The sequence below is a fragment of the Bos mutus genome, chromosome 20 (assembly GCF_027580195.1).
Source record: "Bos mutus isolate GX-2022 chromosome 20, NWIPB_WYAK_1.1, whole genome shotgun sequence".
Lineage (NCBI taxonomy): Eukaryota > Metazoa > Chordata > Mammalia > Artiodactyla > Bovidae > Bos > Bos mutus.
Window position 1 is genome coordinate 33,724,249 of NC_091636.1, and position 144,179 is coordinate 33,868,427.

The 144,179-nt window shown below is 39.7% G+C and overlaps 1 non-coding gene across 1 annotated transcript; it reads right to left on the reverse strand.

Annotated features, from left to right (window-relative positions):
* Positions 1-59,514: 59,514 nt before the first annotated feature.
* Positions 59,515-59,587, reverse strand: TRNAE-CUC (transfer RNA glutamic acid (anticodon CUC)). The gene has a single exon. It is a non-coding gene; the product is annotated as a tRNA-Glu (tRNA).
* Between the last annotated feature and the right edge of the window lie 84,592 nt (positions 59,588-144,179).

Sequence of the window (144,179 nt, forward strand, 5' to 3'; positions counted from 1 at the left end):
GGGATGATGAGCTAGAGGAGAAAATGTGGGAGGTTTGGACATGCTGTTAACTAGAACACTGGTATCTAAATATTTTCCCCTCTACTGTATGTGTATTTTCTTAAGGATGCTCGTGTATTACTCAGGAATGCCTGGCATTGGCACAGTAAATAGAACATCAGCGCTCGAGTGCTAAAACAACAGTTGTTCTTGGGCCAGCACAGTCTCATCCCCAAATAAAGCAAACCCCAAACTTTAAGGGATTATTAGAGGAAAAACATTATTTTCTCAATGACTCAAAGCCAGCTGTGAGGGCCTTTAGTACAGTTTATGCTTCCATTCCCCTCTCTTCTACCTTTGGCATGTCTACAATTGGATGAAGTGCTTTTCCTGAAATGGCAATCACTATTAAACCCATTAGCTGGAAACCAAAATGTTTCCCTAATTGTTTAAAGTCTCATTGCGAAAAGGAAGTTTCTATTGATTGGAATATGAAGGGAAACAATCCCAAATTCATCATTCTTTTCATTTTTTATAAACAAAGATGAGACTGATACACTCAAAGTTGTCAGATTTACTTCTCTGAAGCTTTCTGGTCACCACTACATGTTTCTAGTCTAGGTTTCTTTGTGCCCAGTTATTCTGTCCTTATTTTTTATATTTGCCCACTACTTCCTCTCAGTTTTCTTCTTGGACCTGTCTTAAGTGTTTTGTGTTTTTATTTTACCTTCCAAATTGTTATTCATGTCCAATTATTTTTAATACCAGATCTTTGAAACCTCACAGTCTTAAAAAGTTTTGGGACCTTACTGCTGAAATATGGCACTTCTTTTCCAGCAGTCATTTCAGCTCTTCTCAAATACTCACTTTTAGTCTTTGCCCAATATTTGGAATCCTGATGATGCATTTCTTGGGCCGTGGCCCTTAGCTGTGTATCCTGAGTTTCTAGAACAGTGCCTAGAACACTTACTGGATGATATTTAATAGTTTTTTAATGAATGAATAAGTTCAGATTAAAAAAAAATCTCATAAAAATCGCTTTAACCAAATACAATGACACAGATAAAAGCTAGTCATAATGAAGTCTTTTGCTGTGGTTAGACAGCATCTTATTTGGTTTAGACTCAGTCTCTTTGATAAATCTTTGCTATTCTCTTTCTTTTTTTAAAAAAATTTTTATTCAGGGCTTAGTTTAATTAAGGATGAAGCAAGATCAGCCCTGCGATTTCTTTGGAAGGAATGATGCTAAAGTTGAAACTCCAGTACTTTGGCCATCTCATGTGAAGAGTTGACTCACTGGAAAAGACTCTGATGCTAGGAGGGATGGGGGGCAGGAGCAGAAGGGGACAACAGAGGATGAGATGGCTGGATGGCATCACTGACTTGATGGATGTGAGTCTGAAAGAACTCCAGGAGTTGGTGATAGACAGGGAGGCCTAGTGTGCTGCAATTCATGAGGTTGCAAAGAGTTGGACACACTGAGTGACTGAACTGAACTGAACTTGTGATCTCTAAGACACCTTTCAGATCTCTGAATCTAAATACTTTGGCTGCTTTTTATAAAAGAAATCTTTGCTTTTCTTTTTTACTAGACCAAGAGTGTTGAACAATTTCTGAGTGAAGAGAAAAAAATATGTTTTTAACTTAAAAGTGCTGATAATTTGATATAACATAAATCTCAATAGATATGACTTTACTGATTAATATGCTTTATAACTTGGAAATTTCTAAACGGAGCTATACACAAGTATGTTAATTTTTTTGCTTCATAGTCTGGCTATATTATTTGCATTAAAGTCAATTTCACCTGCTTAGAGACTACTTAAAATAGGAGACTGTGAACCTGGAACATTTTCACAGGTGTAATGAAAATTATGGAATGACTGAGAGCTGGATTTAATCAGATTATAATAGCGTACTTGGCAGACAGTATTTAGTTTCTCCTTAGCTCATTAATTATACAGCTTACTACATGGAGAGAAATTGCCATATTTGATAATATAAAGTTAAATTTCATTTGACCATCATGATAAAGTGTAGATATCATGTTTGAACTCCTATTCTCTGGCGTTGACATTCAGGTGTTGTTAGTTCCTAAGTGCTTTAAATTATATGGTAGAGTGGCTGCCAAAACACTTGAAAGGAGAATAAATAGAGATAGATTTAGTGACTCCAATTTGGCAGCAATTTCATGGGAATGTGGATAGCCTATTACTGAGTTCTAATAATAAAAATCCAAAGGATTTCCAGTGTAATCTTTATGTTTTAAATAGTGCTTAGTTGTTGAACTGAGATACCATGTGGTCCTGTGATTGTCTTTGAGTATGTACACCAGATGATCCTTTAGCATAATAAATCTAGGGGAATAAATGAGCTTTTCTTTATAGCTCTTCCTAGAAACAATCCCTAGAAACTAGTGGAAAGATTTACCAGAAGATTAATGAAATGTGGCTTGATCCAACTATGCAACTACAGTGCTCGAGAAGATTCTTCAGATGACACTAGTTTGTCCAGCTGCCTTCATGTCAGCAATGAGAATTGCAGCAGAACTTTTAGACTCAGGACAGTGGTGGCCAATAGGCCAAAGTGGAATTGCTTCCTTTGCCTTCTTAGAACCAATCTATTTGGGGCACTAGAAGTCAGTTTTCTTGTTCACTTTGTTTACTTATGTTTCCTGTTTGTACCATCTGCCCATGGTGTGGCAGTCTCCTTGAGGCCAAAGACTGTCTTCATCCTTATCACCTATAGGATAGAAAACCAGTAGGATTACTAGGTTCTTAGGATTGCTCTGGACAGGCTGGTATTTCTCCAGACTGGCAAATCAGAAAGAAAAAACTAGATATACAAAGGTGGATTTAAATGAATTTTTTTTTCCTCAAGACTTTTGGATAGAAGCAGGATTTTACTTTGGGGTTGACCATTTGTGTGTCCTGGGAGAGATTCCTTTTGAGCACTCTTGGTCATGCAGGTATGGATCAAGGTAAACCAGGCAGCACATATTGAGTATTATATGCTGGCACTGTTCTAAATGGTAATGACTTACTTAAGCCTCGTAACAACCCTATGATATAGATGTTAATACTGTCTTCATTCTACAAATGGGGAAAAGGACATAAGTCACACAATGTGAGTAATGGACCTAGGATTCTGAATTAGGAAGTCGGGTTGCAGAGCATTTATTAACATACTGTCTTAAGTACCGTACCCCTCTTGTAACTTGGAATGGACGCCAACAGTGCCAAAGGAATCAAAAACATCTAGTTCAGACAAGGATTTCGAATATTATACTTTATAACGTAAAAGCTATCCCTTGGAAGAGGCTATATCTCTTCAGAAACTGTATGTGTGTGTGTGTATATATACATACATATATATGTATGTATGTATTTACTATGGAAGACATAATAATGGCTACTCAAAGATGTCTATGCCCCAATTTCTGGAGCCTGTAGATGTGTTACATGGCAAAGAGGAATTAAGGTTGCAGAGGGAATTAAGATTTCTAATCAGCCGACCACCAAACTGGGAGATTACCTTGGATTATTCAAGAGGTCCAATGAAGTCACAGGGATTCTTAAAAGGGGAAACGTGTGAAAGAAGAGTTAGCATTAGGATCATGAAATATGAGAAAGACTTGACCAGCTGTGGTAGGTTTGGATGGAGGGAAGGGCCACGTACCTAGGACTGTGGGCACCTTCTAGAAGCTGGAAAAGACAAAAAATAGATTCTTCCCCAGAGCAGCCCTACTACATTAAAAATTTTTTAAATTGGAGGATAACTGCTTTACAATCTTGTAGTTTCTGCTGTACAACAGAGTGAATCAGCTATATGTACACATATATCCCTCACTCTTGAGCCTCCCTTCCACTTCCCCATCCCACCCCTCTATGTAGGTCCTACTACATTTTTATTTTAGCCCAGTGAGACCCATGCCAGACTTCTTACCTACACTACCATAAGATAATAAACCTGTGTTGTTTTGAGCCACTAAATTTGTGGTAATGTGTTACCATGGCAATGGGAAGTTAGTACACTCACTTATTTGCTGTGAGGAGCTCGCTGTTTTTCTGAGGGCTTCCCTGATAGCTCAGTTGATTAAAAAAACAAAAAACAAAAAACACCTGCAATGCAGGAGGCCCCAGTTCAATTCCTGAATTGACTCACTCCAGTATTCTTGGGCTTCCCTTGTGGCTCAGCTGGTAAAGAATCCACCTGCAGTGCGGGAAACCTGGGTTTGATCCCTGGGTTGGGAAGAGCCCCTAGAGAAGAGAAAGAGTACCCACTCGAGTATTCTGGCCTGGAGAATTCCATGAATTGTGTAGTCCAGGGGGTCGCAAAGAGACAGACAAGACTGAGCAACTTTCACTGTTTTTCTGGTAGGCTAGGAGATAGGGCTTGAGGGCTTTGTCACTGATGGAAAGTACAAGGAGAATCTCTATGTCAAGAAAAAGCTGCCACAGAATTTTTCATTCCAAAGCTAATTCTACATTTATGAGAGTATGTCAGTGTTGTGCCGTGTTTCTTATAATGTCTTGAATGCCCAACATGTGAACATAATTTGGGAATGAAACAGTAGAAGAGCATACAATGAAAATCATGTATTTGCTTTTCATTTGCTTCTTGAGGCTCCAAGACCGAAACAGTATTTAACTTTTGTTTTTGCCTAACCCCCTAGGATTTTACCTTGTCACTTAACCCTCTAGTTTCCTGGGATTTTACTCTGTCACTTAACCCTGTAGTTTCCATCTTCAGGGGCTTCCCTGGTTGCTCAGTGGGTAAAGAATCTGCCTGCAATGCAGGAGACATGGGTTTGATCCCTGGGTTGAGAAGATCCTCTGGAGGAAGGCATGGCAACCCATTCCAGTATTCTTGCCTGAAGAATCCCATGGATGGAGGAGCCTGGGGAGGACCCCATCCAGTCCACGGGGTCGCAGAATCGGACACAACTGAGCATGCACACAGGCTTGCTTGCTTGCTTGCTTTCTGTCTTCGGAGGCATCACTTATATTAACTACTGTATGCCCTTCCAGAGGCATTTCATGTCTATATGGGCATGTGCGGATGCAGTCTTTTTCTCTCACATAACATTAACGTGCTAGACACATGGCACCTTTGCAGTGATTTCCACCTTAAATTCAGAAAGATTTTCATGGTAATAAAAAATAAGCAAAACTGATTTTTAATGGAATTGGTGGGAACTAGGCATGTTTTTTTCACATTTCAGAAGTCCATACATTTTTTTAAAAGCTTTTTATTTTATATTGAAATATAGCTAATTAGCAATGGTACATTAGTTTCAGCTGTACACCAAAGTGATTCAGTTATCCATACACATGTATATATTCTTTTTTCAAATTCTTTTCCAAATTAGAAATTGGGAAAATCAATATTCCATAATAGAATATTGAGCATAGTTCCCTGTGCTATATAGTAAATCCATTGTTGGTTATCAATTTTAAATACAGCGAAGTGTACATCTTGATCCCAAACTCCCTAACTATCCCTCCCCTATCACCCTTTCCCCTCATGACCGTAAGTTTAGGTACTCCATAAATGATAACATATTCAAGGGAAAACAGTTACGAAGGATAGAAGGTTCACTCAAAAAAAGGTACTCTAAATGTTTATTTAATGAACTCATGGATGAATTTTAGGTGTCTGAGTAGCCAAGTTAAGATCCTATTCCTTGTGTGTGAACGTCTTGCAGAACTTTCTGGGGAGAAGATAAATACCTTGGATCTGTGTTCTTACTGAAACTTGGCTGTGATATCTTAGAGTTCAGGCCTTTAAAATCTGTCTGGGAATGACAGAAGTGAGGGCAAAACCGACTTGTCAATTTAAAGTGTGTCTCCATAAACTGGAGACTTGAATATACTTCTGACAGAAACAGTTCTTTTGTTGAGGAAACCACAGGAATGGGGTGGTTGGTTTTATAATTGCAGAACTTAGCCCATAATTAGAAAAGTGCATGTTTGAAGAGCTGTAGTTCTCAGTCATTGAGTGGTTCTCTGTGACAATGTTGAAAGGTGTTTATACTCTAGCCAGAGCTGCATCTCTGTAGACATTGTGCCCTCTAGATTCTTTCTTTCCCCACATGGAATTTGTTACTGCAGATGCAGAAACAGTTACTTGTTCTAGTGGGAATATTTTGTGTGTGCTCATTCTCCCCAGCTGAGGTTATGTGATACTAGGTGATGGTTAGATGGAATACCTAGGTGGTCCAGAGCTGAGCTTTGGAAAGCTTAGAAGTCGGGAAGATGGCTCCCTGACCTGTGTCTTGGACTGGCTTAGGTGAGTGGTGGATTCTATGGGGCTCTGGATATAGTAATATTGCTTCAAGGTCCAGGAGACAGTATACAGCAGAAGCTTGGGGGCAGTGCTTTTTGTTCCTCTTTGGCTCAGAACCCAGAAATTTTCTGTCACCAGAGGACTGGATGCATCTGGATGCGCAAGCATCTGGGTTTTTACCATGGGTATCATCTGCAGCAGTAGCTGGGGCTTTCTTCAGGAAGCTTTGTAGGCATGGCCATATGTACGCATGCACACACCATCACATCCTGATGTCTATTTTCTCTTATACCACCTAAGGTATACTAGACACACTGTTTTGGCCCCTTGTACATTGCTTTATATCTTAAAAAAGAAATTGTCAGCAAAATAAAAGGGATTTGGGAGTTGTTAATGACAATAATGTCAATATTTATTGAGCAGTTACTATGTACTAATGCTCTGTGCCTTAAATATATTTGTTCTTTAATCTCAGCAGTTGCCCAACAGAGGTTCATAGGCATCTCACAGGATAAGGGGCTTCTTGTCCAGAGAAGAAGGGGTAGGGACTTCCCTGGTGGCTCAGTGGTAAAGAATCAGCCTGCCAATGCAGGAGACATGGGTTTGATCCCTGAAGATCCCTGAGGATCCCAGGAAGATACCCTGGAGAAGGAAATGACCACCCACTTCAATATTCTTGCCTGGGAAGTTACATGGACAGAGGAGCCTGGCGGGCCACAATCTGTGGGGTCGCAAAGAGTCGGATACAACCTAGCAACTGAACACACACACGTACATATGCATGTGTGACCACTTGCCCCAGACATTGTAGAGAAGATTCCTACTTTGTGGCTAAGTCAAAACACATGATTTCTAGATCTTTTCCATGTGTGAACACTTAGGATCCCACCATTTAATGATTGAGGCAGTGTGGCATTTTCAGGGACCAATTAAGATTTGAGCTTCTCTCTTGCTTCTGGTCCTGATTGGTGCAGGTTAGAAATGATGTGGCGAGTTGCTGTGAGCTGCTCATGTGAAACTAAATCAAGCTTAAAGTGACCTTGCTGCGCTTCTAGACAAAGTGTGTGGCCATGGTTAAATCTAAGTCACAGGAAAAATTGGAGGTCTATAGAGGAGAAGCTCCATTTTTTTCTTTTTTCTTTTTTTTGAGAACTCTGAGGCTTTTTCAAGTTACAAATTTGCATCTAACCTTTTATTTATTTAATTTTATTTTATTTTTAAACTTTACATAATTGTATTAGTTTTGCCAAATATCAAAATGAATCTTTCCTTTAGCTTCATCTCTGAGCTACAATGATGACTTACAATGCCAAGTTTAGGTCAATCAAATGTCTCATAATACTGTTGATACAACAGCAATAAATCAATGCTTGCTGAAAAAGTGTTATCAGAGAAGTAATTATTTATGAATTCTTTATTAATTTAATTAATTTCCTTGTTAATTCATCAGTGATTTATTTGTCAGGAGCCATTCTAAATGCTCAAAAATAACCATTACTCTTCAAAGGGAGTCACATAAAGATCTCAATGTTATGATGGATACAAGAGTTAAAGGTGGCAACAGAGAGGAAGAATGACTTTAGGGATGGCACTGCCACAGTGCCCTAAAAAGCCTCTTGATGAAAGTGAAAGAGGAGAGTGAAAAAGTTGGCTTAAAGTTCAACATTCAGAAAACTAAGATCACGGCATCCGGTCCCATCACTTCATGTCAAATAGATGGGGGAACAGTGGAAACAGTGGCTAGCTTCACTTTTTGGGGCTCCCAAATCACTGCAGATGGTGACTGCAGCCATGAAATTAAAAGACACTTACTCCTTGGAAGGAAAGTTATGACCAACCTAGATAGCATATTAAAAAGCAGAGATATTACTTTGCCAACAAAGGTCCGTCTAGTCAAGGCTATGGTTTTTCCAGCAGTCATGTATGGATGTGAGAGTTGGACTATAAAGAAAGCTGAGCACCAAAGAATTGATGCTTTTGAACTGTGGTGTTGGAGAAGACTCTTGAGAGTCCCTTGGACTGCAAGGAGATCCAACCAGTCCATCCTAAAGGAACTCAGTCCTGGGTGTTCATTGGAAGGACTGATGTTGAAGCTGAAACTCCAATACTTCGGCCACTTGATGCAAAGAGCTGATTCATTTGAGAAGACCCTGATGCTGGGAAAGATTGAGGGGCAGGAGAAGGGGATAACAGAGGATGAGATGGTTGAATGGCATCACTGACTCAATGGACATGGGTTTGGGTAGACTCCGGCAGGTGGTGATGGACAGGGAGGCCTGGTGTGCTGTGGTTCATGGGGTTGCAAAGAGTTGGACACGATTAAGTGACTGAACTGAACTGAACTGAACTGCCACAGTGGCAGGGGTGGTTCAACTGAATTTTGAAGGATGGATAGAATTTCATCAAGTGAAAAAGAGAAACAAGGTATTCTATTGAGGGAGGTGATGTGCTCTGTGGCTTGGAGCTATGAAACAGAACGGAACACTGCACACCTGGGTGATTTTCACAGATTCAGCAGTATGGTGGGTTGTGTTTGTGTTTGAGTAGCGTGTATGGTGGGTTATGGTCATATTGGAGTAGTGTGTAATTTTGTGTGGAAGTAGAGTGGGGAGAGGGGAAGTTGTGTAACGAGAAGCTGGAAACTGAGAGAGGATCCTACATAAAAGAGAGGGTCCTACATAAAAGAGAGGGTCCTACATAAAAGAGAGGGTGAGAATTTTTTTTAAAGGGAATTTGACCTATAATTTTAAATGGTGGAGCTTGGTCAATGATTTTAGGCATTCTCCAGGGGTAAGTAAAGATGGCTTGCAACTAGCTGGATAGAGAATTGACTTTTCTTGGGGGGGGGATCTGAGTAAAAGAAAGGAGCCCAACTCAGAATGTGAGGAAGCCCCTAATATCCGGAGCAGTGAGACGTTTCTACAGCTGTCAACCCAGTGTCAGTCTTTGCATACAGGTGGTGAAGGATTGTTTTTTTTTTTTGTCAGCCACATCCGCACACATGAGATAGTGATTGCCATCTGTGAGTGTCATCTTTAAGTGTCAAGGGAGCTTCCTGCTGGGGCCTCAGGGGCACTCTTTGGGTGAGCCCATCCACAGTGCTCTGTGAATGTCTGTCCACAGAGACTAACCAAGCTATATCAGTGTCTGTCAGTGGCCTAAGCACTCCTTCTTACCCAGGATCCTGAGCATCCTGTCCTCGAATTCTTGGTAGGTTTGCCTTAAACACTGGCTGAATGAATTCTAGTCGTGAGCTCCCCTGGAGCCCGTGTGAATACTTTGACCTTGTGAATACTTTGACCTTGGGTTTTGCCTCTGATCACACTTGCCAGCCTTTTCCAGGCCAGCAATGATTGGCCCAATCATTGCCTCTGGGAACTGTTAGAAAAAAACAGGCAGCTGGAGACTCATACTCTGCCTTCCATAGCATCAAGCTGCAGATTTTCTTCTGGAGGATTTGCCTCTTTGCAGACTTTGGGCCCCCTCCTGTGCTCTCTGTCTTCAATTGAAGAGCACCTCTAATCACACACTTCTTCAGCAGAAGCTCTGACCTGTGCATCATGTCTCATTTCTGTTCCTGTGTCCACTCCCTTAGGATCTCACTCTCTGATGTTGGCTAGTTGCTGAATTCATCTGTGCCAAGGTACAGAGACTGGAAATGCAACTTGTGGAATTTTCATACAGACTTTCATACAGATTTGGTGGAAACAGAAACTGACCCACATGAGAGAGCATTATGGGACTTTCGATATTTTTTCATATCAGGTCACCATTTGGACCTGGATTCAGAATTCTATTATCAGCTCAGAGTAACTCAATCTCTCCCTAAATGTCTTCCATTTTATAGGCTCTTCAAGGGAGAAATATCCAGATGATAGGCAATTCCCTGAAACCAGATAGAAACTGAAGATGGTAAAATGATTCCCTCTCCTCCCCACCACTGGCTGGGAGTTTATTTTTAAAGCACACACACATACACACCCAAAAACACACACACACACACAGCAGGAGACTAATTGTGAATGAAATAAAGACATCAAAAGAATTTTTCCTAATTAGCTTAAATACTGATTGTTACCATCAGAAAATGCATCAGCCTAAAAACACATGTAATTGCTCTCTTCCTGCATTGTGGGAAGCCTAAAGATTGAAGAACTATAGTATGAGAGGAGGAAAGGACAGGCCATGGCGAGATCGTCAGAATGAAGTGATAGTTCTGCCATTACCAACCATGGCATGTGACATGTGCTTGAGTGGATGCAAAGCATCTGATACCCAGGAGGCTGGGAGTCCTTGTCACACAGTCAGCACACACATGGCAAGCACTGTATCATCACTCCTGTTTGATAAATGCAAAACTGAGGAACTGGGAATTATAAGTATTAGAATTAAATGAATTATTGAAGTTTAGGGCTGACTAGGCAAAGTTGTATGAGAATTTGGGGCTGTGTTTTCTTTTTTATTGGAGTATAATTGTTTTAAAATGTTGTGTTGGTTTCTGCTATACAATGAAGTGAATCAGCTATCTGCATACATATATCCCCTCCTTCTGGGGCCTCCCTCCCACCCTCCCCCATCCCACCCATCTAGGTCACACAGAGCACTGAGCTGCGCTCCCTGAGCTTTGCAGCCGCTGCCCACTGGCTGTTTTACACGTATATGTCAATTCCAACCTCCCAACTTATCCCCTTGCTCCATGTCCACACGTCTGCTCTCTCTGTCTGCATCTCTTATTCCTGCTGTGCAAATAGGTTCATCAGTACTATTTTCATAGATTCCACATTTATGTGTTAATATGTGATATTTGGTTTTCTCTTTCTGACTTCACTCTGCATACTGTTCTCTTCTTCCTGCTTGATGCTTCTTTTGGATTGTGTAGTTCTCCTGTTAAAACTTTCATTTTGGAAAAAGGCCTGTTGTTAGATATTTATACCTCTGTCAAGTGTTAGTAATTGTTCTCCCTCTAGAAAGCACATGAGTATTAATTCTTATCCATAATTATGATATGAAAATAATTTGAAGGGACTATTTTTGAACCCTAAGTTCCTCAAGGAATTATAGGAATCATTAATTCCCATGAGTCTGGTAGAAAAGGAAAGAAGATAGGAATTAAATCTCTTCTTAAATTAAAGCCCAATGCAGATTTTTTCTCTGCCTAAGGTGAAGGATCTAAGAAGAGGTGAAGTGGCTGAGAACCCGAGGGCAATATTAATATTGGCAGTATTAATTAGTAGAATTTATGTCTTAGTTCAATCAGAATGTAATAAACAAAACCAATTTGTATGTCATCACATATTAAAATATTTCTAATTATATTACTTTATGTAGGGGTTCTCAATCTTATTAGTGCCATGAACTTTCAGGCAGTCTTATGAAGTCTATGGGTCCTTAGCAGAATAATACATATTTTTTCAGAATAAAATTTTTAATGCGTAGAATCAAACACTTGAAACTTTAAAGAAAACTGTCAATATTGAAAACATTTGCCAAATTTTCAAAAACTTGTGGTATGTGCTTTATTATTGCACTGAATCAAGATCTAATACACAGATTGGATGACTACGTAACTTCTAGCAGTGATGAGCAAAAATGATATTTCAAGGTATTTGCAACACTGTATTTCCATGCACTGATATGGAAAAGACTCTAATGCTGGGAAAGATTTAAGGCAGGAGAAGGGGATGACAGAGGATGAAATGGTTCGATGGCATCAGCAACTCGATGGACATGAGTCTGAGCAAGCTCTGGGAGTTGGTGATGGACAGGGAAGCCTGGTGTGATGTAGTCCATGGGGTCGCAAAGAGTCAGACACAACTGAGAGACTGAACTGAGCTGAATATTTTGAGATTTCTAATGGAGATAAATTTTTTTCCCAACAGTCAAAATGGGAAAGGAAGATGACTTGTAATGCTCAGTCTTGCTCTAAGATGCTAGTTCTAGGTAATTTTCTACCCAGGACAGAATATAGCCTTTTAGTTTCAAAAGAATTTGAGAGGGAAAATACATTAGAAAATGTATGTATAATATCATATAAGAAACAATTGCCAGTCCAGGTTGATGCAGGATACAGGAAGCTTGGGGCTGGTGCACTGGGATGACCCAGAGGGATGGTATGGGGAGGGAGGTGGGAGGGGGGTACAGGATGGGGAACACGTGTACACCCATAGGGGATGCATGTTGATGTATGGCAAAACCAATATAATATTGTAAAGTAAAAAAAAAAAAGTAATAATAAAATAAATTAAAGAAAATGTATTCCATGTTGCACATATTCAAACTAAACCATAAATCTCTCTGTCTACAATTTCAAGTCTGTATGTAGAAGCAACCTAAAGGGCCACCAACAGAATGGATAAAGATGTGGTATATTTATAAAATAGAATATTACTCAGTCATAAAAAATGAAATAATGCTATTTGCAGGAACATGAATGGACCTAGAGATTATCATACTAAGTGAAATAAGCCAGATAGAGTAAGACCTATATCATATATTAGGAACTCAGTCCTGGGTGTTCATTGGAAGGACTGATGTTGAAGCTGAAACTCAATACTTGGCCACTTGATGCAAAGAGCTGATTCATTTGAGAAGACCTGATGCTGGGAAAGATTGAGGGGCAGGAGAAGGGGATAACAGAGGATGAGATGGTTGAATGGCATCACTGACTCAATGGACATGGGTTTGGGTAGACTCCGGCAGGTGGTGATGGACAGGGAGGCCTGGTGTGCTGTGGTTCATGGGGTTGCAAAAGAGTTGGACACGATTAAGTGACTGAACTGAACTGAACTGAACTGCCACAGTGGCAGGGGTGGTTCAACTGAATTTTGAAGGATGGATAGAATTTCATCAAGTGAAAAAAAGAGAAACAAGGTATTCTATTGAGGGAGGTGATGTGCTCTGTGGCTTGGAGCTATGAAACAGAACGGAACACTGCACACCTGGGTGATTTTCACAGATTCAGCAGTATGGTGGGTTGTGTTTGTGTTTGAGTAAGCGTGTATGGTGGGTTATGGTCATATTGGAGTAGTGTGTAATTTTGTGTGGAAGTAGAGTGGGAGAGGGAAGTTGTGTAACGAGAAGCTGGAAACTGAGAGAGGATCCTACATAAAGAGAGGATCCTACATAAAAGAGAGGGTCCTACATAAAAGAGAGGGTGAGAATTTTTTTAAAGGGAATTTGACCTATAATTTTAAATGGTGGAGCTTGGTCAATGATTTTAGGCATTCTCCAGGGGTAAGTAAAGATGGCTTGCAACTAGCTGGATAGAGAATTGACTTTTCTTGGGGGGGGGATCTGAGTAAAAGAAAGGAGCCCAACTCAGAATGTGAGGAAGCCCCTAATATCCGGAGCAGTGAGACGTTTCTACAGCTGTCAACCCAGTGTCAGTCTTTGCATACAGGTGGTGAAGGATTTTTTTTTTGTCAGCCACATCCGCACACATGAGATAGTGATTGCCATCTGTGAGTGTCATCTTTAAGTGTCAAGGGAGCTTCCTGCTGGGGCCTCAGGGGCACTCTTTGGGTGAGCCCATCCACAGTGCTCTGTGAATGTCTGTCCACAGAGACTAACCAAGCTATATCAGTGTCTGTCAGTGGCTAAGCACTCCTTCTTACCCAGGATCCTGAGCATCCTGTCCTCGAATTCTTGGTAGGTTTGCCTTAAACACTGGCTGAATGAATTCTAGTCGTGAGCTCCCCCTGGAGCCCGTGTGAATACTTTGACCTTGTGAATACTTTGACCTTGGGTTTTGCCTCTGATCACACTTGCCAGCCTTTTCCAGGCCAGCAATGATTGGCCCAATCATTGCCTCTGGGAACTGTTAGAAAAAAACAGGCAGCTGGAGACTCATACTCTGCCTTCCATAGCATCAAGCTGCAGATTTTCTTCTGGAGGATTTGCCTCTTTGCAGACTTTGGGCCCCCTCCTGTGCTCTCTGTCTTCAATTGAAGAGCACCTCTAATCACACACTTCTTCAGCAGAAGCTCTGACCTGTGCATCATGTCTCATTTCTGTTCCTGTGTCCACTCCCTTAGGATCTCACTCTCTGATGTTGGCTAGTTGCTGAATTCATCTGTGCCAAGGTACAGAGACTGGAAATGCAACTTGTGGAATTTTCATACAGACTTTCATACAGATTTGGTGGAAACAGGAAACTGACCCACACGAGAGAGCATTATGGGACTTTCGATATTTTTTCATATCAGGTCACCATTTGGACCTGGATTCAGAATTCTATTATCAGCTCAGAGTAACTCAATCTCTCCCTAAATGTCTTCCATTTTATAGGCTCTTCAAGGGAGAAATATCCAGATGATAGGCAATTCCCTGAAACCAGATAGAAACTGAAGATGGTAAAATGATTCCCTCTCCTCCCCACCACTGGCTGGGAGTTTATTTTTTTAAAGCACACACACATACACACCCAAACACACACACACACACACAGCAGGAGACTAATTGTGAATGAAATAAAAGACATCAAAAGAATTTTCCTAATTAGCTTAAATACTGATTGTTACCATCAGAAAATGCATCAGCCTAAAAACACATGTAATTGCTCTCTTCCTGCATTGTGGGAAGCCTAAAGATTGAAGAACTATAGTATGAGAGGAGGAAAGGACAGGCCATGGCGAGATCGTCAGAATGAAGTGATAGTTCTGCCATTACCAACCATGGCATGTGACATGTGCTTGAGTGGATGCAAAGCATCTGATACCCAGGAGGCTGGGAGTCCTTGTCACACAGTCAGCACACACATGGCAAGCACTGTATCATCACTCCTGTTTGATAAATGCAAAACTGAGGAACTGGGAATTATAAGTATTAGAATTAAATGAATTATTGAAGTTTAGGGCTGACTAGGCAAAGTTGTATGAGAATTTGGGGCTGTGTTTTTTTTTTTTTATTGAGTATAATTGTTTTAAAATGTTGTGTTGGTTTCTGCTATACAATGAAGTGAATCAGCTATCTGCATACATATATCCCCTCCTTCTGGGGCCTCCCTCCCCCCTCCCCATCCCACCCATCTAGGTCACACAGAGCACTGAGCCGCTCCCTGAGCTTTGCAGCCGCTGCCCACTGGCTGTTTTACACGTATATGTCAATTCCAACCTCCCAACTTATCCCCTTGCTCCATGTCCACACGTCTGCTCTCTATGTCTGCATCTCTTATTCCTGCTGTGCAAATAGGTTCATCAGTACTATTTTCATAGATTCCACATTTATGTGTTAATATGTGATATTTGGTTTCTCTTTCTGACTTCACTCTGCATACTGTTCTCTTCTTCCTGCTTGATGCTTCTTTTGGATTGTGTAGTTCTCCTGTTAAAACTTTCATTTTGGAAAAAGGCCTGTTGTTAGATATTTATACCTCTGTCAAGTGTTAGTAATTGTTCTCCCTCTAGAAAGCACATGAGTATTAATTCTTATCCATAATTATGATATGAAAATAATTTGAAGGGACTATTTTTGAACCCTAAGTTCCTCAAGGAATTATAGGAATCATTAATTCCCATGAGTCTGGTAGAAAAGGAAAGAAGATAGGAATTAAATCTCTTCTTAAATTAAAGCCCAATGCAGATTTTCTCTGCCTAAGGTGAAGGATCTAAGAAGAGGTGAAGTGGCTGAGAACCCGAGGGCAATATTAATATTGGCAGTATTAATTAGTAGAATTTATGTCTTAGTTCAATCAGAATGTAATAAACAAAACCAATTTGTATGTCATCACATATTAAAATATTTCTAATTATATTACTTTATGTAGGGGTTCTCAATCTTATTAGTGCCATGAACTTTCAGGCAGTCTTGCGAAGTCTATGGGTCCTTAGCAGAATAATACATATTTTTTCAGAATAAAATTTTTAATGCGTAGAATCAAACACTTGAAACTTTAAAGAAAACTGTCAATATTGAAAAACATTTGCCAAATTTTCAAAAACTTGTGGTATGTGCTTTATTATTGCACTGAATCAAGATCTAATACACAGATTGGATGACTACGTAACTTCTAGCAGTGATGAGCAAAAATGATATTTCAAGGTATTTGCAACACTGTATTTCCATGCACTGATATGGAAAAGACTCTAATGCTGGGAAAGATTTAAGGCAGGAGAAGGGGATGACAGAGGATGAAATGGTTCGATGGCATCAGCAACTCGATGGACATGAGTCTGAGCAAGCTCTGGGAGTTGGTGATGGACAGGGAAGCCTGGTGTGATGTAGTCCATGGGGTCGCAAAGAGTCAGACACAACTGAGAGACTGAACTGAGCTGAATATTTTGAGATTTCTAATGGAGATAAATTTTTTTCCCAACAGTCAAAATGGGAAAGGAAGATGACTTGTAATGCTCAGTCTTGCTCTAAGATGCTAGTTCTAGGTAATTTTCTACCCAGGACAGAATATAGCCTTTTAGTTTCAAAAGAATTTGAGAGGGAAAATACATTAGAAAATGTATGTATAATATCATATAAGAAACGAATTGCCAGTCCAGGTTCGATGCAGGATACAGGAAGCTTGGGGCTGGTGCACTGGGATGACCCAGAGGGATGGTATGGGGAGGGAGGTGGGAGGGGGTACAGGATGGGGAACACGTGTACACCCATAGGGGATGCATGTTGATGTATGGCAAAACCAATATAATATTGTAAAGTAAAAAAAAAAAAAGTAATAATAAAATAAATTAAAGAAAATGTATTCCATGTTGCACATATTCAAACTAAACCATAAATCTCTCTGTCTACAATTTCAAGTCTGTATGTAGAAGCAACCTAAAGGGCCACCAACAGAATGGATAAAGATGTGGTATATTTATAAAATAGAATATTACTCAGTCATAAAAAATGAAATAATGCTATTTGCAGGAACATGAATGGACCTAGAGATTATCATACTAAGTGAAATAAGCCAGATAGAGTAAGACCTATATCATATATTATTGCTTATAATGAAGGGCTTCCCTGGTGTCTCAGCAGTAAAGAATCCACCTGCAATGCAGGAGACTCGGGTTCAATCCTTGTGTCGAGAAGATCCCCTGGAGAAGGAAATGGCAACCCACTCCAGTATTTTTGCCTGGAGAATCCCAGGGACATAGGAGCCTGGTGGGCTGTTGTCTATGGGGTTGCACAGAGTTGGACATGACTGAAGCAACTTAGCAACAGCAGCAGCCAGTATTCTTGCTTGGGAAATCCCATGGATAGAAGAGCCTGGTAGGCTATAGTCCATGGGGTTACAAAAGGGTCGGACATGACTTAGTGACTAAACAACACCACCACTAACACTGCATATATGTGGAATCTAAAAAAAATGATACAAATGAAATTATATACAAAACAGACCCACAGACAAAAAAAAAACAGACTTTGGTTACCAAAGGAGAAAGGTGGTTGGAAAGATAAATTAAGAGTTTGGGATTAAATGTATACACACTACTATTTATAAAATAGATAACTAACAAGGCAACTGATCCCATCACTTCATGGCAAATAGATGGGGAAACAATGGAAACAGTGTCAGACTTTATTTTTTGGGTCTCCAAAATCACCGCAGATGGTGATTGCAGCCATGAAATTAAAAGACGCTTACTCTTTGGAAGGAAAGTTATGACCAACCTAGACAGCATATTAAAAAAGCAGAGCCATTACTTTGCCAACAAAGGTCTGTCTAGTCAGGCTATGGTTTTCCCAGTAGTCATGTATGGATGTGAGAGTTAAACTATAAAGAAAGCTGAGGGCTAAAGAATTGATACTTTTGAACTGCGGTGTTGGAGAAGACTCTTGACAGTCCCTTGGACTGCAAGGAGCTCCAACCAGTCCATCCTAAAGGAGATCAGTCCTGGGCGTTCATTGGAAGGACTGATGTTGAAGCTGAAACTCCAATATTGTGGCTACCTGATGCAAAGAGCTGACTCATTTGAAAAGTCCCTGATGCTGGGGAAGACTGAGGGCAGGAGGAGAAGGGGAGGACAGAGAATGAGATGGTTGGATGGCATCACTGACTCAACAGACATGAGTTTGGGTAAACTCCAGGAGTTGGTGATGGACAGGGGGGCCTGGCGTGCTTCCGTTCATGGGGTCACAAAGAGTCGGACATGACTGAATGACTGAACTGAATTGAACAAGGAATAACTGTATAGCAGAGGGAACTATATGCAATATTTTGTAATAATCTAAAATGAAAAAGAATATGCAAAAAACACATGTGTAACGGAATCACTTTGCTGTATACCTGAAACTAACACAATACTGCAAATCAACTATACTTCAATAAAAAAGGAAAAAATATAAACTCATATAATATGTCATGGTTTTCAAAATTTTAAAATAAAACATGTGTGTTTCACAATTTTAAATAAAAACATCATATCATATTAAAAAATAATCAAGTCTGTAAAATTCAAACAAGTTCTCAGGAATTTGTGGTCAAAAGGCAATTAAAATTCCAGTAAAATAAGATAGTATCATTGGAAGGACTGATGTTGAAGCTGAAACGCCAATATTTTGGCCACCTGATGAGAAGAGCTGACTCATTTGATAAGACTCTGATGCCGGGAAAGACTGAGGGCAGGAGGAGAAGGGACGACAGAGGATGAGATGGGTGGATGACATCATCGACTCAATGGACATGAGTTTGGGTAAACTCTAGGAGTTGTTGATGGACAGGGAGGCCTGGCATGCTGCAGTCCATGGGGTTGCAAACAGTTGGACACGACTGAGTGACTGAACTGAATTGAACTGAAGACAGCATTTTAGGATTTGGAATGCAGGCCTTTCTGTATAAGGGTAAAATTGAGATTTTTTACTTGAGTTCTCATCTCCTCCCATGCAGGACCGAGAGAGGGTGACCTACAGAGGAGCCCTGCAAGACCCAGGCTGTGGTGAACCAAACCCCCATCTGCTTATAAGCCTGATCCACTGCCTCAATCCAAGAGTCAGACAAAGTGGGTCCCGGGCATGGTGGCCAATTTCAGGTTCTTTGCTGACATATCTAAAATTTGTTAACTGAGAAGAAACTTTATGTGATATTTCCCCAGTGAGAACTGTCTCGAATTTCAACTTCTTTACCTGTCAAGAGTCCTTGGATTTTGGAATTTTTATTATTAAATCTTCCAGATAGCTAATCACTAATGGTCAGATATCACAGAATACATTAAAACTTAGTTGAACTTCACAATTTAAAATTTTAACTTAAAAAATATAATACATAGCCCAGTGTATAAGGCATAAATAATCAATTAAATGAAACATGTTTGGATTTCTATTTTCAGATTTGGCAAGCTACAATCATAGTCACTTAAGAAGTAGGATCCAGGGTATTACTGTTACCTATCGGAGGTTGCATAGAAATTGATAGGCCTGGACAAGGCTAAATAGTGAGGGTTCCCCATGGACTTCCCCAGTGGCTCAGCCGTGAAGAATCTGTCTGCAAGGCAGGAGATATAGGAGACATAGGTTCAATTCTTGGGTTGGGAAGATACCCTGGAGGAGGGCTTGGTAACCCACTCCAGCATTCCTGCCTGGAGAATCCCACGGACAGAGAAGCTTAACAAGCTACAGTCCATAAGGTCACAAAGAGTTGGATATGACAGAAGCCACTGGGCATGAAAGGATTCCCTGTAAAGAGGCACATTTCACCAGGGAGAAATTCATCTGAGTTGCCTCACACATGTGAGGAAATATAACTACTCGGTCACATGGTGTCTTTTTCATGGTCTTTGCTTTACTCATTTCATGTGCATTTTGGTTAAAAAGATATGTTGTACATTGTATTATCACGTTTTCCAGTAAATACAAATCTGGAATGCTTTTCTTCTTTTTTCTATTTTTCTCAGATGTGTGAGGATCATCAAATAAGAGAATAATTGTGCAATACTTAAGCAGTCCGACTGTGTAGCTTATGAAAAACAGACGCTTGAAACTGGAAACAGAGTGCCAGCAAGGTAGAGTGAGGGCTTTCTTCCAGGTCACAGACATATCCTTCTATGGTGGAAGGGGTTTCAAAGCTTTCTGGAAACAGCACTAATCACCTCCCAAAGGTCTCATCTCCTAATACTATCACCTTTGGGGATGGGGATTCCACATATGAATTCTGAGGTGACACACTGGGATATCGTGACCTATAAGAAACACGTATTTGATCATTCACGTGGCCAAAATATGTTTCTCATCTATATTTGATCTTTGTCTGCAGTTCCTGGCTCATAGCTCCCCAAATCCTAGGAATTTCCTATGTGTTGAGGATGATAAAGTGTGTTTGTGCAGTGCTGTGCTCAGTGCTCAGTTCTGTCCTACTTTCTGAGAACCCATGGACTGTAGCCCACCGGGCTCCTCTGTCCATGGGATTCTTCAGGCAAGAATACTGGAGTGAGTTGCCATTTCCTTCTCCAGGGGATCTTCCCAACCCAGGGATCAAACCTGGGTCTCCCGCATTGCAGGCAGATTCTTAACCATCTAAGCCATCAGGGAAGCCCCAAAGAATGTTTAGTTATATTAATGAGATGAGTTTTGGAACATCTAAGGTTGAGGGCTTCCCTCGTGGCTCAGATGGTAAAGCGTCTGTCTACAGTGTGGGAGACCCGGGTTTGATCCCTGGGTTGGGAAGATCCTCTCCTGGAGAAGGAAATGGCAATCCACTCCAGTACTATTGCCTGGAAAATCCCATGGACAGAGGAGCCTGGTAGGCTGCAGTCCATGGGGTTGCAAAGAGTTGGACACGACTGAGCGACTTCACTTCACTTACTTAAGGATGAGGGCTGGTAGCCGGGAGAATCAAGCAGGGTTGACACTTTCACTGCCCCCTCTTGCCCCCACCCCTCCAACCTCTGTGAAGGGGAGAGGGCCTAAAGGTTGAATCCTTCAGTAATGCTAGTGATTTGATCAACTGTGCCTAGGCAATGAGGCCTACTTAAAAACCTACGGGGATGGGGTTTGGTGAGGTTGTAGGTTGGTGAGCACCTGGAGGTTTGGGGAGAGGGACTCACTTGGAGAGGGCATGAAAGTTCCATGCCCTCTCTCCATACCTCTCCCAATGCATCTCTTCTGTGTGGCTGTTTCTCAACTCGATCTTTATATAATAAGCCAGTAATCTAGTAAGTAAAATATTTCTGCGCATCAAACCCGAGGAGAGAGTCTTGGGAACTTTTGACTTACAGCCAGTCAGTTAGAAGCACAGATGGCAACTTGGGCTGGTGTCTGAAGTGTGAGAGGGGGCAGTTCCCTCCACTTATTTATTTCATTCAGTTGTTCATTTGTGTCAGCATGGACATATATTTTATACTTTGTGTTCTAAATGAATGCTATTTTACTTATTTTGTTGCTCAAATTGTTCTAGCATCTGGTCATCGGGAACTCTTTCCCTTGGTTCCTGTTTCCTTTTGACTTACCCCCATCCATGCGAAGCTTTTTTGTTTTGTTTTCTTCTACTTCTGAATTTTCTGGCACTATAAGATGTTCCAGGCTTATTTTATATATTTTTTGCCCCAGTCTTAGAACCAGCCATTTTTCCAAGGAATCTTGGTTTCTTTTATGAGTGAATGGTATTAGAAACCAAGATTTGGTGGCTAAGTGTACTTGCTGTTACTGGGGTATTGTTACTTCTAGGTCTTCTCTGCTGATGGAGTAAGGAAATGTATGTGCACATATATATATATATATATATTTATTTATAACATCTGTAAATATTTGTCTATATATAACTGCATACATCTATTATTGAGCTAAACATGAGTTCATACTGATGTCTCCAGTTATAAGCAATTACTAAGGGGCCATTCCAGCCTCTTCCACTTGTTCTTCCATAACTTCCCACAGCAACATTGGGAAACCTCATTCCCACTATCTGGTATCCATTTATTTATTGTTCAGTTATAGTACATATAGAGAGCAGCAGCATCTAATGGGAAATAGCTTTATCACTGTACTTTGTTCTCCTATGCGATATAACTTTATTAATTAGTACAGTGCTTATAAGCACTTCCTTTTGCCTTTAGTTTTGAAGACTCTAATTGTTCCTAAATTTACTTAGGTTGGTACCTTTCCTCCTTGACTACTCTTCATTGAAGATTTTTTATGTATTTGTAACAGGTAGATTCTCTTATCATGGTTTCATTACGTCTAGAAATGCTCAGATCTTATAAATAAATGATTTAGAATTTTTGTATACATTGAGGTTTACTTTTTGTTCTATAAAGTTCTGTGAGTTTTGATAAATGCATAATGTCATGTATCTACTAGTCCAGTATCATACAGCATTGTTTCATTGCCTGACAAATCCCATTTATATCACCTACTCAATCCTCCCCATCTTCCTCTGAAAACCATGGTAACCAGTGATCTTTTTACTGTTCACTATCCAGAGTGTCATATAATTGAAATCATACAGTATGACTCTCTTCACTTTTAAAATAAATGTCTAAACTCCACACTTTTCTAAGTATACCTTCAACCACAGTGTTCTGAGAAACATCTTGTCATCTACAGACATTTGATGCAAAGAAATAAAAACTTTTAAAACATACTTTATGTAAATTTTTGTGAGTCAAGAGAGGTGACTGGAAGTTTAGTACTGATTTATTTTTCAAAATAGGTAAGATGAATTTTAAGGTTAAATAAAACCAATTCATAGAAAGAGATCAGAGTCATGGTTGCCAGAGGTGAGAGGTGGAGAGAGGGGAAGTTGGATGAAGGTAGTCAAAAGGAACAAACTTTCAGTTATAAGATAAATATTAACAGTTACTAGGGGTGCAATGTACAACATGATAAATATAATCAACATTGCTGTATGTTATATGTCAAAGTTATTAAGAGAGTAAATCCTAAGAGTTTTCATCACAAGAAAACAATTTTTTTCTATTTAATTTTTTCTTTTTAAATATGTTTAATTTTTCTGTTTAATCCATCTGTATGAGATGATGGATTTTCACTAAACTTATTGTGACAATTTCATGAAATATGTAAATCAAATCATGCTGTTCACCTTAAACTTATACAGTTCTGAGGAGTAACAGGCAAATTTGGCCCTGGAGTATGGACTGAAGCAGGGCAAAGACTAATAGAGTTTTGCCAAGAGAACACACTGGTCATAGCAAACACCCTGTTCCAACAACACAAGAGAAGACTCTACACATGGACATTACCAGATGGTCAACACTGAAATCAGATTGATTATATTCTTTGTAGCCAAAGATGGAGAAGCTGTATACAGTCAGCAAAAACAAGACCGGGAGCTGACTGTGGCTCAGATCATGAACTCCTTATTGCCAAATTCAGACTTACATTGAAGAAAGTAGGGAAAACCACTAGACCATTCAGGTATGACCTAAATCAAATCCCTTATGATTATACAGTGGAAGTGAAAAATAGATTTAAGGGCCTAGATCTGATAGAGTGCCTGATGAACTATGGATGGAGGTTCATGACACTGTATAGGAGACAGGGATCAAGACCATTCCCGTCAAAAAGAAATGCAAAAAAGCAAAATGGATGTCTGGGGAGGCCTTACAAAGAGCTGTGAAAAGAAGAGAAGTGAAAAGCAAAGGAGAAAAGGAAAGATATAAGCATCTGAATGCAGAGTTCCAAAGAATAGCAAGGAGAGATAAGAAAGCCTTCCTCAGTGATCAATGCAAAGAAATAGAGGAAAACAACAGAATGGGAAAGACTAGAGATCTCTTCAAGAAAATTAGAGATACCAAGGGAACATTTCATGCAAAGATGAGCTCGATAAAGGACAGAAATGGTATGGACCTAACAGAAGCAGAAGATATTAAGAAGAGATGGCAAGAATACACAGAAGAACTGTACAAAAAAGATCTTCATGACCAAGATAATCACGATGGTGTGATCACTGACCTAGAGCCAGACATCCTGGAATGTGAAGTCAAGTGGGCCTTAGAAAGCATCACTACAAACAAAGCTAGTGGAGGTGATGGAATTCCAGTTGAGCTATTTCAAATCCTGAAGGATGATGCTGTGAAAGTGCTGCACTCAATATGCCAGCAAATTTGGAAAACTCACCAGTGGCCACAGGACAGGAAAATGTCAGTTTTCATTCCAGTCCCAAAGAAAGGCAATGCCAAAGAATGCTCAAACTACTGCACAATTGCACTCATCTCACACGCTAGCAAAGTAATGCTCAAAATTCTCCAAGCCAGGCTTCAGCAATACGTGAACCGTGAACTTCCTGATGTTCAAGCTGGTTTTAGAAAAGGCAGAGCCACCAGAGATCAAATTGCCAACAAAAAGCAAGAGAGTTCCAGAAAAACATCTATTTTTGCTTTATTGACTATGCCAAAGCCTTTGACTGTGTGGATCACAATAAACTGTGGAAAATTCTGAAAGAGATGGGAATACCAGACCACCCGACCTGCCTCTTGAGAAACCTATATGCAGGTCAGGAAGCAACAGTTAGAACAGGACATGGAACAACAGACTGGTTCCAAATAGGAAAAGGAGTACGTAAGGCTGTATATTGTCATCCAGCTTATTTAACCTATATGCAGAGTACATCATGAGAAACGCTGGACTGGAAGAAGGACAAGCTGGAATCAAGATTGCCAGGAGAAATATCAATAACCTCAGACATGCAGATGACACCACCCTTATGGCAGAAAGTGAAGAGGAACTAAAGAGCCTCTTGATGAAAGTGAAAGAGGAGAGAGAAAAAGTTGGCTTAAAGCTCAACATTCAGAAAACGAAGACCATGGCATCTGGTCCCATCACTTCATGGGAAACAGATGGGGAAACGGTGGAAACCGTGTCAGACTTTAGTTTTTTGGGCTCCAAAATCACTGCAGATGGTGACTGCAGCCATGAAATTAAAAGACACTTATTCCTTGGAAGGAAAGTTATGACCAACCTAGATAGCATATTCAAAAGCAGAGATATTACTTTGCCAACAAAGGTCTGTCTAGTCAAGGCTATGGTTTTTCCAGTGGTCATGTATGGATGTGAGAGTTGGACTGTGAAGAACGCTGAGCACTGAAGAATTGATGTTTTTGAACTGTGGTGCTGGAGAAGACTGTTGAGAGTCCCTTGGACTGCAAGGAGATCCAACCAGTCCACCCCAAAGGCCATCAGTCCTGGGTGTTCATTGGAAGGACTGATGTTGAAGCTGAAACTCCAAATATTTTGGCCACCTCATGCGAAGAGTTGACTCATTGGAAAAGACTCTGATGCTGGGAGGGATTGGGGGCAGGAGGAAGAAGGGGACGATAGAGGATGAGATGGCTGGATGGCATCAGTGAGTTGATGGACATGAGTTTGAGTGAACTCTGGGAGTTGGTGATGGACAGGGAGGCCTGGCATGCTGTGATTCATGGGGTCGCAAGGAGTCGGACACGACTGAGTGATTGAACTGAACTGATGTCAACTATATCTCAATAAAAGAAGAAGAAAAAAATTTAAGGTTTAATATGTATTTTTATCTTTTCTAGCTCAGCTTCTCTAACTCTTGCTTTACTCCCACTAAAGAATGGTGGTTTAGCTGTTGCTAAAAGAACTTTAAAATTGCAGGTTGTAAAACTTATGTATTTCCAACTTTTTTGGCCATCAGACACAATAGGAATTTTAATGTCTTGGCAGAGCATGAATGAAGTATAACTATACTTTGTATAAAGCTGTCAACAAAAAATATCTCTAGTCACTGGTGACATCTATATTGCCAAATGCAATGGACACTCCTCTGTCTTTATCTTCCCTGATTTCTCAGCAGCAATTGACCAGATGAATACTCCTCAATTCTAGAAATCTTCACCTCTCTTAGCTTCAAGTCCCTACATTCTGTTTTCCTCTTAGCTTTTGCCACTCCTTCATGTGTCTCTTGAGGTCCTTAAAGTTCAGTCCTAAGCACCTTTCCTTTTTAATCTCTATCCTCTCTAAGTGATGTCTCCCAGTCCCAGTCTTGAAGTAAGATCTATCTTCTTTCTCTAGGACTCCATCTTGACCTCTTTCTTGATGGTATTCTCCACATTTCTTAAAGCTTTAGATACCGAATCATTGAAAGTAAAAGGGCCTTGTTGCAAAGGGAACAAGGAAAGCTCTGTTTATTTTCTTGCAGTGGCCTTTCAAGTGGATTCTTATGCCTTCAATTAACTTAGACATTTCCTACAGGAAATATCTATGTAGTTGTAAGTTTTTATCAGGAAATTATATCCTCTTATCATTGTTTTTCAACTTCCTTTTTGGGCTATGAATTAGCTGTAAACATGCTGAAAGGAATCATCTGCTGATATGCTTCTGCCCAAAAATATTTGTTTTGGCCACTTACAGGAACTCTGTCAATAAGGTCTTTATAAATATTGCTTACTTTGTTCCTGGACAGGTGGCCTTTTCACTGCCTATTAATTTTCAGTCTTTAAGTGGCCTTCTACTAGTACAGTGTTTTCAACCTTGGCTACACATGTGTAATTACGTGGGGAGCTTCTGAAAAGTGCTGATGTTTGGCTCCTTTAGAGACTCAAATTCAACTGACCCTGAGTGGAGCCCAGGCAGAAATACGTTTTCAGAGATTCCTAGGTGATAGGAACATGAGTTGAAGTTTGAGAACCACTGACATCTGTACTGGAACAAACGATCTTTGCATTAAGTGAGCATGGTATTCCATTCAGCCTCATTTCTTTTGGCCGAATGATCTTGGGCATATTGCTTCAAATTGCTGAGCCCAATTGCTCCTCTGTAACATAGGATGGAAAGTGTCAACACTACAAACGTGTGTTTTGAACAGTATATAACTTAACTTATCTAGCACTTTATATGATGTGATAGGGGTTTAACCCCAAGTACAATCCTTTTTTATTTTTTCTCTCATTTTTCTTCCCTGGTAATGTTTTTTAAACCATCAGTGTCATTTTCTTTTGTTCTCCTAAAATATTAATCTGTCCCCACAGCAGCCTTTATATCCTGTTATTGTTGATGATAATAGACATGAAAAACACAGTAGTTCAAAAGTCATGAAACGGGGTCTGATGTCAGCTGTATTCCCTTCACTTAGTTCTTAATATTTTTATATTAGACACCTGATAACTAACGTAATCCTTGATACATGGCCAAGATTTTCCTTTTCATTTTGAAACCATGTTGGACACTTATACCCTCTTTCTTTAGGATGAACCCCTTGAAAATACCTGGTTTCAAACTTGTTATGCCCACAGGTGGTGATGGTGATGGTTGTGTTGAGGATAACTGTGATGTTGCTTCCAGCACCCTTGACTACAATCACAATACGAAAAAGAGTCCATTCATATGGTCTAAGTGGGAGAATGTGAGTTAAATAAGCATGTTTCTCCATAGGCTGAGAAATGTTTTATGGATATTTTCAAATTCCTCTTTTTGGTTGCAGCCAGCCTAAAATCTAGTTTCTCAGCTATTTGTGGCAGCTCATGAGATAGATAATTTTCTAATGAGATTGTTCAGAGTTCATGAAAAAGTCACTGATAAGTTGTTGACATCAAATTATTTTAAAAATGCCATTTTAGCTTTTGTTTTCAGCTTAATTTTAACTGAAACAAAGAATACTTACTTTGTTGAAATGTTAACTCAGAACGTTTCTAGGCTGTATCAATGTGGATATAATGCCATCTTGTTACATAAAAAATGAAATACTAGATGTAAAGTTCAAATTAAAGGGAAGAGTAAGATATAATCAATATTTTCTTCACATACCAGTGATTTATTTTGTTGTTATAGATAATGTACTGTTCAGAAGTATTTTAATCCATAAAGGACCATCTTGAATCCATTTGCGAAGTATTTGATTCAAAAAGACATAGTAATTCAGCAGTAATATATACCCCCAGATCAAATATGATTTAAAAAAATCAATACAACATTTTCAGTATACAAAAAGCAGCACACTGCTCTTGACTCAGCAAAACATGATTCTCTTCCATGAAAAGCTGCAGATCAAACAGTTCAGTGACTTGGTAGACTTTAAAACAACTGAATAATAACAAGGAAATGAAGGTGAAAATGTTTCTTTAAAAAGATAGCCAAAGATAGACAGATGACCTGGTTAACCATTTTTCTGTGGTGATTTATAAATAACTGGGATGACATGAGAAAACAGCATGGACTTTCATATTAATCCCAAGCATAGTTTTCAAGGGAATTAAAAAAAGAACAAGGAAGGAGATCTTTGAGCAGATAGCCAAATTCCAAGGTATCCATAAAAGCAGAGGCAGTCTCAATCATCCAGGTGTACCTAATATCATCCTGCACAATAAGGAAGACTTGCTCATCTGGGAAGTTGTTTTTATTACTTGAAGGAAGGTTGCAGATGAGTTAGGGAAACACCAACAAATTGATCATGAACATAACGGAAACATTACTAACATAACTACATAAATAATACTCCAGTCTCAAGTCTTATCTGGGACAGAGTTTCAACTTCCTTTTCCTATCAATATTATTCCACAGATGTGGAGAGAAACAAAAATGTTTGATAAAATTTGGAAAGGCTAAGTCCATGTTGGTAATGAAGTAATTTAAGGCAGGTAGCTAGATGGAGTCTGATGAAGTAAGAAGCAGCTGTCATGTTAATGGACACTTTCCGATGATATCATAAGAGCTTGTTTGTTAGCCATCCCCAAGCAAACTCTCAGGTTCATGATGTAGAAAACTTGCTCACACTCAGTGGTCTCTAAAAGGTGGGCCAGACTTAAATTTGCCAACTACTCCTCGAAACCATCTCATACAAAGTTCTGAATGTTGCATTCGTTCAAAGACAGTCATTACCTCTGAATTCGTTCCTAAGCTTTGTTCTGCTCTGTATCACAATTATAATTCACTTTAAGCAAGCTCAATATAATAAACTAAGGATTTACACATAAACTTAATAATTTAGGGAGGTACCATCCTGGTACTGAGAGAGGAAGAATGGCCAGGGGAAGGTCAGGATTGTGAATCCAGGCAAAAAAAAATCCAGGCCAAAAATGGAATGAATCTGCAAGAAGGTTCAGAACTGATGTCAAGGAAGCAGGCAGGGAAGACAGCATACATGTACTTTGGTCCAAACCAAGCCCAAGATCTGGGGCAGGTGAGTCATAGAGATTCAAAGGTCACAACGTTAACCCAGGTAGAGCTGGAAGGTAGCAGGGCTCAGGGATGATTAGTTTCCAGAAGGTAAAGCGTGGAAGACATAGGCTTTGGAGGAACTAGACTATCAAGCAGAGACATGAAAAAGTAGACAGTAATGAAAACCGAACACTAGAAACATGGAAAACTAGAACCCAGTAAGCTGGGACCAGTGGTGCCATGGGTCATCCGTGAGGATGGTTCACCACTGACTCGAAGAGCTATGAGTAACTAGGGCACCTTCGAGTGGCAGGCCTCGATCCAGTACGATGCTTGCATCAGAGCAGTTTAATCACTAGATAGCGGATGTTTGAGTATCGCATGGATAGGAAGTCAGATATGATTACAGGGGTGATCTGTCTACCCTAACATAGAAATTCAAATATGTAGGATCTGGCTTTTCCCAAAGCCATTCTGTTTAAATTTTTAGGAACACACTTATTGAGTAAAGTATCTTATATATTCTTTCCTTTTTAAATATATTTACTCCAAAATATATTGTCTATTGTGATTCAGGTAACAAGCCATGCACTGGGGATAAAGGAATACAAATGACAAGATTCTTGCCTTGAGAAGCAAACCGGTGGATGAACTGATACTTAAAATGGCAACTGGTTAGTACCACAGGGAGATAAGTGTAGGGCAGTACCGAGTATGATTTGGGAAGAGAAAGCTGGATGAGGCCTCCTGGAGTGGGACTGCAGCAATCTGAAGTGTGATGGGAAAATAACATTTATTCAGGTAGATGGGTGGGGTGAGGGGCAGTGTACAAAAGGGAAGAGGTCATTCTAGCCAGGAGGACTGCAGGGCCAGTATAGGAGGTGAGGGATGGTAAAGGAGTCAGGCAAGAATTGCCAAGGAGTAGCAGAGAGTGAGATTAGAAAGATGAGCAAGGGTTGGATCCTGGAAAGCCTGGAGAATAAGGAACCTTAGTGTCATTCTATAGGTAAGGAGCCACTGAAGAATTTTAAGCAAGAGGGTGACAAGGTCAGGTTTACCACTGAGAGGACTTACTCTGGTGGCAGTGAAGGCAACGGGCAGTGGTGGGTATTATCACGAAACAAAAAACATGCCTGTCTTGGCCATCTTCAGGGGTCATCCACACACCTCTTCTTCAGTTTTTTTATTTTTTTTTTGTCCCCAATCTTCCAATATAATTCCTTCCAGACCACTAACAATCATCTAAGCCATTCACCTGCATAGGAATCCGTGTGCATCTTACTTTGGACCACTTCATTTACACACAAAATACATTAAAAACAATTATTTTGGCTGCATCATGCAACATGTGGGAATCTTAGTTCCCCAACCAGGGATAGAACCTGCAACTCTTAAAATGGAACCATGGAGTCTTAACCACTGGACTGCCAGGGAAGAACTCCACACAAAATGAATAACCAAGCAGATTGCTGGCTGTTGTGCCTACTGGGAAGATTTCCTTTCATCTCTGCCCATTAGGACCACTGCTGAGTGAGACTATGATACAAGAGAAGTCCATTTTTGTAAGCACCAAAATTGCACTGACTCATCTGTGCACCAGGACTGCTTTGCTGCCTCTATCAGTAGGTTGAAAGGGGCCAGCCCTACCTTCCCCCATTAGACCTTATAAATAAACTGAGGGATTGGTGTTAAAACAGCAAATGTATGTGATGTGGGAGTCTGTGCTGCCTTTTCATATAATTTACTGGTGCCTTCTGGATCTGATCCTGAGCATATTACTTTTATCATTCTATCTATCTAGATCAACAAACGACTGCTATGTACTTCTGACCTTATGACTTGGTAACTACCTTGAGCTTTTAGCAATTAAAAGGTAACACCTGACCCCTGCTATTCCGGAATCATACCTTTTGGCATTAGAGAGCAGAGCTGTATGGCAACACCTTCTACTATAAATAGTGTATTTCAGAGGACATCCCTCACTGAATTTCTTAAAGAGCCTCCTCATGCCCTGCCCATGCTTTCTATTGCTTTAATGAAGAGGTATCCACTGGATCCTCCCAAGGAACATAGATGAGGACTGGGTTCTTACATAATAAATCTGCTCTCATATTCCAGCCTCCCTGACTTTTCTGACCACTTTCTTATTTACTGTGTTAAGGAAGTTCTGGTGTGTCTACCTGATTTACAAAGGACCCATCATGTTTAAGCATCAAGAAAGCTTCCTGGCAGTGTATTGGAATTGGTTCCCCTTTTCCATAAACTCTCCTTTATTTGGTTTTATATTTCTTCCCTTGGACCAACACCTACAGGATTCACTCCAACATGTGTTTTCTCAGCACAGGTTCCTGGACTAGATTTCTGGGAAATCTAATGTCAGTCACAGAAGGGCCCCAACTGAGGAATTTAGAAACAAACCAAACCCTCAGAGCAAAATCATGTCAGCTAAATTTGTACCAACATGCATGGTGGAGAATGTACTCCATGGCCGACCATAGCAGATCTTGAGCTTTATGTTTGTCCATCAGTTAAAGTAATACAGAAAAATCTATGTATTTCTTCCACATTAGGTTAATGGCTAAAATAATTTTACTCTAAGTTGTTGAAAATAATGTAATTTCTGGCCAATTATAAGTATTAGCATTACAGCAAATTGTCAGATAATTAAAAAAAATTTCCAGTGGCATCTCAAAACAATAGCAATTCAATAGCCATACTGCCTCGTTTTAAATATGTAAACCAGATTACTTTAATAATCAGAAAATTTATATGTATCATTCCTTTTCTTCTTGAACTCATTTCCATTCAACTCTCCACAAAATTTTAATCTAATGTAATTTTTTATGCTTGGATGTATTGTATTGATTATACATACCTCCCCAAAATTAAGTATATGAATTGAAATCTGAAATTAACATGTTTTCTATGTCTCTAAGAAATAAACATTTTACTCCGAATAGATTTAATTTTGTTATTATCATTATGACACAAAGTTCATATTTTGCAAATTTTTAGTAGTTATATAATCATATTTGTAAACGTAAACTTGATTCAAAAAAGGCTCACGCAGATGTATACAGGGCTACGGGACTCCTTAGTAGAAAGAAGCTCTGCTGACCACCAGCACCAGGCAATCTAGAGGCATGTCCCGGGCGGTGGTTGCAAAAGCCAGGGCACCAGGCATAGAACGGGAGCTGCAAATGCACGTGACCTGGCTTCTCGGGGCGCTCGAAGCGCGGAAGGAGGAGAGCTGAACATGGCGCCCTCCAGTCTGTTTCTGGATGCTCCCCAGGAGGCCCTCAAATGAGAGTCAAATCATTTCCCCTCAGAGGAAATCATTCCCCTCGGAGGAAGCTCCAAGACAAGCAAGTGAGCTGATCCCACCCAAAGTCAGGGAGCAGCTGCTTCCTCAGCTGGCGGCTTTGAAGCTAGAACCCATGGGTACAGGTGAGTCCGGCAGGAGTCCCGTGGGTTTTCTACGCTGGGTGTTTCAGGGGATTGTCCCTCAGGTGTATGAACTAAAGGTTGAAGGTGCGCCATGAGGGGTTCAAAAACCCCCTTCCCTCCTCAGGGAGAAGCTCCAGTTTCAGGTTCCCTCCTGACTGTGGGGCACTGTGCTGCGTGGGTGGGGTTTGTGGTGAGATGTGTCCTGCTTCTCCTGCAGCTTTCATGTGAACCTTCTCTTGCTTGGTGGAGTAATAGGAGTTGCTTAGATAGGTTTTACACCCTCCCCAGCCGCCACCCCCGCCACCCATTCACCCCACCCCACCCCCCTCCACTCCCCGGAGGCACTTCCATTTGTAGCTATAGGTTCCATTGTGTTTGTGGATGGAGTTGAGTTCAGAATCCTCTTATGACGTCATCTTGAATTGGAACCTCTGAAAAGGGCTCATAATGAAATTGCGTTCGTGATGAAATTAGCTTATTATCTGCATCTGAATATTACTGATTATGGAAATGAGATGGGGTTCAGTGAAATTCAATACGCAGAAGAGTGAAAAATACCAGGTATACCAAAAGGTATACTAATGATGGCGTATTCTCATTAAATCTACTGAGTATGTAATAAGAACAAATAAGCAAACATAGAATGGATGGATAGATGATAGCTGTCAGAAATCGTGGTGCCCAAGTGAAAAATGAATATGGATTTTCACGTATATAGTTATGAAAGAAAAGGTCCAACAAGATGTCTTTACTTAGGTTGTACTCTCAGAATGAAGCTGAGGATCTGAAAAGACATTGCTTTAAGTTATGACCAACCTAGATAGCATGTTCAAAAGCAGAGACATTACTTTGCCAACAAAGGTTTGTCTAGTCAAGGCTATGGTTTTTCCTATGGTCATGTATGGATGTGAGAGTTGGACTGTGAAGAAGGCTGAGTGCCGAAGAATTGATGCTTTTGAACTGTGGTGTTGGAGAAGACTCTTGAGAGTCCCTTGGACTGCCAGGAGATCCAACCAGTCCATTCTGAAGGAGATGAGCCCTGGGATTTCTTTGGAAGGAATGATGCTGAAGCTGAAACTCCAGTACTTTGGCCACCTCATGCGAAGAGTTGACTCATTGGAAAAGACTCTGATGCTGGGAGGGATTGGGGGCAGGGGACGACAGAGGATGAGATGGCTGGATGGCATCACTGACTCGATGGGCATGAGTCTGAGTGACCTCCAGGAGTTGGTGATGGACAGGGAGGCCTGGTGTGCTGTGATTCATGGGGTCGCAAAGAGTCGGACACGACTGAGCGACTGATCTGATCTGATCTGATCTGATGTTTGCTTACCCTTGGAACATTTTTGTATGACTCAGGGGTACTTGCACCCTCATTCAAAGACCCCCTAGTTTGCCAGGTTTTATGAACATTATGAATTCCATCATGATCCAAAAGAACAAAAGCAGTGAGAATAATAGAGCATGCGCATAAGCAGGGATATGCATTTACACTGGAAATAAAAGGATAAATCAAGGTATGCTAATTTTTTAAAAGTGAGAAAATAAAGTTCATGTCTGAATGCAGAGTAAGTATGATTCTGAGAATAAAGGGCAAAGCAAACGTGAGAACTATCGATTGGATAGAACTATCTACCAGCGATATCAGAAAAAGGGATGATGAAAATATATTTACTGAATGAAGAAAAAAAAAAGAACAGTGACCTTTTAGGCATGTAGCTAGAGGATTAATGCTTTAGGTCAATGATCAGATCGTGACTCAGGAGAAGATGTGCAGGTTTTGAACAATTTAGAGTCTGAGCCTGGTGGCAGTGTTTGGATATCTTAATAGATATCAGGGAATCTGTAAAAATATCAGAACATGGGACAAGAAGCCTGTACAGGTCCCTACAGACTCTTAGGCATCACCAGAAAAGTGCTCAGCAGACTCCCAAAGTGGTCGCCTCTACCAACAGTGTAGGTTTCTCTGCATCATACTCATGCTGTCTCCAAATTCACTATAGATTAGTTATACTTTACAGCCTGGTTTTCTATGTTGTAGGGGAATCAAGAATGGGACTGTATTCCCACTTTCAGCAAAATGGTATAAGGAAGCTTAGCAGACCAGAGGAGACAGTTGGTGAGCAGTAGGGCCTGACGGGTAGGGCTCTGGAGCTGCAGTGTTATCTTTTAACTAACAAACCAAGTAGACATTTTAAGTAGAATTTTAATGTATGGGTTTCCCTGGTAGCTCAGCTGGTAAAGAATCTGCCTGCAGTGCAGGAGACCCTGGTTCGATTCTTGGGTTCGGAAGATTCCTGGGGAAGGAATAGGCTACAGTATTCTTGGGCTTCCTTGGTGGCTCAGATGGTAAAGAATCTGCCTGCAATGTGGGAGACTTGGGTTCGATTCCTGGGTTGGGAAGACCCCCTGGAGGAGTGCATGGCAACCCACTCCAGTATTCTTGCCTGGAGAATCCCTATGGACAGAGGAGCCTGGCAGGCTACTGTCCCTAGGGTTGCAAAGAGTTGGGCACAGCTGAGTGACACAGCACAGCATGGTGCTGGTGGTGGTTTAGTTGCTGAGTTGGGTCTGACTCCTGGGACCCCATGGACTGTAGCCTGTCCAGGCTCCTCTGTCCATGGGATTTCCCAGGCAAGAATATTGGAGTGGGTTGCCAGTTTCTTCTCCCAGGGATCTTCCAGACCCAGGGATCCAACTGGTGTGTTGAACCAGCGTCTCCTACATTGCAGGTGGATTTTTTACCACTGAGCCACCAGGGAAGCCCTAAGCTCCTATATGGGAGTGTATTTGGTTTTGTCTTAATCTTTATAGATGATGTTAAAGATAGTAATGACCTTTTCCCCACATAGAGCCCTTCAAGCTGTGTACCTTCTTTGTGCATATTTACACTAAGCACAATTCAGATAAAACTCATTTTAAAATTTTTCCAGTAGTCATGTATGGATATGAGAGTTGGACTATAAAGAAAGCTGAGCACTGAAGAATTGATGCTTTTGAACTGTGGTGTTGGAAAAGACTCTTGAGAGTCCCTTGGACTGCAAGCAGATCCAGCCAGTCTATCCTAAAGGAGATCAGTCCTGAGTGTTCATTGGAAGGACTGATGTTGAAGCTGAAACTCCAATACTTTGGCCACCTCATGCGAAGAACTGACTCATTGGAAAAGACCCTGATGCTGGCAAAGATTGAGGGCAGGAGGAGAAGGGGACAACAGAGGATGAGATAGTTGGATGGCATCACTGACTCAATGGACATGAGTTTGGGTGAACTCCAGGATTTGGTGATGGACAGGGAGGCCTAGCATGCTATGGTTCATGGGGTTGCAGAGAGTCAGACATAACTGAGCGACTGAACTGAACATGGCCATCAGATATCCATCTGTTCAAGATATATTTGTTGTGCAAATACTATGCACTAGGCATTGGAAATAAGCATTGGCATTGGATCAGGTGGTAGTTGTCCTTGAAATGATGGAGCGTAGAGCATCATAGTGTAATAGATGGGCTTCCCTGATAGCTCAGTTGGTGAAGACTCCATCTGCAATGTAGGAGACCCTGGTTTGATTCCTGGGTTGGGAAGATCTGCTGGAGAAGGGATAGGCTACCCACTCCAGTATTCTGGGGCTTTCCTTGTGACTCAGATGGTAAAGAATCCACCTGCAGAGTGGGAGACCTGGGTTTGATCCCTGGATTGGGGAGATTCCCTAGAGATGAGAAAGGCTACCCACTCCAGTATTCTGGCCTAGAGTTGGACATGACTGAGCAACTTTCACTTTTCAGAGTAATAGTTATTTCAAAAATTGGTCTAATAACTATTTATAATTTTATTAGGAGTTTTGTAGAATGACTTGAAGGCATTATGGAAGTGTATGACTTCTTAACTAAATTATAATTGCCTTCAAGTCAGGGATCACATCCTATACTTCTTTGGGGTTTCTCTTTAGCTCCTAACATAGATCATAATACAGAGTATTAGATGCTCAGTAAATAGTTCATTGATCACCATCTGTATTTGAGACTGAAATGATTAATGTCAAATCAAACATTTCTTCTTCCTCACTGAACAAATGTGAAGGCTGCACTGGAATTTTAATCTGTAATTTGTATCTGAAGCCATCGTTTGTAAAGTTCACCAAAACTGTGACCTTTCTTCTAGACTTGTGCTCAGGCCAGAGCCTGTTTTAAAGAAAGTCAGCTGATTCTTGATCTCTGAACCCTGTTTATTGGGCTTCCATAGCATGAGAACAGTTCTTTGACTTGCCCTCTGTGTCTTTGCCTCTTCTCTACCTGCCAGGTGGCCACTGCTCCAGTGTCCTGCCACAAATCTAACTTGGAGGAATAGGGTGCTCAGGGCAGTCTCAACAGCTCAGCTGTGTTTCATTATTTACAGTTAAGGTTAATTGGACTGGTAGGTAGTGCTGTTGGAAGTCAAGGAGCTTCATGTTAGTATTACGCCACGGCAGTATGCTTTGGCAGGAGTTTCAATCCACTTGGCTGTTAACAACAAAATAGCACATCAAATCAAGGCCAAAATGGCTTCTAAAGGAAAGTGAAGTCACTCAGTCGTGTCTGACTCTTTGTGACCGCATGGACTGTAGCCTACTAGGCTCTTCCATCCATGGAATTTTCCAAGCAAGAGTACTGGAGTGGGTTGCCATTTCCTTCTCCAGAGGATCTTCCTGACCCAGGGATTGAACTCAGGTCTCCCGCATTGCAGGCAGATGCTTTACTGTCTGAGCCACCAGGGAAGCTCCTAAAAATGGCTTCTAAGGGGTTGTCTAACAGATAGGCAGTTCTTGTTTGTTTGTTTTTTTAGCAAGTAGCTGCTGCTGCTGCTAAGTCGCTTCAGTTGTGTCCGACTCTGTACGACCCCATAGAGTACAACCCCGTGGATGGCAGCCCACCAGGCTCCCCCGTCCCTGGGATTCTCCAGGCAAGAACACTGGAGTGGGTTGCCATTTCCTTCTCCAATGCATGAAAGTAAAAAGGGAAAGTGAAGTCACTCAGTCGTGTCCGACTCTTGCGACCCCATGGACTGCATCCTACCAGGCTTCTCTGCCCATGGGATTTTCCAGGTAAGAGTACTGGAGTGGGTTGCCATTGCCTTCTCTGGGAAGGATATGAGAAAGTGAGAAAACGGGAGTGAGGTGATCTCTGGTGTGAGGTGATCGCTTTGTAATTTTGATTTGCATTTCTTTGATAATTAGCTATGTTGAGCATCTTTGCATGTACCTCTTGGCCATCTGTATGTCTTCTTTGGAGAAGTGTCTCTTTAGGTCCTCTGCCCATTTTTTGATTGAGATGTTTGTCTTTTTGATATTGAGCTGCATGAGCTGTTTATAAATTTTGGAGACTAATCCCTGTCTGTAGCATCATTTTCAAATATTTTCTCCCATTCTGTGAGTTGTCTTTTCATTTGTTTATGGTTTCCTTTGCAGTGCAAAAGCTTTTGAATTTAATTATGTCCTGTTTGTTGTTTTGTTGGTCTCATTTGTTTGTTTTTGTTTTTATTTCCGTGACTCTAGGCTGTGAATCAAAAAAAACATCTTGCTGTGATTTATTTGAGAGTGCTGTAAGTTTCCTTTAAGAATTTTATAGTATCTGACCTTATATTTAGGGGTTTAATTCATTTTGAGTTTATTTTTGTGTATGATGTTAAAGAATGTTCTAATTTCATTTTTTTTTTAAAACATGTACCTGTCCGGTTTTCCTGGCATTTTTTATTGAAGAGACTCTCTTTCCTGCATTTTAGAGTCATGCCTCCTTTGTCATCGATTAATTGGCCATGGGTACATGGCTTTATTTCTGGACTTCCTACCCTGTTCCATTGATCCATACTTCTGTTTTTGCGTCAGTACTGTGCTGTTTTGGTGACTGTGGCCTTATAGTGCAGTCTGAAGTCGGGGAGCCTGATTCCTCCAGCTCTATTTTTCTTTCTCAAGATTGCTTTGACATGTACATACTGCTATATTTAAAATAAAATGCCTTTCAAAAAAATATAGGCAACAAGGATATATTGTACAACACAGGGATATATAACCATTAAATTATAACAACTTTAAATGAAGTACAACCTATATAAAATATTGAATCACTATGTTGTACACCAGAAACTAATATATTATAAATCAAATATATTTTAATAAAAAATTAATAAAAAGTCCTATACCAGGAAAAAAGTTTGGAAAAAAATTAAACAGAAAAAAAAATAAGAAAAAAAGATTAGAACCACAGCCTCACCAAGTGCAAATTTATTACATGAATAGAGAAAAATAGATCACATGTTCTGTTTACTGTTATCTGTATAGAAAACCTTAACCTTAAGAAGTACAGTGTACAATCTTAGAGAATTCTGCTGTAACTAAAAATATGTTTTAACCTATAGATTTTTAGATAATTTGCTCATTGATAATTTTTAAATTGATTCTGTTGAGTTTTACAGGTGATGAATTACACTACATGCAAATAATAATCATGATTCTATCTCTGCTTCTTTTAAATGTATAATTTATTTTATCTTATTAGCTTTGGTGAGACTTTTAAAAGAGTGATAAATAATTGTGCCTTCAGGCACACTTGTCAATGGCAGTTCTTTTTTGTTTTGACAGTAGGTATGATATTGACCATTGGTTGTTGAATCAAGAACATTTTTTCTACTTTATTAATATATTTAAAAATGATCAAGAGTAAATATTTAATTATTTCCACATGCTAGTTCAGCATCTATTTAAATGGTTGCTTTAACTCCCTTGGTTTATTGATGTGATCAATTATTATTATTAAAGAACCATTCGGTTGGTTCTTGGAATATTTCCTAACTGGCCATTACCATGGTGTGTAGGTTTTCTTTTAATGTTTACATTACATTGAAAGTTTGAAATTGCTTCTATTTTATTTATAAATCTTATAGCAATCTTTATAAGTTAGATGTGTTTGTAGTTTCTTTTATTTGCTTTGTCAGATTTCTCTATAAAGATGTTAATATTTTAGACTGTAAAATTAATTATGATGTACTTAATTTTTTTCTATACTTTTTAACAGTTTAACAGCAAAGGGACTATCTGTCACTTGAAAGAGTAGAAACATTTTCCTATCAACTGTGTAAGCCATTCATTATTTTTTGAAGTAATTTCTTTGACAGCTTTCCCAATTTATTCCGTGCTTCTCAATCTTTTATTTTTTTCCAAATACAAACAATTTCTTTCATTTTTTTGTAGCTTGACCTTTTTTCTAATTTCATAAAATGTATCTGTGTTTTTTTTTTCTCTTACTCTGTTTTTAAACTGTATTTGTCCTAATTGGTTTATTTTACTGTTCTTTTAAAATAGCTAGCTTTTGAATTTATTTATGAGTTCTATTTTGCCTCTCTTTTACTATTTATTAGTTTATTGATTTGTAGTTTATTAATTATTTCTTCTGGTTTTCATGAAGTTCTGTTTTACTCTTTCTACCTTGAGTTAAGTACTTTGCCCATTTATTTTATATTGTAGAAATTAATAATTAAAGCTTTAAAGTAAGTTTCTTTGACTATACAGCAGTGTTTTTCAAGTTTTTATAGGTAGTGCTCTTATTTTTGTTGTTTTCCAAATGGCCTGTAGTTGTAATTTTGTTTTTTTGTTCTATGCAAGGGTTATTTAAAAGTAATTTTCCTCTTCTAATTTCCAAATTGTACTTTAATAAAAAATTTATCATAATATGCTTTGTGGTGAGATAATGTAAATCATATAATTTCTGTTTTTTGAATGGAATAGTTTATTGTTTTTGTTTTTCTTTTTTTTGCAGCTGAGTAGAATACCTTGTAATGAGGAGGGTGAAAGGGCATAGTTACTCCTTTTTTCGCAGAGTAGAATAGAGAAAGTAGAAAGAAATCTCTGCTTTGTTTGTCAGTTGTGACTCTGGATCTTTGAGTCTGGGAACAAATCAGAGAGAAGTAACAAAGGCCTTCCTACCTTCTTGATTTTGGTGATTTTTGTTTCATGATGTCAAGTTGGAATGTGCTGTGAGTAGAGTCCTGTGTAGGTTTATCTAAATTTAATTTCCTCTGTTTTGTGATCATCTATTACTCTAAGTTATTGGGTTGACTATTTCCTTTTTAAAATCATTTTTATTATTTTTTTTGAATTTTGGAGTGATGTTTGTCCTGTATATTTGAAATTACTGAAATAGACTTCTGTTTTTAAAAACTTTGGGCATCTCAGAATTATTGTTAATCTTCTATTTTATTAAACTGGAAACATACAGAAAAGCAAAAATAAATAGATTAATATCATCCATAATCCAAATATCCTTAGAAGTCCAAGGTATTAATATTTTGGTGAATAGTTTTCTGTTTTTTTCTTTATTTTTCAATACAGTTGAACACACAGGAAGCTTTCTACCTCTTTAAATCTTTGAAGGAAATTCTTGTAGGGAAACTTCTAGGGAAAATACAGTCTAGGAAGGGTGGATCTAAATATTCACCCACTTTCCACAAGAAGACAAAACTTTCTTCTTGCCTGATATCCATAGCAAATCCTGAATCACCAAGGAGAGCAGTGAATGCAAAGGTCGGAAGGCTCAGGAACAGTGAACATGCAGGCGAACCAGCCAAATGAAAACTGAGTAATAAGACTAAGGATAGCTGGTATCTGTACAAATAGTATTGTATAGGAAGTAAAGCCAGGGATTATGCATGTTATGTCTTTACTGTTGACTACACAGTAAAGATTAATAAAATGCCTAATATTCAAGAAATTCTAGTCTACCTCGACAGTTCATGTGGAATTTCCCAGGCAAGAATCCTGGAGTGGGTTGCCATGTCCTTCTCCAGGGGATCTTTCTGACCCAGAGATCGCCGTGGGATCAAACCCTCAACTACATCTCCTGCAGGGGGTTTCTTTACCTGCTGAGACATTGGGGAAGCCCCTTGAAATAAATGAATTTTGAGCAATTCGAAGAAAGAATAAAGTAACTTGCTGAAAGAATAATCTGAATATATTTTGCATGGTCGAAAATCTTGGAGAAATGTAGTGGTAAGAGGAGAAATGGACAGTCAAGCGTAGTTATCTGTTCTTACAGATGCAAAAGGAATGTGTGGAGATGGTAAGCAGAAAACAAACTTTTTCTGAACTAATTCTAAGACAAGTATTATATTTATGAAACGGGACTCCTGTTTTTATAGGGGAGAAACAATGCAATGCAATTTAGAAAAGATCAAAGTGTTGTAACTCTTAAAAATTTTTTCATATGAAAATGGATAGAAAGATAAAGATTAATGCTGGAGAGAAAGAGTGCTTGTTAGGGACGATTAGCTACATTATTACCCACAGTTTACAATATTACACAACGCTAATTTTGCATCAGTGCCCTGGCTAAATGCCAGGAGAACAGCCAAGAGAAAATATACTCAATTTACCATGGAGCCAGTAAGCAGTTGGTTTCTGAAGAAACACATTTTGAAGATATTTTATATTCATAGACATTAGAGTTTCCTCTGTGGGCGGCAGAACACTTTAAACAGTAATGTGAAACCACTTGCATCTACTAATTGCTAACTTACTCAGTTGTCTTTTTTTTTTTTTTTTTGACCTGTACAGTAGCCGGAAGTAAAGAGAAGCCAGTACTGTGTGTATAATTGCAGACCTTTGAAGCTCAAACTCAAGTCTTTGCTGTGCCCCTAATTTACTTGTTGACCTTGGTCAAATTACTCCTCTCTCTCAGTATCAATTTCCATAAAAAGAAACCAAGAAGTAAGAATTCTTAGCTCTTTATATTCCATTTTGAATGGAAGTTCTAGAATTCTGAGCGTTGAATTCCTATCAGTGCTAAGTGTTAATAATAACTTGAACCAAATCCAATCACACACACACACCACACACACACACACACATGCACATGCTTCCCAGGTGGCTCTAGGGGTAAAGAATGCAACTGCCAATGTAGGACACAAGTGATGTGGGTTCAACCCCTGGGCTGGGAAGATCCCCTGGAGTATGAAATGGCAACCCAATCCAGTATTTTGCCTGGGAAATCCCATGTACAGAGGAGCCTGTTGGGCTATCTTTGGGGTCACAAAAGACTTTAACATGACTTAGTGACTGAACTTCAGCAACAACAAACGCCATGGTGGGCATTGCTAACAAGCTCGGGAGAAATATCAATAACCTCAGATATACAGATGACACCACCCTTATGGTAGAAACAAAGAACTAAAGAGCCTCCCCATGAATGTGAGAGAAGACAGTGAAAAAGGTGGCTTAAAACTCAATATTCAAAAAACTAAGACCATGGTACCTGGTTCCATCACTTCATGGCAAATAGATGGGGAAACAATGGAAACAGTGACAGACTTTATTTTCTTGGGCTCCAAAATCACTGCAGATGGTGACTGCAGCCATGAAATTAAAAGATGCTTGCTCCTTGGAAGAAGAGCTATGACAAACATAGACACATATTAAAAAGCAGAGACATTACTTTGCTGACAAAGGTCTGTCTAGTTAAAGCTATGTTTTTTCCAGTAGTCATGTATAGGTGTGAGAGCTGGACCATAGAGAAGGATGAGCACTGAAGAATTGATGCTTCTGAACTGTGGTGTTGGAGAAGACTCTTGAGAGTCCCTTGGACTGCAAGGAGATCAAACCAGTCAGTCCTAAAGGAAATCAGTCCTAAATGTTCATTGGAAGGACTGATGCTGAAGCTGAAGCTCTAATACTTTGGCCATCTGATGCAAAGAGCCGACTCATTAGAAAAGACCCTGATGCTGGGAGAAATTGAAGGCAGAAGGAGAAGGGGATGACAGGGGATGAGATGGTTTGATGGCATCACCGACTCAATAAACGTGAGTTTGCACAAGCTCTGGGAGATGGTGAAGGACAGGGAAGCCTGGTGTGCTGCAGTCCATGGGGTTGCAAAGAGTCGGACATGATTGAGCAACTGAACAACAAGCTCCCAAACGATGCTGATGCTCTGGTCCTTGAAGCACATTTCTGTGCCTCAGTTTCCTCTTGGACAAAATAAGGATAATGATAGTAGTTATCTACCTCATATAGTTGCTGTAGGGATTAAGTGAATTTGTATTACCAATGTACTTTAATAGTGCCTGGTATATAGTAACACTTACTCACTGTTGGCTATTAACATTATCAACCTTTAAATCAGCCCCACAAGACAGATGCTATTGTTGTTCATTTTCCTAAGGAGAAAACTGAAGGTAGAGAAGTTAAGTGACTTATTCAGGCTACGTTAGTAGTCATAGAGCACAGGGCTTTGACTTTAAGTGGCAGTTTTTCCAGATTTATGAAGGAAGCAGCTGCATAGACTTTTTTATTAATTTTTTTCATAAATAACTATAAGAACCCAAGTTTTAAGCCATTAAGTCCCACTTTACTTTACTTAATAGCTTAGTTCAACATCTATTTAGTCTCAGCAGTTTCTTCCTGAAGGTTGAAAAACATGCCTCATGTGATACTTTCAGTCATTACCTTCAATGGACACAGATGGTCTACAGTTTCCTTCTTCTCTTATTGAAAGTTTCTGCTCCTCTCTAAATACTTGCTTCTGCACTTTTTTCAGCGTAATTTCTTGATCTTTTCATGTACATTAGCTTTGTTATACTGGGGATGGAAAAACAGAAATGACTAGGTTCATTACCTAGGAGAGAGGGTTTTTAAAATAATACCACAGACTTCCTGTTAAGAGTTCATGTGTTATGAAGTGATTTTCCAGGGGTAGTACCCCTGTGATTCTGGGATACCTCTGTGAGAGGCCAAGTCTAGAGGAATTGTCTCGTGACTAACTTGTCAGCGTGAGAAATAGGTTTACAACCTGGGCTTTAGACAAATTGTTTTGAAACATATGTGATTTATACACCTACTATCTGGTAAGTCCTTTCTGAATTTAAAAGAGCTTAAAAAGAGTGTGGATGATGGTCAGCAAACTAAGATGCTAAGGGTTACATGAATCAACCCTGGCTCAGTACTTCTGTCCTTTATGTAAAAAGCAATGACCCAGGGCATTTTTCAACCCACTCTGGTATTCTTGCCTGGCAAATCCCATGGACAGAGGAGCCTGGTATCTACAATCCTGGGGTCCCAGAGTTGGACACAACTTAGTGTCTGAACAGCAGCAACAAAGCCATTTTTAGAGGCATTCATGTTTTTTTTGTATATGTGAAGAAAAGTGAACGAATGTTTTTCATTCCTAAAAATATTGTTTACATGTTTAATTGAATTTGGGTTGAGAAGCAGATTGAAAATATTTCATTAAAACATGAAGTTGAGGAAAATACCTCATTATTCCACCCTCAGAGGTTGCTCCCAGAGATAATTTGATAGGACTAATTTTCTTTCTGCTCTGGTACATCAAAGCTATTGCTCCTTTCATCTAGAAAGTTAGTTTAATTAGTTTTGTTCTCCAAGTTTTCACCTGAGCAGTCTCTGGCAATCAATAGATTATAGAAGTTTTGGGATTTATTATGTTTTGGAGGCAAAGATGTGAAATGCAGTATGCCAGAACTTATTTAAACTAGTTAACATAAGGAAAATTAGATTTCCCCAAATAGTTACTGGGCAGACCTTACCAGTAATTTAAGTGGAAGTGATCAAATTTGAGAAGTGAGGACTTGCTGTAAATCTTAGCATCTTTATTACAGGTTTCATTTCCTCATATGTTCCTCATGAGTTCTTAAAAATTTATGTTAAAAATGCATGCTGTCAGTTGTATCTTTGGACTGTAAAAGTAGTTTTTTACTTCTGGTACAGTACAGTTGCTCACACTTTCTCATTTATACATCCGTCCATTCATTCTGCATGGATGTATTGAGATTGTAATGTGAACCAGCCTTTCTGATGGATTGAATGTGGAGAGTCTGAGAAAGGGAAAAATCAAAGAATACTCTTATTGGATAAATAGTGTAGTAATGAAATAGTTTTTCATTTATTAGGAGATTGGAGGAGGAGATATTTTTAGAAACTGTAGAGTAGGAATCATGGGTTGGGTTTCCGGGATACTAAGACATATGCTGTGAATGATTGGATATGCACAAGAGTTTGATCACGTGTTGTGATTTAGGAGTCATCATACGGACCCAATATGAAGCTATTGGACTAGATTAGGCACTTGGGAAGTAGGGTGGAGTCTGAGATGAGAAGATCTAGACCTGAGGGTTGGTCACCCCACAACATTGTGGTTAAACAAGAGAAAAGTTCATGGAATTTTCCAGGCCAGAATACTGGAGTGGGTAGCCTTTCTCTTCTCCAGGGGAGCTTCCCAACCCAGGGATTTAACCTAGGTCTCCTGCATTGCAGGCAGATTCTTTACCAGCTGAGCCACTGGGAAGCCCAAGAATACTGGCTGCTGCTGCTACTGCTAAGTCGCTTCAGTTGTGTCCAACTCTGTGTGACCCCATAGATGGCAGCCCAGCAGGCTCCTGCATCCCTGGGATTCTCCAGGCAAGAATACTGGAGTGGGTTGCCATTTCCTTCTCCAATGGATGAAAGTGAAAAGTGAAAATTGAAAGTGAAGTCACTCAGTTGTATCCAACTCCTAGCGACCCCGTGGACTGCAACTTACCAGGATCCTCCGTCCATGGGATTTTCCAGGCAAGAGTACTGGAGTGGGTAGCCTATCCCTTCTCCAGCAGATCTTCCCAACTCAGGGATCAAACTGGGTCTCCTGCATTGCAGGTGGATTCTTTACCGACTGAACTATCATGGAAGCCCTAAACAAGAGAAGGACGATTCTATGAAGTAGATGGAAGGAACCAGCCTGTGAAGCATAAATTGTGTTATCCTGGAAGCCAAGGAAAAGAATGTGTTTCAAGAAGGACATGATTAGCTGTGCTGGTTGCTGCTGAGAGTTAAAAGATGGGGGCCAAGCACTGACAATTGATTTGGTGATTTGAGTGAGTTTAGTGGAATGCTAGGAGAAGGAAATGGCAACCCACTGCAGTATTCTTGCCTGGAGAATCCCAGGGACAGAGGAGCCTGGTGGGCTGCCATCTGTGGGGTCGCACAGAGTCAGACATGACTGAAGCAACTTAGCAGCAGCAGCAGCAGTGGAATGCTGAGTTAACATCAGATTAGAAATATTGAGAACCTGAACACAGCTATCACAGGCATTTAAGGAGTTTTTTTTTTTTTTTTTTTAATAAATGAGAATAGAAAAATGGACCAGGTCCTAGAGGGAGTTGTGGGGTCAAGATGGGTATTTTTAAGATGGCACAAGTTACAACATAGTTATATAGTGAAGAGAAAACTGATGTTGTGATCAGGAGGAAGAGTATTTGTAGAAGCAGTCTTTCAGTAGGGAAAAGGAGTTGGAATCAAGATAATTAAAGAAGGGGTTAGCTTTAGATTAGTAGGAGGAGTTCATCCATGTGACAGCAGGGAAGGCAGAGGGTATGGGTACAGATGGAGAAAGGCTGTACCTTTCAGGCTGTACACCAAGAAAGGTAAACTTGGTGTAGGAAGGGTGTGGAAATTAGTTCCTTAATGGTTCTATTTTATTAGGAAAATAAGAGGCAAGAATTCCAGCTAATAATGGAGCTGGTATAGAAGTTTGGGGAGAAAAGAAAGATATGAAAAGAGATGTTTGTGGACGGGAAAGTCAGAAATGTAGAAGGTTGCTGGGCAGTATTTTTGAGATTTGAGGATGTACTTGAAAGACCAGTCAGCATGCTTCTGTGTTTTCTCTAGCCACAGTCCGCTGCTCGATTGCAGAAGTACAGTAGGTACAGAGTTAGATTGTAGCAGTTTTAAACTTTGTCAGATAAGTATTAAGGAAGCAAGCTAGATGAGGATGTATGCCAGAGTGATTAAAATGATAGATCTTGGATCTAAATTTGGTAAGATGTGAAGGAGAGGTTTGAGAAGGGTAGGTGGTAGGATCAATGGATTTGATGACCCAGTAGGACCAAGGGAGTTTTGGAGTGAATATAAAAGATAAAGTGAACTGGAAAGATAGAAGTTAAATGATAGAGAATAAAATGTAAGAAACTGAGATTGTATGATGTTAGTAATGACAAACATCTAGAGTATAAACCCTGAAGTGTGTGCTTGAGGTAAGGCTGCGTGCAAGATCAATTGTAATGAATAGGTCAACTAACTGACATATCATATTGTTTCAGAGTTTTAAATGGGCCTGTTATTTGAATGTTATGATCACCAATAAATCACAGGAAATGTAATGAAAATCCAGGGGTTCAACTTTTCAAGGAATGAAAGGTTCTAACTGGGAGGATGGTAGGTAATTGATGGGGTTGGACAGTAGCTGCTAAATGTATTTCGACAGTCATAACTTTAAAGGGAGATCAAATAACATACTTGTATATTTTACTCTAGCAAGTTCAGCTTCTCAGACCAAGATCTGCAGTAGGCAAATTGATGGGTTTTGTCAAAGTTGGAGCTTTTGCCATATAATTGTACTAAAATGAAAAGAGAGAAAGAGTGAAAGGTGTTTCCAAGGAAGTCATTCTAATTAAGGACTATTGGGATTCGAACTGGACAGTAAGAGAGGGAAAGACTTCTAAGAAGAGTGACTGAGAGGGAGAGTAGGATGATCGTGGGTTGGAGGCCTTGGTAAAAGGAAGCAAAGAACTGCTGGAAAAGGTGGACAGAGTGAATGAACTGAATGTATATTACATGGTGTTCAGAGTGGGAAGCTTGAGGCTATTTTGAAGGTGACACAGTTAATGGTGATGACAAGATTGAATGCTGTCTGGGCCTGGAGGAAACAACCTTTGGACTTGAGGAGGTGAAGGAACTGAGACATGAGAGTGTTGATGCCAGGAATTATTATTATTAGTGTTACTATTTTTGATAGGAGTAGGGGAAGAAAGGAACTTGTATAGCAGGTGATAAAATGTAATCAATAAACGATGAAGAGTGACCAGGATTTGAAGGTGACAGTAATAAGTAGGAGAGTGTTAGGCTTGAACTTTACAAGATCTGAACTTTTGAGCAAAGAGAGAGAAGGAACGGTTTAGAGGGAGCAATGGGAGCAAGATGGATACCTACTCCACTTCCAGACTTTGAGGAATGGAGGGATGTGAGAAGAATAAGTCCTTCAAGAGGGCTGTGGAGGAGACTTGTATCACCACAGAACAGCTAGGGGAAGGAGGTGTTCAGAGAAGAATGGAATGAGCTGGATGGAGCTGAATAGCAAAGTACCACAAACTGGGTGACTTAGAACAACAGAACTTTATTGTCTCATAGTTTTGAAGGCCAGAAGTCTGAAATCAAGATGTTGAAAGGGCCATGTTCCTGTTGTAGCCATCAGGGAGAAATCTGTTCCAGGCCTCTCACTTAGCTTCTGGTAGTTCTTTGCTTGGGCAGCATAAATCCAACATGACATTCTCCCTGAGTGTGTGCCTGTTTCCAAATTTCTCCTTTTTATGAGGACACTAGTCATGTTGAATTATTAATAGAAGGCCTTCCTACTTCCATATGACTTAATTCTAACTTAACTAATCATATTTGCAATGTTCCTATTTTTTGTGTTTTATTTTTTAATTTTAATTTTGTTTCTTCTAGTTTTACTGAGATATAATTGAAATATAGCACTGTATAAGTTTAAGGTGTACAGCGTAATATTTTTACTTACATTCATCATGAATTGATTATCATAATAAGTCTAGTGAACATCTGTCATCTCATATAGATATAAGATTAAATAAATAAAAATTTATTTTTTCCTTATGATGAGTACTCAGGATTTACTCTTAACAATATCCACAAATATGGAAGGGTTAATTATATTTATGTTGTACATTATATTTCTGGTACTTATTAATGTTATAACTGGAAGTCTGTACCTTTTGACTAATAGTAGTAATGTTACTTGCTCAGTTGTGTCTGATTCTTTGTGACCCCATGGACTGTAGCCTGCCAGGGTCTTCTGTCCATGGGATTCTCCAGACAAGAATACTGGAGTGGGTTGCCATTCCTTTCTCTAGAGGATCTTCCTGACCCAGGGATCGAACCTGGGTCTCCTGCATTGCAAGCAAATTCTTTACCATCTGAGCTACAGGGATCTCCAATTACCCTTCACCCAACTGCTGACCCTGGTAGCCACAAATCAGATCTCTTTTTCTGAGTTTGTGTGATTTTGAAGAATTGACCTGCAGCACTGCATTAGCTCCTGGTGCACAAAATAGTGATTGGATATTTCTATACATTTCAAGATGATTACTACAATAAGTCTAGTTACCATCTGTCAGCATACAAAGGTATTATGTACTTATTGACTGTATTCTCTACATTGTACATTTCATACCCATGACTCATTTATTTTGTAACTGCAAGTTTATACCTCTTAATCTCCCTCATCTGTTTCTCTCATCTTCCATCCCACCCCCAGCAACTCCTGTTTGTTCTTTGTATCTATGACTGTCTCTGTTTTATTGTATTTGTTCATTTGTTTTGTTTTTCTAGATTCCACATATAAATGAAGTTCCATGGTATTTGTCTTTCTCTGTCTGACATTTTACTTAGCATGATACTCTTTAGGTTCATCCACATTGTTGTAAATGGCAAGATTTCATTCTCTTTTATGGCTGAGCAATAAAGATTCTATTGTGTAAACTATATATATATTGCTGGATTGTATGGTAGTTCTGTTTTTAATTTTTTGAAGGACCTCCATACTGTTTTCCTAGTGGCTATACCAGTTTACATTCCCACCAACAGTGCTCAAGGCTTCCTTTTTCCCCACATCCTTGCCAATACTTTATCTGACAAATGTAAGGTGATACCTCATTTGGTTTTGGTTTACATTTCCTGGGTGATTAGTGACGTTGAACATCTTTTCATATTCCTATTTGTTTTATTTTTAATTATTTATGTAATTTTATTTTTGGCTGTGTTGGGTCTTTGTTGCTGCAGATGGGCTTTCCTCTAGTTGCACGGAGCAGGGGCTGTTCTTCATTGGGGTGCACACACTTGTCATTGCAGTGGCTTCTCTTGCTTCAGAGTGCAGACTCTAGGGCATGTGGGCTTCAGTTGTTGTAGGATGTCAGTTCTATGGCTGTGCCCAGGCTTAGTTGTCCCACAGCACGTGGATTCTTCCAGGACCAGGGATCAAACCCATGTCCCCTGCATTGGCAGTTGGATTCTTAACTATTAGATTGCCAGAGAAGTCCTTATGTGCCTATTTGCCATCTGCACATCCTCTTTGGAAAAATGTCTATTCAAGTTCTCTGCCACTTTTAAATTGGACTTTTTTTAAAGTTAAGTATGAGTTCTTTGTATACTTTGCATATCAATGCCTTGTCAGACATATCATTTGCAAATATCTTCTACCATTCAGTAGTCAGTTTTTTATTTGTTGATAATTTCCTTTCCTGTGCAAAAGATTTTGAGTTTAATTAGGCCCCATCTGTTTGTTTTCACAAAAATATTGCTAGGACCAATATCAAAGAGCCCACTGCCTGTTTTCTTCCAGGAATTTTACGATTCAGCTCTTATACCTAAGTGCTTAATCCATTTTGAATTTATTTTTGTTTATGGTGTGAGAAAGTAGTCTAGTTTGATTCTTTTGCATGTAGCTGTCTAGTTTTCACAATACCATTAATTGAAGAGTCTGTCCTTTTGTATATCCTTGCCTCTTGTTTTCATAGATTAACTGTCCATGGAAGTGTGGCTTTATTTCTGGGCTCTCTATTCTGTTCCATTGATTTATGGGTCTGTTTTTGTGCCACTACCAAACTTTTGGTGTCTGTAGTTTTGTGTTATAGTTTAAAAATCAGGGCACATATGCTTTCAGCTCAGTTCTTTCTTCAGATTGGTTTGACTGTTCAGGTTTTTTGTGTGTGTTTCCATCCAAATTTTAGAGCTATTTATTATAGTTCTATGAAAAATGCCATTGGAATTTTGATAGGGATTGAACTGAATCTGTAGGTTGCCCTGAGTAGTATGGTCATTTTAACACCATTAACTCTTCCAGTCTCTGAGCACAATGTATCTTTCAGTTTGTTTGTGTCATCTTCACTGTCTTTCATCAGTGTGCAATGACCCTATTTTTAAAAAAACTTTTAATTTTATAACGGAGTATAGCTGGTTAACAATGTTGTGATCATTTCAGGAGGACTGCAAAGGGACTCAACCATACATACACATGTAGCCATTCTCCCTAAACCCCCCTCCCATCCAGGCTGCCACATAACATTAGGCAGAGCTCCCCGTGGTATACAATAGGACCTTGTAGGTTATCCATTTCAAATATAGTAAGCAGTGTATATATCAATCCCAAACTCCTTAACTCCCTCCTCCCTCCATCCTTCCCCCCGGTGGCCATGTTTGTTCTCTTAAGTCTGTGAGTATGTTTCTGTTTTGTAAATACGCTTATTTGTATAATTTCTTTTTAGAGTCTGCATATAAGGGATGTTATATTTATCCCTCTCTGTCTGACTTAATTCACCAGTATGACCCTCTTTAGGTCCGCCCATGTTGCTGCAAATACATTATTTCATTCTTTTTAATGGCTGAGTAATATTCCATTGTGTATATGTACCACATCTCCTTTACCCATTTCTCTGTTGATGGACATTCAGGTTGCTTCCATGTCTTGGGTATTGTAAACAGTGCTGCAATTAACACTGGGGTGCATGTATCCTTTTGGACCCTGTTTTTCTCCAGATATATGCCCAGGAGTGGGATTGCTGGATCATATGATAGCTCTGTTTTTAGTTTTTTAAGGAACCTCCATACTGTTCTCCATAGTGGCTGTCCCCATTTACATTCCCACCAACAGTGTGGGAGTGCTTCCTTCTCTCCACACCCTCTCCAGCATTTATTGTTTGTGAATTTTAGTCACTTTGACTAGGGTAAGGTGATAATCTCATTATAGTTTTGATTTTCATTGTTCCAATAACTGGCACTGGTGAGTATCTGTTCATGAGCCTCTTGGCTATCTGTATGTCTTCTTTGGAGAAATGTCTCTTAGATCTTCTCCCCTTTTTATTATTATTATTATTTTTTATATTGAGCTGCATGAGCTGTTTTTAAATTTTGGAGACTAAACCCTTTTCGATCACATCATTTGAAAACGTTTTCTTCCAATCTGTGAGTTGCAATGACCCTATTTTTGTATTAGGTCACACTCTGAGGTACTGAGGATTAGGATTTATGCATAGCAATTTGGGTGGGCAGGGGCATAGTTCAACCCATAACATAAGTGTTTGCTGATGACCAATAGGGGGAAGGATTTTAGAGGTAGAGGATAGTTGGGAAAGTGGATGGAGAAGTAGGTGTAAATAATGCTTGAGATGATGGATGATGTTGGGAGTTCAGGTTTCTGGTTAACAGGTAATAGGAGATGTGATGTATTAGAACTGATGGCCAAGCAGGACAAGGTGGTGTCTTTGGACAAGTGTTCTCTCCTGCAACTCTCAGTAGGATGGTGGCCAAGGGAGGGGAGAAATAGCCCTCAGTGTGCTCATCTCAGGAAAAAGAGAAACTCTGAGAGCTTCTCTCTCTAGTTCTGAGGTGCTGTGGTGGCCTTAGGAGGGCTTGTCTCGCTTAGAACAAGAAGCTAGGAATATTTCTTTGCAAGGGTTGTGCTGTGGTGGCCAAGACAGGAGATGTTGAGATGTGTGTTTATCATCTGATGGTGTGGTGATGTGGTGCTTACTACTCAGGTAACTTCATGAAGCTGCAACTATTTTGTCAGCCATAGAATCCAGTATGATGTGTGGTATTATGAAGAAAATTCTTAATGTGTTTCAGCAATAATAAAACTCAAATTTTGAAGGGGGCATGTGTATTCTTAAAGGGAGAAACTTTTATTGGGTGTGAGAACGTAGAATTCTTTAACTTGTTCTTTTTGATATGATGCTGCTAAGTGAGGTTTCTGTGTTCATGAAGACATGATGGAACTTCTGTTAGAATGATCTTCACAAATTTGTCAAATGGAAGAAGTTTGGTTTGGGTGTCTGTCTGTTGTTGCCTTCTATACAGGTATTCGTATTCCCTCTGCTTATATTTCCTTTTCCTTTCACTCTCCAGGAACTCTTTTCTTCTTTGATTTACTCTTTCTGATTCCTCATTCATTTCATAAACTGCCTCAGTGATATTTTAGAAGAATACTTTGATATTTAAGAAACAAAGAAGGAAAGAACAAGAGCTAATTTTAAACTGGTGCTTGTGATGTTAGAAGGTTTCACATTGTTACTTTCTGATTTCGATTACCCCTCATCAGGATGGAATAAATGGTACCTTGTTTTATGAGAGATGTTTATCTTTTATAAACTGAGCCACAGAGAGAGTGAGTGGCTTTGCTCAAGGATATACATCTTGTTAGAGAAATGCTTTCTTGATTCAAACTGAGTCAGATGGACTTTCAAGTCCCCTTTTCTCCAGGGCATTATTTATTCCCTAGGCTAACAAACATGCAGCCCCCTTCAAGTAGATTTGGAGTGAAAGAAGGTGCTAGTATAATAAAGGCAGCTCCCTGCTTGTCCTTTTGTGATGGGCTGAGACCAGGTGTCATCTCTGTTTTTATCATTTAGTAGCTATGCAATTCCTTAGCCTCAGATGTAAAATAGGGCTAATAACATTTACCCCCAGGGTTATGATGATGAAAATAAATACTATGCGAAAGAACTGAGGAAATCAGTGCTTGGCATAGTGTATGTTTATTATTTATTTATTTTCTTTTTGACTGCACTGAGTCTTCCTTGCTGCTCACAGGCTTTTTCTATTTGTTGTGAGAAAGGACTACTCTCTAGTCATGGTGTGTGGGCTTCTCACTGCAGTTCTCTTGTTGCAGAGCACAGGCTCTATAGCTCATGGGTTTCAGTAGCTGGGGCACAGGGGCTCAGTGGTTGCAGCTTACGGGCTTTGTGGCCCAAGGCACGTGGGATCTTCCCAGACCAGGAATGGAACCCGTGTCTCCTGCGTTGGCAGGCGAACTCCCAACCACTGAACCACAAGGGAAGTCCTCTTGTATGTTTTAATAATGATTATTTCTTTATCTTTGCTATTTGGATTCAGAACCAGAATGCTAGGAAAAAAATTCGCAGCAGTTGGTAATTATGGACCAGGGGATAGATGAAGTGGTTAGGAACATTTTAAGTGTATCTCAACCCACATAAAGGTCAAAAGTCCAGACCTAAAATTTGGCTTTAGTTTTTGAGTTAGAATATATTATTATTCCACAGAGAGGGGAAAAAAATCTTTAGTAAAAAGGACTACTGATTCTGACTTCTCCCAAATTAGTGCAATCTCTGTTTTAACAGGTCCAAATTAATCAAGCATTACTGTCTTCAGTTCTTCAAGTGTGGCTGAGCTATTATTAAGGGTAATTCAGGAACATCAGCAATTTCCTCTCAACCTTAAGAGCCAAAGGAATTCCGTTGGAATGTGAGCTTGAGTATAAGACGGAAATGGGAGGATGAGACTCTTAGTAAATTTTAGCCCCATATAATTGAGTCATTCCCTCATTGAGGCCTGTACTGGAGCCTCCTGAATAATACGGACTTGAGATGGTTCCTGTGGTGGCATTCTCCAACTTTAGGGTGTTTCACCATCACTAGGGGACCTGGAAAAAAAGCCCTTCACTCAGAGATTCTGTGCGACTGACATTAGCTGAGCCCCAGGTCTCTGCATTTCTGTAAGGCTGTCATGGTGGTTCTGATGCAGAACACCAACAGGTGACGCTTTGAGAATCACCATTTGCCAAATGTAGGCATTTAAAGTCTGACCAGTTGCTTTCTGTTGTCCTTTTTCTTGTTGTGCTTGGCACCTTGTGATGTCCATGAATGGGAGCTTAATATACATTAGGGTGTGAAGTAATCTTGGGAAATTTTAACTTTAAAATATTAGCACTTCACAGAAAGGGTCAGCATAAATCATGTCTCATATTGTCCTCTAGTAGAAGATGTTGGGGGCTTCCCTAGTGCTGCAGTGGTAAAGAATCCACCTGCCAAAGCAGGAAACACAGGAGACTTGGGTTCAGTCCCTGGGTTGGAAAGATTTCCTGGAGTAGGAAATGGCAACCCATTTCAGTATTCTTGCCTGGAAAATTCCATGGACAGAGGAGTCTTGTGGGCTACAGTCCATGGAGTTGTAAAGAGTTGGACATGACTGAGCGCATGTGTACACATATAAGATGTTGGCTGTATTTTTCCTCCTAGTTCCTCCAGCTTCTTGAAGCATGGTTATCCATTTTCTTTGTAATAGAATGCCCAGTAAAGGAAGTTAAGTGCATCAGTCCTATGGCTGTATTTTCTACAAGATTCAATAATGCTGATCTCTTTAATTCAGATCTCTTAGGGGCATAGAATCAAGAATCAAATTTATAAGGCTAGAAGAATCCATCAAATGCCACCTAGTATGCTCCTTGCCTTTGGCAGGATCACATGTAGGTCAGTCTATTGTAACTGAATTTCCAAGGGTACTAGAGCTATGTGTGTCTACACTGTGGGGGACCCCACTTGAACCCATGTTCCCTCCTCTCTGCCTCCTAGATTACAAAAGTCATTTCTCTGCACATTAGCTATTTATTATAGGACTGTCTGAAGCAAGAAGAGGCACCAGGTCTTCCAACTAATGTCTGGAGACTTTGATGTGGTTGGCAGACATATTCCTCATGAAGAATGAAAGGATCATTGAAAGGAAGAAACTTCAGCATCCTGCTTTAAGTAGAAAAACTGAGACCCAAAAAGTGTGGCTTAGAAGCTGCAATAGGAATGTCCTCTAGTTGGGAAGTGCTGCTGTATTGTCACAGGGATGACCTATGACCATGCTCCCTGCCCCCGTCCCCCAAAACCAAATCAATAGGCATAACAAGGGATTCTGGTAGCAAGACTTATTGATATTCAGGTATCATCTTTGAGTTTTATATTAGCAAAGAAATGTTTTGAATTGTCTTAACCTAAAATTTTCCATAGTACTTTCTTAGAGAGGCATTTGTCAGAACAGTATGCAAAACAGGCAAGGAGTGGGAACAAGAAAAAGGCCAATTGTAACATGAATTAACAATTTCTCAAAATTGGAATGAAAACAGTTTTATGTTAGAATGTACTTGTCTTTTACTCTCCTCGATGGAGGAGCCTGGTAGGCTGCAGCCCATGGGGTCGTGAAGAGTCAGACATGACTGAGCAACTTCCCTTTCACTTTTCACTTTCATGCATTGGAGAAGGAAATGACAACTCACCCCATTGTTCTTGCCTGGAGAATCCCAGGGATGGGGGAGCCTGGTGGGCTGCCGTGTATGGGGTCGCACAGAGTTGGGCATGACTGAAGTGACTTAGCAGCAGCAGCAGCAGCAGCAGCAGGCATGCCTGGGCAACCACTGATCTAGTGCCCTGTACACAGTAGATACTCAATAAGTGCTCATAACCTGTTTATTTCAATTCGGTGTATCAGTGAAATAAGAGTCTTTGACTTGGATTCTTTCAGCTCTGAGGTCAGAATCATGGGAGTTTTCAGTGTATTTTCACATGTATCCCTACATCTCCAAAGAGAACATCTCCAAAGTATTGGGACTTTTGGTCAATGTGGGCATTGCATTTGCCTCTTGGTGGGTGGGTTTAGAATGGGCTTCCCAGGTGGCTCAGTGGTAAAGAATCTGCCTGCCAGTGCAGGAGCCACAGGAGATGCAGTTGCAATCCCTTGGTTGGGAAGATCCCCTGGAGGAGGAAATGGCAATCCACTCCAGTAGTCTTGCCTGGAAAATCCCATTGACAGAGGAGCCTGGCAGAATACAGTACATATGGTCTCAAAAAGTTAGACATGACTGAGAAGGGTTTGGTTTGGGACCAGCAAGCTAGTGCTTGGCATTTGCCTAAGTGGACCTGATACCACAATGCCATGTCTTAGTCAGGCAGTTGGACTCAGAATGTGGCCAAATGTATTCAGGATCAGTTAGCCAGCTTCACTCTCTGTGTGTCTACCCTGGGCTGACACCCCCAAGGACTTGGAGAAAATGTTGGACTGACAGAAAGTAAAATTACCGCTAGGCTTTCTTTAGTGTCCTATTTGTGTCTTATGATAAATATTTATTATTTTGGTGAAAAGAATTTTCCTTGTTTGTAATATTCCATCTTCTGGGAAGAAAATATTGAGATAAGAGGGCATTTATCATTCTAGAGTTTATTGGCTTGTACTGTTTATTTATTCTTGAAAGGAAAACAATCCCTACACCAGGAAGTGGTAACATGACAGAGCCAAGTGTACAGATGTGTGGTGGAAAAAACGAATGACAAAGACTCAGACTGTTTTAGTGGTGTCTTTTTTCCGAAAATGATCCGCCTTCATGTTCATGGCACTCGTCCTCTGCTCCCTCCCTGATCCGGTTCATGCTATCTCCTTGCCAGCCTGTAAGACCCTGGGAAAGTCATCTCAGTCTTGGTTTTTCCATTTGCAAAATGAGAGATTGGAGCTGTGACCCTAGAGATTTCATCTTTAATGGCTGTACTTGTTATTTTTTGAAAAATTGAGGCTCTTTTTTGTATATTATGTTAGCAAAGTGAATATCCCACAAAACCCCAGAAATCTGAAAAGTATAAACTAGAATTTTTCAGCATTATTAGTATGTGGGTCGACAGATGAGAAGAGGGTTGAGTGTTGGGATGGACACTTCTTTCTTACAAGTATGGAAAGTGCAGTGATCTCAGTTGAAAGGAATGGTTCTCACTACCATGGACCTCTGGGAAGTCGTGCCCAGGATGTTGGGTTCTGCTCTTGGATGGGTGTGTAGAGAAACGAGATCACATCCCATTTGTGCTTTTCCACTGGATTCTCCACCTCCTTCCAGTGTACCACCATCCTTTGTCTCAACCCTCTCCTTCTCTCCCTCTCTTACTTCTGTGTAAGAGTTTTTGTATCTATGATTGTCTTTTCTTCTTGCTCCATTTCATCCCTTTCCCCTATGTTTTCTTCTTTTTGTTTGTCCTTTATTCTTTAGACATAAAGCCCTTATTTTACTTTTTTTAGCTTATTATTTTTTATTAAAGTATAGTTGATTTACAGTATTGTTAGTTTTAGGTGTACAACATAGTGATTCAGTATTTTTAGAGATTATAATCTATTTAAAGTTATTATTAAACAATGGCTGGATTTCTCTGCACTGTACAATATGTCTTTATATCTTATTTACTTTATAGATAGTAGTTTGTATGTTTTAATCCCACATCCCTATTTGCCCCCTCCCCATTCCCTTTCCTCACCAGTAACCATTAGTTTGTTCTCTACGTCTGTGAGTCTATTTCTGTTTTGTTATATAAATTTGTTTCATTTTTTATTCCATGTGTAAGGCATAACAGAACATATTTCTCTATCTGACTTATTTCACTAAATTTAATACTCTCTAGGACCATCCACATTGTTACAAATGGCAGAACTTCATCTTTTCATGACTAATATTCCATTGCATATATAGTACACACACATACACACACTATACACACACACCACACATTGCAGTTTTTAAAAATCCATCCATCTATTGGTGGACACTTAGGTTGCCTTAATGTCTTGACTATTGTAAATAATACTGCTGTGGACATTAGGGTGTGTATATCTTTCAAATCAATGTATTTGTTTTCTTGGGATATGAACCCAGGAGTGGAATTGCTGGATTATATGGTAGTTCTATTTTTAGTTTTTTGAGAAACCTCCATTCTGTTTTCCATAGTGGCTGCACCAGTTTACATTCCCATCAACAACCTAGGAGGGGTCCCTTTTCTTTGTATCCTCACCAGCGTTTGTAACTTGTGGTCTTTTTGATGATAGCCATTCTAACAGGTGTGAGGTAGTATCTCATTGCAATTCTTTTTTCTTTTTTTTTTTTGCCAAGCCATGCTCTGAGACTTGTGAGATTTTAGTTCTCTGACCAGGGATCGAACCCAGGCCCTCAGCAGTGAGAGTGCTGAGTCCTAACCACTGGACCATCAGGGAATTCCTCTCATTGTGATTTTGATTTGCATTTCTCTTATGATTAGTGATGGTGAGCATTTTTTCATGAACCTGTTAGCCATTTGTATGTCTTTTTTTGGAAAAATGTCTATTGAGATTTTTTGCCCATTTTTAAATTCTGCTGTTTGGTTTTTTTTTGATATTAGGTTGGATGAGGTGTTTATATGTTTTATAACTGCTTGTAGGTCATAGCATTTGCACATGTTTTCTCCCATTTGTAAGTTGTCTTTTTGTTTTGTTGATAGCGTCCTATGCTGTGCCAGCGCTTTTCAGTTTAATAAGGCCCTATTTAATTTTGCTCTTATTTCTTTTACTTTAGGAGCTAGACCAAAAAAATATTGCTATAGTTTATGTAGCTGTCCAGTTTTCCCAGCACCACTTATTGAAGAGGTTATCTTTTCTTCATTGTATATTCCTTCCTCCTTTGTCATAAATTAATTGACCTTAAGTGTGTGGATTTATTTTGGGGCTATTTTACTTATTAAAATTTCTTTGCTTTTTTATCCTTCTTAATTTTTAATGAGAAATCTTGCTTTTGTAAAAACTAAATAGAATTAGATTGATTTTTGTGTATATGGCCCTTGCATGAAGATGATTTTCCAAGCCCAAACTGCACAAAGCAATCAAAATGCAAATACTAGGAATAGTAAAAGCTTCTTGAATTTGCTGTTAAAAAAATATGAGTGAAGAGTAAGGTGTTGGTGTAATACCCCAGGACTGGGCGATGTAAATTGTCTTACCACTTGAAGGTTTTTGGAGGCAAGTAACATTGTGAGTTAGAAAGTTTTTCTTCATTTTACAGAGCACCATGAGGGAGGTTGGGTTTTCAGAACAAATATCTAAGGCTTCCTAGAACATTTGAGAAGCCTAAAAGTGGGAACTGTGGTGCGGGAGTGCTCAAGTAAGCAGACATCCAGCTTCCGTCATCCTATCCATAACTTTACTTTTTAGAAAAACTTAAATTTAAAGGGCTTCCTTTTTTTTTTTTTGGCTCAGCTGGTAAAGAATCTGCCTGCAATGAGTGCAACCTGGGTTCGATCCCTGGGTTGGGAAGATCCCCTGGAGAAGGGAAAGGCTACTCACTCTAGTATAATAGTTTAAAAATTGTTGATGATATATAACATTGGGCTTCCCTACTGGCTCAGTGGTAAAGAATCTGCCTGCCAGTGTTGGAGACACAGGTTCAATCCCTGGGTCGGGAAGAGCCCCTGGTGAGGGAAATGGCAACTCATCCCAGCATTCTTGCCTGGAGAATCCCATGGACAGAGCAGCCTGGCAAGCTACAGTTCATGGGGTGGCAAAGAATTAGACACAACTTAGTGACTAAACAACAACACAACATTATATTAGTTTCAGGTGTACAATACATAATGATTTAATGTTTATATATATTGCAAGACTATGGGCTTCCCTCAAAGCTCAGTTGGTAAAGAATCCACTTGCAATGCAGGAGACCCTGGTTCGATTCCTGGATTGGGAAGCCCCACTGGAGAAGGGATAGGCTACCTTCTCCAGTGTTCATGGGCTTCACTTGTGGCTCAGCTGGTAAAGAATCCACCTGCTATGAGGGAGACCTGGGTTTGATCCCTAGGTTGGGAAGATCCCCTGGAGGAGGGAAAGGCTACCCACTACAGTATTTTGGCCTGGAGAATTCCATGGAAGGGGTCACCGTAATGTCTGGTTAGCATCCATCACAACATATAGTTAATATTCTTTTTCTGGTGATGAGAACTTTCAAGATATACTTTCTTAACAACCTTTAAATATACAGCATAGTATTTTTAGCTGCAGTCATTATGCTGTACATTCCATGACTGATTTATTTTTTACCTGGAAGTTTTTACCTATTGACCCTCTTCAGCCACTTTGCCTGTCCCCACCCCTTGCTTCTGGTAACAACCAATCTGTTTCTGTATCCAAGGGTTCACTTTTGTTTTGTTTCTTTTTTTTTTTTCTTAGATTTCATGTATAGTGAGATTCTGAAACTGATCACATGGACCACAGCCTTGTCAAATCAGTCAATCCTAAAGGAAATGAGTCCTGAATGTTCATTGGAAGGACTGATGATGAAGCTGAAACTCCAATACTTTGGCTACCTGATGCAAAGAACTGGCTCACTGGGAAAGACCCTGATTTTGGCAAAGATTGAAGGCAGGAGGAGAAGGGGACAACACAGGATGTTGAGTTTTCAGAACAAATGAAAACCCATTTGTTCTTCATGGCAAATGAAAAACATTGGACCACGGACTTGATGGACATGAGTTTGAGCAAGTTCCGGGAGTCCGCGATGGACAGGGAAGGTGGTGTGCTGATTAAAGGCAAAAGGAGAAGAGGGCGGCAGAGGATGAGATGTTTAGATAGCATCACTGACTCAATGGACATAAATTTGAGTAAACACTGGGAGATAGTGAAAGATAGGTAAGCCTGGCATGCTACGTCCATGGAGTCACAAAGAGTCAGACGTGACTGAGTGACTGAACTGAACTGAGATCCTATGGTATTTGTCTTTCTCTGAATTATTTCACTTAACATAATGCCCTCAGGTTCATCCATATTGTCACAAACATATTTGTTGTTGTTCAGTTGTTAAGTTGTGTCCAACACCATGGATTGCAGCACACCAGGCTTCCCTGTCTTTCACTGTCTCCCAGAGTTTACTCAAATTCACTTCCATTGAGTCAGTGATGCTATCTAACCATTTCATCCCCTGCCACCCTCCTCTCCTTCTGCCTTTAACCTTTCCCAGCATCAGGGTCTTTTCTAATGAGTTGACCCTTTGATTAGGTGGTCAGAGTATTGGAGCTTCAGCTTCAGCCTCAGTCCTTCCAGTGAATATTCAGGGTCAATTTCTTTTAGGATTGACTGGTTTAATCTTGTCCAAGGATCTCTCAAGAGCCTTCTCTAGCACCACAATTAGAAGGCATCAATTCTTCGGCGCTCAGCCTTCTTTATGGTCCAACTCTCACATCTGTACATGACTACTGGAAAAACCACATCTTTGACTCTACAGGCCCTTGTTGGCAAAGTGTTCTCTCAGCTTTTTAATACACTGTCTAGGCTTGTCATAGCTTTCCTTCCCAGAAGCAAGTATGTTTTAATTTCATGGCTGCAGTCACCATCTGCAGTGATTTTGTAGCTGAAGAAAATAAAATCTGTCTCTGCTTCCACTTTTTCCCCTTCTATTTGCTATGAAGTGTTGGGACCAGATGCCATGATCTTCGTTTCACAATATATATCTTCACTTAGTTTGCTCCCATATACTGGTTATTGTAAAGGATGCTGCAGTCATCATGTGGATGCATATATCTTTTCAAGTTAAGTTTTTCTGTTTTCTTGCATCAGTACTCAGAAATACAATTGCTGGCATATGGCAATTCGACTTTTAATTTTTTGAGGGACCTCCATACTATTTTCCATAGTGGCTGCACATTACTATCAGCAGTGGACAAGAGTTCTCATTTCTCAGCATCCTTGTAAACACTTGTTATTTTTATTATTTATGGTCTTTTGATGATAGCCATTCTGAAAGATGTGAGGTGATATTTTATTATGGTTTTAATTTGCATATCCCTGATGATTAGTTACATTGAGCATCTTTTCATGTATCTGTTGGACATCTGTATGTCTTATTTGGAAAGATGTTGATTTAGATCCTTTGCTCATATTTTGTTTGAGTTGTTTGGTTTTTTTGGCTACTGAGATGTATGAGTTTTTTATATATATATATATATTTTGGATATTAACACTTTACTGGATATATGATTTGCAAATATTTCTCCCATTCAGTAGTTTGCCGTTTCATTTTTTCAATGGTTTCCTTTGCTGTGCAGAAGCTTTTTAGTTTGACGTAGCTCCATTTGTTTATTTTTGCTTTTGTTTCTATTGTCTGAGAAGACATATCCAAAACAAATACTGATGAAACCAGTGTCAAAGAGCATACTGCCTATGTTTTCTTCTAATTTTATGGTTTTGGATCTTACATTAAAATCTTTAATCCATTTTGAGTTTATTTTTATATATGATATGAGAAAGTAATCCAGCTTAATTATTCTGCATATAGCTGTCTAGTTTTCTCAGTGCCATATATTGAAGAGATGGTTATTTCCCCGTTGTATGTTCTTATCTCCTTTGTCTTAGAGCAGTTAGCCACATGTGTGTGTGCTAGGTTGCTTCAGTCATGTCTGACTCTTTGTGACCCTATGGACTGTAGCCTGTGAAGGCTCCTCCAGGCAAGAAAATGAGTGGGTTGCCATTTCCTTCTCCAGGATATCTTCCCAACCCAGGGATTGAACCCATATCTCATGTCTCCTGCACTGGCAGACAGATTCTTTACCACCTGGGAAGCCCAGTTGTCCATATAAACGTGGGTTAATTTCCGGGTTTTCTGTTCTGTTCTGTTGATCTGTGTGTCTGTTTTTATACCAAAACCATACTGCTTTGATTACTATAGCTCTGTAATATAATTTAAAGTCAGGAAGTGTGATGCTTCTTGCTTTTATCTTTCCAAAGATGATTTTGGTAATTGAGATCTTCTGTGATTCTATACCAGTTTTAGGATTGTTCATTCTATTTTGGTGAAAATGCCATTGTAATTTTAATAGGAATTGCATTGCATTTGGAGATTGCTTTCCATACTCTTTCTTTTAACCAGGAAATTCCCGGCCTGTTTTTTTAGCATATTGGTCTTTGCCTGAGGTTTCAATTGATAAAATAGCTCCCCTATTGTTATTTTTCATTTCTTTGTAGGGAGTGTGAATCATTTGATTGTATTGGGATCATTGTATTCAGCTCTAGGTATACCTTATTTAAAAAGTGACTGGGAACCTAGTGGAGGAGTTAGAGGAGGATGAAAGGAGGCTTAGAGTCAAGTCATATGAGTTGAAGGGAAAGGTGACGTTTAATGTGAAAAACAGAAATCCAAGGCAGGAACAGAAGTGCGATTTTTAGTCCCAGGGCAGATGTATGAAAGGAAATAACATCTTGGTATCTGTGAGGGCAGAAGCAGGGCTTGGATGTTGGAAGCCCTTGGGAACACATCAGGGCTTAGTCATTAGGTTGGAGTTGTTTTACCATAGTATGTTTTGTCTAGCGTGGTTCCAGCAAACAACTGAGCAGCTTGTTTGTTGGAACAAGTTACAGCAAGGGAAATACAGAGAAATTTCAGCATCACCTTAGAGGTTGAAATTAATGATCACTAGGGTCTTTGGGCTCTAATATTCTAACAGGTAGTGGCTTGGGGTATCATATTTTGCTTAGTTCAAAACTGACTGCACATTTCAGATTACAACTTTAAACCTAAGCTGCTTTACGAGGCATTGGCTTCAAAGATTCATTTGTGCCATATAATTCAAATTGCCTGTCCTGAGATAAAAGGATTGCAAGGACATTGAATGCACCCAAAAACCCACCTCAGTTTTTAAACACATGAAGAAGCTCTTATGAACTATAATCTGGTGATGTAAGTGAAAATAAATAAAGAGCTTGTGAGTTGAGGTATTTTTTTTTCATATTTAGCTTTTAAATGGTAATTTTTAAGAATCAGGACACCATATATAAAATTTAATATTGTATTTATTCAAGATTACAATTTGGAGCAAATTTGTGATATTTAGTGTTTTAAAAAGGGAAACAAAATTTAAGAGAGACTGCATTTTTCCACACTTCCCTTTAATCATCTTTGAAATCCCTGCTAGGTACCAGCAAAATACTAATTTATTAGGGCCTTTTCCCTTAATATCATTTAGGGATTCTTAAGTAGTGCATAAAGTGACATTTTTTTCTTTTCCTTTTGTCCCACAGAAATTTCTCAATTAGAAATGGAGATAACATTTTTAAGGGACATTCCAATATAGCTGAAACAGCTTGACTGCTTTCAGATTGAATACACACTCACTTGAGTAACCTCAAGACTTTTTATGTAGCATTAAAAAACAAATTCCTTCTTCCTCTTCATCCTTGTCTCTAACAGAGCAGCAAAACCAAAATGCCAAATTTCACCGTCCCATAGGGAGAGTGGTGATTTTCTCTTTCCCTTTAATTTGTATGTCTTGTTTTGAGCAAGGAGGAAAGAGAGTGATTTAAAAATGTACATGAAGGGTCCTTTGTGTGATTAAATGCCCCAAAAAACACATTGAATTTGAAGTTCACGTTTTTGTTTTTTTTTTCGGCTAGAAGAGGCTTCTGCCCTTACTTCTTCTTTCGAGTGCATTTTAAATTAGGAAGTACTCTCATTTGATGTCTGCTCATTCCAACTGTCACCCTTAGCTAATTTTAGTCTTTGTGAGAGTTTAAGACAAACAACTTGGGGAATTCCATATGATGCAAGATCCTCGACTCTTAGAGTTTTAGAGCTGTGTCAGATACGGTTTAAAGATTTCAGTTCAGTTACTCAGTCGTGTCCTATTCTTTGTGACCCCATGGACTGCAGCACTCCAGGCTTCCCTGTCCATCGCCAACTCACGGAGCCTACTCAAACTCATGTCCGTGGTGCCGGTAGGGCCATCCAACCATCTCATCCTCTTTTGTCCCCTTCTCCTCCCACCTTCAATCTTTCCCAGCATCAGGGTCTTTTCCAGTGAGTCAGCTCTTTGCATCAGGTGGCCAAAGTACTGGAGTTTCAGCTTCAACATCAGTCCTTCCAATGAATATTCAGGACTGATTTCCTTTAGGATGGACTGGTTGGATCTCCTTGCAGTCCAAGGGACTCTCAAGAGTCTTCTCCAACACCACAGTTCAAAAGCATCAATTCTTTGGCGCTCAGCTTTCTTTATAGTCCAACTCTCACATCCATACACGACTACTGGAAAAACCATAGCTTTGACTAGACGGACCTTTGTTGTTAAAGTAATGTCTCTTTTCTTCCAAGGAGCAAGTGTCTTTTAATTTCATGGCTTCAGTCACCATCTGCAGTAATTTTGGAGTCCCCCAAAATAAAGTCTCTCACTGTTTCCGTTGTTTCCCCATCTGTTTGCCATGAAGTGATGGGACCAGATGCCATGACCTTAGTTTTCTGAATGTTGAGTTGTAAGCCAACTTTTTCAGTCTCCACTTTCACTTTCATCTAGAGGCTCTTTAGTTCTTCACTTTCTGCCTTAAGGGTGGTGTCATCTGCATATCTGAGGTTATTGATATTTCTCCTGGCAATCTTGATTCCAGCTTGTACTTTATCCAGCCTGGCATTTCTCATGATGTACTCTGCATATAAGTTAAATAAGCAGGGTGACAATATACAGCCTTGGCATTCTCCTTTCCCTATTTGGAAATAGTATGTTATTCCATGTCCAGTTCTAACTGTTGCTTCTTGAAATGTTGCTTCTGCATACAGATTTCTCAGGATGCAGGTCAGGTAGTCTGATAATCCCATCTGTTTAAGAATTTGCCACAGTTTATTGTGATCCACACAGTCAAAGGCTTTGGCATAGTCAATAAAGCAGAAGTGGATGTTTTTCTGGAACTCTCTTGCTTTTCCGATGATCCAGCGGATGTTGGCAATTTGATCTCTAGTTCCTCTGCCTATTCTAAATCCAGCTTGAACATCTGGAAGTTCATGGTTCACATATTGTTGAAGTCCAGCTTGGAGAATTTTGAGCATTACTTTGCTAGTGTGTGAGATGAGTGCAATTGTGCGGTAGTTTGAGCATTCTTTGGCATTGCCTTTCTTAGGGATTGGAATGGAAACTGACCTTTTCCAGTCCTGTGGCCACTGCTGAGTTTTCCAACTTTGCTGGCATATTGAGTGCAGCACTTTCACAGCATCATCTTTTAGGATTTGAAATAGCTCAACTGGAATTCCATCACCTCCACTAGCTTTGTTTGTAGTGATGCTTCCCAGGGCCCACTTTACTTCATATTCCAGGATGTCTAGGTAAGTGATCACACCATCATGGTTTTCTGGGTTGTGAAGCTCTTTTCTGTACAGTTCTTCTGTGTATTCTTGCCACCTCTTCTTAATATCTTCTGCCTCTGTTAGGTCCTTACCATTTCTATCCTTTATTATGCTCATCTTTGCATGAAACATTCCCTTGGTGTCTCTCATTTTCTTGAAGAGATTTCTAGTCTTTCCCATTCTGTTGTTTTCCTCTAATTCTTTGCTTTGATCACTGAGGGAGGCTTTCTTAACTCTCCTTGCTATTCTTTGGAACTCTGCATTAAAATGTTATATCTTTCCTTTTCTCCTTGCCTTTAGCTTCTCTTCTTTTCTCAGCTATTTGTAAGGCCTCCTCAGACAGCCATTTTGCCTTTTTGCATTTCTTTTTCTTGGGAATGGTCTTGATCACTGCCTCCTATACCATGTCAAGAACCTCCATCCATAGTTCTTCAGGCACTCTGTCTATCAGATCTAATCCCTTGAATCTATATGTCACTTCCTTAATCTATTATGTCATTCTTGAATGGTCTAGTGGTTTTCCCTACTTTCTTCAATTTAAGTCTGAATTTGGCAATAAGGAGTTCATGATCTGAGCCACAGTCAGCTCCTGGTCTTGTTTTTGCTGACTGTATAGAGCTTCTCCATCTTTGGCTGCAAAGAATATAATCAATCTGATTTTGATATTGACGGTGTGGTGATGTCCATGTGTAGAGTCTTCTCTTGTGTTGTTACAAGAGGGTGTTTCCTATGACCAGTGTGTTTTCTTGGCAAAACTCTGTTAGGCAATATAACCTGCTTCATTTTGTACTCTAAGGCCAAATTTGTCTGTTACTCCAGGTATCTCTTGATTTCCTACTTTTGCATTCCAGTCCCCTATAATGAAGAGGACATCTTTTTGGGTTGTTGGTTATACAAGGTCTTGTAGGTCTTCATAGAACCATCATCTTCAACTTATTCAACATTACTGGTCAGAGCATAGACTTAGGTTACTGTGATATTGAATGGTTTGCCTTGGAAACTGAGATCATTCTGTCATTTTTGAGATTGCATCCAGGTATTGCATTTTGAGCTCTTTTGTTGACTGTGATGGCTACTCCATTTCTTCTAAGGGATTCTTGCCCACAGTAGTAGATATAATGGTTTAAAGATTTGGTTCATGACTATTATTGATTAGAACACAGAAGCCTGGAGTTCAGTGATTTACCAATGTTACCATTCGCTCAGTCGTGTCCGACTCTTTGTGACCCCATGGATGTACATCCAGGCCAGAATACTGGAGTAGGTAGCCATTCCCTTCTCCAAGGGATCTTCCCAACTCAGGAATTAAACCCATGTCTCCCACATTGTGGGTGGATTATTTACCAGCTAAGCCACCATGGAAGCACAAGATTACTGGAGTGGGTAGTCTGTCCCTTCTCCAGTGAATCTTCTGGACCCAGGAATCGAACCAGGGTCTTCTGCATTGCAGTTGGATTCTTTACCAGCTGAACTACAAGGGATGGTATGTATCAAGTTCAAAGGAATTGCTCGAAGAGTTCGTGTTTCCTGACTCCTTATGTAGTTAGTATTCTCTGTTCTGGGCTATAGATGGATGTGTGGATAAGTTTTTTCCTCCAAGAACATTTTTCATGGATAAACTTATTTGATTTTAAAAATTATCACATAGTAATAACAGCATGGTAAGGCTGATGACTTTAATTAAATTCCTTAATGAATACATATGATTAATGTTACTGGTAAGGAAGTGTACAAGTAAATTATGATATGTGATGTTTGTCCATTGCACTTAAAATATTGCTCTAATTATAAGTCCTTGAAATGCATGCATCAAGAACATTCAATTCAATTAGTTTTGGGTACTTTTCATAAAAAGAAACAAATAGTATCTATATTGAATTTAATTAAAGTAAATTGAAATCTGATGTTTCAAAAAAAAGCCCCACAAAAGCAATTCAGAATGATCTTAATGGTAAATACTTTTTATTTTTCAGAAGCAAGAGAGAAAATGAGTAGTATATGACAAAATACATGAAATAGGAGTGAAATCAGCATGGTCAAGGCAGGCTGGACTGGAAGTTCCATTAGGTCATTGGATGCAGTTGGTACCAAGAGACTAGGTTGAGATTGCTTCAACTTTAGATGGAAGAGATTCCACTGGGTTTCATGAAATTCCCCATACTAGTTAGGTATGATTTTAGCAGCAAGAAAAACGAGAACAATTGAGTTATGGAGGCTACGCAAATACTTGGCCTTCAAAGTAGGTGGTCAGGAGGGAGTTGACTGCTGGTGTAGATTCAGGGACTCAGTGATGTCAGAGTGTCAGCTCTGTGATTCTCTTTCCCACTTATTTGTCTCCTCATAATTGCATGATGGATGCTGTAGCTCCAAATACCTAGTCCTTATTCAAAGAGGGAGGGATGGTTATAGCTTTATTGCCCCATTTGCCTGGAAAGGAAAAATTTCCCAGAAGCTTCCCCTGCAGTTTTCCCTTTGAATCCTCTCAGCTAGAACTGGATTGTATGACCACCTTCTGCAGAAAAGGAGGTTTGGGTGGGGAGAGTGTGCCCTGGCTAAGGCCCCTCATTGTCCATTGCCTTAATGCTGGAGAAAGGGACTGGGTAGTGGGATAATGAGGACCTGAGTTTACCCCACACATTATGGCCCTCTTCTCCCTTTTTGATGGCATTAATTAGGCCCGGTGAGTTTTTGTTTCTTATAGTCATGAAGGCACTAATAGAATATGAATTTTCAAAAAATGGTTTTGAGATTGTGCTGAATGACTTTTTAAGGCAAAGACAAATATTGTTACAGATAATCTGTGAAATTATTATTAGTCTGTTGCTTAATGATTGATTATATCAGAGTGGTGGTGTCCATTTTTCCTTACAGTTGGTAATTTTATAGTCCTCAAAGTCATGTCTGATATTCTTTACATGCTGTGATATTGTCAGTTGCTTGGACTCTGGGACTTCCTGGCCCACGGATTGAGCTCAGACAAGGGCTCCTCTACCCTTGTCTCCCAGGAGGAAATGGAACTGAGCGACCTTGGGGCAGTGCTGAATCCCCCCATGTGCCACCTGTGCATCTGGGAACTTACCCAGAACAGGCTGAGCAAAAGCTCAAAGCCAAGGTAGCTCATACTAAGGCCCTAGAAAAACTGCAAGTAAAGCCCAGGTTCCCCCCCTTCTTTTTTCTTTTTGCTGTGGTGGGCCTTCAGTGGGGCAGGCAGGCTTCTCTTTTTGCAGGCTCGGTAGTTACAGTGCACTGGTTTCTCTAGTTGTGGTGTTCAGGCTTTTGAGTTGTGGCACTCGGGCTTATTTGCCTTGTGGCATGCGGGATCTTAGTTCCTCAACCAGGGATTGAACTTGTGTCCCCTGCATTGCAGGGCAGATTCTAAATCACTGGACCCCCAGGGAAGTCCCTAAAACTAGGGTTTATGTAGCATTTTCCAAACTGTTTCTACTTCTGTTTCCTTCGTCTTAGATAAGTGTCTTACTACTGATGTAGCACTTTTGTGGGCCAGTGCCTATGCTTCTTCCTACAAGTACCTGTTCCCCATTTATGTTCTCGGATATAAAAAATGTACCTAGTTTTCATAATTGGATTCATCATCAAATGATCCACTAAATGTTGAGAAGGAATATCTTAAGTGCTTAAACTGATTCCTATTAAGTGTAAAGGGTTGACAGATTTAACCTCCTTATGAATATTTATGTGTAAAGCATCCCTTGAGCTTGTGTATTCTGATGAGTGAAATGATGGAAGAGATAAGGATAGGTCTGAAGGGACCAGAGCTTGAAGCCTCTTGGCTCATAATGAAGGTGAAGACTGTAAATCTGAAAGAAGGAGGAAGACTGTCTCCTCTGTTTTTCTGATCTCAGATTCTTTTCTCAGTTCCTTAAACTCTCCCTGCATCATCTCTCATACTAAGTGTTTAGAAACATGCAATAGCATTTATTTCTAGAGGAGAAATTAGAAATCAGGCAGTCCAAATGCTTCACTTTTTTCTTTTTTAAATAGAGACATAATCAATATATAACCTTATATTCATTTTAGTTGTATAGCATACTGATTTCTTTTGTTTATATTTCAGAATAGCAGCTATAGTCCAGTTAACACCCATCACCACACATAGTTACAAATACTTCTTTCTTGCCATGAGAATTTTGGGGATCTACTCTCTTAGCAGCTTTAAAATATACTGTGTTGTTGTTAAGTTGCTAAGTCGTGTTTGACTCTTTTGTTACCCTATGGACTATAGCCTGCCAGGCTTCTCTGTCCATGGGATTTCCCAGGAAGAATACTGGAGTGGATTGCCATTTCCTTCTCCAGGGGATCTTTGTGACCCAGGGATCGAACCTGTGTCTCCTGCATTGGCAGGCGAGTTCTTTACCGGGAGTCACTTGGGAAGCCCAAAATATGCAATACAGTATTTATTAATAGTCAATATGCTATACATTACATCTTCAGCATTTATTTTATAACTAGAAATTGTACCTTTTGACCACCTTCACCCATTTCAAATACTTTATTTTACAGTCAAGAAAATTGAGGCCTAGATTGATTTGTTTATACTCCCAGGATATGTAACTCAGTAGAAGAAAAAACAGCTCTTTTGAATTTAGTTGCTTTAATGTGATCTGAATTTCCTGGGAGTTTTGAATCACTGTGCGTGTGACTACATGTTCAATTACACTTATGCCAATCTTTTCATAATTATAAGCAGGTTAAAAATAATATTGTGGTTTGATCACTTCTCCATTTCTCTATTGGTCAGGTCACTATTATTATCCTCCCTTTGACAGTAGTGCTGTGGTTTTATATGAAAAATTTCATTTGGCTGCAGTTTTTAATGAACTTAAGACTTGGGGCTACTTAAGATTATAATGAAGACATATATCATTGGAAGGACTCATGCTGAAGCTGAAGCTCCAATACTTCGGCCACCTGATGTGAAGAGCGGATTCATTGGAAAAGACCCTACTGCTGGGAAAGATTGAGGCAGGAGGAGAAAGCAGCAACAGAAAATAAAATGTTTGGTTGTCATCACCGACTCAATGGACATGAGTTTGAGCAAACTCTCCTCTCCTCATGAGGAGATAGTGAAGGATAGGGAAACCTGGTGTACTGTAGTCCATGGGGATAGCAAAGAGTTAGACATGAGTTAGCGACTGAACAACAACATATAAAATGAAGTCAGGGTGAGTCTGGGAAAAGGTGAGTAGAGAAGAGGGAGATTCAGGGAATCCCCTGGAACTTGGCGGAGACGTCAGAGCAGAAGTGAGAGTTGTCAGGGATGATGTAGACTTAGTGACGCCACATCAGAGCCCTGAATTAGAAGTCAGGAGATCTGGGTTTACATCTGGTGAGTAATGTCATCCTTCTGAACCTTGGTGCACCTTTCTGCATCATGAGCGGGTTGGACTAGGTGATTTCAGCTGTCACCTGTTCTATGACTAGAAGGGGTTTATCTAGGAAAAGAGGCCACCTTTGAAGTGACCTTTGCCACCTAGAGCCATGGAAGAGATGATGTAATGTATCTCAGTTCCAGATATACCAGTCTTTCATCCCATCAGCTGAGAGGCTGTGCTATGAAATTTTGAACCTGCCTTGCATCTCAGCTGAATGCAGCCATCTTAAGCTCCTTGAAGCAGTTTGAAAATAATGATATGCTAAGTTTGGATTTGTTCACAGTGAGTATGGTTTTCCATCAGATGGCCACTGGAATGACTTCATGGACCACTCATTGATATTTGGTGATGGCACATAAAAGACAGTCGGTTTAGAGAATATTTTAAAAATGGGGCTTCTCCATGCCTAATGCAAAGGGGAAAAGGTCAGCCCCCAAATATGACCTATTTTTCAAAAATATGTCTAAATTATGGGGAGAGGGCATTAAAAAAGGTGCAATGACAGATGGTTGGTAGGTAAAATTTTGTGGCCTGAATTCTTAAGAACAGTATGTCTGCATTTTAGATATTTCATCTCATTTTCAGTACACATTTCCAGATTTATTTTTGTTCAGAAAATTTAGTTGCTGAAAAGATAGAATTATTCGTCCATGAAATTGAATACACACTGAATAAGTAGCCCTAAAAGATAACAAAATATGCCTGTAATAGTTGGCTTCTTTCAATTCTTTTGCTTCGCACTGTGGTGAACTATATACAGGGAGGCCAAACACATTTTTCCTCAAAGTTGGTTTTCCCTCGGCCAGACCCCATGCTGGGGTGTACTCAGGGAAAGCCTTTCCATTTTAATGAAAGAAAATTATCTTCTTACTGGGAAGATGAAAGAAAATACATGAGATCTGACTTAGAAGAAATCGTGTCAGACTGGTTCCCAGAGGGTGAGGTTCCGGTTTGAGTTCCCTAGACTGGCTCTGTGACTTTGGACAGATCCCTGAGTCTTTGGGGTCTCCAATCCTCATGTGGAAAATGAGAGCTGGAGTGAGTGAACTTTAAGTGTCCCTGAGCGCCAACATTTTGTGTCTGTGCATTCCGAAGTCCATTGTTAGTGACATTTAAATTAATGCCTGGTACAGATTAGTCACACGGATGCTGTCTCCGTTTACATTGTTAATACTTACAGCTAACACTGAGTAATTACTTCCTTGCTGCCAGCTCCTTTCTGAATGCATGGGCCTATCTCAGTTACTTTCACGATAGCTGTAAGCAATAGGTGTTATCTCCATTTCACAGATGAGGAATTTGAGGCTGAGGATCAGGTAACAAGTAAAGAAGCTGATGTTCAAATCCAGCCTGTCCAACCCCAGATCTCATGCCTTAACCTACTCTATACAATACAAAGTTGGCACCTTTATGAATTTTGAGGATATCTCAATGGCACCCCACTCCAGTACTCTTGCCTGGAAAATCCCATGGACGGAGGAGCTTGGTAGGCTGCAGTCCATGGGGTCGCTGGGAGTCGGAGACGACTGAGAGACTTCCCTTTCACTTTTCACTTTCATGCATTGGAGAAGGAGGTGGCAACCCACTCCAGTGTTCTTGCCTGGAGAATCCCAGGGACAGGGGAGCCTGGTGGGCTGCCGACTATGGGGTTGCACAGAGTCGGACACGACTGGAGGGACTTAGCAGCAGTAGCAGCCTAGGGACATAATTTTAATGTGCAGAATATAGTTCTAAACTGATTTCAACTAGATATTTTTGTTAACTTAGTTTATTTCTGGTTAAGAGAATAAGTGATTTATATAATTGTTATTATTTTTAAAGGGATCTGTGTGGGTAAAACCATTTTTACAACACTTGATAGTTTGTAAGAGCCAGAATGTCTCAGTTTGGGTGTCAGAGCTCGCTTTTTCTAGGAAATTGCCACCTTCCCCTCCCCAATTTGAGAAACCCGAGATCCCAGGAGGTTTCTAGTACTCAGTCAGATAGATTCACATAGCTTTAATGAGAGTTTGGGAGATGAAAAACATGTAAGCAACCGTCATCATCCACATGCATACGTCTGATTATGACAGGGTAGGTGTGATCCAAATGACATGAAGGTTTATGATGTCAGTTCTCTGGGCTAAGGTAGAGATAACAACTTACCTTTAGAGGAGTTGGGTAAATTATTCTTTGTTTCCTAGCTTTATTAGGTGGGGAGTAATTGACAAATATAAATTGTGTATTTTTAAGATGTACAACTTGATGTTTTGATATATGTGTCCATCCAGGTATGACCTAAATCAAATCCCTTATGATTATACAGTAGAAGTGAGAAATAGATTTAAGGGACTAGATCTGATAGAGAGAGTGCCTGATGAACTATGGACTGAGGTTCGTGACATTGTACAGGAGACAGGGATCAAGACCATCCCCATGGAAAAGAAATGCAAAAAGCAAAATGGCTGTCTGGGGAGGCCTTACAAATAGCTGTGAAAAGAAGAGACGAGAAAAGCAAAGGAGAAAAGGAAAGATATAAACATCTGAATGCAGAGTTCCAAAGAATAGCAAGAGGAGATAAGAAAGCCTTCCTCAGCAATCAATGCAAAGAAATAGAGGAAAACAACAGAATGGGAAAGACTAGAGATCTGTTCAAGAAAATTAAAGATACCAAGGGAACATTTCATGCAAAGATCGGCTTGATAAAGGACAGAAATGGTATGGACCTAACAGAAGCAGAAGATATTAAGAGGTGGCAAGAATACACAGAAGAACTGTACAAAAAAGATCTTCATGACCAAGATAATCACGATGGTGTGATCACTCACCTGGAGCCAGATATCCTGGAATGCGAAGTCAAGTGGGCCTCAGAAAGCATCACTACAAACAAAGCTAGTGGAGGTAATGAAATTCCAGTTGAGCTATTTCAAATCCTGAAAGATGATGCTGTGAAAGTGCTGCACTCAATATGCCAGCAAATTTGGAAAACTCACCAGTGGCCACAGGACTGGAAAAGGTCAGTTTTCATTGCAGTCCCACAGAAATGCAATGCCAAAGAATGCTCAAACTACCACACAATTGCACTCATCTCACATGCTAGTAAAGTAATGCTCAAAATTTTCCAAGCCAGACTTCAGCAATATGTGAACCGTGAACTTCCAGATGTTCAAGCTGGTTTTAGAAAAGGCAGAGGAACCAGAGATCAAATTGCCAACATCTGCTGGATCATTGAAAAAGCAAGGGAGTTCCAGAAAAACATCTATTTCTGCTTTATTGACTATGCCAAAGCCTTTGACTGTGTGGATCACAATAAACTGTGGAAAATTCTGAAAGAGATGGGAATACCAGACCACCTGACCTGCCTCTTGAGAAACCTATATGCAGGTCAGGAAGCAACAGTTAGAAGTGGACATGGAACAACAGACTAGTTCCAAATAGGAAAAGGAGTACGTCAAGGCTGTATATTGCCACCCTGCTTATTTAACTTATGTGCAGAGGACATCATGAGAAATGCTGGGCTGGAAGAAGCACAAGCTGGAATCAAGATTGCCGGGAGAAATATTAATAACCTCAGATATGCAGATGACACCACCCTTATGGCAGAAAGTGAAGAGGAACTAAAAAGCATCTTGATGAAAGTGAAAGTGGAGAGTGAACAAGTTGGCTTAAAGCTCAACATTCAGAAAACGAAGATCATGGCATCCAGTCCCATTACTTCATGGGAAATAGATGGGGAAACAGTGGAAACAGTGTCAGACTTTATTTTTTTGGGCTCCAAAATCACTGCAGATTGTGTCTTCAGCCATGAAATTAAAAGATACTTACTCCTTGGAAGGAAAGTTATGACCAACCTAGATAGTATATTCAAAAAGCAGAGACATTACTTTGCCAACAAAGGTCCGTCTAGTCAAGGCTATGGTTTTTCCAGTAGTCATGTATGGATGTGAGAGTTGGACTGTGAAGAAAGCTGAGCGCCGAAGAATTGATGCTTTTGAACCATGGTGTTGGAGAAGACTCTTGAGATTCTCTTGGACTGCAAGGAGATCCAACCAGTCCATTCTGAAGGAGATCAGCCCTGGGATTTCTTTGGAAGGAATGATGCTGAAGCTGAAACTCCAGTACTTTGGCCACCTCATGCGAAGAGTTGACTCTGGAAAAGACTCTGATGCTGTGAGGGATTGGTGGCAGGAGGAGAAGGGGACAACAGAGGATGAGATGGCTGGATGGTGTCACCAACTTGATGGACATGAGTTTGGGTGATCTCTGGGAGTTGGTGATGGACAGGGAGGCCTGGCGTGCTGTGATTCATGGGGTTGCAGAGTCAGACACGACTGAGTGACTGAACTGAACTGAACTGAAGCAGCAACTGTTAGAGGGCAATACTCAGTTTTATATTTGCTTGAAATGTTTTTATGTCACACTCATTCTACCATGTGAGGATACACTGAGAAATCAGCAGTCTATAGCCCCAAATGAGGGCCCTCACCAGATCCTGATCATACCGGCACCCTCACCTTGGACTCCCAACTTCTAGAGCTGTGAGAAATAAATGTCTCTTGTTTTCAAGCTATCCAGTCTATGGTAATTAGTTATAGCAGCCTGTAGACTAAGTCAACAATTGATCCTTTTATCAACAGAATGAATGATGAAAATTCAAGATGGAAGAAGATGGATCGGTTGTTCCTTCTGAGAACTCTCAGTCTGGCACAGAGAGGAGACACATGTTGGCCTGATTTGCAGTGAAGCTGCTTTCTGTTGATGGCACTACTTTGGTTTTCTATAGAAGTACCTTTCCTCTGCAATCTCATCTTAGACTGATTACAACTTCCTCAATGCCTGCTATCCAGTGGCAGAAGAGAGCAAGTGTGTGATATCAGCAAGACTGATTTTCACGCCAAGGTGTCCATTAATTTTAAACCTCTGGTGACCTTGGGTGGTGTCTGGATGGTAAAACTTAGTTATTTACAGAATTGCAGTGATAATGATCACAGCATCTGCTTGGGAGCTCATCAGTACCTACACAGACTTTATTGTTTTTTTATGATTATCATCATGACCACAGAAGTTCAAGGAAAGGGGGAGTCCAGGGAAATTTCCTGAGGGCTCTGGTCTCTAGTCCTCCTTTAAGTGGTCAGCCATGCTCTCAACATCATGGTATAATAATTGTATCAGATTCCTTTTGTTTCATAAGTTCCAGCAAGTAAAACCAAGCTGTGAGTTGGAAGACTCTTTTTATTGCACATCTGTGTAGTGGTAGAGTTATTGACATGAGGGGTCTTGTGAAAGCCTCATTTTAGTGGCTTGTCTGATTGCTCATGTTATTACCCAAGTAGGAAGTGGCATTGCTTGAGTTTGTATGCAGGTCCTCTAACTGCAGTTCTTGTCATTTTTCCACTTCAACACAGGTTGGTTGGACTTTTTTCCTAATTTTTGACGATGCTTTAGCTACTAGAGGGGACCATCACAGATCTTGACCTCACACTTCTTGTAGGGTGGACGCAGCCATTGATCTGGGTCACCTTCCTTTGCATTGGTGTCACTGAGAATGCCACCTTTCAAATGCTGCTGCCCTGATATCTTCAGTTCTCTGATGGCTCTTTGTTAATGTATATTACTTTTAATGGTTCACGTCTGTCAGGTTAACAGGTTGATTTTAACTCTGAGAAAAAAGTCAGGAAACCTGGGCCTTTCCAGGTAACTGACAGGGCCCTCTTGTGTGATTCTGGAAAGGTTGCTTAAATCCTTTAAGGTCACTTTTCTCATTTATCTGAAGGAGGAGACCTCGATGAATGATTTTTAATTATAAGAACTCTTTTCTCCCTCAAGATGAAATCTGGCATAGAATTTGGTGAATCAAACTGATACAACTCAGTTTGCTCAGGTTGAAGTTGGGGCGCAGAGCATTGCCTTCTTAGCCTCCCTGTTTCTCCGATAAGTGGCTCCTGAAACACTGATGCAGATGAAGTAGATGATTGTCAAATTGCTTTATTAGTTGCTACACGGCTTTTCTTACTGCTTTCTGCCTAAGACTGGAGATTTTGAACTGTGTATCATTTGCAGGGAGCCTGACCCTGGAGCTGGATGCCTGATTTTGATTCCTAGCCCTACTTCCTGATTGGCCAGGTCACCTTTAGCCAATCACTTCATCTCCATGCATCTGTTTATGCATCTTTAAATAAAGATAATAATAGTACTTGCTTTACAGGGTTGTTGCAAAACATTTAGAATACTGGCTGGCACTGTATAAATGGCAGCTATTATTCTTATCATCTCCAGGATCTAGCTGGGCTTTGTAGGGAGTGGAGGCTTAATAGTGACCATTAATTAACTGGTTTCTGCAGACCTGGGAGAGCTTTCAGTTATCGTGTGGTCCAATGTCTCATACATTTGCCTTTCTGGAGGCGTTCCTGGGTCATCTGTTAAGATGCAGATTCCTAGACCTCACTGTAAGACTTACTGAACCAGTCTCCAGGGAAGCAGGATGGAAATCTGTAATTTTAACAAGTGTCCTGTGAGATATTTATAGACAATTTGAGCAGTACTGTGGTGTTCAACTCATTTCATGGATTAGAAACCTGCATGCATGGGAGGAGAAACCACTGGCTCAAGTTCAGTTAGTGGTGGAACTGGGACTAGAACCCAGGTCCCTATCCCTGATCCAGGGTTATTCTCGCTCACCCCTTTGCTCTGTGATGGCTCTGCCATTTCTGACCAGGTGCCTGAGCTTGGCAGATTCAGCAGTTTCAGGACAGTGTTACCAAAGCAGCGTTTGATGGCAGGCACAAGTTACCTGCCAGAAGGGTACATGAGTTCTCTTCTTTAGGTGGATTTTGAGCTCTCTTGTTTACTCTTGACTTTGTGCTTCTGGGATAATGATTCTCTTGGAATCTGCGTGCCTTGAATGATCTCAAAGTCTGGTAATAGTTCTTGCTGTCCAGTTTTCACAGGAACAACAATACCAAGTACAAGTCAATGCCAAGATGGGGGAGTGGGCAGTTAGATTAAATGAAAATGCCAAAATACTGAGTACACTTAGCCAATTTGCATCATGTGAAACACTTTGGAGCCTGAGGACAGAAACCAAAAATATGTTTCTGTTCAGGGGCAGCTGACAGCACCAATTACCAGTGTTATTACTGTTATTATCATCATCATTACCATCATTCCTCTCATAAATTTGAAGGTAGGTAGCTGGACTCTGTCTTTTGGAGCAGTCCTGCAGGAAGGAAGGGCTGTGATGCATTTTAAACAAATAAGTGTGGGAGCATGTGTGGCCCCGTAACTCAGCCTCTCAGCTCAAACCACAGCTCTTCGCTCTCCCACCCACAAATGTTCAGTTTTTATATCACAGTGATGCCAATTTTCCACACCCAGGCCTTGTTCTGGCAATAAAGAACCTTAAAAAATGCGTGCAGTAAACAGATCCCCTTGGGGAAGTGTCCCCCTCTACAGGAGGAGGGAGGCTAGAAGGACAAAGCAGAGGGAACAAGAGGCAGATGTGGTGACAGGGGAAGTGCAATCCTTTATTCCTGAAGAGCAGGTTGAGCCCTTGAATTTGAAGAGATTTAGAGATGAAAAGATAAGATGTAACTGGAGTCCAGGTTCTTAGGGGAAATGTCAGTTTTAAACTCTGCGGGTGGGATTGGACCTTGCTTCCTTAGAGGGAGGAGAAGAAATTCAATTGACTGTTTTAAAAAGAGAACAAAACAATTTATTTAGGTGTCCACTCTTATTCACTCAGACTAGTTTTGCTGCTTTGGATAACAAATCCAACTCCTCTTTTTATAGCAGAAGATGTTGGAACCCAGGTGGAAATTCATAATTTTATTTTGGAGAAAGTCCTTGTCTCTCAGTGCTTGTCTTTTTTCCTAGGGCAGAGTTAAGTAGTGTGGGACATTCCCAGAGTGTCAAATAGGGGAGATTTCATTTGTCCTTCTAGCTAGCCCTCTGTTCTCCAGCCATACTTTATTTTAAGCTTTAACAATTTATATTTCAATTGAGTAAACATTTGGCATGGTGTGTAAGTTATGAGAGGAATAAACTACAATACATACAGTTACCTGGTTTTTTCTTAAATGATCCTGGACTGAGCAACCTTTTCCACATTGACAATGCAGGAATTACTAATGTTCTTGTTGATGACATTTAGACTCTAAAAGATTCCAAAATGCTTTCTTACTCTTTGAGCAATATCAAATTATATTCTTTCTAATTTTATTGTGGATTAGTAAGTATTTTGGGAGAAGGCAATGGCACCCCACTCCATGGGAGAATCCCATGGACAGAGGAGCCTGGTGGGCTGCAGACCATGGGGTTGCTAAGAGTCGGACACGACTGAGCAACTTCACTTTCACTTTTCACTTCCATGCATTGGAGAAGGAAATGGCAACCCACTCCAGTGTTCTTGCCTGGAGAATCCCAGGGACGGGGGAGCCTGGTGGGCTGCCGTCTATGGGGTCGAACAGAGTCAGACACGACTGAAGTGACTTAGCAGCAGCAGCAGTAAGTATTTTGAAATGGATTGAAAATTGGAGAATCCATGTTAATCCCCTAATTCTTCGGATGCGTGTGTGTTTAGTTGCTAAGTCGTATGTGATTCTTTGTGACTCTATGCACTGCAGCACGGTATGTTTCCCTGTCCTTCACTATCTCCCAGAGTTTGCTCAGATTCATGTACATTGAATCAGTGATGCTATCTAAACATCTCATTCTCTGCTGCCCTCTTCTTCTTTTACCTTGAGTCTTTCCCAGCATCAAACCAGTCAGTCCTAAAGGAAATCAACCCTGAATATTCACTGGAAAGATTGATGCTGAAGCTGAAGCTCCACTATTTTTGTCACCTGATGCAAAGAGCTGACTCATTGGAAAAGAGCCTGATGCTGGGAAAGGTTTTTCAGATAAAGAAATGTAAATGCAGGGACTTCTCTGATGATCCAGTGGCTGACTCCATGCTCCCAATGCAGAGGGCCTGGGTTCAATCCCTGGTCAGGAAACTAGATCCCATATACAACAACTAAGAATTTGCATGGTACAACTGAAAAAAAAAAAGATCCCATGTGCTGCAACTAAGATCTGACACAGCCAAATACATAAATATTTTAAAAAGAAATGGAAATGCAAAATGATTAAGTGACTTGCTTTAAGTCACCCTGGTGAATAGCAGAGGTGATTACAGTTGGAATCTTTTGATTCATCTACATGTTCTAATCTTTTAAAACTCAAGTCAGTTCACAATGGTGTTTCTTTTTCAGCAGGTTTAACTTATGTTCTTCTACTGTGTGTTCAGCACTAGACTGTTTAATATGCTTAAGTGTGTGGTGTGTAAGTGTGTGTGTTTAAGAGCAGAAGAGATATAAAAAATGCTAATAGTCTCCCAAGTATAATACTTACAATGTAGTCAGGGATATGAGACCTACACAGGTAAAGCGATGGATGGCACAGCCCAGTGATGTTTCCCAAACTTTTATGTGCATGAAAATCACTGGGGATCTTGTTAAAATGCAGCTTCTGATTCTGTAGAGATGGAGTGAGTCCCAAGATTCTGCACATCTTACAGACTCTCAGGTGAAGCATATGCTATCAGAAGTATACTTTGAATAATAAGGCCAGGCAGCAGATAATTAAGGGGCAGATTGTGTAGTATAATTATAAAACATGAAGGAGTGGAGAGTAATAAAGGGTAATCAGGGAAAGTTTCCTGGAATACATGGAATTTGAGCTCCCTCTTGAATTATTGTCTGGCTTTGAATTGGTAAAGGAATTAGACAAAGGGGTAAAGTAAGTTAAGGGTAAAGGCACAGGGGCAGGAATGAGTGAAATGTGCTTGTGAGTTGGTGAGGAAATAGTGTTGCCTGGATTGAAGGGGGTAAGGTGCTGTGATAGGCAGCCACTGAGACGGCCCCGTTGACTCCCGTTTCTGGTATTTATGCCTGTGTGTAACGCCCTCCATTATGTGTGGCCTTGAGTCTGGTGACTCACTTCTAAGGAAGAGAGCACAGCAGAAGTGATGGGGCTCCATCGCCAAGAGCCTGACTTCCGACCTGCTCTATTGCACCATCACTTTCTCTGAAGGAAGCCAGCTGACAGGTGAGGACCTGCCCTGTGGCCCCGTGGCCCCCGTGGCAGGGAGCTGATGTGATGTCTCCGGTCAACAGCCAGCGAGCAACTGAGGTGTTGCAACAACCATGTGGGTGAGTCGGAAGCACATTCTTTCTGAGTCAAACCTAGATGGCTACAGTGTTGGCAAATGCCAAGAGGCTGAGCCAGAGGATGCTGCTAAGCCACTGCCAGAGTCCTGGCCCACACAAACTGTGAAATAATTATGTTTGCTGTTTTAAGATGCTAAATTTGGAGGTAGTTTGTTACACAGCCAGGGATAACTCATACAGTTGGATATAATTTTGAAGGGAGAAAGAGCTAGTGTGAAATCTAATTGTGGAGCAGAAAGGGATTTGAAAGACTGGTACAGCAGTTAGGATATGATGTGAAAAATGAGTTCTCTCTCACACACAGAGCTTTATGGAGATATAATTTGTACATCATATCATTCACTCATTTAAAGTGTGCAGCTCTGGTTTTTAGTATGTTCATAGAATTATGAAACTGTCACCACAATCCATTTTGGGATACTTTCATCATCCCTCAAAAAAGGTCATGTACTCGTCAGCAAACACACCCCGTTTCCTCCCTGACCTCCCAGTCTAAGGCAACCCCTAATCTCCTTTCTGTTTCTGTGAATTTTCCTGTTCTGGACATTTCAGATGAATAGAATGATATAATAGTTGGCCTTTTTTTATCTGGCTTCTTAGCATATTTTTAAGATTTCTCTGTGTTATATAGCATGTCAGTGTATTGTGACTTTTTCATTTTGAATAATATTACATTCTATGGATATTTACATTTTATTTATTCCTTGAGAAGTTCATGCTTGTTTGAGTCATTTCTACCTTTTTGGCTATTACAAATAATGTTGCTGTGAACTTTCTTCTAAAAGATTTTATGTGGACTGTGGGTTTTTTTTTTTTTTTTTGGACCATGTTTTCATTTTTCTAGAGTATATGCCTACAAGTAGAATTCCTGGGTCATATCATAACTCCAACATTTTGAGGAACTGTCAAACAGTTTTCCAGAGTGGCTGCACTGTTTTACAAATACTCTAGAATTAATAATATGTAAGGATTCCAATTTCTTCACATTCTTGCCAACACTTGTTACTATCTGCCTTTTTAATTATACCTATCCTAAGGAAATGGCTACCCATTCCAGCATTCTTGCCTGGAGAATCCCGTGGACAGAGGAAGCTGGCAAGCTACAATCCATGGAGTTGCAAAGAGTTGGACACAACCGAGTGGCTTTTGATGATCCAACAGATTTTGGCAATTTGATCTCTGGTTTGACTATGCCAAAACCTTTGACTGTGTGGATCACAACAAACTGTGGAAAATTCTGAAAGAGATGGGAATACCAGACCACCTGACCTGCCTCTTGAGAAATCTGTATGCAGTTTAGGAAGCAACAGTTTGAACTGGATATGGAACAGCAGACTGGTTCCAAATGGGGAAAGGAGTACGTCAAGGCTGTATATTGTCACCCTGCTTATTTAACTTATATGTAGAGTATCATGAGGAATGCTGGGCTGGATGAGGCACAAGCTGGAATCAAGATTGCCGGGAGAAATATCGATAACCTCAGATATGCAGATAACACCACCCTTATGGCAGAAAGTGAGAAGAACTAAAGGGCCTCTTGATGAAAGTGAAAGAGGAGAGTGAACAAGTTGGCTTAAAGCTCAACATTCAGAAAACTAAGATCATGGCATCTGGTCTCATCACTTCATGGGAAATAGATGGGGAAACAGTGGAAACAGTGGCTGACTTTACTTTTTGGGGCTCCAAAATCAATGCAGATGGTGACTGCGGCCATGAAATTAAAAGACGCTTACTCCTTGAAAGAAAAGCTATGACCAACCTAGACAGCATATTAAAAAGCAGAGACATTATTTTGCCAACAAAGGTCCATCTAGTCAAGGCTATGGTTTTTTCAGTAGTCATGTATGGATGTGAGAGTTGGACTATGAAGAAAGCTGAGCGCTAAAGAATTGATGCTTTTGAACTGTGGTGTTGGAGAAGACTCTTGAGAGTCCCTTGGACTGCAAAGAGATCCAAACAGTCCATCCTAAAAGAGATCAGTCCTCAGTATTCATTGGAAAGACTGATGCTGAAGCTGAAGCTCAGCTTTTTAAAGTACTTTGCCCACCTGATGGGAAGAGCTGACTCACTGGAAAAGACCCTGATGCTGGAAAAGATTGAAGGCAGGAGGAGAAGGGGACGACAGAGGATGAGATGGTTGGATGGCATCACTGACTCAGTGGACATGAGTTTGGGTGAACTCCGGGAGTTGGTGATGGACAGGGAGGCCTGGCGTGCTGTAGGCCATGGAGTCGCAAAGAGTAGGATGTGACTGAGCCACTGAACTGACTGACTGAACTGAGTGGCTTTCACAGTGTGTGTGAAGTAGAATGTCATTGTGATTTTGATTTGCATTTTTCTAATGACTGATGCCCAAGCATCTTTTCATGTGCATATTTACCATTTGTATGGATTCCTCAGAGAAATATCTATTTAACTCCTTTGTTCATTTTTAAATTGTGTTGTTTTTATTATTGAGTAGTAAGGGTCCTTTATATATTCTAGATACAAATCTCATCATATTTACGATTTGTAAAAATATTCTCCCACTCTGTGGATTGTCTTTTGAAGGTATCCTTCAAAGCACATAGGTGCTAATAAGTCTTGCCCGACTTTGTGCGACCTTAAGGACTGCAGCCCGTCAGGCTCCTCTGTCCTTGGGATTCTCCAGGCAGGAATACTGGAATGAATTACTCTGCCTTCCTCCAGGGAATCTTCCCCACCCAGGGATTGAACCTGTGTGTCTTAAGTCTCTTGTATTGGTGGGCGGGTGGGTTCTTTACCACTAGTACCACCTGAGAAGCCCCTTTCAAAGCCCAATTAAAACAACTGGTTTTAATTTTGATGAAGCCTAATTTATCTCTTTTTTTCCTAGTCACTTATATTTGGGCACTGTATCTGAGAAAGCTTTGCCTTGCCCAAGGTCACTAAGATTTAACCCAATCTCTTCTAGGATCTTTGTAGCTTTAGCTCTTATATTTACATATAATATACATTTGGAGTTAAGTTTTGTATATGGTATAAGGAAGAGGTTCAACTTTGTTCTTTTACATGTGGTCTTCACTTTCACTTTTCACTTTCATGCTTTGGAGAAGGAAATGGCAACCCACTCCAGTGTTCTTGCCTGGAGAATCCCAGGGATGGGGGAGCCTGGTGGGCTACCGTCTCTGGGGTCGCACAGAGTTGTACATGACTGAAGCGACTTAGCAGCAGCAGCAGCAGCAGCACACAGCTATCCCAGCACTATTTCTTGAAAAGACTTTTCCCCATTGAATTGTCTTATGTTCTTTTTGACAATCAATTGACTGTAAATGTGAGGATTTATTTTTAATAATTTTATTAAACTGTTAATTTTAATGATTCATTTTATTCTTAATTTAATTTTATTAATTTTATTCCATTGATCTATATGTCTAAGCTTATGCCAGTGCTGCACTGTCTCATTTACATTCAGTTCAGTTCAGTTCAGTTCAGTCGCTCAGTCATGTCCGACTCTTTGCGACCTCATGGCCTACAGCACGCCAGGCCTCCCTGTCCATCACCAACTCCCGGAGTTCACTCAGACTCACGTCCCTCGAGTCAGTGATGCCATCCAGCCATCTCATCCTCTGTCGTCCCCTTCTCCTCCTGCCCCCAATCCCTCCCAGCATCAGAGTCTTTTCCAATGAGTCAGCTCTTCTCATGAGGTGGCCAAAGTATTGGAGTTTCAGCTTTAGCATCATTCCTTCCAAAGAACACCCAGGACTGATCTCCTTCAGAATGGACTGGTTGGATCTCCTTGCAGTCCAAGGGACTCTCAAAGAGTCTTCTCCAACACCACGGTTCAAAAGCATCAATTCTTCGAACAAAGAGAAGAAATACAGCTCCACCCACCAGAACACCGACACAAGCTTCCCTAACCAGGAAACCTTGACAAGCCACCTCTACATACCTACACACAGCGAGGAAACGCACAATAAAGAGAACTCCACAAACTGCCAGAATATAGAAAGGACTCCCAAACTCAGCAATTTAAACAAGATGAAGAGACAGAGGAATACCCAGCAGATAAAGGAACAGGATAAATGCCCACCAAACCAAACAAAAGAGGAAGAGATAGGGAATCTACCTGATAAAGAATTCCAAATAATGATAGTGAAATTGATCCAAAATCTTGAAACTAAAATGGAATCACAGATAAATAGCCTGGAGACAAGGATTGAGAAGATGCAAGAAAGGTTTAACAAGGACCTAGAAGAAATAAAAAAGAGTCAATATATAATGAATAATGCAATAAATGAAATTAAAAACACTCTGGAGGCAACAAATAGTAGAATAACAGAGGCAGAAGATAGGATTAGTGAATTAGAAGATAGAATGGTAGAAATAAATGAATCAGAGAGGATAAAAGAAAAACGAATTAAAAGAAATGAGGACAATCTCAGAGACCTCCAGGACAATATTAAACGCTACAACATTCAATCATAGGGGTTCCAGAAGAAGAAGACAAAAGAAAGACCATGAGAAAATACTTGAGGAGATAATAGTGGAAAACTTCCCTAAAATGGGGAAGGAAATAATCACCCAAGTCCAAGAAACCCAGAGAGTCCCAAACAGGATAAACCCAAGGAGAAACACCCCAAGACACATATTAATCAAATTAACAAAGATCAAGCACAAAGAACAAATATTAAAAGCAGCAAGGGAAAAACAACAAATAACACACAAGGGAATTCCCATAAGGATAACAGCTGATCTTTCAATAGAAACTCTTCAAGCCAGGAGGGAATGGCAAGACATACTTAAAATGATGAAAGAAAATAACCTACAGCCCAGATTATTGTACCCAGCAAGGATCTCATTCAAGTATGAAGGAGAAATCAAAAGTTTTTCAGACAAGCAAAAGCTGAGAGAATTCTGCACCACCAAACCAGCTCTCCAACAAATACTAAAGGATATTCTCTAGACAGGAAACACAAAAATGGTGTATAAACTCAACCCAAAACAATAAAGTAAATGGCAACGGGATCATACTTATTAGTAATTACCTTAAACGTAAATGGGTTGAATGCCCCAACCAAAAGACAAAGACTGGCTGAATGGATACAAAAACAAGACCCCTACATATGTTGTCTACAAGAGACCCACCTCAAAACAGGGGACACATACAGACTGAAAGTGAAGGGCTGGAAAAAGATTTTCCATGCAAATTGGGACCAAAAGAAAGCAGGAGTCACAATACTCAGATCAGATAAATTAGACTTTAAAACAAAGGCTGTGAAAAGAGACAAAGAAGGTCACTACATAATGATCAAAGGATCAATCCAAGAAGAAGATATAACAATTATATAATATATATCCACCCAACATGGGAGCACCACAGTATGTAAGACAAATTCTAACAAGTATGAAAGGAGAAATTAACAATAACACAATAATAGTGGGAGACTTTAATACCCCACTCACACTTATGGATAGATCAACTAAACAGAAAATTAACAAGAAAAAAAAAAAAACAAACATGTATCTATAAAGTTCACTAAAGCAAAGCACAGTAAAATGAGGTATGGCAATAAAAGGCGTTAAATTTATCAAATAAAAAAAAATAAATAAAGTGCTGAAAAATAAAAAAAAAAAAAAAGGAACAGAAGAAATAACATAAGCAATAAACTGTCTCGAGCAAACAGAAAGCATCTGTAAAAATTGCTAGACTGGATGGTGTCGACAATACGAACTATTTTTTTTTTCCATCTCATGTCTTTTTCCCCTCAGTCTTCTGATCATTTCTGTTTTTCTTTATCCTGGCCTGACATTACCATCATTATAATGTCTTCAAAAGTTCAGGAATGTATCTGACAGCTTGGTGTTTAAGTGGGCATTCCAGGAAAAGATAGGTAGGATCTAGCTACTATACTGTTTTAAAGCTACTGCTATTTCACCATAACCCAAAATACCCATATTTGGAAAGAGTTAACTTTTCATCATTATTTTAAGATTGATATTGCCAACACAACAACTGAAATAAAGGCATAAATTTACAAAAAAAAAAAACAAAAAAAACCCAAAAGCATCAATTCTTCGGTGCTCAGCTTCCTTCACAATCCAACTCTCACATCCATACATGACTACTGGAAAACCGTAGCCTTGACTAGATGGAACTTTGTTGGCAAAGTAATGTCTCTGCTTTTGAATATGCTATCTAGGTTGGTCATAACTTCCCCTCCTAGGAGTAAGCATCTTTTAATTTCATGGCTGCAATCACCATCTGCAGTGATTTTGGAGCCCCCCAAAATAAAGTCTGACACTTTTCCCACTGTTTTCCCATCTATTTCTCATGAAGTGATGGGACCAGATGCCATGATCTTAGTTTTCTGAATGTTGAACTTTAAGCCAACTTTTTCACTCTCCTCTTTTACTTTCATCAAGAGGCTTTTTAGTTCCTCTTCACTTTCTGCCATAAGGGTGGTGTCATCTGCATATCTGAGGTGATATTTCTCCTGACAATCTTGATTCCAGCTTGTGCTTCTTCCAGCCCAGGGTTTCTCATGATGTCCTCTGCATATAAGTTAAATAAGCAGGATGACAATATACAGCCTTGACGTACTCCTTTTTCTATTTGGAACCAGTCTGTTGTTCCATGTCCAGTTCTAACTGTTGCTTCCTAACCTGCATATAGGTTTCTCAAGAGGCCGGTCAGGTGGTTTGGTATTCCCATCTCTTGAAGAATTTTCCACAGTTTATTGTGATCCACACAATCAAAGGCTTTGGCATAGTCAATAAAGCAGAAAGAGCTTTGTGGAAATCTTTGAAATCAAGATGTATGAATTCTCCTATTTTTTTCTTCTTTTTCTCAAGCTTGTCTTGACTGTCCTGTCCTTTGCATTTTTATATGAATTTACAGATTCACTCATCAAATTTTGCAAAAATTCAGCTGGGGTTTTGGGAGAGAATGTGTTGATTCTGTACATCAGTTGGGGAATATTGCCATCTTAAAGATAGTTAGTCTTTTACCCATGAATATAGCCATCTTTGCATTTATTTAGATATTTTAAATTTCTTCATCTATGTTTAATAATTTTCAGAGTACAAGTTTTACACTTATGTATAAGTAAGTACATATACTTACTTATGGCTAAGTATTTTAGTACAAGTTTTACACTTATGTATAAGTAAGTACATATACTTACTTATGGCTAAGTATTTTATTCTACTTATTACTGTTATTTTCTTAATTTCATTTTTGATTGCTCATTGCTGTTATATAGAAACACATTGATTTTTGTATATTATTCTTGTACCCAATAACATTATATACTCATTTATTAGCTTTAACAGTTGTTTAATGGATTTCTTAGGATATTGCATGTATACAATCATCTCATCCACACATGGAGACTGATTCCCTTTTTCCTGTCTGATCTATGTGCCTTTTATTCCTCTTGTTTACGTAGTTGCTCTGGCTAGAACTTCCAGTACCACACTGAGTAGAAGCAGCAAGGGTTGATATTATTTTCTTAGTTCTGATCTTAGGAGGAAGGTATTCAGTCTTTCATCTTTAAATATAATGTTAGCTGTGGGTTTTTTTTATTTGTTTGTTTAGTAAATGCCTTTTATCAGATTGAGGAAATTCCTTCTATGCCTAGTTTGTTGAGTGTTTTTATCATGGAAAGTGTGTTAGTTTTTTCTGGTTCTGTTGATCATTTGGTTTTTGTCCTTTTTTTTTTTCAATTGATATGAAGTATTACATTGAGTTTTGAATGTTAAACCAACCTTGCATTCCTGAAACAAATTCCTCTTGGTCACGTATCATCCTTTTTATACATTGCTGGGTTTGGTTGATATTATTCTATTGAGACTTTTCGAGACTATATAAGTAGAATATATTGGTCTATAGTTTTCTTGCAGTGTCTTTGTCTGGTTTGTTACCAAGATGACAACTCATATAATTAGTTGGGAACTGTTTCTTCCTCTTTTTTTGGAGGAGTAGAATTTGTGAAAAATTGTTATTAATTAAAAAAATCTTGAGTAGAATTCACCACCGAAGCCATCTGTGTCTAAGTTTTTCTTTGTGGGAAGTTTTAAAGTAATTAATGCAACTTCTTTAATTATAGAGGTCTGTTTAGAATTTCTATTTCTTTTTTTTGAGTCAGTTTTAGTAGTTTGTGTCTTTCTAAGAATTTTCCCATTTTTAAAATATTTGTCCATTTTTAAAAATTATATAATGAATTCATAGTATTCCCTTATAATCTTTTTGAATATTTTGACATCAGTGGTGATATTTCCTCTTTCATTCCTGATTTTAGTAATTTGAGACTTCTCTCTTTTTTTTTTTTCTGGTCGGTTAGCCCAAAGTTTTGCTAACATTGTCTTTTCAAAAGACCACATTTTGGTCTTGTGATTTTTCTCTTTTGCTTTTCTCTTCCCTATTTCATTAATTTCTAGTGTAATGCTTATCATTTCCTACCTTCTGCATGCTTTGCCTTGATGTGATCTACTTTTTTCAGTATCTTAAGATGAAAGGCAAGTTACTGATTTGAGATTAAAAAAAAATATATAGACATTGCTGCTGCTGCCGCTGCTAAGTAGCTTCAGTTGTGTCCGACTCTGTGCGACCCCATAGACGGTAGCCTACTAGGCTCCCCTATCCCTGGGATTCTCCAGGCAAGAACCCTGGAGTGGGTTGCCATTTCTTTCTCCAATGCATGAAAGTGAAAAGTGAAAGTGAAGTTGCTCAGTCGTGTCCGACTCTTAGCGACCCCATGGACTATAGCCTACCAGGCTCCTCCGCCCATGGGGTTTTCCAGGCAAGAGTACTGGAGTGGGTTGCCATTGCCTTCTCCGATATAGACATTACTAACTATAAATATTCTTCTAAGCCTTGCTTTATTTGCATGCCATGTTTTAGTATGTTATGCTTTTATTTTCATTCACCTGAAAGATTTTAATTTCTCTTTTTTCTTCTTTGATCCACTGATTATTTAAAAAGGTATTATTTAATGTGCACATATATGCAAGTGTTCTAAATTCCTTTGTTATTGATTTATATTGATTATTTCATTCCTTTATTCTAGTTGGCAGACACACTTTGTATGATTTCATTTAGAAAATTTATTGAGGCTTGTTTTATCATCTAGCATATAGTGGATCCTAAAGAAATCTTTGTGTGTGCTTGGGCAGAATACACACCCTACAGGTGCTGGTTAGAGCATTCTATACGTGTCTGTCAGGGCTTAGTTGTTTCATAGTGTTGTCCAATATTATTTCTTTTTTGATCTTCTCTCTAATATTTCTGTCCTTCTGGAAAGAAATAACAAATGCTGTTGAGTCATTTATTTCCCCCTTCAGTTCTGTCAGTTTTTGCATATTTTGGGGGTTCTATTGTTAAATGCATATGTTTATAATTGCTGTGTTTCTGATAGATTGACCATTTTATTATTATAAAATATCTTTATTCTCTAGTAATTTTTTTGTTTGTCTTAGCATCTAGTTTGGCTGATAGTAATGTAGCTACTCCAGCTTTCTTGTGGTTGTTTTTTGCATCATGTATCTTTCTCTCTCCTTTTACTTTCAGAATTTTTTATCTTTGAATCTATAGTGTGTTTTCTGCAGAGCAAATAGTTGGGCCTTGTTTTTAATCCAGTCTGACAATCTCTGACTTTGATTAAGCTGCTTAATTCATTTACATTTAATGCTATTATTGACATAGTTGGAGTTGCATTTGCTATTTTGCTATTATTTATTTTCTATATAGCTCCTGTTTCTCTGTTCCTCCTTTACTGCCTTCTTTTGCATTAAATAGTTTCTAGTGTAACATTTTGGAGAAGGCAATGGCACCCCACTCCAGTACTCTTGCCTGGAAAACCCCATGGATGGAGGAGCCTGGTGGGCTGCAGTCCATGGGGTCTCGAAGAGTCAGACACGACTCAGCAACTTCACTTTCACTTTTCACTTTCATGCATTGGAGAAGGAAATGGCAACCCACTCCAGTGTTCTTGCCTGGAGAATCCCAGGGACGGGGGAGCCTGGAGGGCTGCCGTCTATGGGGTCACACAGAGTTGGACACAACTGAAGTGACTTAGCAGCAGCAGCAGCAGCAGTGTAACATTTTGATTCCATTAAAGAGTTTTTCCCACTATTTTGGTTAGTAATTAAGGTTAATAATTAAAAAGAAGGAGTCCTTATGTGTGCTTTGAACTTTCAAACTTTCCTCTTCACCTTGAATAAGATTGATTTTGTTAAAGTCATTCCTAGTGGCAGAAGTGTTTCCATGATTGAATCTGATTCTTGATCTACTGATAACTGGTTAATTTACACAATTAGGGCTTTTTCCCCTCGTGGAGACTATCCAGTCATGATTGCTTCTCACATTTTTCCTCGGGGAGAAAAATCTATATTTATATTAATGGCTTCAAAGTGGTCACAAGACAATTGACTGCTATTTGCCCTTTTTAATTTATAGCTATTTACCCTTCAGTTTGTTTCTCAAAAACAGTTCTTGGCATAATATCATCAACGAAAGCCCAGTTTTTCAGATCTAGGCAGCTGCTAAGCTTTGGATCTATGAATTTTGCGTGCGTGCATGCTAAGTTACTTCAGTTGTGTCTGACTCTTTGCAACTCTGTAGGCTGTAGCCTGCCAGGCGCCTCTGTCCATGGGATTCTCCAGGCAAGAATACTGGAAAGATGCCCTTCTCTAGGGGATCTTCCTGACCCAAGGGTTGAACCCATGTCTCTTACGGCTCCTGCTTTGGCATGTGGATTCTTTACCACTAGCGCCACCTGGTAAGCCCCTGTGAATTTTACCGTCCTGTACATTCAGGATTGACTATGGAGACTGGTTAAGAAGCTTTGTATTTAACAGGAAGCTTTTCATGAAGTAGCTCATCAGTTCAGTTCAGTCACTCAGTTGTGTCTGACTCTTTGCAACCCCATGAATCGCAGCACACCAGGCCTCCCTGTCCATCACCAACTCTCGGAGTTCACTCAAACTCATGTCCATCGAGTTGGTGATGCCATCCAGCCATCTCATCCTCTGTCATCCCCTTCTCCTCCTGCCCCCAATCCCTCCCAGCATCAGAGTCTTTTCAGTGAGTCAGCTCTTCGCATGAGGTGGCCAAAGTATTGGAGTTTCAGCTTTAGCAGCTATCAGTCCTTCCAATGAACACCCAAGACTGATTTCCTTTAGAATGGACTGGTTGGATCTCCTTGCAGTCCAAGGGACTCTCAAGTAGCTCATAGTTGGTGGTATATCATTCATATGAACTTTCAGATTTGGTTTCTGTGGCTATTTCCTTTTCCACAGGCTCTATTCTGCTCCCTCAACTCTCTCACCATTGCAGATTCTGCTTTGGTCTCTGATGAATTCTCTATTAAACCCAAGAGCATTGTGCTTTTATAGAAGCAAGTAACTTAAAGAAAATTAAGCCATTTTGAAATTCCAAACTTTAATAATAGCAATGAAAAGCCTTTGAAAATATTACTCATTTCTACTTAAAACATCCCTGGGAAGTGAGTCAGTGTTTTATTTTTCTCTGTTGGGTGTTCTTAGCTAGGGACCATCAAAAGAAGTCAGAGCAAGGTTAAGTCATTTGTATAAAACCCCGGGTGAAGAAGCTAGAGTGAAAATCCAGGTCCTTGTATCCTGACGCTTTGTCTCTGGGTCATTTTTCTCCCTAAAACAGCATTCTGTTCCCAAAATAATACCAGCAGTTGACTTGATATTTGTTTGCATGATACAAACAAGAGAGAAAAAGTTTACATTGTCCTAAATGGGTTGATAAGTGACCACATGAATGAGAGGTGGGGGTGGGAGAGGTAATTCTTCCTTCTGGGATGAAGTCAGAACTCTGCATCATGCTTCTGGCTTTTCAGTGTTGGGCATTGCTCACGTCCCTTCATATCTCTGGTGGATAATCTCCACATGTGAGGCGGAGCTCATCATAAATGGTTGTAAGGAGGCTTTGTCAGGAATGCTTTATTGTTGTCATATCAACTGGGCTTGTAGTTGAAGGCTGGAGGTGGGAAAAAGCCACAGAATTCACTCATCAACCTGACCATGGACTGTCCAGTCTTGACTCTGTGCCCTCACACACCCACATGCAAATTCTCTGCTTTATACTCTCATTTATAAAAAAAGAGTTTCCTTGATTCTAAGATGGTATACACTTTAAGATGTCATCAATGCATCATTAAGGAGAAGCTTCTATGTCAAATATATTTACCTATGGAAAGAGGGATCCCAATTTTAGAAATATTCATATGGAAAGCATGTATCCTAGAAGCAAGGACATGAGGTATTTGCTTAAAACTTCTCCACCATTTTCTCTTTTCTATTCAAATCTACCTTCTCAACTGTCCTAAGAATGGAATATGAAGAGTCTTGTTTATTTGGTTCCTAATAACTAGCAGGGCCATGGGTAATCTGTGCTGGCGGTCCTCAATTCAAAAGGTGGTATTTTCTGGGTATCCATAGCATGTGCCACTTTACAGTTATGTATTTCCCTGCATTTCAACCCAGAAAATTCTAAGTTCTGTAAAGATAAACAAAAGACAAAGACAAAAGCCCTAAATGCTCCACTAAACCTTAGAGTAAATGAAATATTCATTTACTAGATAAATAGTAAGATGAGCTCATTTGTTTTGTATGTTTCTATTTGATACCCTTTCAATGAGAGAATTTTCCTTCCATTTACTAGATCTTCAAAGAGATATAGTAATGCCAAGAGATGATGCAAGAAACTGTGTCATGGAAGGTTAACATAGGCTATAAAGCTGTGGTGTCTCTGACCTCTGACTGTTTTTGGGGTAGTTTTTTTTTTTTTTTTCTTTTTAAATGACAGCTGATATTATTATGTTCCCGTGGTGTCACATTGCTCAATTTCAGTTGCTTGCTTCTGGTTAAGATGTTTGGTTTTGTTACAGCGAATGAAAACAAAACCCATACCATGTATTTGGTGAGAACAGTAGGATGTGGGGAGAGCTACTCTGTACATCTAAATGTCATGCACATTGGGGTAAGAAAATATATTGGTTCTGCAGTGTGTTGTTGATTAAAGATGTCATTATGTGGTCTTTCAAATCCCTTCTGCTATGGTTCTCATCTGAAGTAGAGTGTACGTAGAGCTTTTTTCAGTTAGACATACTACATTCCCCTCCAGAGATTCTGACACAGGGGTTTAAAGGGCTGTTTTAGACAGCAAACACAGGTGCAAGTTATATGAAAGAGTTCTGAGTGTAATTTTGACACTCTTTCTGTCTTGTCTTATTCTTGATTGAAAAACTAATAATCTACACTATAAAGTAGAATTTCCACAATGAAATATTCTTGGTATGAAACAAAGGGTTGTTCTCTGACACTTTCTGTGCTGTTTATTAGGTTTTATCTTTACACTCCGAACAGTTGTTCCCCTTGTAGTCCTGCATTACCTATGGACCCTATTGCTCCATACTCTCTTTGGCTGGAATGAAGCCTATCTCTTCCAGGCAATTTCTTTATCATCTTCCTCCATGAACTAAGTCCATGCCTAAATCTACTGATTCTATTTCCTTGTCTGGGTAGTATTTTAATATTTCAAAATCATTTTTTAATATTTAAAGGTCAGCACTGGGTTAACCTCTTTCGTGAAACTTTCCTCAACTTTTCTTCAAGGAAATGTTTTTCTGCTGTGATTTCTCTAGCATTTATTGTTTTCATCTCACATTTGGCTTTTACTGATTTATTTTTTCCCAGTCGTTTCTTCTGGATTTTCAACGGTCTTTCACATTCCTAGATAGCATATAAAATATAGTATATTGCTTTGTAAACTTGATAATGCTTAAGATACTATTTAGCACATAAAAAATTAATAGTAATATCCTAGTAATGATAGGGTATTACCTAGTAATTCAAGATTAATTTGAATTGTGCTTTTTCCTCAGATTTTGATTTTATAGTAGTTTTCTCATTGAAAGTTTTCATCCACTAGCATGGAAAAGTATGAGCCTGAGATATGTTTGACTATCAACAAGCTAGCATCATGATAGTATTTTGTCTCATGAATAATGTTAAGTACCTGAGTATGCATGAAATTAAACTCTGTGTAAATTACTCAGAAGACAAAATTTCTACCCCCTAGAAAATTATATTTATGTTAACATTGCCTCTAATAAGCATAACCTTTTTTTAGAAGTGCCAAAGTTTATAATAAATATTGATATTTTCTTATATAAGAGTTGTGGAAAGCCACAAAATAATTTTACTGTGCAAGTATAGTAAACATATTCAGGCACTCACTGGTGATATACAGTCTATGAATATATTTTAGAAAATGTCTGCTGAAAACCTTTAATTAAAACTACTGATTTATGAAAGGAAGCGTAAGATGAAGAAATAGAGCAGAAAGAAGGCCTTGGAACAAAAATTGGTTTGTAAAATATTCAGAAAAATATCGTAACTACATTTCCTTATTGATGGGACAGCAATGTTTTTCTTTCTTTTATTACAAGAATGACACATTTTACTGTTAAATTTATAACATTTCCTTCATTTCGATATCACTTGCTTAACTATGATTAGTATTCATCATTATTATTCAACACATTTACTGTTGTAACTCATATTCAGTCTCTGCTTAGAGTTTGAGAACACAAGAGAAACTTGATGAAAATATGGTTGACTCTTCTTAATACCAGTCACTGAGAAAATTAAAGCGTAAAGGGCAAGTTGGTTATCTTCCAGCTCTACCCTTGCCTCTGGGCGCAATCATGCAAAGACTGGTTTTGGAAGAAAAGTTTATTGCCTGCTTCCAGTTGCTTATGAGATTTAAAACTTTTTAACTTGCCTTCTCAGGATTGTCAGGAAAAGGAAGCTGCTTTTTCTCAACATAAAAATGTGTATGTCAAGAGTGAGAGGTAAATGTTCAAGTGATGAAGAGAAACCACTTACCTTGGTTTGTTAGAGAAAACCTGTCAGGTTTTCTCATTGTGCTTTGGGACTTTTTTGTTGTTCAGTTGCTGAGTCATGTTTGACTCTGCAGCCTCACAGACTGCAGCACGCCAGGCTTTGCTGTCCTCCACTATCTCCTGGAATTTTCTCAGATTTATCTCCATTGAATCAGGGGTGCTGTCTAACCATCTCATCCTCTGCTACCCCCTTCTCCTTTTGCCTTCAGTCTTTCCCAACATCAGGGTCTATTTAATGTGTCAGTTGTTCACATCAGGTGGGCAAAGTATTGGAGCCTCAACTTCATCATCAATCCTTCCTATGAATGTTCAGGGTGAATTTCATTTAGGATTGGCTAGTTTGATCTCCATGTGGTTCAAGGGACTCTCAAGAGTCTTCTCCAACACCACAGTTCAAAAGCATCTATTCTTCAGTGCTCAGCCTTTTTATGGTCCAAGTCTCCCATCCATACATGACTAGTGGAAAACCATAGCTTTGACTATATGGACCTTTGTCAGCAAAGTGATGTCTTTGCTTCCAGCTGTCTGAGTGGGGAAGGTACCCTGGAGAAGGAAATGGCAACCCACTACAGTATTCTTGCCTGGAAAACTCCATGGACAGAGAAGCGTGGTGGGCTGCAGTCCATGGGGTCTCAAAGAGTTGGGCATGACTTAGTGACTAAACAACAACAGCAGCAACAGGTTCTATTCTCTAGCAGCAGACCTGTTAGAGAATAGAACCTGTTGTATTATCATCACTTTAGACTCTACACATGGACATCACCAGATGGTCAGCACTGAAATCCAGATTGATTATATTCTTTGCAGCCAAAGACGGAGAAGCTCTGTATAGTCAGGAAAACAAGACTGGGAGTTGACTGTGGCTCAGATCATGAACTCCTTATTGCCAAATTCAGACTTAAATTGAAGAAAGTAGGGAAGCTCACTAGACTATTGACCATTCAGGTATGACCTAAAATCACATCCCTAACAATTATACAGTGGAAGTGAGAAATAGATTTAAGAGACTAAATCTGATAGACAGAGTGCCTGATGAACTATGAACGGAGGTTCATGACATTGTAGGTGAGACAGGGAGCAAGACCATCCCCAAGAAAAAGAAATGCAAAAAAGTAAAATGGCTGTCTGAGGAGGCTTTACAAATAGCCATGAAAAGAAGAGAAGCAGAAAACAAAGGACAAAAGGGAAGATATACCCATTTGAATGCAGAATTCCAAAGAATAGCAAGGAGAGATAGAAAGCCTTCCTCAGTGATCAATGCAAAGAAATAGAGGAAAACAATAGAATGAAAAACACTAGAGATCTCTTCCAAAAAAAAAATGAGAGATAAAAAGGTAACATTTCATGCAAAGATGGGCTCAATAAAGGACAGAAATGGTATGGACCTAACAGAAGCAGAAGATATTAAGAAGAGGTGTCAAGAATACACAGAAGAACTGTACAAAAAAGATCTTTGTGACCCAGATAATCACGATGATGTGATCAATCACCTACAGCCAGACATCCTGGAATGTGAAGTCAAGTGGGCCTGAGGAAACATCACTGCAAACAAAGCTAGTGGAGGTGATGGAATTCCAGTTGAGCTATTTCAAATCCTAAAAGATGATGCTGTGAAAATGCTGCACTCAATATGCCAGCAAATTTGGAAAACTCAGCAGTGGCCACAGGACTGGAAAAGATCAGTTTTCATCCCTATCCCTAAGAAAGGCAATGCCAAAGAATGCTCAAACTACCGCACAATTGCACTCATCTCACACGCTAGTAAAGTAATGTTCAAAATTCTCCAAGCCAGGTTTCAACAATATGTGAACCATGAACTTCCTGATGTTCAAGTTGCTTTTAGAAAAGGCAGAGGAACCAGAGATCAAATTGCCAACATCCGTTGGATCATTGGAAAAGCAAGAGAGTTCCAGAAAAACATCTACTTTTGCTTTATTGACTATGCCAAAGTCTCTGAGTGTGTGGATCACAACAAATTGTGGAAAATTCTGAAAGAAATGGGAATACCAGACCACCTGACCTGCCTCCTGAGAAATCTGTATGCAGGTCAAGAAGCAACAGTTAGAACTGGACATGGAACAACGGACTGGTTCCAAATAGGCAAAGGAGTATGTCAAGTGTGTATATTGTCATCATGCTTATTTAACTTATATGCAGATTACATCATGAGAAATGTTGGGCTGGGTGAAGCACAAGCTGGAATCAAGATTGCCGGGAGAAATATTAATAACCTCAGATATGCAGATGACACCACCCTTATGGCAGAAAGTGAAGAAGAGCTAAAGAACGTCTTGATGAAAGTGAAAGAGGAGAGTGAACAAGTTGACTTAAAGCTCAACATTCAGAAAACAAAGATCTTGGCATCCGGTCCCATCACTTCATGGGAAATAGACGGGGAAACAGTGGAAACAGTATCAGACTCTATTTTTTGGGGCTCCAAAATCACTGCAGATGGTGACTGCAGGCATGAAATTAAAAGACGCTTACTCCTTGGAAGGAAAGTTATGACTAACCTAGACAGCATATTGAAAAGCAGAGACATTACTTTGCCAACAAAGGTCCGTCTAGTCAAGGCTATAGTTTTTCCAGTGATCATGTATGGATGTGAGAGTTGGACTATAAAGAAAGCTGAGCACTGAAGAATTGATTATTTTTGAACTGTGGTGTTGAAGAAGACTTTTGAGAGTCCTTTGGACTGCAAGGAGATCCACCCAGTCCATCCTAAAGGAGATCAGTCCTGGGTGTTCATTGGAAGGACTGATGCTGAAGCAGAAACTCCAATGCTTTGGCCACCTGTGAAGAGCTGACTCATTTGAAAAGACCTTGATGTGGAAAAGGTTGTAAGGCAGGAGGAGAAGGGGTCCACAGAGAATGAGATGGTTGGATGGCATCATTGACTCCATGGACATGAGTTTGAGTAAACTCTGGGAGTTGGTGATGGACAGGGAGGTCTGGCTTCCTGTAGTCCATGGGGTTGCAAAAAGTCAGACATGACTGAGTGACTGAACTGAACTTAGACCTTAATGTCATGGGACATGGGACATTTACACTTTACCTAATTAAACTTCGTGATGGCATCTGCTGTTTCAGTTGCTTCAGATAGACAGACTCCTCAACAGTAGCTTGATCTTTTCCCCTTCACTCTATTATTTTCCCATATGAATTAGAAATGATTTTATGCTTCTGCTTTGCTTCTGTTCTTCCTCTCAGTACCTTTATTCCCAGTCCTTTTTTTTTAACTGTGAGAATGTCATCATTTCTCTGTGTTCTCTGAAGTGCTAATCAAGGATTAATCAATCTTCCCTATTGAGTTAGGTTTAGCCATTTTATTCTGCTTTTGTGTCCTGTGCAGGGAGTATGAAATAACATTGTTCTGGGAAAGATTTATGGCTAAATTTCTTCTTCTTTGGGTTCAGTGACCCCTTTGAGAATATAACAAATGTTGTTGCTCCTCTATCCATCATGGAGCACAAATGAAAATTTTGACATGCTATTTCATTCGCTGCATTGACTCCATATACTTCTCAGCTCTGTTCCTAGACATCAGATTACAAAACCCGTAGCCTTTGGCTATAAAGGGTTTTATTTTTCTTCTGTCACATTTGTTTCTAAGATGGACATGTGGGCAGCAGTTGGTTAAGGTAGGCAAAAAGAGAGAAGTCTATACAAGTATCTTTATGCCTGTGATGAAATAATAGCGGCCTCTAGGAAAGGGGGTGGATTAATCACTCAAAATAGATTTTGTTTACATATTTGTGTTTTGGTGTGATTCACTTCAATGATAATGAAGACTCTGAAGACCATATATGTGTTTCACAGAAGCATGTTATATCAAACATCAGTTCTGGATATTCAAAAATTTAAATCTCATAATTAATGTGATACATGAAAAGTGATATGATGTTCAGCTTATAGTACCTTATATATTATATTATATATATAACATATATTAAGTATCTTGGTAAATGATCAATTTATGGGCAAAATAATACTAGATCTTGAAATATAAATATATATTCATACAATAAAGTTAACTTATGGTCTAATTTGAGTTTTGAAAAACTCTCATCCAGAGGGCAGTCACTGGAAAATAGGCTCAGAAGTTCCTTCAAAGCAGAGAGCTCTGTCTCTGAGAGAACATGATCCTGAAGGGAGAACCATGGGTTAGGAGTCAGTAGCTGCTGTAGACTCTAACTGATTGCCACTATCAACATAGGGTGACCAACTTCTTGTGGTTTGACAGGACTTTCCCAGTTTTTACACTGGGAACTCCTTTCCTTTCCCCCTGTCTGTCCCATACCTGGGCAGACTGAGATGATTGGTCATCATTAGATACATGATCTTGAATCAGACTCTGAAATCTCCTGGGCTTCAGTTTTTTCTTGTATAAAATGAAGAGGACGGATTAGAAGGCTAAGGATCCTTGCAAGCCCCACAAATGATTTTATCCTCCAGTCATTTTCTCTCCTTTCTCTCTTCTTTAGATAGCCATGGAAAATCTTGGTGATTCATTCCTTATTTATCTTTGACCTCCACTTTTAATTTATAGCAGTGGTTGCTAACCTTTCTGCTACCAAAAGCTGGCTTTGTGGAAGACAGTTCTTCTGTGGACAGAATGGGGGATGGGTTTCAGAATAATTGAAGCACAGTAGGGTTTGCAAAGCAAAAACAATACCCAGCTGTGGATGTGATTGGTAATAGAAGCAAGGTCCGATGCTGTAAAGAGCAGTATTGCATAGGAACCTGGAATGTCAGGTCCATGAATCAAGGCAAATTGGAAGTGGTCACACAGGAGATGGCAAGAGTGAACGTCGACATTCTAGGAATCAGCGAACAAAAATGGACTGGAATGGGTGAATTTAACTCAGATGACCATTATATCTACTACTGCGGGCAGGAATCCCTCAGAAGAAATGGAGTAGCCATCATGGTCAACAAAAGAGTCCGAAAGGCAGTACTTGGATGCAATCTCAAAAATGACAGAATGATCTCTGTTCATTTCCAAGGCGAACCATTCAATATCACAGTAATCCAAGTCTATGCTCCAACCAGTAATGCTGAAGAAGCTGAAGTTGAACGGTTCTATGAAGACCTACAAGACCTTTTAGAACTAACACCCAAAAAAGATGTCCTTTTCATTATAGGGGACTGGAATGCAAAAGTAGGAAGTTAAGAAACACCTGGAGTAACAGGCAAATTTGGCCTTGGAATACGGAATGAAGCAGGGCAAAGACTAATAGAGTTTTGCCAAGAGAACGCACTGGTCATAGCAAACACCCTCTTCCAACAACACAAGAGAAGAGTCTACACATGGACATCACCAGATGGTCAACACCAAAATCAGATTGATTATATTCTTTGCAGCCAAAAATGGAGAAACTCTGTACAGTCAACAAAAACAAGACCAGGAGCTGACTGTGGCTCAGATCATGAACTCCTTATTGCCAAATTCAGACTTAAATTGAAGAAAGTAGGGAAAACCACTAGACCATTCAGGTATGACCTAAAACAAATCCCTTATGATTATACAATGGAAGTGAGAAATAGATTTAAGGGCCTAGATCTGATAGATAGAGTGCCTGATGAACTATGGACTGAGGTTCATGACATTGTACAGGAGACAGGGATCAAGACCATCCTCATGGAAAAGAAATGCAAAAAAGAAAAATGGCTGTCTGGGAAGGCCTTACAAATAGCTGTGAAAAGAAGAGAAGCAAAAAGCAAGGGAGAAAAGGAAAGATATAAGCATCTGAATGCAGAGTTCCAAAGAATAGCAAGAAGAGATAAGAAATACTTCCTCAGCCATCAATGCAAAGAAATAGAGGAAAACAATAGAATGGGAAAGACTAGAGATCTCTTCAAGAAAATTAGAGATACCAAAGGAACATTCCATGCAAAGATGGGCTTGAAAAAGGACAGAAATGGTATGGACCTAACAGAAGCAGAAGATATTAAGAAGAGGTGGCAAGAATACACAGAAGAACTGTACAAAAAACATCTTCATGACAAAGATAATCACGATGGTGTGATCACTCACCTAGAGCCAGGCATCCTGGAATGTGAAGTCAAGTGGGCCTTAGAAAGCATCACTACGAACAAAGCTAGTGGAGGTGATGGAATTCCAGTTGAGCTATTTCAAATCCTGAAAGATGATGCTGTGAAAGTGCTGCACTCACTATGCCAGCAAATTTGGAAAACTCAGCAGTGGCCACAGGACTGGAAAGAGTCAGTTTTCATTCCAATCCCAAAGAAAGGCAATGCCAAAGAGTGCTCAAACTGCTGCACAATTGCACTCATCTCACACGCTAGTAAAGTAATGCTCAAAATTCTCCAAGCCAGGCTTCAGCAATATGTGAACCATGAGCTTCCAGATGTTCAAGCTGGTTTTAGAAAAGGCAGAGGAACCAGAGATCAAATTGCCAACATCCGCTGGCTCATCGAAAAAGCAAGAGAGTTCCAGAAAAACATCTATTTCTGCTTTATTGACTATGCCAAAGCCTTTGACTGTGTGCATCACAATAAATTGTGGAAAATTCTGAAAGAGATGGGAATACTAGACCACCTGACCTGCCTCTTGAGAAACCTATATGCAGGTCAGGAAGCAACAGTTAGAAGTGGACATGGAACAACAGACTGGTTCCAAATAGGAAAAGGAGTACATCAGGGCTGTATATTGTCACCCTGCTTATTTAACTTCTATGCAGAGTACATGAGAAACGCTGGGCTGGAAGAAGCACAAGCTGGCACCAAGATTGCCGGGAAAAATATCAATAACCTCAGATATGCAGATGACACCACCCTTATGGCAGAAAGTGAAGAGGAACTAAAAAGCCTCTTGATGAAAGTGAAAGTGGAGAATGAACAAGTTGGCTTAAAGCTCAACATTCAGAAAATGAAGATCATGGCATCTGGTCCCATCACTTCATGGGAAATAGATGGGGAAACAGTGGAAACAGTGGCAGACTTTAATTTTTTGGGCTCCAAAATCACTGCAGATGGTGACTGCAGCCATGAAATTAAAAGACGCTTACTCCGCAGAAGCAAAGTTATGACCAACCTAGATAGCATATTCAAAAGCAGAGATGTTACTTTGCCAACAAAGGTCCATCTAGTCAAGGCTATGGTTTTCCAGTGGTCATGTATGGATGTGAGAGTTGGACTGTGAAGAAAGCTGAGTGCCAAAGAAGTGATGCTTTTGAACTGTGTGTTGGAGAAGACTCTTGAGAGTTCCTTGGACTACAAGGAGATCCAACCAGTACATTCTGAAGGAGATCAGCCCTGAGATTTCTTTGGAAGGAATGATGCTAAAGCTGAAACTCCAGAACTTTGGCCACCTCATGTGAAGAGTTGACTCATTGGAAAAGACTCTGATGCTGTGAGGGATTGGGGGCAGGAGGAGAAGGGGACAACAGAGGATGAGATGGCTGGATGGCATCACTGACTTGATGGACGTGAGTCTGAGTGAACTCCGGGAGATGGTGATGGACAGGGAGGCCTGGCGTGCTGCGATTCATGGGGTCGCAGAGTCGGACACGACTGAGTGCCTGAACTGAATTGAGTGTTTGCACTCCTCGGTTTTGTTCAGTTCAGTCGCCCAGTTGTATCCGACTTTTTGCGACCCCATGGACTGCAGCACGCCAGGCTTCCCTGTCCATCACCAACTCCCAGAGCTTTCTAAAACTCATGTCCATCAAGTCAGTGATGTCATCTAACCATCTCATCCTTTGTCATCCCCTTCTCCTGCCTTCAGTCTTTCCCAGCATCAGGGTCTTTTCCAGTGAATTGGCTCTTTGCATCATGTGGCCAAAGTATTGGAGTTTCAGCTTCAGCATCAGTCCTTCCAATGAATATTCAGGTTCATTTCCTTCAGGATCAACCAGTTTGATCTCCTTGCAGTCCAAGGGACTCTTAGGAATCTTCTCCAGAAAGATAATTTGAAAGCATCAATTCTTTGGTGCTCAGCCTTCCTTATGGTCCAACTTTCACATCTGTACATGACTGCTGGAAAAGTCAAAGCTTTTACCATATGAACCTTTGTCAGCAAACTGTCTTTGCTTTTAAATATGCTATCTAGGTTTGTCATAGCTTTTCTTCCAAGGAGTAAGCATCTTTTAATTTCATGACTGAAGTCGCAGTCTGCAGTGCTTTTGGAGCCCCCCCCAAAATAACATCTGTCACTGTTTCCATTTTTTCCCAGCTAGTGATGGGCAGTGGCTGTATATACAACTAAAGCCTCAAATGCTCACACACTGCTCCCCTCCTTCTCTGTGGCCTGCTTCCTAACAGGCCACCGACCAGAACCAGTCTGTGGCCTGATTTATAACACATCAGTTCAGCACAAGGCTTAATCTCCTTTAGTGAGCCAAACACAACTCTTGCAGACTTTTAGAATTCAAGATACAGAATTAAGTTAGAATGCTTATAGAAAAGATTGTGAAATCTGTAATTCACGCTAGTCTATGTAATCTGCTTACACAAACTCAAATTGCCTGCATATTCTGAACTGAGAGACTAGGAGGGGGAGTTGCAGAGGGAAGCTTTCAGAGGTAGCAGTGTGTGTGTGCTAAGTCACTTCAGTCATGTCCGACTCTTTGCAACCCCACAGACGGTAGCCCTCCAGGTTCCTCTGTCCATGGGATTTCCCAGGCAAAAATACTAGAGTTGCTGGCCATTTCCTTCACCATCAGAGGTAGCAGAGAACTGGGTAAATTTCTAATGTTTGTTGAGCATTGAGTTGGTGTTTTTTAAGCTTTATTGAGTTATATGCCATACGATTTAAGATATAGAATTCAATGGTTTTTAGTCTATTCGCAGACATGTGCAAGCATCTCAGTTCTCAGTTCAGTCACTCAGTCGTGTCCGACTCTTTGCGACCCCATGAAACGCAGCACGCCAGGCCTCCCTGTCCATCACCAACTCCCGGAGTTCACTCAGACTCACGTCCATCGAGTCAGTGATGCCATCCAGCCGTCTCATCCTCTGTCGTCCCTTCACTTTTAAAACATCTCATTACCTGGGAAAGGAACCCTGTATTTTTTAGCTAGTACTGCTCTATCCTTCTTACAGTCTGTACTGACAGTCCTCTGCTTTCTGTCTAGATATGGTTATTCTGGATATTTCATGTAAGTGGAATCATATACTATGCATTTTTGTGTGACTGGCTTCTTTTATGCAGCAGAATGTTTTCAAGATATACTGATAGCATGTATTATACTTTACTTTTATGGATGAATGATATTCCATTATACAGATATGCCACATTCAGTTTGTACAGTAAGTACCCTAGATACGAACCTTCAAGTTTTGAACTTTGAGACATACAAATGTGCATTCACATGCCCAGTCGTGGAAGTTCATGTGTCTGCAGTACATTGTCATATGCATGCATCTGCTATGAGGGGTGCCTTTATGTACCTTACTGTACAGTACTGTGTAGAGTACAGTGGTTCAGTATCTTTATTTCAAAGCCCAGGATGTCCAGAAGCCAGCAGAAAAGCAGTGGTGGTGTAGCTGATACTGCTGAGAAGAGACTCACAGTGCAGGAAATGGCCAAGGGATTTTCTTTCTTCGAGGAGGCACTGTTACTTTTTGAGGCTCAAGACTTGACCATAGAATGATACACAAAGGTAGCAGCAGCCATTCCGAATGCAACCCAGTGCAGCTGTGTTATCTGTGATGAGAAAAAAAAAAAAAAAGCTACTACCCAGACATCACTGGATTGTTTTTTTAATAGGGTAGATAGAATTGAATCTAGCAAGGAATCAGAGCCTGTGCCATTGACCGCAGTGTGAGTGATGCTGCTGCTTGCCCTCCATCTCCTACTGCCGATTACCTTCAGTTCTACCATCTCGCATTGCCTTTCCCTCCTGCAGTCAGTGGTTCCTCCTGTCTGTTCACGAGAACCCGCCCCTGTGTGCTACCTGCTATACTGTGCTACTGCACTTTTCAATGTACCGTACTGCAAGATTAAAAATGTTTTCTTTCTATTTTCTATATTTTAATGTATTATTTGCGTGAAAAGTGTTATAAACCTATTACGGTGTAGTACTACACAGCCAATTGTGTTAGTTGGGTACCAAGCCTAACTTTGTCCGACTTTCAAACACATTGGACTTGGAACAGAATGTGCTCTTGGAACAGAACTTGTTTGTTTGTAATGGGCGTACTGTATATTCATTAGGTGATGGGCATTTGGATTTTCTGGGCTCTTAAGAGTAATGCTGTCATGTACATTTATGTGAAACTTTTTGTATGGGCCTGTGTTTTCGTGTCTTTTGTATACCTTGGAGTGGAATTCTGGGTCAAATGGTAACTCAGTTTAACCATTTAACTGCTTGCTTGTGTGTTTGTGCTTGTGCTCAGTCTCTCAGTCCTGTCTGATTCTTTGTGGCCCCATGGACTGAGGCCTGACAGGCTCCTCTGTCCTTAGAACTTTCCAGAGAAGAATACTGGAGCGGTGTGCCATTTCCTACTCCAGAGGATCTTCCTGACCCAGGGATCGGACTCACATCTTTTGTGTCTCCTGCTTTGGCAGCCGGGTTCTTTACCACCAGCGCCACCTGGGAAGCCCTTTTAACCATCTGCTCTGCTGCTGCTGCTAAGTCACTTCAGTCGTATCCAACTCTGTGCGACCCCATGGACTGCAGCCCACCGGGCTCCTCCATCCATGGGATTTTCCAGGCAAGAGTACTGGAGTGGGTTGCCATTGCCTTCTCTGTTTAACCAGCTGAAAAGCTGCCAAGTTGTTACCCAGAGTGGCGGCCTTTGAATAACAAAGTGGCTGCCTATGGTTAACCTCCCATATTCTTATACAAGTATGGAGGTGCTAATTTCTCCACATCTGTGCCAATTCTTGTTTTTGTCAGACTGTTTGATTTTAGCTACCTGAGTAGATATAAAGTATAGATCATTGTGAGTTTGATTTGGGTTTCCCTAATGACAGGCTTCTTTGGTGGCTCAGAAGGCAAAGAATCTGCCTGCAATGCGGGAGACCCTAGTTCAATCCTCCACTGTTGGGAAGATCCCCTGGAAGGGCATGGCAACCCACTCCAGTATTCTTGCCTGGAGAAGTCCATAGACAGAGAAGCTTGGTGGGCTACAGTCCTTGGCATCACAAAGAGTCAGACGCGACTGAGTGACTAAGACACACAAAGACTAATACGTGGCGCTAGTGGTAAAGAACCCGCTTGCCAATGCAGGAGACATAAGCTGCTGCTGCTGCTACTGCTGCTAAGTTGCTTCAGTCGTGTCCGACTCTGTGCAACCCCATAGACGGCAGCCCACCAGGCTCCCCCGTCCCTGGGATTCTCCAGGCAAGAACACTGGAGTGGGTTGCCATTTCCTCCTCCAATGCATGAAAGTGAAAAGTCAAAGTGAAGTCGCTCAGTCGTGTTTGACTCTTAGCAGCGACCCCATGGACTGCAGCCTACCAGGCTCCTCTGTCTATGGGATTTTCCAGGCAAGAGTACTGGAGTGGGGTGCCATTGCCTTCTCCAAGGAGACATAAGAGGGTGGATCAAACCCATGTTTGACCCATCCTGGGTCAGGAAGATCCCCTGGAGGAGGGCATGGCAACCCACTTTAGCATTCTTGCCTGGAGAATCCCTTGGACAGAGGAGCCTGGTGGGTTATGATCCACAGAGTCACAAAGAGTTGGAAACAACTGAAGCGACTTACCATGCATGCCTGCAATGACTAATATGACCCTGATGCTGGGAAAGATTGAGGGCAGAAGGAGAGAGTGTAGCAGAGGATGAGATGGTTGGATGGCATCACTGACTCTATGGACATGAGTGTCAGCAAACTGTGGGAGATAGTGAAGGACAGGGAAGTGTGACGTGCTGCAGTCCATGGGGTTGCAAAGAGTCGGACATGACTGAGAACTGAACACATACAACACAATGATTAATAATGTTGAGCATTTTTCATATGCTTATTAGCAACTCATATATGGTTTTTAAAAAATGTCAGTTCAGATCCTTTACCCATTCTAAAATTGTGTTATTTGTCTTTCATTATTAAGTTGTAAGGATACTTTCCCTGGAGAACGGATGGCAACTCACTCCAATATTCTTGCCTGAAGAATCCCATGGAGAGTGGAACCTGGCAGGCTACAGTCCACGGGGTCACAGAGTCGGACACAATTTGAGCGACTACACTACTCCTAAGGGTACTTTATGTATTCTAGATGCAAATCTTATAAGTAGTTTTCAAAAACGTTCTCCCATTCCATGGTTGTATTTGCACTTTCTTGATGGTGTCCTTGCCTTGTTCCTGATGCTAGGGGGAAAGCATCCAGTCCTTCATCACTAAGGATGATGCTAGCTTTTGGGTTTCCATAGGTACACTTTATGAGGTTGAAGAAGTTTGCTTCTATCCTTAGTTGGATTTTTAAAAAATCATTAAAAGGTCTTGGATTTGTCAAATGCTTTTTCCACTTTATTGAAAAGATCATATGATTTTTGTTTTTTATTCTACTGATACGTAATCAGTTAATTACATTAATTGATTTCAGGTGTTAATCTAACCTTGGACTCCTGGGATAAACGTCACTTAGTAGCTGGATTTGGTTTGCTGTTTTGCTGAGGATTTTGGCATCCACATTCATAAGAGATATAACTCTGTAGTTTTCTTTTCTTATGATCTTTTTGCCTGGTTTTGTCGTTCACTATATTATCCTCATAAAGAAAGTTGGGGAGTGTTCTTTCCTTTTCTAATTTTGAAAAGTTTGTGAAGAATTGGTGTTAATTATTTGATAAATGCTTGGCGGAATTTATTGGTCGAGCCGTCTAGGCCTGGGTTTTTCTTTGTGGATAGTTTTATGATTACTGATTCAATCTCACAGATCTATTCAGATTGTATCTTTTTTCTTGAGTCGATATTGTAGTTTGGTTTTTCTATGAGTTTGTCCATTTTTTATAGATTACCTAATTTATTGGCATACAGTTGTTCAGAGTATTCCTTTACAATCCTTTTTATTCCTGTAAAGTCCTTAGTAATATCTCCTCTTTCATTTCCAGTTCTAGTAATTTCAGTATTATTTCTAGTAATTTGAGTATCAATCTAATTACCTATTTGTCAATTTTGTTGATTTTCAAAGTACCCATTTTTTTGTTTCCTTGATTTTATACAATTTTAATTGTACATTTTACTTATTTCCCTCATAAATAAATTTATCTTGCTTTAGGTTTAATTTACTCTTCTTTTTTGATGACTTTAGGTTGAAGGTTTGTTTTTAATTTGAAATCTTTCTTTTTTTAAAAAATGTGGGCATTTAAAACTATAGATTTTCCTCTAAGCACATTTTAAATTGAACCCCATATTTTGGTATATCTTCATTTTTTTGTTCATCTCAAAATATTTTAAAATTTCTCTTTTGATTTTTTTCTTTCACTTATTTGTTTTTGAGGAGCATGTTATTTATTTTCCACAGGTTTTTGAGTTTCCCAGATTTCTTTTTGTTTCTGATTTTTAAGTTTATTCTATTGTGGTTGGAGAGAATACTTTGGATGATTTCAATACATTAAAATGTGCCAAGATTTGTTTTATAGTCTAGCATATGTTTTATTCTGGAGAATATATATTGAGAAGAATATATATTCTGCCTTTGTTTGGTGCTTCCCTCATAGCTCAGTTGGTAAAGAATCTGCCTGCAATTCAGGAGACCCTGGTTCAATTCCTGGGTCTGGAAGATCTGCTGGAGAAAGGATAGGCTATGCACTCCCGTATTCTTGGGTTTCCCTTGGCTCAGCTGGTAAAAAATTCACCTTCAACATGGGATACTTGGATTTGATCTCTGGGTTGGGAAGACCTCCCAGAGAAGGGAAAGGCTACCCACTCCAGTATTCTGGCCTGGAGAATTCCATGGACCATATAGTCCATGGGGTTGCAAAGAGTCAGACACGACTGAGTGACCTTCACTTTCACTTTTCCTTTGGTGGGGTATTTTATACATGTCTATTATGTCTTGTTGGTTTTCAGTGTTAATTTAAGTCTTGGATTTCTATGTTGTTTCTCTGTTTTTTTCTGTTACTTATTGTAAGTGGTATATTGAAGTCTCCAACTATTCTTTTTGTGGCATTGAATTTTGAATTTGCAGTGGCAAGCTAAGCCTGTTCATTTTGGGGAGTTAGGGAGTTAGATAATATTAAGATTTTCAGTTCTGTCTGTATTGCTATATCTTTGACTAGAGGACTCTTTCATTTAGGCCACTCTTAACTTCACTTTGAAAGCTCATTTGCAAATATAATCATCATGATAAAGTTTACAAACCCAAATTTGTTGTGTCTTATTGCCTAGGGTTTTAAGTATGAAGAGGAATAATTTTTAATTGAAATATAAGAAGCATCTTTATCACAAAAAAGTGATAAAGTGAATGGTAGCATTGTCCTTACTCAGATCCAAAGGAGGAGATGATAATAAAATAGTAATTCTTTGATGTTGGATTAATGATCACTCAAGAAGAAAGTGTCTGTAAATGAAATCTTTAAAAGTTTGAAAATATTATTTTATTCATTTCCTCCTTCTTACCTATAGAACAAAGCATTACAAAACCATGTCTATGTTTTGTGTTTTGAGGTAGAGAAGTTTATTTTTTTTTTCTTTTGTAGTTATAAACTAATTACAGAAAAGGAAACTTAGTTTTATTGCAGACCATTCAGAGTATTTTAATCCCTTTCCTTTAATTTTTAAGATCTATGTGTACTGTAAGTGTGTTTACTGGGCACACTCATACTCCTAAGCCATCTATTATCTTTGAAAATTTTTCCTATTTCCTCCCTCTGTTAAGAAGGTCTAGGTAGTTAAGAGATTGGGAGTTAATGTGTGAGATGAATCTGTCCTCTTTTGACTGAATGTGACAGATCTGATTAGGTAAATTAGTATTCTAGGTCATGGAATTCATTGGCATGATTGTTTTATTACATCTTTAAAAGATAGATGTTTAAACAACTTGTTGAGATAGTCTTATAGTTGATGAGACTATAAATAAAATATAAAACATCTCGATTTCTAAATTCAAGTGAACATTGCCTTTTTTTAAGAGTAACCTCAATATATAAGGGAGTGCTACAGTTGCTAATTTCGGAAACTCCCATTTTGATACTGCCTTCTGAAGGAAATTTCTGGGGAAATCACTCATGTGAGTGATGATTGCATCTTGTTCTTGATCTCAAAATAAATCACTCAGCTTAATTGATTTATTAGACCTACATCTGAAGAGTTTTGAATATTTCCCCATTTAATACATACCCTGTTCCCACATCAGATGAAAGTCTTATTAGCTGTCCTTTATTATAGTTTATAGTGAATTAATATCCTGAGACTGAGTGGATGGACGTTTATTTCAGTATTCTAAAGAGTAATTGAAAGCAGGGGCATATACAAGCCTGAATCATTGTACAGAATTTTAAAAATAATATTCTTTCCAACCACATTTATTATAAACATACAGTGTGCCAGCTACCATGGGCTGGCCAAGGAACATAACCACCATTCACAGCCCTGTTTCTATTGCAATTTGTATCGAGGTTCAAAACACTAATCCACAGACTTTTAGAACACAGTTTGCTCAAAAACTAGAGGTAGCCTGCACTTTTTCCTGCCAGATTAGATGTTTAACTTTTGTGGCTACAAATCTCATGAAACAACACGGCTGCCTTAAAGCTTTTCCATAGTTTCTATTACTGGGCATACAATGTATTTCAAAACAGTAGAGATGTTAGGATGAAGTCAGCAGCACCACAGAGAAGGGAAATTCATATCATGATAGTGAACAGATAGAAGCACAATTTAATCATAGGATGTTTTGGGCTTCTCATACAGTTATTATTTGATGTTCTCTTGCTTTGTATTGTTCCTTTGGGACCTCAAGGATTAAGGTGGACTTTCTGTTTCCCAGGAGAACTAATGTTGGTAACCAAAAAGTGGATTTCATCCTGAATGGTTAGCGGTTACTTTATTTATATTTCAGTATAAAGTCTACTCTGGAAAAGTGTTAGGGATTCCTCCCAATAGTTTAGGTCTTCCCTGCCTGTAGTACTCTAGGGAGTATGTTGGAGGCAGAGGGTAAGGGAGGGGTGATATTTAACAAATCAGTTCTATGTGGTATATCCTTTCACTAATCAATTCTGTGTGGTGCATTCCTAAAATCTCATGTGATTGTTGAGAGCCTGTGAGGGCCAGGGAGCCATGGCAAAATGGATCCAGTTAGAGCCCCCATTAATCTTAATCATTCCACTCTGTCCACCCTGTTCTATTTGCTTTCTTGTTCTTACACCCCACCCCCCACCCCAGTCGGTAAAGAATCTGCCTGCAATGCTGGAGACCTGGGTTCGATTCCTGGGTCAGGAAGATCCCCTGAAGAAGGAAATGGCAACCCACTCCAGTATTCTTGCCTGGAGAATCCCATAGACAGAGGAGCCTGGCAGGTTACAGTCCGTGGGATCGCAAGAGTCGGACACGACTTAGTGCACTGTCTCTGTCTCATAAAGTATAGATTTAAAAATTGTGAAGTTCAATTTTATAAACAACTCAAATTTGTATTTTATGTCCGATATTTGGTGCTTTCATAGCAATTCTGTAAATAGGCAGGGCTGGGCATGAAGTGTGCCCGGAAGAGGGTGGGAGGAGGCAGTAGTAACAGATGCTTTGTTATTGTTTTAGCATGGACTTCCCTGTCTAGCCCTGCCTCCCACTCTTCCTTGTGTTACCTTTATGTTTCCAGGATCTCCTTGGAGATAACCAATGTGGCTGGATGTGAATTGAGGGGGCAGGGTATTTTTTGCCCTAAACTTTGCCAAGACCTAGCTGGGTGCCAGAAGAGAAAATTTGCTCTGTCCAAGGAAGTTGTGTGGTTGGAAAGCTGTGGGAGGGTGTTAACAACATCTAGTTTATTTTCTGCCAATCTCCCCTACTCTGGCTCATAAGTTTTTCTTTTTCCAAAGTATCTCTGTGCTTCTGTTCATAAAATTTGCATTACATAATGTTAAAGGAACTTAAAAGATAATTAAATTCTGCAAATGAAGATCAGCAGCATGATCAGAACCCTTAAAGGTAGAACTATGAGGAGAATCCAGATGTCCTCTATCCAGTATATCTTTATATTCACAACAGCCCATAGTAGCCTCTTTTCTGGCTTCCTATACCCTGTTTTGCATAGCTGGTAGGTCTCAGTTGATTGAAGTTCTAAGACATTCTCCTCCTTTCACAAACACACACATGCAAACATTTTGTTAGCCATTGAAATGGTTTCATTATCAAACTAGGTTTGTTTGGATGATGTACAGCAAATCAAACACTGAGACACTGAAGCAGAAGAGAAGGGATTTATTCATGAAGTAATCAAGTGAACAAATCTCAGCTCCACCTTCCTGAAGGCAAGGGGCTTAAGATATTTACGGGATAAAGGAGCAGAGTGGTTTTAGAGTGATTGGGGAGAGGTGACTGGAGGTAGGGAAAAGGACAGGTAATTGGTATTCTGTGCAGGTGTGTCTGTTACATGCTTCTTTACGGTATGAACGTTCAAAAATGAAGGTGCTTAGCATGATTCGAGAATGGAATTCTTGGCCCTCTGACATCAAGTGGTCATTCATCAGACATTTGCACAGGCCCAGTTTTGGGGACAATGGTCCCATCCAGTCTTAGCTGGCTCGTACAGAACAGAAACCAACTCCAAGCTCTTGGAACACAGTTTAAGACCCCGGTTGCTTTAGTGGCCCATAGTCAGAGATGTTATCTGTAAAGATGGTTGAGAAGTCAAAATATAATTAAGGCAAGCTTGGTCAGTGAAGGCAAGTTACAAGTGGAAAGATATTTAACAACTGTACCCTTACCAGCCATTCTGTAAGACAAACTCAGGAATTTATGTTAGTTATCAGTTTCCATTAACCTTGTGAGGCATGGTTTCAAGATGAGTTTTTTAACCCTATGGGGGCATGGCTTCAGTTTCTTCTCAGAGACCCATATTGGCCTGCCTCCTTGAAAGCCTTCCCTGAAATAACCCTTTTCAAATGTCAACCTACTCCAGTATTCTTGCCTGGAGAATTCTATGGTCAGAGGAACCTGGTGGGCTATAGTCCATGGGGCTGCAAAGAGTCAAACACGACTGAGCGACTAACACACTGCTGCTGTGGACTTGTTGACCTTCAGCTGGGTTTCAACATTTTATCTGTAATATAGATTAGGTAGTGGTTTTGTATGTGGGAAAATGAATTCTCATGGCAAGGAATCCAGTCCTATAGATTTCACAATTTTGCTTGGGGCCTGGTTTAGTTACATTCTGCTGCTTGTGGACAAAAAAAAGAGTACCAAAGAAAATTTGAAATATAACCCAGTTGCACATTGGATAAGCTTACTGGGGCCATGACAGCCCTAGCAACTGTCCATGGTGAAAATGACAGGAATGTGATCTGTCTTACAGAGCAGACAGAAAGGCGTGTGTTCCTAAAGTCTTATTCATTTACCACCTAACTTTCTGTGGATATCTAGGTTTTTATAATTCCCCTCAGTTGAAATATTCAGCATTGGAAATCACTAAACTTAGAAACATGCTTATTATGTTTAAGAATCCAAGGAGACATCATTATAAGGCATAGTATTGTTGAGAAGGAACCTGATGTTAACATTGTTAGATCAACCTCTGGAAGGAATGAAAATAACAATTTTTTGTTTTCCCCACAGGATCACCAGCTGATAATGGAAGAAGCCAAAGCTGGTTTGATGGCTAGTTTCTGTTGGGAATGCTTTCAGAGAGGCAAAAATTTTAGAAATTAAAGAGAATAGCTAAATAATAAGAAAATCCCTTCTAATACTCCCTCTCCCTGCCATACTCAGGGATCCCAAATAAACAGAAAATGAATTTTTCAAAGTGAATTCCAAAGGAATTTAATCAGAGTGAAGAAACCTCAGAATGGAGTGAGGGAAGAGGAGTTATTTAAAAGGATCAAATTCTTTTTTAAAAGGGTCATAGAAGAATAAGGTCAGAATAAGGCTCTGACAGGCTTAAAGCAGTCATGTGGTCCTTAGTTAATGTTTTAAAATCATATATTGAAAGAATATTATTTAGAATATCTTAAGTTAAATAAAGTCTATCTTTAAAACTTTATGTTTTTTTCTTTACTTTCTTTACTAGAAAAATTTTTTAAATTAATTAGTTTAATTGGAGGCTAATTACTTTACAACACTGTGGTAGTTTTGCCATACATTGACATGAATCAGAAAATTTTAAAATACTACTTGTGGTTAACATTTGTGGCTCGCAGTATGTTCCCAGTGGTAAGATGCTGAGCGGAACTCTTCAGAGCCGTGCATTCTTGGGCAGGTTATTCTACTTTCTGGGCTTCAGCACAAACATCCCTGAAAAGCAGGGAATAAAAGTGGCCTGCCAGAACTGCTTCTTGAATTCTTTGCTAATGTTTTTCTAGTTTATAAACTTACATTTTTACAAATTTCTCTGGTAGATGTTTGAGAATTGAAAGCTTTTACGAACCACTGTTTCATAGTATCATATATTTTCTACCACTTAAGGTCCCACAACTTGAGCTAATTCACAATGTCTAAATATAGCTCCTTACTTGCGACAGGTAAATAGAGGAGTGTACCCCAGTATCTTGGGAAACCCAAGGGTGGAGAGTGTAGGGCAAGGGTCACAGAATGAGTCAGGGCCTGGGCTAGGATTAGCATCTCCGTGACTCATGGTGGCATTCTAACCGCCAGACAATTCTCTTGAGAAATACTGAGGGTGATGGCCTGTTCCCCACCAGGGTACCGAGGACTGCTGAGTCAGTGTTTGTCACGCTGACTGTGCAAGTGTTAAAAGCAGGGTGGGAGCAGCCCAGTTGGTGGATGTTAGCCTGTGGTCCTGGGTTGTCTCTACGGACTGTTGTGGAGGATACATCACTGGTTTGGTACAAGAAAGAGTGTGAGGAGAACTCACTGATGTTACTGTTTTAGGGAAACGTGGAGGAAATCCCATAGCAGAAGTGAAAATGTTACTTCCTACTTCTTAAAAAAAAAAAACAAATTGTCTTTAAAAAATTATTTATTTATTTGGCTGCACTGGGTCTTAGTCGTGGCATGTGGGATCTAGTTCCTAAACCAGGGATCAAACCTAGGCCTCCAGCATTGGGAGGGCAGCATCTTAGCCGCTGAACCATCAGGGAAGTTCCCTTCCTACTTTTAACAATATTTGTATTATGAAGCTTAGCATGATCTGGCAGGAGTTAGAAGGATTGTATAGATTCAGTCATACGCCAGAAGCTGTTTGTGAAGAAGCGTTGTCACCTGACCAAGGTAGCTACACCTTATACAATTTATTTATTTTTTTGATTGTGCTGGCTCTTGGTTACTCCCTGGCCTTTTCTCTCCTTGTTGGGGAGCAGGGGCTCTAGAGTGTGCAGGCTTCAGTAGTTGTGGCTCCTGGGCTCTAGAGCACAGGCTCAGTAACTGTGGCACGTGGGCTTAGTTGCCTCGAGGCATGTGGCATCTTTCCTGACCAGGGATCGAACCCGTGTCTCTTGTACTGGCAGACGGATTCTTTACCACTGAGCCATCAGGGAAGCCCTCCTTAATACTTATGTACAGTTTTCTTGTGGGATTGATCAGTGTTTCAGTTGTGTGTCAGCATCCATGTCTCCAGCTACTCTGAGCTTTTCGAGGAAGGTACTGTGTATTTTTCTGTTTCTCCAATGCTAAATGGTGTCTGCTACCTGGAGAGTAGTTATAAAGGTCTGATATGCTAAGTAGGTCTTATTTAGGTATAGAAGGCAGAAAGAGGAAAAAGAACTCATGGTGTACAGAGGCTTCTAGTGAAAGAGACTTGTAGATAGGAAATCTTAACTTCATAATTTGAAATTTCAAAGCTCCTCCCTGTTCTTTGAACTGAAAAGGGTAGAAGGAAGATGACTTTAAAAATTTTGAATGTACAAACCTAAGTTTGAAATTTAGCTTAAGGTAGACAGTTGAGGACTAAAACAGTATGCGTAATAAAGGAACAGAATTGAGATGTTAGAGACTGGCAGCTATTGGAAGTAATCATGCATGTGAGAGTTGAACCATAAAAAAGTCAGAGTGCTGAAGAATTGATGCTTTCAAATCGTGGTGCTGAAGAAGACTCTTGAGAATCCCTTGCACAGCAAGGAGATAAACCAGTCACTTCTAAACGAGGTGAATGAGCCCTGAATACTCACTGGAAGGACTGATGGTGAAGCGGAAGTTCCAATAGTTTGGCCACCTGATGTGAAGTGTCAACTCATTGGAAAAGACCCTGATCCTGGGAAAGATTGAAGGTAAAAGGAGAAAAGGGCAGCAGTGGCTGAGATGGTTGGATGGCATCACTGATTTAATAGACACTAAACTTGGGCAAACTGGTAGATGGTGAGGGAGAGGAAGGCCTTAGCGTTGCAAAGAGCTGGACATGATTTGGCTACTGAACAACAATAGACTGGCAGTTAGAAAAGGTGAGGAGAATGGTCTGTGGAAGGTGAGACTGAGGAGAAGGTACAGAGTGGATGAGAGAGGAATAAGCCAGAGAAAAATTAATTATTGCAGGAAATGGCTAGTGGCTTTTTTAAACATTGAGTCTCATATTTAAAGTTTTTGTGTCATATATATATATACACACAGTTTTGAACTGTGTTGTAGTATCTGTCCACAACCACCCAAAATTTAGTAAAAGTTTGTAGCACACAACTTGGTCAGTAGTGCTTTGAAGTAAAGAAACTGAAACAGTGTTCAGCCAGAAATGGGAGGGTGAAAATCTTTCAAAAGTAGCCACTACAGGAAGGAAGATCCAATATGGAACTTAGAAACAAGTTATGTTTCTAAGTATGAATTATGAAAACATATATAAGCAATATTACATGCAATATGTTTTATTTTTAAAGGATAAATTCTTATAATTCTAGAAAAGGAATGTATCAAGCTCAATAATTTTTCAGTTTTTTGAGGTGTCTGTTGTGTCTGACTCTTTGCAACTGCATGGACTATGGCCTGCTAGTCTCCTGTGTCCATGGGATTTTTCATGCAAAAATATTGGAGTGGGTTGCCATCTCCTTCTCCAAGGGATCTTCCTGATCCAGGGGTTGAACCCAAGTGTCCTGCATTGGCAGGTGGGTTCTTCACCACTGAGCCACCTGGGAAGCCCAAATAGTTTTTTAATTTGTCCATAACTGGTTTTGGTAATCATAGCAGGCATTTGATGAGCACCTGTTCTTTGCTGAATATTGTTCCAAGTATACAGATGTAGACAATCATTTAATCCACTAACAAACTGGAGACTTTAAGACACAGAAATATTAAGTGATTGTCAAACATGTTTAATTCTCACAACACTGCAGCAGGAACCATTTTATCCCCATTTTGCAGATCAGCAATCTGAGGCACAGGAAGTTAACTAACTTGGCTTGATCACACAGCTCCTCAAAGTGGAACTGAGATTTGGGACCCAGGACCTTTGGTTCAATTGTCTTCACAAATATTTTCAAACACTTCATAAACATTTACTGAGCTAAGCACTCTTAAATGCTCATGCTCGTGCTCAGTCGTGTCCAACTCTTTGCGACCCCAGGGACTGTAGTCCACCAAACTCCTCTGTCCATGGGATTCTTCAGGCAAGAATACTGGAGTGGGTCGCCATGCCCTCCTCCAGGGGATTTGCCTGACCCAGCAATTGAACCTGCATCTCCTACATCTCCTACATTGCAGGTAGAGTCTTTACTACTGAGCCACCGGGGAAGGCTTTAAGAAACAGAGGTAAAAAGATATATGAAAAAAAAAAGCATTTCTTCAAAATGCTCAAATTCCCATTTGGGGGAGGAATGTGTGTGTGTGTATGCTTGTGCATGTGTGCATGTATGGGGGAAGGGGTGAAATAAGACATAGTTGATATCTCCAAGATACTCTTATTTTCATTAGGGGAGAGCAAATGAGGATGAAAGCTTTCCTTGTAGTTACACCTAACACCTGAATAAAGCTTAGAGGATTTACGAAGGGAATATTCATTATTTAATTTTTTTTAAAGTCAGCTTTTTAACTGTTCTGATGATTTTTTGAGGGGACATCAATGCAATTAAGAATTTGAGGACTATCTGTCTGAGATTTAAGTCAATCTCAATATTAAGATTGTCTTAATGTTAACCCCATCTCCTGCTAAACCTTGTGCTCCTGCTAAACTTTGTCTTCACGTGGGGTCACCCCCTGCTGACCAGCCACAGTGGGCACAAGTTCCATTGAAATCAGCTCTAATTCCAAGGGATTACCTGCTGGAGATGGTGGCTGTTGGCATAATTGAAGTCTCGAGTCAGGCACTACTTGATGGTATAATTTGTGATTGAAATAAGGGATAGTAGTAAACATTAAAAAATTATTATTCAGGTTTAAAAAGTAAAAGTGCTTGACAAGTCATTATATATTTGCATATTTTTTGTTTTGTTTTTGGATCCAGAGGAAATTTTCCTTTTCATGTTTGCTTTTCTAATCCTTGTTTCCAAAGACAATTAAGCCCTTTTGGATGAAGATATCTAAGTTTCATTCTAAGTTTTGTTTTAAATATAATTTTAATTATATGTGTGTGATTCTGTTTTCCTTCACACTCTGTATCACTTTGAATTGAGTTTCTGTTAGGAGTTACATCTGGCAGTGGCTTAGATCAACAGAAATTTATTTTGTGTTTTCCACACACACACATACACATACACAAACACAAATAAATCTGGGGGATGATAGTCCAGGGATCCAGGCTGATTCTATTCTGCTCTTGCTTGCCAACTCATGGTTACAAGATGGCTGCTGCACCTTCAAATCCACATACATGTTCCAGGCAAATGGATGAAGTGTAAAGGGTTCAAGGGGAACGCTGGCCCAATCTCCGTCTTAAAGGACTATCTCTACAGCTCCACTCAGCAGTTTCTGTCTACATCTCATTGCCTAGATCTCACGTGGCCATCTCTAGCACACACATACTGCTATTCCAAATAGAATTGGGGTTCTCTTAGTAAGTAAGAAGGAGCTCTGATATCGAGTAGACTATCAGCAGTGTTTGCACTCTCTCACTCTTCCTCCTCAAATATCAAATATTTGTAGAACTGTAAAGTATTTAGTTATACAAATCTGAGATAATGCAGACCAATGTTACCTTCTCATGTTATAGATAAAGTCACCAAAGACCAGAAATATTCCGGTCTATATTTAGAATCAGGGAAGAGAGAAATGGGAAACTTATTTTTTATATTGCTTATGGTGGGTATCACACTGTACTTCATTGCATATGTTTGAGCATAAATCACTTGAATTGTTTGAATGTATTGTATATTGTATTTATTACTTGAATTTATTGCACATTATATGATTTGTTGGTATACCCATTTATTATGTTTATTGTATTTACTTGTTTTATATTGCATTATTTTTGTATATTGTATTTATTTCTTAAATTGCATTTTGTATAAAATATATGCATTTTGAATTTATTTAGATTTATTACTTCTGTTTATTTTATAATTTTTTATATGTTGGAGTGTAAATAGCTTGAATGAAGAACTGCCAAATATATTTTTGTGTCTCCCTCAGTAAATACCCCCACATTCACTGGAGAGACATCTTTAAATATTATTTGAATTTATTGTATCATGAATGTCATTCATAAAATGTTAGAGGGGAGAAAGAAGGGAATTTATATTTAAAAGAAATCAATTCAAAAAGTAGAAGAAACATAGCAATATAAAAATATTAGTTAGAAAACATACTTCAATGTTCGGGAAGGTATCTCCTGTGGGACTGAAGTTTCATTTGTACTACATACTGTTTCATGAAAACCCTGATGAATAAAGAGGGAATGAAACATCGCATTAGATTTTTTTTTTTTTTTTTGAGAAATCTTTGCTGCTTCAGACTGCTGGTTGGGTGCCATTGTGGTTGATACGTATGTCCAACCAACTTCTCTCGGGTTTTGTGTTTTGTTTGTTCTCCAATTTTCTTAATCTTATTAGTCTTGGGGTTTTCTTTCTTTTCTTTGAATCTTCCAGCAGTAAGGAGGACCAGCATTTTCCCCAACAGCAACAACTGTCCTGACTTTTCTTTCTGAAAACTAGTTTACTTTGAGAAGGTCCCATTGGGCTAATTGTGTTCTTGATTGGCATTTTTTTTTTTTATCGGCACTTTTCATGTCTCTTTTCCCAGGGGTGCTTCCCACTGTGCATCATGGGAACTCAGGTTTGTAAATCAGACCCCTTAGGAAATATCCTTTATTTGATTTCCCAATTGCTCTACAACCATTTTGCACAAGCTCAGGGGTCTCATGTTCTAGATGTTCCTCAGGACGTCACTGGTCTTAAATATACATACTGGATTTTTTAGTATTGATTTTATTCTACCTGTGCGAAAAGCCTCTTAGGTAGACAAAGGCTGTGCTTTTTATTGTTTAACTATGCTGCATTGGAAAGCATCTTTCAGTGAAGTAATGAAATTTTTTTCTTCCTTTAGGGGAAAAGTATGTGTCTTTCTCTTAATACATAATTAATTATTCTGATATCAGAGACATAAAGAGTTGGTAAACCATTTCCCTGAGAATTATCAAGGATTAAGTCACCAAAAGAGAATCTGAGGAAATTAACAGTTACCACCCAAGGTCAGGCAAGGCTTCAGTAACTGGCTTCAAGATATGTCAGTTATCTCCAACTTTTGAATGAGCTAAGAGTGGGAACACACTCTAATGGAAAAAAGGTATTTAGTGGGCATCCCCAAAGGGAAGATGGCTTCAAAAGAAGGAGAGACTTGGTGGTTAGACAGACTTGAGGCAGGATGCCATCAAGGCTCCATAGTACCAGCTTGCAGCAGTAGGCAAAAGAGCCTGTGTCATAAAAGATATAATCAGCCCAAACCTGCTCTGGTACATGTGCTTCAGGCAGTAAGCATGACAAGGTAGTCCTGGAGTCCAGGAATGATTATTTCCAAGAGAGACAGAAAAGATAACTGTGGAGTAGTCTCAGTTCAGACAGAATCTTTGGGGGAGGGGGAAGTAAGAACAGGATTTGTGTAGTAGGTGAAGTATACCATAGTTAGAAATGATCATCTCAGAGGTATTAAGAAATAGAATTTCAGAGGTGTTGAGACCCCAACTGGAGCTGGAAAAATGCCTTTCTTTAGCTTACAGACCAAGTATACTTCACAAGTAGATTCTCTTCTTATGTCCCTGTGCTTTAGTTCTTCCTCTTTTTATACTATACATTTGTTAGCAAAAGGTTTTTTTAAAAAATCATCTCAGAAGAAATCAAGATGCATATGTGTTGAGGATGATGGGTGGTTGCTTGTGTTTATGAATTTGTATTTGGAGATGGTGGTGGAAGACTGTCATTAGGCATGGAAGAAAAGGAGAGTGCAAGAAAATAAAGCATCTGGAAACATAGGGTAAAGAGAGAAAGAATTCAGACCGACTTACCTGTAGTGACCTGAAGATAATTTTCATTCTGCTGTTGGACAGCTCTGATGGTTAGACAGATTCTCTCAGGTTATCTCTTCTTACTGAGTTCAGTTTGCCTTCAGGAACAATAAAGCAAATAAATTCCTTGATTAGTAAGACAACTTCTCAAATTCAAAGCAAAGATTTATCTTTGCCACAATTTTGAGGGATCAAAGAATGTGTTCACAATCCAAAAACTTCTATAGAAAAAACTATTGATGGAAACAGTCACCATACACTTACTTATTTTATTAATCAAATCATATACTGTATACATTTCCAAACAATGCCTTTTCAGTGCTCTTAGAATTATCAGCTTAATTTAATTTAATTTAATGCTCATAAGCAGTTGTTGAATTTCTCTTTTCTGCCTTTTAAACTCAAAGGATTAAACAGTTTTAAGTGGAAATATCTATAATTCTAAGTACGAGAGTCTCTTGGTATTGAACCATAAAGATTTTGCCTTGTTTCCTCTTTCAGGAAGGATTCTTCCATTCAAGGGTGGAATGGAGATTGAAAGTTAAACTCAATCCAGACAGGGAACAAACCAACAAACCACATAAAAACGAAAAGAAAATATTTAGCTCACAGGGCAGTGGACACGCACACAGCTTGCACGCACACAACTGTGCACACACATATACATAGTCCTCTGTCACTCTGACCTCACTCCTCAGCAAATATTGTTTTTACTTGGTGAAATTTTTGGTTTGTTAGTATGATGGATGAGAAGGGCATGGCAACCCACTGCAGTGTTCCTGCCTGAAGAATTCCTATGGTCAGAGGAGCCTGGTGGGCTGCAGTCTATGGGGTCGCAGAGAGTTGGACATGACTGAGCGGCTAAGTGCAGCACAGCAGAGCATGGTGGATACTAGACATGGACTTGAATTAACAAAATTGAACAAAAATCGTGAAGACACTCTCCACTTTTACATAAGCCGATTCTAAGAGAAGGTGAATTCTATAGACTCTTCTATAGGATAATGCTTAAGGCTTAGTCTCTAAACAACTGTATGTTGAGCTGTTACTGACAAGGATTTCTGGTTGGTTCGTCAGAGTACTAGAACCCTGTCTTTGGAATGTTATGTCCACCCTACAAAAACCTGTTATGGAAGGTGATGGTTTGACACCAAGGAGGACAGAGAGCTAAGACTTTGAGGTAGCAGAGAAGTTTGAATCAACCCCTTTGTTCTAGCTTGTTAATGAAGTTAGTCAACAGAATGGCAGAATTGGGCACACGACTTGATTTCTTTCTAACCTGGTGGAGAGGTTGAGGAATAGTAGCTGGTACATATGTACCTTGAGCTTTTTAGCAACAAACATTATCTACCAGAAAGAATCTAAGAACTGGGCATGATCAAAATGATGGGTCAATTTGCCATTGAGAGAGCACTGCATCTTGTAGTCACTTTGGAATTCTCAGAAAACTCAGGTTGCCGTGGACAACCAAAGGAAGAAGGGTTGAGGGGTGAAAGAGCAAGCGTAGTTGGTCAGCTGTGCCGTCCTCTGCCTGGCTGACGTGATGATCTTTCCCGAAGGGCATGTGGGGACAGACGACCAAAGTTCTTAGTCACTCCCAGTGGGGGCCTGCTCCATGTGGTGAACATCTCCAGTGAGGGATTTTTATGTCCCTTTGGATTAGCCACATGGGTCAAGGGCAAGAGGGAAGCCTGTGTCATTTCCCTGCTCCTTTGCCTTGGCGAGGCAGTGTGTGTGGTCGTTTGGGCAGAGTGTTTAGTGAAAGTGGGGACCGTGGAATGAGTCCTCCCAGCTGGATGGAGAGGCACACCAGAAGGGTGATGCTCTGGGCCTCATCAGGGACTCTAAGTGGCTATGTTTTTTTGTTACTCTTTTGTGACTGGCTCCTCTCTTGGAACAGCTTTGAGATAGCTGTATCACTGACATAAACTAAATAAACACAAATAATTTTTCCCCCTTTGAATCTGCTTTATCTTCAGTGATGGGTTGATATCATCAGACAAGTCACTTCCCAAGTGCCTTTTGGGCTTTTGTCTCAGAAAGGAAGATGAATAGCTCAGGGTAATGGGACAAGAAATTTTTGCTTTAGGGGAATCCAAATAAGTGTCAGTGGTTACCTAACTTTGAAGCCATGTATGTGGCCTGCTTTTTCAGCTCATCCTCCGTCTCTTGGCAGCCACAACTGGAGCCAATGGTGAGCAACATGAAGAGGGTCAAGGTCATTGCCACCTGGAGGCAGATACATCACCCTGGTGTTCCTCATATAATTGGTCTGCACCAGGGGACATGCTGAGAGAGAGGCACGAAGTTTTCTGGAAAAAGCCCATGATGTCTGGGAAACTGGAAACTAAGACATTAAAACATGAAAAAATTTTTATCTTTGCAACTATCCACAATTTATAATCTAGGTCAATTTTTGTGGGCAATACAAGTTTCTTTGAAGATAAAAAGCAGGGTTTGGTGTGTGTAGTTATCAGTGGTTGTTATAACATGTTTGGGGTTTGGGTGTGTAAGTTCTTGAAATGACCATGTTCCCTTTACCTGCCAGTCGGGTCATAAATGGTTCTATGTTTTGCATCTGTGGCTATTTCTGGAGTTAGACTGGATTTGAAGACAGATATGGAGAAGGAATGGAGAAGGCAATGGCAACCCACTCCAGTACTCTTGCCTGGAAAATCCCATGGACGGAGGAGCCTGGTGGGCTGCAGTCCATGGGGTCGCTAAGAGTGGGACACGACTGAGCGATTTCACTTTCACTTTTCACTTTCATGCAATGGAGAAGGAAATGGCAACCCACCCCAGTGTTCTTGCCTGGAGAATTCCAGGGACGGGGTAGCCTGGTGGGCTGCCGTCTATGGGGTCGCACAGAGTTGGACACGACTGAAGCGACTTAGCAGCAGCAGCATGGAGAAGGAAATGGCAACCCACTCCAGTGTTCTTGCCTGGAGAATCCAGGGACGGGGAATCCTGATGGGCTGCCGTCTGTGAGGTCGCACAGAGTTGGACTCCACTGAAGTGACTTAGCAGCAGCAGCAGCAGCAGCAGCATGGGTGACTTGGTAATAATTATTTCTCTAATGGAAGTGATGTTTTCATTTTCTCTCTTGCAGAATCATAGACAGTCCTTGTTTTCAGTTGTGAAATAATGTATGCGATTGTGGTATATTTTCTTTTGTCTCCTTCCGCTTAAGGGAGACTAAGTGCTGATACTTAACAGAAAGTGGAAGGAGCCGAATAAACAAGTCAGGGGGAAATGCTTGATTTCTACCTTCCAACCCTTAGGTGTAGAATTACAATGTGGCTGATCTTTGATGTATGGAGATGGGCAAGGGCATTAGAATGTTAGTAAATTTTACCTCTAGGTGATCAGCTAAGAAAAATTCAATACATTTCCAGAAGCATTCTGTGTGTTTCTAGGTCTGTAACGTTCAGTTCATTCATTCATTCAGTAAATATCTATTGTGTCAACAGATATTTATTACATGCTGGGATTACTGTGGTGAACAGGATGAAGGGTAGACCTTCAGTGTGCTGCAGGAGAGAAAGCAAACAAGTGAACATATGAACAATATAAAATATAATTTCAGGTAAGGTGAGAGACATGAGGAGAAGCAGGTGGAAACCTGAATGACGTGCAGGAGACAATCTGATGAAAACCCAGGAGACAGAGGGAGTGTGGATGGGAGGAAACCGAGGAGAGAGGGACAGGGGTGAGATCCTGGAGGACTTTGATCTCGGCTGGCAGGGCAACCTGGTAAGGATTTGCACCTGGAAGTGAATCGCCTGACTTATGGCTTCGGGGGCTGACTCAGGTGCATCATCTCTTGTATGTTTTGCTGGCTCTCAGTCAGTCCTAGAAGAAAATCATTTTATCCTCAAAACGATGATTGAGTGGTCTCATGTTCCTTTTCCTAAAGCGATGACAACCCCAGTATTCCAGAATTTTAAGTTTGTAATATTTACATTGGAATAGGGCTTGAAAAAGGAACAGTCAGGGCAGTTGTGAAGTAGGATATTAACCCAACTGTTAATAACTGATGGAAAAAGAGGGTGTAATTGAAATGCCAAGGAGATAATTATTCTTAATTGATTTGCTTGCAATATATCTGTGTTCTGACTTTTTGATAATACCAGGGATGTGTGGGGTTTTCAACTGTCTATCAGATATCCGAGGTGGTACTGTTCAGTGGGTTGGAGGAGAGGCTTAAGAGGTTGGCAGACTGAAGCTCATCTCTCTTTGCTATCTGCTTAACTGCAGTAAATTTCTGAATAACTTCAAGTGAGGCAGAATGATAGTATTCCTTTTAAGGGGTTGTGTGAGCATTAAATGAGATAATGCATAGGAATTATTCCTTATGTAACAAGTTCTCAGTGAATGTTATTTATTGTTTTTACTAAAGAAATACCAACCATGGAATGTTTTTAAATTTCATATATGATAAATAGATTAAGGCATATTTTACATGGACAGAATTATGAGTCTCAGAATATGGTAGCATCCACTATTGGAGTGACATTATATATCATATATAATTATATGTGAAAATAAATATATACTTATGTTTATAATACATAATGTATAAATATGTACATGCTATATATTATATGTAACATAAAAGTCTAATCTACATTATATAGGGTATCCTAGACAAGAGGCAGACTCAAGGGGGCTGATAGTTGTTGAGAATGCCAAGTCTGGGGCAGGTTTTATGGTTTAAGGGTGGAAACAGGGTATTTGTGGCGATAGATGAGGTTGGAGGTGTGAGGCAAAGAAAAGGAGCTGAATCAGACAAAAGCTGTAAATGAAATGAACAGGTTGAGGGTGGATTGGGGAAAAAGCCATGGCTGCCAATGGGTTTGTTATTCTTTTGGAACATAAATAGATTATGTTATGTTTAAAAAGTCTTCTTTTGGACTTTTTAAGATACTATCACCTCAGTCTTTTTTTAAGTGTCATTTTCAACAAAGTTCACAAAAGACTATTTTAAAAAATGTGAACTTTATTTGTGAGATTTAAAAATCTAACTCTCGGGTAAAACAGAATTATCCTATGATATTTTGTGCCCAATTTTCCAAATACACTTACTCTGCAAAATATGAAAATATTTGTTTTATAACCATATATGTGTACTTCAATGTACTGCTGGCTTTTGGAAATGTCTGTGACTTAAAATAGCTGCTTAAAAATAGATTTAGCTTGTATTCATCCTTGGTCCTAACCAGTAGCATAAAATCTTTTTTCCCTAGAGGCTGCAATTTTTCTTTTTCACCCAAGGCACATAGCATTTCAAATAATTCAATATATAAAGTAGAAACAATAATTCTGGAAACATCCCTCATTGAAAGTGATGAAAGATTTTTCCTGGGTTTCTGCTAGATATTCCCAGTGGTGTGTGGTGCCTCTCTGAAGTCAAATTTAAAAACCCAAATCTCTTCACCCTTTGTAAATCTCATAATCCTCATAGCATAGATGAGGGAAAAGCTCCATTTTGTGAGTGAATTCAGTATTCCATTCTTTCTTATGTTTCCCTTCCCTTCCTCCCACCCCTTGTTTATTTTTCTTTCTTTTTTTCTCTTCTGGATGACTGACTGCAGGAGAGGTTGGTTTCTTTAGAAGCCCAGAAGGACTGCAATCCCAGGCCGTGAGGTAGGGCACATGGAGATGAGCACCACTGGAGGCCTGAATGGGAAGGAGCAGAATGACTGAGATGATGCTCTGAGCATTCTCATCGCTGGAGGGACCCTCGTTGTCACTGTCCTCAACAACCACGGGATGGAACCAATGTGTGGCCTGGATGCCTGTGGGAGCAGTAGCCAGCCAGCATGTCAGCCACTGTGACACTTGCCGGTGGCTGAGAAAGACTCAGGAACTTGAAGAATGTGTGTGGGACTACATTTATCTTGAATTTTCTGCATCCTCATATACCTTTTGGCTTCTCCAGTGGCTCAGTGGTAAAGAATCTGCGTGCAATGCAGGAGACGTGGATTTGATCCTTGGGTCGTGAAGATCCCGTGGAGGAGGAAATAGCAACCCGCTCCAGTATTCTTGCCATGGACAGAGGAGCCTGGTGAGCTACAGTTCATGGGGTTGCAAAGAGTCTGATGTGACTGAGCAACTGAGTGCACATGTGCACAGATACACACATACACACACACACACACAGAACACACACACACACACCCCTTTCTCAGACCTTCAACAGCTAACTTCAGCTCTTAGCATTGCAGTAGACCTAAGCCCAGTGCGGCTTTCAGGATGAGGCAGATGTTTCCATAGTTTAATTTTCATGGTGAGATATTTCCGTGGCAAATTCAGTTGAATCGTGAATCTAACCACCAAGCGATTATTGTCTCTTGCCACCCTGTTCTATTCCCCATCCCCCGCCCCCATTTCTCAGTTTCTCGTCTCTTTCACTTTATGTTATGTGATTCAGAAAGGAAAAAACAAGAGCTGGTCCTCACTGTACAGAGGGAGTCAGGCTGTGATGTGAGACATGAGCTCAAGTCCCTCTGTGACACTTGTTCTAAATCACATGTGCTGATTAGACTCCCACGTTGCATCTTGTTTTTGAAGAGAGTGACCCTAATTGACCCAGACTTTCAATGGCAAGTAATATTTTATCCAGACACTGAACTGTATAAAGGAAGAAGGGTTATGGGAGGACAGGGAGACACAATGGCCCAGCATGGAGTCAGCATCATGTTTATGCTTCAGTTGCTTTTTCCACTAAGCAGTTGAGAATTCTGTCTGGATCAAGTGAAAGGAGGAGATGGGACATAGGAAAAATATTTGCAGGGAATTTGAGAAACTTTGCTGCTGAATAAGATTAAGAGTTAATCATTGTATGGTTTATAATAGGGAAATAATTATTCTATATCATTTTTGAGATTTTAGAAAAAATACCCTAAGCCTAATTTCAACAATAAATTAATCCACTGGTCCAAGTGTTTATCCATTACTCACTCTCTGCTCAGTACTACGATTGTCAGGAATGTGACCATGTTGGCCATGATCCCTAACCTAATTATAAGAACGGAGACTAGAAATGTTTATAAGGTTAGAAAAACTAAAATAATTTAAATTATTCCCCTGAGACTCTGGGTGTAGGACTGGAAAGTAAATCAGTCATTGGCGAACACATATCAAGACTCAAATCCTATGCCTGAATGGTCTTTGAGAAGGACAATTTCAAGATCTTAGGTCCTCACTGAAATATTTATTTTGTACATGAAGTAGATAAGGAGACAGAGTGTGGAGTTTCTTTTTGAACTTTCTTTTACCAGCCTTGGTATGTGGATGACATAGTTATTGTTAAGGAGCATGTAGTATAGTTCAGATTTAAGTGATAGGACAGACAAAATATAATTTGTGGGATGAATAGAAGCATTTAATTGTGTCTAAAGCACCTCTTTAGGGGGCTGGGATGTCAGATGAAATGCTCACAGTCACCACTTCTGTGTTTCCTTTGGTACAAAGATCTGTGGGTGGAGAAGGGAAGGAGGTTGCTCACCCGGTAGCCTGGGTGAGGCTGCCAACGGCTGATCTTTCAGATTACATTGTCGGCACTGCTCTGGCAAGTCTGCAACTTAATTTCAGTGAAGCAAAATAAATATGAGCAAACCTCCAGGCAAATGAACATAACGCCAGAGGCAGTATACAGTAGGGAAAACAAAATGGGATTTGGTAATCTGGCAGCCTTAAGTGGGACTCTGTGCTCATCACTCATAAACTTAGCCTGTTTTTTTTTTTTTTTTAATTAATTGCTTATTTTTGGCTGTGCTGAGTCCTTGTTGCTGCATGCAGTCCTCTAGTTGCAGTACACAAAATTTACCACTGCAGAAGTCCTGAGCAGGCTATTGATACACCTGCTTCTTTCACTACAAATCCCTGAAAGGTAGATATTTTGTCATTTAAAAAGTGTTTTTATGATGACAAATATAATCAATATTCATGGTAGAAAAATAGAAGAACAAATAGAAAATCAAAATTACTCTTTATTCAAATATCATAGCCCTTAACATTTTGTAACATCTTTTCAGGTTTTTCCTTTTGTGTGTGTATGTGTTGCTGTGCTTAGTCATTCAGTCGTGTCCAACTCTTTGCAACCCCGTGGACTATAGCCCATCAGGCTCCTCTGTCCATGGGGATTCTCCAGGCAAGAATACTGGAGTGGGTAGCCAGGCCCTTTGCCAGGGGATCTTTCTGACCTAGAAATTGAACTGGGGGTCTCCTGCATTGCAGACAGATTCTTTACCAGCTGAGCTACATCTTTTCAGATTTTTTCTCTTTGTGTGTGTGTATAGTTAATCAAAATTGTTATTTCATGACCATGTCTTATTGGTTCTTTTTATTCTTTGTGCTTGGTTTAATGAATGCACAAGTGAATAAATGGCCTCAAACTTCTTGGTGTTGAGAACCTTCCTAGAGAAAATAAGAACAGTGACAGGAATGATGACATCTAGAGTTCTGAGGATTGAATGAGATACTGGCTCTGTAGTGCCCATTCATTGCCACTGAAGCTCTTACTGTTATTTTATTTCTCATTGAAAAGAGAGAGAGATGCTAAATACTCTGCTTCAGGGAATTTGAAATTATTCATGATGGTCTTTAGTTACAGTTTGGAATCAGGCAGTAAGTCTAATACAAGATGTTTATTACTCCCAGAGTATGGGAATGGATTGTGACTCCAAATGTAGGCCTGGTGTTGTACGGCAAAGGGTGTCACTGAAGTCAGAAACAGGGAAGAATGTAGTTGGTTTCAGAGTGCTCTGAGAGTGGTAACTTTGTTCTCAAGCCGTTTTTCAAGTAAGACACAGTTCGCTCTCTGATAATACCAGGTCTGTGATTCAAGCTCCATCATGTTAAGATTCCCAAGTGTCCTTTTCTTCCTTGGAAGCATCTTTTCTACAGGTCTCTTTCTAAAGAGCTGTTGTGGGCCTGGATTGTGGGGGTGAAGGCGGGGCATAGGAAATACCTTTAGTGAAGCCGTGCTCAGAGAGTCCTCTAATCCTCGAGCCTCCCTCTCTTGTTGGTTCCCTTCCTCTCTAGGGTTGGAGCTGTAGCTGGGCAGCTAACATGTATCGTGGTATCAAAAGTCAACTGTTTTCCACATATGATACTAAGACCAAAAGAGATTATATGAGCTTCCCTTTTAAAAAACTTTTTATTTTGTATTGGGGTATAGCCAATTAACAATGTTGTGATAGTTTCAGGTGAACAGACCTTTATACATATACATGTATCCATTCTCCCCCAAACTCCTCTCCCATCCAGGCTGCCACATGCCATTGAGCAGAATTCCCTGTGCTGTATAGTAGGTCTGTGCTGGTTATCTATTTAAAATATAGCAGTGTTTATGTGTCCATCCCAAACTCTCTTAACTGTTCCTTCCCCCTGACCTTTCCCCTGAAATTATGTGAACTTCTTAATTAACTTCACATAGCTGATTGGTGGCATTATTGGGTTTAGAACTAAAGGTTCTTAAGAAGCCATAAAATGTGTAAGAAAGAACACATTTTGGAGTCAGGCTGCTTTAGTCTGAAACCTGGTTCTGCTAAAGGTCCTTCAGGACCTCAGAATCTCTTTGAACTTCATTATCTGTAAAATCAGAATAAAATACCTAATTTATATTTGTTTCTTTGTGCCAATATAATGAATTACCTTAAACATAGTGTGTTAAATCAACAAAAATTATTTTCTCACAGTCAGTTCTAGAGGCCAGAAGTCCAGAATTAAGGCGCCAGTGAAGCCCTGCTCCCTCTGAAGTTTCTAAGGAAGGATCCTTCCTTGTATCTTGAAAGTATCTTGGGGTGATTGTCAGCAGTCCTTGGGGTCGCTTGGCATATAGCTGTATTCTTCCAATTTCTGCCTCTGTCATCACATATTCTTTTCGCCAGAGTAGATTGGTGTCTGTGTCTTCATAGGATCTTTCTATAAGGACATTGGTCATTGGATTTAGGGTTCAGTCTGATCCAGTATGGCCTCATCTTAACTAATTACATCTGTGAAGACTGTTGCCAGTCACATTCTGAAGTTCTGGGTGGATGTAATATTTTGGAGGAATACTATTTGGGCTTCTCTGGCAGCTCAGATGGTAAAGAATCTGCCTGCAATGCAGGAGAACCCCCTTGGATCCCTGGATTGGGAAGATCCCCTGGAGAAGTAAATGGCACCCCCCTCCAGTATTCTTGCCTAGAGAATCCCATGGACAGAGGAGCTTGGTGGGCTATAGTCCCTGGAGTTGCAAAGAGTCGGACATGAGTTAGCAACTAAACAACAATTTAATTCAGTATACCAGAGGAAATAGCACTGCTGCAAGGATTAAATAATAAACTCTCTGTAAACTATCTAGCATGGTTGCCAGCATATAGTAGTGCTCAGCAAATCTAGTTCTCTTCCTTCCTTTCCTTTGTAACCTGCAGCCCCATAATATCCCCACTTGGCCGCTTAGAACTCTTCCAGATCCTGAACTCATTTTTTTCCTACTCAGTGAGAATCTTCCTCTTTCTGAAGTTTATTCTCTGATGTTCACAACCTTCTTCAATGACTGGTTATAATTTTTTTGTGCATTTGTCCTTCCATTCAGATTCTGTTTGTTTGCAGCTTTCCTAGTTTTAGTTTTCAAAAAGTTTTACCATTCATATACTTGGAGAAAAAAAACAACAGCAAAGTACTACAGAATATAGTGTTAGCAATGGGATTTTTTCCTTATTTAATTAGCAAAAATAAAGAAACATTCAGTTTTGACAAGGATACTGTAAAAAAGTGAACTAATAATAACTTTGTTGGAGGTCAGTTAACTTGCATAATCTTTTCCAAAAGTCAATAAAAATATACCTTTGCTTTATAAATCTTAGGACTAGGTGTCTGTTCTAAAGTAATTTGAAATATAGAAAGCACAACAAATACTCATCAAAACATGATTTATAATAGAAAAGCATTGGAAGCAGCTTAAATTCCTAATAGTAGAGGTAGTTTAGATAAACCAAGTTTTGCCCATTTGAAGAAACATTACAAAATTATTAAAATAAGCATAGCTATCATAATAGATATCTATGATCTATTAAGTGAAAAGATTAATAATTGCATTCTTATTCAGTTATAATAAGCATATGGTATAATGCCAAAATGATCTAAATTTTTTTCTCTTGTAACTTTCCTATAATTTAAAAAATATTGGTAATTTAAAAGTGAAACCACTAATATAAGGAGATAATCCGTAGAGTTGGGTAAGAAGTGCTGTAAATGTCCCAGCCATGTATTGGGAGCTAGGTAGGGGATATGATGCTTGTGGCATTAGGGGAGACAAGTTGGAGGCAGGTGTCATTTATCAAATAGCTTAGGACAAATCGTATCATGGGAAGAGTAATCAGTTTGGTGATTCCTACCTACATTGCCAGTAAACTGGGCTCATGAGTGATGGGGCCAGTTACTAACACCTGACCATAGATAACCTTCTCCATGAAGTAGAATTCATTTGGGTGGATATTAATTATTGGAGGGATGGTGTAACACCACCTGCATCAAGAGAAATCTAGAAAGTTAAAACAAAGATAATAACAAATTGCAAAACTTTGTTGGTTTGGTTTCCATTTTATTCACATTTCTGGTCAATACATAACAGGCTTTTATTTCCCCCCTGACAAGTGAAAAAAATGAAAACTATGTGTTGGGATAGAGGGTTTAAGTACTCTCAGTGGGTTTAAAGATTATTAAATGTTACCGTGGCCTTTGAGTACAGGTTTCATAAAGATGATCTGGCTTTAATGACTCATCTTTCTGATACTGGTAAAGTCAAAGAAATCATTGCTTATTTTCTCCATTTTATTGCCTCATGTATTAATAATTAACTTTACTCATTTGTTTGGAAAATATTTATTGATTCTTTTTACAGTCTTAGACTTGATTTCTTGTGAAATAGGATATATCATGAGTGAACTTTCTGGATTTCTATTTACTGAGTTCACTATTAAGATAATTTTAAACTTCAAAAATAAGGAAGAGAAATACATCATTAAGTTTAAATTCCATTGTATATTCTCAAAAAAGTGGTTTTCAAAATGTCATTGTGTGCAGGAATCACCTGGGAAGCTTGTTGAAAGTGCTAGTTCCTAGGCCCTAACCCCAGAGACTAGAGGTATGGTCTGAACATCTACATTTGAAACAAGGAAAGCAGAAGATTCTGATGCAACTGGGCTGCTGTTCATCCTCTGAAAAATGAGAGACAGCCAATTGAGGACATGTGTCCAATACCAATTTCCTTAAATATTTGGGGTTGAATGTTAATCTATCACAATAAAAACAAAACAAAACAAATCCAATAAAAATGAAAAAAAAAAAAGAAATATTTGGCACTGCCTACCAAGACATGGTTTTTCTTTTCCTTCTTTGGAGATATGTAAGAAAAACCTACACCAAGCTGTAGATGATGTCAGCCTTTCTATTCCTAGCACATATTTGACACGTAACCCTTTATTTCACAATAAACATGCTGAGGCAATGTTCTTTTTGTTTTTAGAGCTGATGATTGCCAGTTAATTATATTACATATTGAAGGAAAATTAATAAAGTATGCATGCAGCCACAGCTAGCATTTTCAATATTATTATCATATATGAGTACATTTCAAGCACTCTAATATTAGAATCAAAATTCTGATAATGGAATGTTTATTGTGAAAACCACATGTAATTCTGTTGCTAAGAATGGATTTTAAGATTCATTCATCTGAATGAATGTGGTGTCTGAGCTATGAAATAACAATGCTTTTCTGTTAATGAGTCACTTTCTTCAGTACATCGGTCTTCTGTATTTTTCTTTCTTGATTTAGTTAAAAAAAATCTTAAAATGATGTACAGGTCAGCTAAGCCTGGCCTTTCTTCAAAGTTGATTTTACCTTCTGAGTTATTGAACATAATGAAATGAGTATAGGTTCTAAATTAAAAATGTGCTAAGTCAATGCTTCTTAAACTTTCATATGCATAAGAATTACATACTACCTAACATGTTCATTAATATTCAGATTTATAGCCCTCCATAAATTCACATGGCCCTCCATGTGAATTCATTAAATCTCAAGTGAGGCCTTGGAATTTACATTTTAACAAACACCCTGGTACTCTTGATGCTGATGGCCTTCCTTCCATACTTTGAAGAATCACTCTAAGGAATTTTATGAAACAGCTTAAGGGAGTTTATTTCCAGTAACCTATGCTTTAAAACCATTGAAGGAACTTATTTTGAACCTTCTTTAGGGATAATGAGAGTTTGGCAATACAAAAGGAGCCTTGCAGTAGCATAGATTTTGCATTTGGATGGCCACTAGAAAAAGTACATCATCATGTTTCTTTTTGGAAAACCATGTTTTGTAACACTTGGCCTTTGGTGAGACTGGAAATTAGTAGGATATCCAAAATGATGATGGTGAGAGAACCAAAGGAGTGACAAAGTGTGACAGTGGTGAGTGGTAATTATGCTACGCCAAGCTTCTTACATGTATTAACTTATTTAACCTTACAACTATTCCATAAAGGAGATGTTTTTATTTTGCTAGTTTTACAAATGGGGAAATCGAAGCAGTTAAAAAGTTCAGTAATTTGGTCTTTTCATAGCTTGTGAGAAGCAGAGCTAGGATGGATGAGAAGCTGAGCAGTCTAACACAGGATCTGGGTCTCTACCACTGCACTGGGCCACCAGTAAAGGACTGGTTCTCTGGGAATCTTATTTATGTTTTGACTTTTTGTATGAAGTGGTTTTTATATAAAGAGCTTTTTTAAAAAAAATTATTTTAATTGGAGGCTAATTAATTTAGCCTCCAATTTGTAGTGGTTTTTGCCAAACATCAACATGAATCAGCCATGGGCACACATGTGTTCCCCAAACAGAAACCCCTCCCACCTCTCTCCCCATCCCATCTCCCTGAGTCATCCCAGTGCACCAGCCCTGAGCACCCTGTCTCATGCATTGAACCTGGATCGGCAATCTGCTTCACATATTGATAATATACACGTTTCAACGCTACCCTCTCAAATCATTCCAGCCTCGCCTTCTCCCACAGAGTCCAAAAGACTGTTCTTTACATCTGTGTCCCTTTTGCTGTCTTGCATATAGGGTCATCATTACCATCTTTCTAAATTCCTTATATATATGCATTAGTATACTGTATTGGTGTTTTTCTTTCTGACTTACTTCACTCTGTATAATAGGTTCTGGTTTCATCCACCTCATTAGAACTGATTCAAATGCATTCTTTTTAATGGCTGAGTAATATTCCATTGTGTATATGTACCACAGCTTTCTGATCCATTTGTCTGCTGATGGACATCTAGGTTGCTTCCATGTCCTGACTATTGTAAACAGTGCTGCGATGAACATTGGGAACTCGTGTCTCTTTCAATTCTGGTTTCCTCAGTGTGTGTTCCCAGCAGTGGGATTGCTAGGTTGTATGGCAGTTCTATTTCCAGTTTTTAAGGAATCTCCACACTGTTCTCCATAGTGGCTGTACTAGTTTGCATGCCCACCAACAGTGTAAGAGGGTTCCTTTTTCTCTGCACCCTCTCCAGCATTTATTATTTGTAGACTTTTTGATAGCAGCCATTCTGACTGGCGTGAGATGGTACCTCATTGTGGTTTTGATTTGCATTTCTCTGGAGCAACAGTTATAACTAGACATGAACAACAGACTGGTTCCAATTACGTCAAGGCTGTGTATTGTCACCCTGCTTATTTAACTTATAGGCAGATTACATCATGAGAAATGCTGGGCTGGAGGAATCAAGATTGCCAGGAGAAATATCAATAACCTCAGATATGCAGATGACACCACCCTTATGGCAGAAAGTGAAGAACTAAAGAGCCTCTTGATGAAAGTGAAAGAGGAGAATGAAAAAGTTGGCTTAAAGCACAACATTCAGAAAACTAAGACCACGCATCTGGTCCCATCATTTCATGGCAGATAGATGGGGAAACAGTGGAAACAATGGCTGACTTTGTTTTTCTAGGCTCCAAAATCACTGCAGATGGTGATTGCAGCCATGAAATTAAAAGATGCTTACTCCCTGGAAAGAAAGTTATGACCAACCTAGATAGCATATTGAAAAGCAGAGACATTACTTTGCCAACAAAGGTCCGTCTAGTCAAGGCTATGGTTTTTCCAGTGGTCATGTATGGATGTGAGAGTTGCACTATAAAGAAAGCTGAGCACTGAAGAATTGATGCATTTGAACTGTGGTGTTGGAGAAGACTCTTGAGAGTCCCTTGGACTTCAAGGAGATACAACCAGTCTGTTCTAAAGGAGATCAGTCCTGGGTGTTCACTGGAAGGACTGATGTTGAAGCTGAAACTCCAATACTTTGGCCACCTGATGGGAAGAGCTGACTCATTGGTAAAGACCCTGGTGCTGGGAAAGATTGAGGGCAGGAGGAGAAGGGGACAACAGAGGATGAGATGGTTAGATGGCATCATCGACTCGATGGACATGGGTTTGGGTGGACTCTGGGAGTTGGTGATGGACAGGGAAGCCTGGTGTGCTGCGGTTCATGGGGTCACAAGAGTTGGACATGACTGAGCTACTGAATTGAACTGATAATGGGTGATGCTGAGCATCTTTTCATGTGTTTGTTAGCCATCTGTATGTCTTCTTTGGAGAAATGTCTTTTTAGTTCTTTGGCCCATTTTTTGATTGGGTTGTTTATTTTTCTGAAGTTGAGCTGCAGGAGTTGCTTGTATATTTTTGAGATTAATTCTTTGTCAGTTGCTTCATTTGCTATTATTTTCTCCCATTCTGAAGGCTGTCTTTTCACCTTGCTTATAGTTTCCTTCTTTGTGCAAAAGCGTTTAAGTTTAATTAGGTCCCATTTGTTTATTTTTGCTTTTATTTCCATTACTCTGGGAGGTGGGTCATAGAGGATCCTTCTGTGATTTATGTCAGAGAGTGTTTTGCCTATGTTTTCCTCTAGGAGTTTTATAGTTTTTGGTCTTAAATTTAGATCTTTAATCCATGTTCGAGTCTATTTTTGTGTATGGTGTTAGAAAGCATTCTAGTTTCATTCTTTTACAGGTGGTTGACCGGTTTTCCCAGCACCACTTGTTTAAGAGATTGTCTTTTCTCCATTGTATATTCTTGCCTCTTTTGTCGAAGATAAGGTGTCCATAGGTGCATGGATTTATCTTTGAGCTTTCTATTTTGTTCCATTGATCTATGTTTCTGTCTTTGTGCCAGTACCATACTGTCTTGATGACTGTAGCTTTGTAGTAAAGCCTGAAGTCAGGCAGGTTGATTCCTCCAGTTCCATTCTTCTTTCTCAAGATTGCTTGTATTTCCATACAAATTATGAAATTATTTGCTCTAGTTCTCTGAAAAATACCATTGGTAGCTTGATAAGCATTGCATTGAATCTATATATTGCTTTGGGTAGTGTACTCATTTTCACTATATTGATTCTTCTGATCCATGAACATGGTCTATTTCTCCATCTATTTGTGTCATCTTTGATTTCTTTCATCAGTGTTTTATAGTTTTCTATATATAGGTATTTTGTTTCTTTAGGTAGATTTATTCCTAAGTATTTTATTCTTTTCATTGCAATGGTGAATGGAATTGTTCCCTTAATTTCTCTTTTTGTTTTCTCATTGTTAGTGTATAGGAATGCAAGGGATTTCTGTGTGTTAATTTTATATACTGCAACTTTACTATATTCATTGATTAGCTCTAGTAATTTTCTGGTGGAGTCTAGGGTTTTCTATGTACAATATCATGCCATCTGCAAACAATGAGAGTTTTACTTCTTCTTTTCCAATCTGGATTCCTTTTATTTATTTTTCTTCTCTGATTGCTGTGGCTAAAACTTCCAAATCTATGTTGAATAGTAGTGGTGAGAGTGGGCACCCTCATTTTGTTCCTGACTTTAGGGGAAATGCTTTCAATTTTTCACCAGTGAGGATAATGTTTGCTGTGAGTTTATCATTTATGGCTTTTATTATGTTGAGGTATGTTTCTTCTATTCCTGGTTTCTGGAGGTTTTTTAAATCATAAATGGATGTTGAATTTTTCAAATGCTTTCTCTGCATCTATTGAGATAATCATATAATTTTTATCTTTCAATTTGTTAATGTGGTGTATCACATTGATTTGTGGATATTAAAGAATCCTTGCATCCCTGGGATAAAGCCCATTTGGTTATGATGTGTGATCTTTTTAATAGGTTGTTGGATTCTGTTTGCTAGAATTTTGTTAAGGATATTTTCATCTATGTTCATCAGTGATATTGGCCTGTAGTTTTTCTTTTTCTGTGGCATCTTTGTCTAGTTTTGGTATTAGGGTGATGGTGGCCTCATAGAATGAGTTTGGAAGTTTACCTTCCTCTGCAATTTTCTGGAAGAGTTTGAGTAGGATAGGTGTTAGCTCTTCTTTAAATTTTTGGTAGAATTCAGCTGTGAAGCCATCTGGTCCTGGGCTTTTGTTTGCTAGAAGATTTCTGATTACAGTTTCGATTTCTGTGCTTGTAATGGGTCTGTTAAGATTTTCTATTTCTTCCTGGTGCAGAGTTGGAAAGTTATATTTTTCTAAGAATTTGTCCATGTCTTCCAAGTTGTCCATTTTATCGGCATATAGTTGCTGATAATAGTCTCTTATGATCCTTTGTATTTCTGTGTTGTCTGTTATGATTTCTCGATTTTCATTTCTAATTTTGTTGATTTGATTCTTCTCCCTTTTTCTCTTGATGAGTCTGGCTAATGGTTTGTCTATTTTATATAAAGAGTTTTATAGAAATACGAATTCTTACTCAGGCAAAGTCATGAACTGTGTGCGAGTTAGAGCTTTTTGATCTATAGTTGTTAAGATTTCTAGAGCAGATCAACATGAGAGAAAAATGAAAGTACTGGCAAAGGCATTTACTTAAGTAGTCATTTTCTGGAACATTCCCTGTCAGAAGTAATAGCTCTAATGTTTTCACTGATGTGAAGTTGCTCAGTCGTGTCTGACTCTTTGCGATCCCATGGACTGTATCCTACCAGGCTCCTCCATCCCTGGAATTTTCCAGGGAAGAGTATTGGAGTGGGTTGCCATTTCCTTCTCCAGGGATCTTCCTGATCCAGGGATCAAACCCAGGTCTCACGCATTGCAGGCAGATGCTTTACCATCTGAGCCACCAGGGGAGCCTGTTTTGAGTTTTTAACTTAGTTTAGAGTCTTTAAGGATCATTTAGCTCTACAATAAATGTTTCTTCAGTGAATGAATGAAGAATTGAGTGGATTCTTCATATGCAAAGGGATGTTCTATAGGCCAATCAAGACAATAATTTGCATAAACACCCTTAGAATTGTGAAGAGGACTTTAGAAGTAAAATCTAGAGAGTTTAGACTGCGTAGTTGTGGTCCAGTTTCAGCCTCCAGGGAAGGGACAATGGGAAGACTGGGTCCACATGCCTAGGTGGGATGAGCTATGTCCCTAGGCCTCAGCCTGAGGGAGGATCTAGGAGTGGAAGATGGTTTCCCAAGCAGCATGGATCTGCATTGCACCAGTGGGTTCTGTATTAGTATGCTATTGCTGCTGTAACAAATTACCGCAAACTCAGTGGCTTAAAACTGAAATAAATTTATAATGTTCAGCTCTGTAGGTCAGATGCAGATCTCTCTGGACTAAAGTTAAAGTGTCAGCAGAGCTGTCTTCATTTTTGGAATCTCTTGGAGAGAAACTGCTTCCTTGCAGTTTCCTGCTTTTAGCAGCTGCCTGTATTCCTTGGTTTATGTCCCTCTTTCTCCATGAGTTGTTTTCGCATTGTATCATTCTGATTTCTTCTTCTGTTTTCATCTTCCACTTTTAAGAATGCTTCATGCATATGCTGGACCCACTCAGATAATGGAAGATGGTCTTTCTAAGGTCAGTTTATTAGCAACTTCAACTGTCTGCAACTTTAAAGTCCTCTTTGCTATGTGGTTGTTGTTCAGTCACCAAGTCATGTCCAACTCTTTCCAACCCCATGGACTGCAACATGCCAGGCCTCCCTGCCCCTCACCATCTCCCAGAGTTTGCCCAAGTTCATGTCCATTGAATTGGTGATGCCATCCAACCATCTCATTCTCTGTCACCTTCTTCTCCTTCTGCTTTTGATCTTTTACAGCATCAGGGTCTTCTCCAGTGAGTCGGCTCTTCGCATCTGGTGACCAAAGTATTAGAGCTTCAGCTTCACCATCAGTCCTTCTAATGAGTATTCAGGGTTAATTTCCTTTGGAATTGACTAGTTTAATCTCCTTGCTGTCTGAGGGACTCTCAAGAGTCTCCTCCAGCACCGCAGGTTGAAAGCATCAATTCTTCAGCACTCAGCCTTCTTTATAGTCCAACTCTCACTCTGTACATGACTACTGAAAAGATGATAACTTTGGTACCAGGGAGTAGGAGATGGACATAGATATTTTGGGGAGAGGTGAATGGGGAAAAGAAGCATATTCCAAGACATGGTGCTTGATCATCCAAGGCTATTGTTTGACCTGAAAGGAAAGCCTCCTCCTCTTGTTCTTGGCAGCTTCAGATACTGGAAGAACAGTGATGGTGGAAGGATGGTGAACTGGTTGGCAAAGTGAAGAGGGAAGTGGTGGTATCATACCTAGAAGGGCTGAAGGATCCTTGTTGGGTGAGGACTCACCTTTTAGGCATCGATGTCATGGAGTTGTTTCTGATGTTTGTAGGGAAGAAAGGTATGAACAGTTTTTCTCTTAGTAAGGGAAAAAACCAAGCTTCTCACCAGGTCAGACAGAGAGGGATGGGTGGGGAGGAACATTTA